General features: G+C 43.5%; 3 protein-coding genes across 10 annotated transcripts; 2 read left to right on the forward strand and 1 right to left on the reverse strand.

Annotated features, from left to right (window-relative positions):
• Window positions 1-16,361: 16,361 nt before the first annotated feature.
• On the reverse strand, window positions 16,362-21,740 carry LOC143271022 (uncharacterized). 5 transcript variants are annotated; one of them, XR_013048282.1, is made up of 3 exons: window positions 19,957-21,740; window positions 18,749-19,134; window positions 16,362-18,403 (listed from the first exon to the last, which is right to left on the reverse strand). XR_013048282.1 is itself a non-coding variant. In XM_076562814.1 (2 exons), the coding sequence occupies exons 1-2, from the start codon at window positions 20,859-20,861 to the stop codon at window positions 18,375-18,377; spliced, it is 753 nt and encodes a 250-aa protein (XP_076418929.1). In that variant the 5' UTR covers window positions 20,862-21,740; the 3' UTR covers window positions 16,362-18,374. The 5 variants fall into 5 exon arrangements, 1 of the variants encoding a protein (XP_076418929.1); XR_013048281.1 differs by having other exon boundaries at window positions 18,694-19,134; XR_013048283.1 differs by lacking the exon at window positions 18,749-19,134.
• A 5,984-nt stretch (window positions 21,741-27,724) lies between these two features.
• Window positions 27,725-105,902, forward strand: Mecp2 (methyl-CpG binding protein 2). The gene is made up of 3 exons (XM_042269364.2): window positions 27,725-27,874; window positions 94,773-95,123; window positions 96,122-105,902. The coding sequence occupies exons 1-3, from the start codon at window positions 27,783-27,785 to the stop codon at window positions 97,212-97,214; spliced, it is 1,536 nt and encodes a 511-aa protein (XP_042125298.2). The 5' UTR covers window positions 27,725-27,782; the 3' UTR covers window positions 97,215-105,902.
• Window positions 105,903-108,819: 2,917 nt separating this feature from the next.
• On the forward strand, window positions 108,820-118,635 carry Irak1 (interleukin 1 receptor associated kinase 1). Of its 4 annotated transcripts, none has more exons than XM_076562519.1 (15): window positions 108,936-109,161; window positions 109,239-109,406; window positions 109,591-109,722; window positions 109,836-109,939; window positions 110,127-110,315; window positions 110,456-110,628; window positions 111,009-111,123; window positions 111,936-112,054; window positions 112,476-112,683; window positions 113,073-113,138; window positions 114,533-114,769; window positions 115,172-115,553; window positions 116,006-116,155; window positions 116,451-116,534; window positions 117,212-118,212. In XM_076562519.1, exons 1-15 carry the CDS (start codon window positions 109,026-109,028, stop codon window positions 117,271-117,273), a joined length of 2,325 nt encoding a protein of 774 aa, XP_076418634.1. In that variant the 5' UTR covers window positions 108,936-109,025; the 3' UTR covers window positions 117,274-118,212. The 4 variants fall into 4 exon arrangements, with proteins under 4 accessions (XP_076418637.1, XP_076418634.1, XP_076418636.1 ...); XM_076562521.1 differs by having other exon boundaries at window positions 108,937-109,161; window positions 110,564-110,628; XM_076562522.1 differs by lacking the exon at window positions 116,451-116,534 and having other exon boundaries at window positions 108,820-109,161; window positions 110,564-110,628; window positions 117,212-118,635.
• The last annotated feature ends 25,113 nt before the right edge of the window (window positions 118,636-143,748 follow it).

The following is a 143,748-nucleotide window of genomic DNA, read 5'->3' on the forward strand; positions in this document are numbered from 1 at the left end:
CTTAATCACTGAACAATCTCTCCAAACCCCACCTTAAAAATTGCCCTTAATACTCATTTCTTTTTAGCAATGAGTAATAGACCATCAAGGGAACATATCACAGTTTAATTTTCTCTTCACTTACTATTGGTTGCTTCCAAGTTTGAGCAATTACAGATAAAGCTTTTTTTTGTTTGTTTGTTTTTGTTTTTTTGAGACAGGGTTTCTCTGCGTAGCTTTGCGCCTTTCCTGGAGCTCACTTGGTGGACCAGGCTGGCCTCGAACTCACAGAGATCCGCCTGGCTCTGCCTCCTGAGTGCTGGGATTAAAGGCGTGCGCCACCACTGCCCAGCTAGATAAAGCTTTTATAAGCATCCACATGTAAATTTTTGTGTGAACTTAAGTTTTCAACTCTCTTAGGTAAATACCAAGAAGTATGAGTATGTTTCGTTTTGTAAGAAACTGCCAAATTGCCTTTCAGAATGGCATTCCTGACAGCAAGGAACTTGAATCCCTGTTGTTCCACACCTTCTAAAGCATTTGGTGTGGTCAGGGATCTGGATGGTGGCCATTCTAGTGGGTGTATAGTAGATGTCATGATTTTAATTTGTATTTTCATGCTGACACATGATGGGGAATATATCTTCATGTATGTTTGTTATCTGTGTGCCTTTGTTGGTCAAGGTGTCTGTTAATATTTTTGATTTTTGCTTTCTTGTTGTTGACTTTTTGTTGAATTATTTGTATATTTTGGTTGTATTTTAAACTAAGTAAAATTAAATGTTTTTATCATTCCTATTATTTGTGTATGTGGGCATGTGCATGTGGAGGTTAGAGGACAACTTGTGGGAACTGGTTTTCTCATCCCACTGTGTGGACGCGGGGGATTGAATTCAAGCCATCAGGTTTGCAAGGTAAGTGCTTTTACCTTTGGAGTCATCTTACAGCTCCATTCCCTTGAAAAAGAGAGACAGACAGAGAGAGAGAGAGAGAGAGAGAGAGAGAGAGAGAGAGAGAGAGAGAGAGAGAGAGAGAGAATTCAGTATAGCATAATCTGGCCTTGCTACCATACCTGGCTCCATTTTGTGTCATAGGTTGGTCTCAAATTTTCTGTGTAGACATTGATGACCTTGAACTCCTAAACCTCCAACCCTCACCTCCCATGTTTGGAGGTGTCAGACATGGACCCTGATGCCCAGTTATTGTGGTATTTTCATATATGATTTGCACTGATTATAATTTATCCCCTCCCCTATTTTCAATGCTGCCTTCTTTATGTTGTCATATCACACATTATGCTGATTAGTTATTTTATTTTATTTTACTATTTTTCAAGACAGAGTCTCTTTATGTAGCCTTGACTGTCCTGGACTAGCTCTGTAGACCAGGCTGGCCTTGAACTCACAGAGATCTGCCTGCCTCTGTGTAGATGGAAGTTTCTGTCCTGCCAGCAGCTCCCAAATAAACACACTGAGGCTTATATTAATTATAAATGCTTAGCCAATATCTCAGGCTTGTTACTAGCCAACTCTCACATTTAAATTAACCCTTATTTCTTATCAATGTGGCTTGGTGCCTTTTCTGAGTATGGCATGTCCATCGTGCTTCTCTCTGCATCTTCTGGCAACTCCTGACTCCACCCTTCTTACTCCCAGTATCCTCTTAGTCTGGCTGTCCTACCTATACTTCCTGTTCAGCTATTGGTCAATCAGCTTTTTATTAGCAATGAGAGCAATACATATTTACAGTGTACAAAGATTGTTTCACGGCATTTTCCCTTTTTTGTCTAATTAAAAAGGAAGGTTTTAACCTTAACATAGTAAAACTATATATAACAAAAACAGTTATTAAGTAAGATTACAATTACAATATCTAGTCCATTTGTATTTGACAAGAATTAGAGAAAATATTCTATTATCTATTTTATCCTTGTCAGTCTAAAGTTTTATATCTAATTTACCTTCTATAATAACTAATGAAAACTATAACTATGACTATCTAGTCTTCAACTCTATCAAAAACTCCAGAAAGATGAAAGGTTACCTAACAATGGGGACATCTCACTGCCTGGACAGTCACCTAAAGTTCTTTTGTAATTTTGGGGCATCCAACTTGACCTACAGGCCTAGCATATCTGACAGACATTCTGAGAAGCAGGGGATTTTGAAGGACTGTCCTATCTTGCCTTGGCAAAGTTTGGCAGTCATTTTCTTGTGTGTCCTGTAGGTCCAGCTTGGACATACTGTCAATAATTGAGGGAAGGGCAGTTTCCTTGCCCAAATGTTTAGCTTTTTCCATAAAGAAAACAAACTCCACACAGAATTTCTTCAATGTCCATCATCTTCTTTGAAGTAGATTGGTGCAGCCAGGAACAGACATGTCTCACGGTCATGAAAAGTCTTAAGTTATTTTAAATGCCATATTCTGTAGGTCTTTGAAGTGTTTCAAGATCATCTATCTAAATATATCTGAGTATGACCTTGAAAACATACCTAATATGACTATAGGTTTGACTATTATAGATGACAATTAATCTGTATTTCTTTTTTCTTTTTTTTTTGGTTTTTTCGAGACAGGGTTTCTCTGTGTAGCTTTGCGTCTTTCCTGGGACTCCCTTGGTAGTCCAGGCTGGCCTCGAACTCACAGAGATCCACCTGGCTCTGCCTCCCGAGTGCTGGGATTAAAGGCGTGTGCCACCACCGCCCGGCTAATCTGTATTTCTTAATTATACAATTACATTTTTAAATGAGCTGCATAAACACAATACTCCAAACAAGAATAGAAATATACATACAGATAACAAAATTAACTTTAAATTTGTATCAATATAAAAAATCCATATCAATGTAAAATATTTTAGACCAGTAGTTGCTTTTTTGATTTAAAAGTAGATTCAATAATTTACCCTTTTATCCTATCATTTCTATATGCCTCATTTTTCTTTTCAGAAAGAGATCCTTGAATATAGTTGATCATGTGTCCTTGTGGTGTGATTGAGCATCCCTTGGGTATATGCCCAAGAGTGGTATTGCTGGGTCCTGAGGTAGATTGATTCCCTATTTTCTGAGAAATTGCCATACTGATTTCCAAAGTGGCTGTACAAGTTTGCACTCCCACCAACAGTGGAGGAGTGTTCTCCTTGTTCCACATCCTCTCCAGCATAAGCTGTCTTTAGTGTTTTTGATCATAGCCATTCTGACAGGTATAAGATGGTATCTCAGAGTTGTTTTGATTTGCATTTCCCTGATGACTAAGGATGTTGAGCAATTCCTTAAATGTCTTTCAGCCATTTGAGATTCTTCCATTGAGAATTCTCTGTTTAGCTCTGTAGCCCATTTTTAATTGAATTGTTCAGTATTTTGACATTTAGTTTCTTGAGTTCTTTATATATTCTGGAGATCAGCCCTCTGTCAGATGTGGGGTTGGTGAAGAAGATCTTTTACCATTCTGTAGGCTGTCGCTTTGTCTTATTCACTGTGTCCTTTGCCGTACAGAAGCTTCTCAGTTTCAGGAGGTCCCGTTTATTAATTGTTGCTCTTAGTGTCTGTGCTACTAGTGTTATATTTAGGAAGTGGTCTTCTGAAAACAACCTAGATGCCCCTCAACTGAAGAATGGATAAAAAAATGTGGCACATATACATAATGGAGTACTACTCAGCAAAGAAAAACAATGACATCATTAACATTTGCAGGTAAATGGAACTATAAAATATCATCCTGAGTGAGGTAACCCTCAGAAGGACAAACCTGGTATGTACTCACTCATAAGTGGATACTAGATGTAAAGCAAAGGATAACCAGACTGCAACCCACAGCTCCAGAGAAGCTATTAAACAAGGAGGACCTAAAGAGGGATGCATGGATCACCCTGGGAAGGGGAAATGGATGAGATCTCTGTAGCAGGAATCTTAAAAGTTCTTATTAATAAAATTAAACCTGAGCCAGGTATTGGGGTAAACTGGAAGATCAGAGAACCAGAACAAGCCACAGCCACCTCACCTTGCCGGATCCTCAGCTGGTCTTGTTTCCTCAAACTGGAGGCCTCTGAGTCCTCATCCAGAATGGCTCTCAGCTGAACTGCTGCTTGAAAGCCTGAAGCTTAACCAGCCAAATGCTTAACCAGACCAAATGCTTCTAGTTTCTGGTCCTCACGCCTTATATACCTTTCTGCTTTCTACCACCACTCCCTGGGATTAAAGGCTCGCTTTCTGGGATTAAAGGTGTGAGTCACCATGCTTGGCTGTATCCTTGAACACATGGATTTCTGCCTCTGGAATGCTAGGATTAAAGGCATGTGCTACCACTGCCTATCCTAAGTATCTAGTGGCTTTTCTGTTCTCTGACCCCAGATAAGTTTATTAGGGTACACAATATTTTGGGGAACACAATACCACCACAGATCGCTATTAGTAAACTGGGGGTAAGGGGGACAATGGAGGGTAGGGGATGGGGGATGAGAACATAAGGAAACAGCGTAGTAGAGCTGGAACAAGGATGGGATGAAAGATGAAAAAGCAATGAAAGAGATACCATGATAGAGGGAGACATCATGGGGATAGGGAGAAACTGGGCGCTAGGGAAATTCCCAGGAATCCACAAGGATTACCCCACCTTAGACTACTGGCTATAGTGGAGAGGGTGACTTGTAGTGAGTAGCCATGCCAGCTTTGGTCTGGAAGTTCCAACCCCCACTGAGGCTTTGGTAACTATCATGCCTACAAGGCGGGGCCAAGAGAGGGCCCTGAAGACCAGAGATCTGGATGCGCTGCCTTCTCTTGGTTCCTGGACCCTGGAGGCTAGAAGTAGACTGAATAGAGTTCTCCAGAGAACACCGCTGAACTGTGCTATGTCTTCCCCAGACCCTGTAGCCTATCCCTTCATTTGTGAGTTACCCCACAAATAAACCTCCTTTTAAACTACGTGGAGTGGCCTTAATAATTTCACCAATAGTGACTGAAGTAGCCTACCCTGGTAATCAGATTAGTGAATACACTGTCATCATAGAGCCTTCATCCAATAACTGATGGAAGCAGATACAGAGATCTACAGCCAAACACCAGGCCAAGCTCCAGGAGTCCAGTCGAAGCGAGAGAAGAGGGATTCTATGAGCAAGGAGTATCGACATCATGATGGGGAAATGTACAGAGACAACCAAACCAAACTAGTGCGAACTCATGAACTGTGACCAATAGCTGAGGAGTCCCCATGGTACTTGACTAGGCCCTCTGCATAGGCAAAACAGTTATGTAGCTTGATCTGCTTAAGGGGCCTCCTGGCAGTGGGATCAGAATCAATCCCTAGGACATGAATGGGCTTTTTGGAGCCCACTGCCTATGGTGGGACACCTTACACAGCCTTGGTACAGGGGGAGGGGCTTGGACCTGCCTCAACTGAGTGTACCAGGCTCTGTAGAATCCCCATGGAAGGCCTTGCCTTGAAGGAGGTGGGAATGGGAGTTGGGAAGGGGGAAAGGCTGGGGGTGGAAGGTGGGAGGGGAGGGGATCTGTGGTTGGTAAAATGAATAGAAAATTTCTTAGTTAAAAAAAAAGAATAAAAAAGAGATCCTTGAATCTAATTTCCTCTGTTCAGCTTTTTTCCTGACCGTTACCCATAGCAACTTGTAACCAACACTCCTTAAATGATAATAAATATCCATAACCAACTGAAGGACCAAAAACCACCTACCCCACCTCTTGGGAATGTGGGCATTGTGTTCTTAAAATTACTTCCTGTTGTGCGGGGGCAATGCATGTTTAGGGGGCCCTTAAAATTGAGATAATTGTCAAGTCCTGTGAGAGCTAGCAGTATCATTTGTTGTCTAGTCTCTGTGTAATGAGAAAGTGCAGGGCTTGTCTCAAGTTCTGGCTAGAGAAGTCTGTGAAGCTGGACCATCTCAGCTAGCCATCTCAAAATTGTCCTGAGTATGTGGTATTTGTCAGATTAGTGCTTAGTGGTGTTACCACAATCCAGGTGGAATCGTTGTTGTGGGGACCCATCCTCCTTTTGGAGACTTCAAAGGTCACTATTAGGAATGGTCATGGTTTACTGCAGAAAACTTAAACATTTTAAATGTCATATGCAGCAGATCTCGAGGAGGTTAAATATAGTGATATTTTATTTGTACTAAAATGTGATTTGTATGTTAATAAATAAAGTTGCCCAGGGGTCAGAACTATTAGAGCCATAGCAAAAGCTGGGCAATGGTGGTGCAAGCCTTTAATCTCAGCACTTGGTAGGCAGAGCTAGGTAGATCTCTGTGTGTTCAAGGATACAGCCAGCATTGGAGACACATGCCTTTAATCTCAATACCAACCATAGAAGACCTGGAGGTCTGTACAGACAGGCAGTGACAAGGCAGTCATGTGGTTGGGTTTACAAGAAGGCAGAACAGAAAGTCTATATAAAAACAAAAACACAGGAAGTAGGTCTTTTGGCTGAAGAGGCTAGCTGCAGCAGATGGGTAAGGGTCTTAGCTCTGATCTCTTGGCTTTCTTCTTTGCATTGGTTCTGTGTTTCTTATTTAATAAGACAGTTGGTTACATCTACAGTTAAAGGACCATAATTTGTTATATACATCCAGAGTACAAAAATTTAATTCCTAGTTATCTGATAGAGACTCAAACTCAATCATGTACAGGAAGCTATATGAAGTCTTTTTCTAGAATTAGTTAGTACTCTATGTTTGGCTGGAAATCTCCAGCTCACTGTTGTTTTATCCAGAACCCCCCCCCTCCAAATCCTGCCATCTCAGAAAATCTCCAACAAAGAGAAGGTGCCAAAAACCCCACATTCTTGACTGCTGTGGCAGTGGCTCCTCCCCTGAAGTTGCCAGCAGCCCAAGACCTCACTTGAAAGCATACCATACTTGGGCACAAACCCAACTTCTGTAGGACATGTCATCACTCCTCACCTACAGGGTATTTAAACTCCCTGCTTTAGTTTGGTCATGTGACTTCTCCTGTGTCTTCTGCTGCAGTCCTTGGGGGCTGGAGAACTCACCCAGGAGTTGCTTTGTTCAAAATAAACCTGCTCTTTTACTTTTTCAGTTCAGCTTGATCTGGCTTCTGCATCAGTGAAGAAACCTACTATTGAGGTACAGAAAACCTATTATCTTGGTGCTAAAACCGGGGAGAAATTGAGCCTTCCCCACTGGGTGGACCAGGTCCCCCTGGCCACATGGGGCACCACTCCTCTCTATTTATCTTTCTCTCTACTAGACATGACTGACTTTTGACTCAGGGTAAGTCACCCATTTCACAGCCACTGCCTAAAAGAGGTACCAGGCACCTCTTCCAGGTCAAGACCTCTTCTGGGCCAAGACCTTCAGGATTCCTAGCAAGCCATGGCTGTTCCAGGGCAAGTTCAATCTATTACTGGAGCAAAGACAGTCTTTGTTCTAGGGGGCCTTTTTTGAGGAGACATCCTACTGAAAGTCTACCCTCACTCCTACTGTTTAACCTCAGGCTATTGTGGGGACACCTCACCCTAGTCTTCAATCTCCAGCACAGTCTTGGAAATGGGCAACCCCAGGTCTAAAACCAATCCTCAGTCACCCATGAGGTGTCTGCTATGAAATTTATCCAAATTGGGGTTGTCTCATAACATGAAAAATGGTTTGTGTTCCCTTATCCAGGGTTTTTGAGTCTCCAATCCTGCTCCTCCCTCTGTAGCCAGTGCTCAATGGCCTGGGTTTTGTTGGCCAAGGTTGTGGTGGCCCCAGGGGCCTTTTCACCCAGGGACTGCCCCCAACTGGGCTGCCTGAGTTACTGGCACCCCCCCACCTCTCTTCTTCCTCTTGTCTCTTCCCTGTTCTGTTTGTCTGTCCACCTGCCTCTCCTGTGTCTCTACTCCAAGATGGCCTTTTGCTGTTTCACTCTCCCCATCTCCCAATAAACCTCTTGCACTAACTCTGTTCATGCTGTGTTCTCTTAGTGGCACACCTTGGCAGAGCCTGCTGAAAGGTACCCACTTGGCCTTTTTTACTCACTAGGCTCTCCTGGCATTTGGTCTGGCCTTCTCCCTGTTTTATTTCTGTCTGATCTTCCACCCTACCATGCCAGAATCCTACCTGCCTGCTCTACCACCTGCCTTGATCCAGCCTCCCCAGAGGGGGAGCCATGGTCCTGGCTACCCATTCCATTTCTCAGTCATCACTAGATATTATAAAGAAATTTTAAAAGGCTGAGGAAGGTCCCCAAACCCCCATACAGGAATTGGTGAAAATAGCTTTTAATGTTTTAACGACCCAGAGGAGGCAGCTGAGTCTTCCTGACAGGCTCGGCAGCAACAGAAGGCTATGCTCCATGCTCACACCTTGGCAGCTGCCCTGAGGTCAGCTGCATTCCTGCAAAGGGAACAGGGAAGTCCACAAGGCTCTATCCTGCCAGAGTCCAGCCAAAGTCAACTCCACCAGGGGCCTGTGTCAAATGTGGCCAGGAAGGCCATTGGTCCCAATGCTGCCCTAACACTTGGCTGCCAACAAGGCCATGTGTCTGCTGGCAGCCTGGCCACTGGAAGTCGGGATGCCTGAATGCAGGCTCATTCTCTATGCTACACTTCAGAGGTCCAGTTCCACCAGCACAGGCATCTGACACTCTGCCAGCCTTCAAGCTCCTCAGCCTGGTGGAGGACTGATGGAGCCTGGACTTGATGACTCCCATTACCCTCGCTGAGGCTAGGGTAATGCTCTAGGTAGCAGGTAAGTCCATCACCTTTCTGGTGGGCATGGGAGCTACTACCTTTTCTGTCTTGACCTCTCACTCAGGTCTCACAATTCCCTCGCCAATTTTTGTCATGAGTGTGGATGGGACCCCCTCGTTTCCACTTAAGACCCTGCCTCTTCCCTGCCTTCTTGCAGGGTGATTCTTCTCACACTCATTTCTAGTCATATCCATTTGTCTGGTACCTTCACTTGACCGTGATATCCTCAGCTGCCACCTTCTCCTTGGCCCACATACTCTCTTCTGACTCCTGCCTTATTCTTCCCTTAATTGCCTCACAGGTCCCTACCCCAGACTGCCCTGTCCCTACCCTCCCAGATCCAGTCAACCCCCATGTATGGGATATCTCCACCCCAGTAGTTGCTACTCACCACCAGCCAGTGCTAGTTTGCCTCCTCCTCTTCCTGACCCCAGTTTCCTGTTTCTGAAACCAAGGCCTCAAACCCATTATTACCCACCTCTTATCTCAGGGACTGTTAATCCCTATTAACTCATCCTGCAACACTCTCATTCTCCCCATGTGTAAGCCCTCCAGGGCTTACCACTTAGTTCAAGACTTCTGCCTCATTAATGAGGCAGCTATCCTGACCCACTCAGTGATTAGCAACCCTTGCACCCTTCTTCCTGACGTTCCTCCTACAACTTCACACTTCACTGTCATGGACCTAAAAGATGCCCTTTTACTGTCCTTCTACAACCTAACTCATATCTTCTCTTTGCCTTCACTTGGGAGGACCTTGATACATAGTCCTCCAGACAGCTCACATGGACTGTTCCCGTCAAGGATTTTGGGCTAGCCCCAATTTCTTTGGCCAAGCCTTGGCTCAGGATCTTTCCACCTTAGACCCCAGTCCCAGCACACTTCTCCAGTATGTAGATAACCTCCTACTTTGTAGTCCTTCCCTGTCTCTGTCCCAATGGGGCCACCTCTTCACTCCTGAATTACCTCAGCTCCCTGGGATACCGTGTTTCCCCATCTAAGGCTCAGCTATGCTCTCCCACTGTGGTGTATTTGGGTGTTCAACTCAGCCTGGGTCTAAGACCCTCACCTCTAATCAAGTCCAAGCCCTGCAGGATTTATGGCCCCCAGCCACAGTGGACCAGATTCTCTCATTTTGGGGCCTGATGGGATTCTTCCATCACTGGATCCCTAACTTTGCCATCATTGCCAAGCCCCTGTACCAGGCAGCCAGAGAGACCCCTATGGGGCCTCTCACTCACCTTGCCACCAGTTGCAGCCACTTCTCTTTACTGCAGGATGCCCTCCTAATTGCCCCCACCCTAGGTTCCCCAGACTCTACCTGTCCCTACCACCTCTTTACAGATAAAAAGTTGGGAGTTTCCACCGAAGTTCTAGGACAACCAGTTGGGCCTTCTAATTGGACTGTTGCTTTTCTGTCCAAACTACTAGACCCCACCATGTGTGGATGGCAGCCATGTTTTAGAGCCCTAGCAGCAGCAGCTGAACTCACCCAGAAGGCCCTCAAGGTCACCCTGTTTCAGCCAATCACTGTATACTCCACCCTCCACCGCTCACGCCTTCTCTTTCCCTCCTTGGGTCCTCACGGGTCCAGGTCTTTTATTTACTGCTACTAGAAAACCCCCAGATTACCTTGGCCTCCAGTCTTGTCCTAAACCCTGCAACCCTCCTTCCTATCCCTTCCTCCTCTGATGACCCCCTCACTCTTGCCCAGAGGCTATGGAGGCCTTCTATTCACACCAGCCTGGTCTCCTAGACCCACATTTCACAAACCCCCAACTCACCCTCTTTGTTGATTAAAGCTCTCTTATAGACAGATCAGGAAACCGCCAGGCGGCTTATGCAGTGGTCACTTCCTCTAAAATGGCTGAAGCAGCCCACCTGCCAGTGGGGACCTCTTCACAAAAGGCCAAATTAATCACCTTGACTAGAGTGCTCCAAATAGCCAGGGATCAAAGGGCAAACATCTATACTGACTCTAAACATACCTTTTTCATAGCCCATATCCATTCTGTCCTTTGGAAGGAAAGGGGCTTCCTGACTACCAAGGGCATTCCCATTGTCAATGGACCCCTAACAGCCAAGCTCTTGGAGGCTCTCCAGCTCCCTGCAGAGGTAGCTATAATCCACCTCTGGGGACATCAGTCCTCCAATGACCCAGTGACCTTAGGCAATGCAAGGGCTGACTCAGTAGCCTCCAGCTCCACTGGATCAACAGAACATATTTTGTTTTTGGCACCCTCCTATCAACCCTGTTATCAACCAGAGGAGAGGGACAAACACCTGAAAAAAGGGGCCACACAGAGAAAGGATGGATGGTTTTACTTAAATAACTGCCTCATCCTTCCTCAGGACTAGGCACTGTCCATCATTTCAGACATCCACCAGAACTTACATATAGGCCCCAAAACTTTGTTCCATTTCTTAGACACTCTCTTTGATCCCACCCATCTTCGAGCCCGTATTTTACAGGTCCACTCTCTCTGCTAGACATGTGCCAAGCCAACCCACAGGGGGCCCTCCAGATATGTGACCCCTTGCACCAGCTCTGAGGACACCAACCAGGAGAGGACTGGCAGGTTGACTTCACCCACATGCCCACTCATAAAAAAAACTCCACTATCTCCTAACTCTTGTTGACACCTTTACAGGATGGAGAGAGGCATTCCCCACCTCCAGCAGATGTGATGGCTCAGGTACTCTTTGAACACATCATCCCACAATTTGGTGTGCCAAAGACCATCCAAGTGGACAATAGCCCAGCTTTCACTTCCAGGAGCATTGAGTTTGGGTTTGAAGCCCTCAGCATCTCCTGAAAACTCCATATCCCCTACCACCCACAATCCTCAGGAAAGGTTGAGAGGGCCAATGGACTCATCAAACAACAGCTCACCAAACTCTCCATTGAATTCAGGTTATCTTGGCCCTCTCTCCTCTTCATTGCCCTTACCCGCCTCTGGGCCACCCCATGCTCTCCTACAGGCCTAAGCCCTTTTAAGATCCTTTACAGAAGACCATTCCTCCTTAACCACCACCTCCTAGCTCAGGACCCCTCCACTGGCCGAGTATCTCCCCTACATCTCCCTTCTGAGGGTCCTTCTCATTCACATGCTTTCTGCTATCTCCCCACCCCCACAGCAATGGACCCAACTGCTCCTGAGCCCTCCGCACTCTCCCCGGGGGACCAGGTACTCCTCAAATGGTTATCTCCTAAGTCTATAGAGCACCAGTGGACTGGACCCTACACTGTGATCTTCAGTATTCCTTCAGCTGCCAAGCTCCTGAGACATCAATGCTGGTACTCTCTCTCCAGGCTCAAGTGGGCACCTACCCAGGATTAATGGTCTGTCCAGGAACTGGGACCCTCCACTCTCCAGTTTCCCAGAATGTCCCAATGTGCTCTTGTGTCTTGCTCATTCACCTTTGTCTCTTTTGTACAACCAAGGCACATCTCCCTTCCATTCTTACTGGCAATCTTCACTCTTCCCATGGCTAACCCCTTTCATGTAGTCAGTGGTAATAATCTATTTTTTTCTCCTAGCAACTTGCCTTCTCCACTTCCTCCAGGAACAGATTCCTGGGGTCTCCAGGATGGCAGTTAACTGAATGCTTCTTCACCCATACCTTCTGCTGAGTGTGAGCCCACTGACTCCCAACTCCCTTTCCCCATGTTGTCCCATGCCAACAGGAAGTAGCCAGATTTGAACAGGCACCCATATACCCCAAAAGGTCGGGATGTTTGGTTGGAAATCTCCAGCTCAGTCCTGCTTTGTCTGGAAAGTCCTCCCCTCCAAACTCTGCCCTCTCAGAAACATCCAACAATGAGAAGGTGCCAAAAACCCAATTCCCCATTTTTGATGGCTACAGTAGCTCCTCCCCTGAAGTTGCCAGTAGCCCAAGACCCCACCTAAAAGCATACCATACTTGGGCATAAACCCAGCTTATGGAGGACATGTCATCACCCCTCGCCTACAGGGTATTTAAGCTCCCTGCTTTAGTTTGGTCATGTGACTTCTTCTGCCTCTTCTTCTGCCTCAGTCTCTGGGGGCTGGAGAACTCACCCAGGAGTTGCTTTGCTCAAAAGAAATCTGTTCTTTTAATTTTTCATTTCGGCTTGATCTGGCTTACTGTGTTGGTGGAGAAACCTACAAAAAACCTATTACTCTATATGACCATTAATATCATGACAAAAAGTTTAAAATATATATATTAATTTTATAAATTTTAAGATAATATTGATACCTTAAGAAAAGTTTTAAAGAGTCAAAATAAAACAAGAGAATTAGGATTTCTTCTCCTCTTTTTGTCACCTTTCTAGTTTCATCATACACACACATACACACACACACACACACACACACACACACATACATGTGTGCATATGTATTCAAATTTAAATTTAGGTCCCACATATGAGAGAAAATACACAATGTTCGTCTTACTTTTTTGTTGTTTGTTTTATTTTTCAAGACAGGATCCTCTGTGTAGCCCTGGCTGTCCTGAAACTCGCTCTGTAGACCAGGCTGGCCTCAAACTCACAGAGATCCATCTGCCTCTGCCTCCCTGTGCTGGGATTAAAGACATTCACCACACTGCCCAGCTTGTTTTTGTTTTTTTTTTTTTTTTTGGTTTTTTTCGAGACAGGGTTTCTCTGCGTAGCTTTGTGCCTTTCCTGGAGCTCACTTGGTAGCCCAGGCTGGCCTCGAACTCACAGAGATCCACCTGGCTCTGCCTCCCGAGTGCTGGGATTAAAGGCGTGCGCCACCACCGCCCGGCTTTGTTTTTGTTTTTTAAGACAGGGTATCATTATGTAGCTCTGGTTGTCCTGGAGCTCATTCTGTAGACCAGGCTGGCCCCAAACCTATAGAAATCCACCTGTCTCGGTCTCCCAAGTGCTGGGATTAAAGGCTTGTACCACCACTTCCTGCTAGTATTTGTCTCTGTGAGTTTGACCTAATTCCCTAAACATAATGATTTTGAGTTCCATTCATTTTTTTCTGCATGTGCTTGATTTTATTTTATTTTTCTTTACAGGTGAATAAAATTGTTATGTATATGGACCATATTTTCTTTGCTCATTCATCTGTTGATGGACATCTAAGTTATTTCTGTTTCCTGACTATTATGAATAGTGAAACAATAAACATGGATGTGCAAGTACTTTTGTGGTAAGACTTAGAGATCTTTGGATAATATGTCCAGGAGTTGTCTTGAGTGCTGTCTATTAAATGTAACAGTATTCTTATTGATTTAATGAATTGCTTTTGGTGTTTAATTCATGCATTTCTTCTTTACATGTTCTAGATAATAATATTTAACCACTGATGTATAGTTAGCAAAGATTTTCTCCCATTCTATAGCCTGTCTCTTCATGCTAGAAAAAATTGGTTTGAAATTTTCTAGAAATGTATTTTGGGGGTTTTATTTTGTTCAATAGTCTCACTATAGTAGTCCAGGCTGTCTGAGAGCTCACTATGTAGCTCAAGCTCGCCTCAAACTTTTGATTCTCCTGTATCAGCCTCTGAAATGACAGACCATGAACAACTATGCTCACACAGTTGTTATCAAATGAATAATTCCCTAAAAGATGCAATCTGCCCAAACTCACCCCTGGAGGAATAACCTGGGTAGCCCTATATCTATTAAAGAAATGAAAGTAATAATAACTTTCTAAGACAGAAAGTGCCAGGCATAGATGGGCTTCTTCTCTTTCATTCTTTGTGTGTATATGTATGTTTGTGTATGTGCAGGTAGACAGATATATGCTGGCATGTGTACATGGGCCAGAGGACAACTTCAGGTTTCATCTTTTAGGCCCTACCTACCTTTTAAATTCTTCTTTTGAAAAAGTCTCTCTGACTTGGAATACATCAAGTAATCTAGGCTAGCTAGCCAGGAAGCCCTAGGAGACTCCTGTTTGTTTGTTTGTTTGTTTGTTTGGTTGGTTGGTTGGTTGGTTGGTTTAGGTTTTACCTGTATTCTGGAGCCTGAACTCATTTTTATATAGCAAGCATTTTATGAGCGGAGCTACATACCCCAAACCTTCTCTCTTTTTTTCCTTTTCCTTTCTTTTTTCTTTTTCTTTTTCCTTTTATTTTATTTCACAATACAATTCAGTTCTACATATCAGCCTCGGATTCCCTTGTTCTCCCCCCTCCTGCCCCCTCCCCTTCCCCCCAGCCCACCCCCCATTCCCACCTCCTCCAGGGTAAAGCCTCCCCCCGAGGACTGAGATCAACCTGGTAGACTCAGTCCAGGCAGGTCCAGTCCCCTCCTCCCAGACTGAGCCAAGTGTCCCTGCATAAGCCTCAGGTTTCAAACAGCCAACTCATGCAATGAGCACAGGACCTGGTACCACTGCCTAGATGCCTCCCAAACAGATCAACTGTCTCACCTATTCAGAGAGCCTGATCCAGTTGGGGGCCCCTCAGCCTTTGGTTCATAGTTCATGTGTTTCCATTCATTTAGCTATTTGTCCCTGTGCTTTATCCAACCTTGGTTTCAACAATTCTCGCTCATATAAACCCTCCTCTTTCTCGCTAATTAGACTCCCGGAGCTCCACCCGGGGCCTAGCCGTGGATCTCTGCATCCAGATTCCTCAGTCATTGGATGGGGTTTCTGGCACGACTATTAGGGTGTTTGGCCATCCTATCACCAGAGTAGGTCAGTTCCGGCTGTCTCTCGACCATTGCCAGCAGTCTATTGTGGGGGTGTCTTTGTGGATTTCTGTGGGCCTCTCTAGCTCTTTGTTTCTTCCTTTTCTCATTTTCATTTCATTTTTTCATTTTAAATTTTGAGACAGGGTCTCCTTCTGTAGCTCTGGCTGTTCTGGAACTCTCTTTGCAGGCCAAATTGGCTTTGAACTCACAGAAATCCACCTGCCTCTGCCTCTTAAGTGCTGGGATTAAAAGTATACACCATCATACTTGGCTAGTTCAAAATATTTTTGGCATTTCTCTTGATATTTCTTTTGGAACCCATGTAGTTTTATCTACATGTATTAATTTTGTTTTGTTTTCAAGACAGGATTTCTCCGTGTAGCCCTGGCTTCCCTGGAACTCACTCTTTAGGCCAGGCTGGTCTCGAACTCAAAGAGTCACCTGCCTCTGCCTCCTGAGTGCTAGGATTAAAGATGTGTGCCACCCTGGCCTGGCTTTCATCTCCATGTATTATTGACCTTTAATTTCACTATGGTCCGAGAGAAGTCGTTGTCTGAAATTGTCTAATCTATTCCTTTAAGATTGTTAAGGAATTTAGTTGTTTGAATATGTTAAACTATGTTCTTTTATGTTTATTTTTTTTTATTTTTGTTTTTTCAAGACAGAGTTTCTCTGTGTAGCCTTGGCTGTCCTGGAACTACTTCTGTAGACCAACCTGGCCTTGAACTCAGAGATCTACCTCTGGAGTGCTGGGATTAAAGGCATGCACCACCACCACCACCGCCCAGCTGTTCTTTTGAATTTTGTTAAGATATACTCCACTTCTTATATATAGTCTACCTTTTATTATTATTGTTGCTGTTTTATGTGTAGGGGTGTAGGTATGTGTACCATAGGTGTGTCTACTGTTTGTGGAGGCCAGAGTATGCTGTGGATCTCCTGGAATTTGAGTTTTGGATGGTTGTGAGCCACCACATGGATGCTGGGAATCAAACTCTGTTCTTTTGCAAGAGCAGCTCATACTCTTTTTGTTTGTTTATTCATTTTTTTTTGTTTTTACATCTCGACCAAAGTTTCACTTCCCTCATCCCTTCCCAATTTCTGCCTCCACTTCTCCCCATACACTCTTCCACCTCTGTTTCTCTTCAGAAACGGGAGGACTCCCATAGATATCAACCAGCCATGGTATGTCAAGTTGCAATGAGAATAGGCACCTTCTCTTCTATTAAGGCTGGATCCTTAGTAAAGGCAATCTGGTAGAAGGAGAGGGTCCCAAAAGCAGGCAACAGAATCAGAGACAGTCCCTGGCATATACTCTTAATCATTGAGCCATGTTTCAAATGCTCTCCTTCAGTCTTAAAATCTGAAGGGAAACCGAGGAGTGAATTTGGGGGAGAGGGGAGGTGTGTGTGTGTGGGGGGACTGGAGGAGGGAAAACTGCAGTTGAGATGTATTAAATGAGAAAAGAATAATTTTTAAAAACCCCTACAATATATAGCAATAAGTAAAGACATAGTTTCGTGGGAGCAAAGAATTCTAGGTTGATGGATTTTTTCCTCTTCTTGTTTGCATTGTTTATGAGAAGTCTGTTGTGACGGGTTCAGGATGGCTTCCCTTCCTCTCCCCCTGCCAGAAGTATTTTTCTTTGATATTTAATGTGAATATCATGGTTGGTGGTGGCACATGCCTTTAATCCCAGCACTTGGGAGGCAGATGTAGGCAGATCTCTGAGTTTAAGGCCAGCCTGGTCCAGAAAGCAAGTTCTAGGACAGCCAGGGTTTCTAGAGAAAACCTGTCTCAGAAAAAAATAAGTGAAAATCTGATTGAGTTCATGGAGGTAAAACTGACAAAAGCAGGCTGGGGAGATGGCTCATAGCTAAAGGCACCTCTTGTGCCAGTCTTGAGACCAATACCTAGAACCTATGTAAAGATGGAAGAAGAGAACAGTTTCCACAAAGTAGTTTACAGAACAAATACAAGTTAAAGAGACTGCAGCAGATTTCAAGAGGTTTCAAAAGTGGGCCAAGAAAGAGTCTGTATTGATAAGATAATGAATCAGACCATTGCGGAGGGAGCTGCTGCTGGAGCTGCTGGAGTCAGGGTTTGAGAACTACATTGATCCATTCCAGTTTCCAGGTGAAAGGCTAAACCAGGGTCCAAGAACAGGAAGTAAGGCTGGCCATAGCTATCTCTGTCAAGGCCGGGTAGCTGGCTATGGCTGTGAACTCCTGTTTTTCTGATTCCTGCAGAATGGCGTTTCTTAGGCTAAGTTATGGGGGGGAGCATTTCATTGGCCCAAAGCCCCATGTCCTCATAATGGAGCGGGGGTCTTTCATTCCCCCATTTTCTTTTGTACCAAATGAAATCTTTCATTTTAGGATGGAGAATAAGGGGTTAACTCTATCTCTGACTGTCTGAGCCTCTGATATTGCTGGGTTAGGATCAAAGCCTGGGCAACAGAAACCTTATCCTTGATGAATTGCACCAATCTGTTGAGGATGTATGACCCAAACAATAAAATGAGCAGGAGGACGATTAGGGGGCCCATAATGGTGGAGACAAGGGTCGTAAACCATGGTGACCTTTGGAACTATCTTTTAAATCTTTTCTGTTGAGCATGGCTACTTGGAGCTGTCTGAATTGGCCGGTCTCTATAAGGGCTGCAGTCTTGTATCTACCCCAGCAGCTATTCCGCCCATGGTAATTTTTTTCAGTAACAGGGCCAGCGTCAGGGAAACAGGCTCTCTGGTGATGCCCCTCCCAATGTCAGGAGGACTATTAGGGGGATCAAGGGGACCCCCGGGTGAGTTTTATCTTTAGTGGGTTTGGAGAGCGTTGAACTAGATGTCTCGGTGCCCTCAGCTTCGTCGGGTTCCTTGGCAGCCTTTACATGCGACGTGTGGACCCAAGCCGCTGTCCCGTCAACCTCGGCTCTAGGTTCCTAGATTGATGGCGTCGGACCCAGACAGAGTCCCCAATCTTGAATGGGTGAGGCACCACCGGGCGGTTCAGTTGTTCCCGGCAGGCAGGGGTTTTTACACCGTCTTTTGCATCAGTTGGAGGGCTAGTGGCAAAAGAGGAGATATCAGAGTAAAGGAAATTTACAATTGGTGGGGGAGCCCCATACATGATCTCGAACGGGGTTAGGCCATGAGGCCCAGGAGTGTTCCGGGCTCGGTAAAGGGCTAGGGGGAGTAGGAGCACCCAATCTCTAGTGCCAGTTGTAAGCGTTAATTTGGTTAAAGTCTCCTTAATGGTTTTATTTGTACGTTCTACCTGTCCTAAGCTCTGGGGGCTGTATGCACAATGAAGTTTCCAATCAATCCCCAGTAGCCTGGCCACCTCCTGACTTACCTGGGAGACAAAGGTGGGCCCATTGTCTGACCCCAATATCTGGGGTATTTCATACCTGGGAAAGATGTCATCCAGGAATTTCTTGGTTACCACGTTAGCGGTCTTTTTTCTTGGTAGGCAAGGCCTCTGTCCATCTATGATGTAAGCTTGTCGCTCGGGGCTCCATTCCGCCCCCATTTTTTTTGTTAGTTCCTGGTCCTCCGGGCTTCCGCCATCCGGAGGGCCTGGGTCAGCGCGATCAGCTCTGCCTTTTGGGCCGATGTTCCAGGTGGCAGTGGTGAGGTCCAAACTATCTCCGATTCGGTGGTGACGGCTGCTCCGGCCCTCCGTTTTCCTTCTTGGAGGAAGCTGCTCCCATCCGTGTACCAGGCAGCAGGGTTGCGGGGTTGAGGGAGACAACTGGTCTGAACATCACTCGGTCTGGGGGCTGCTGGACCAGAGCTTTTACCGCATGGGAGGATAACACAGTTAATGGCTGTCCCAAAGTCAGTTTCCCTGCATCCTTGAGCAAAACAGCAATAGCGGCTTCCCCACGCAGACAGGGGGGCGGGCCATCCTGCAGCTACCGGGCTTTTATGGCCCCAATCTCTGTACCAGCATTCCTTTTGCAAAGCCTGAGTTCTCGTCCACGAACAGTTCAAAGGGCTAGGACTTGTAGGGGGGTCCCTTTGGGTCCTGTCCAGATGCCAGCTGAACCTTTTTCTCGGTGGTCCTTTGATACCTCCTGTTACCTGTGGCCCCCTGGACCAAAGCTGTGCGGTCACTGAGAGAGCTTCCGGTATGGGTCAGGACTGAATGTTGAGCCCCGGTGTCCACTAGGAAGGTCACTGGCTGCCCCCCCATCTTGAGAGTTAGTCTGGGCTGGGGGGGGGGCGCTCCTGGCCGTGACCTTCCCAATCTTCCAGATTGAGGACCCTTGGCTTAGGTCTCCGAGACCCTTGAGGCTTTTTTTTTTTTTTTTTTTGATCAGTCACGAGCCCAATGTCCTCTCTGTTTACAGTAAGCACTTTGTCTTTGTCAAGCAGTGTCCTTTTTAAGTCTCCCGTCCTAACGTCTTAACTCCCTCTCTGACCTGTCCCTGAGACATTACAGTGGCCAGGACTTTTTTGTTTGTTTTTCCTCTCCCTCCATGTCTCTCTAAGTCTTTTTTAAAAACGCGCTGCCGGCGTCTCTTTCTGGTAACCTGAGCCCAATCGGTAGGGGGTTAGAGCCCCTGGAGACCCGCTAAGAGCAACTGGCCATAGAGATGTAGGCGTTCTCTACCTTCGCTGCTTTGTCCCGCCTTCCTCGTAGGCGACCAGCAATTGGGGAGGAAGCAGGAACTCATCCTCCGCTGTTTGGGGGCCGCTGCAGGAGCCGCCGGTCCCTCCGGCGCTGTCGGGGGGGTTGTAACACTCGGGGCGGGGTGACTCGGCGTCCATGGGTGACGCCGCCCCCTAGTCACCTTTTTCATATTGGGCCGGAGCCGGTCGTGGCACATCGCTGCGGGTCGCCGGCCAGGGGGCGGTCCCTCGCCGACCCCATCCCCGGCCCCGCCTGCGTGCCCCTGCTACATCCCATGTCCGCCTGCGCCGCCGCTGCCGACTGCGCCGCTCGGCCGCCCTCCGCGCTATCCACCGCCCCTCCGAGCGAGCGGCTGTGGGGCGTTGCCGGGACCGAGGCCGCCTGCGCCGCCGCAGGCTCCCCGCCACCCGGGTCCGGCTGGTCGCCGGCCCCGCCCCTGGCCCCGCCTGTGCCGCCGCGGGCCTCCGCCGCCCGGGTCCGGCCAGCCGCGCCGGGGGCCGCCGCGCTCCATGGCGGCTGGTCGCCGGCCCCGCCCCTGGCCCCGCCTGCGCCGCCGCGGGTCCCCGCGACCAGATTCCCCTGGTCTGCACCAGCTCTAAGTCGGCTGTTAGGCGCCACGCGGAAAACCATGGCCCGGCGGGGCGGACTCCTCCGCCCGCACGGGAGACATGGACAGCCGGGGAGAGCGGGGAGTGAGGGGAGCCCCCCCCAGCGCCGCCCCGGACCCCCGCGACCGCACCGCGGCCGCGCGGACGGGAGGAGGCGCGGGGAGCTCCGGCACCCGCCGCCGCCACCGCCATCACCGCTGACGGCCTGCGGGGACTGGGCAGGGGGCGTCCCGGCGCCCTAGCTTCCCGGCGGCCCCGCCTGCGCGTCGGCGCCATAACCTGCTGCCACCTGCGCACCCGCCTGCGCGTTCTCTTCTCCCGCACCCGCTTGCAAGCCTGCCCGCGCGCCCGCCTGCGCCGGAGCAGCGGCCTGCGGGGAGAGGAAAAGACTTGCTGGTGTGGGGTTAGGGAGGAACAGGGAGTGGGAGGGATCCGCCGATCTGGCTTCCTCGGCCCCGGGATTCGGCGAGCGCTGCTGCCGCCGGGGGGGGGGCAGAGGGGAAGAGAAACGGCTTAACCCATGGGGGAGGTTCTGTTGTCAGGAGTCTCTACATGGCAATGTATGGGACCTGGTCCGGGTGGCCATGGGGACTGGAAGCAAAAACTTTTTTTTCTCCACCTGTGAAATAAGACTGAGGTTAAAGGTTCCCTGATGAGGCCATCTTATATCTATTTTTTTTTTTTTTTGATTACGACTCCTTCGTTGTTGGCTCGTGTCTTTACGTCTGACCAGTGTTTAAGCATGAGGCTCAAGGGGGTGGTGACAGTCTGTCCTATGGCTGTTTCTAGGAGGAGAACGGTTAAACAGAAAACAAAAAACGACAGACCAATATAAATAAGACTAACACTCGCTGCGCGGCTTCGGTTCCAAACCGAAAGCAAAACCAGAAAAACCGTGCCCCCAGAGGGGTCTTCAGACCGTGCCACAGAGGGCACTTCAGATGAACCGTGGAACGTCTTCCAGGTTCCCAGATTCCCCTAGGACGTCTCCCAGGGTTCAGTGGCGAAGTCCAGACCCGTCGGTCCCCCCTTTCAGATCCACTGACACAGACAGATTATCAGACGCAGGCGCGGAGACAAACAAACAACATTTAACACTCAGACAAACAGACAACCCTCAGACTGGACAGGGATGACATAAATCAAGGCCGGCCGGCTTACCTCCTGATGGTGGGTCGGTGGTCCCAGGGAGGGGTCTCAATCCCCGTACGGGCCACCAAATGAAAGACCCCCGGCTGAGATCTTTCTCCGGGAGAGACCCCAAACCCAGGGAACACACCGAAACCACAGATCAGATGCAAAAGCAAGAGGGTTTATTTAGACCAGGTACCTGGGGCGAAGTCTCTTGGAGGACTTGCGCACCTTCTTAGGGCAAGGGGGACTTTTTATGGGATCCCAGGGGCAGAGGCGCGGTTACAGAAGCGAGAAGCATAGTTACAGGGTCCCTATTGGTTGTTTCAAAGAAGGCCAGGGTGAACTTGGGGTCGCATGTGTGTGGCTGATTTGGCCTTGTCCAGGCCAGCTGCTTATTCTTCAAGGCCAGGGGCCCGCCATAAAATATCAACTGTCTTACTCCCAAGGCTGCTGACCACAGTTATCTTTTTCAAGGCTGGCCATAGCTATCTCTGTCAAGGCCGGGTAGCTGGCTATGGCTGTGAACTCCTGTTTTTCTGATTCCTGCAGAATGGCGTTTCTTAGGCTAAGTTATGGGGGGGAGCATTTCATTGGCCCAAAGCCCCATGTCCTCATAATGGAGCGGGGGTCTTTCAGTAGTGGGTTCAGGTCCAAGTCCAAATAGGTGAACAGGTGAATGGCCTGATAGTCATATAGGCTGTGTTGCTGTGTTAACAGTGAGAGATTGAGCTGAGCTGAAGCTCCAGAGATAGTCCTCTGCTCATATGTCTTTGACATACACATCAAGTATAGTAGCAGGAATCTTAAAAGTTCTTATTAATAAAATAAAACCTGAGGCCAGTTTTTGGGGTAAATGCTGGAAGATCACAGAAGCAGAACAAGCCACAGCTACCTCACCTCGCCAGTTCCTCAGTTGATCCTGTTTCCTCAGACTGGAAGCCTCTCAGTCCTCATCCAGAATGGGTCTCAGCTGAACTGTTGCTCAGAGCCTAAAAGCTTAACCAGGCCAAAAGCTTCTAGTTCCCGGTTTTTACACCTTATATACCTTTCTGCTTTCTGACATCACTCCCTGGGATTAAAGGCGTGAGTCACCATGCCTGGCTGTTTCCCGTGTGGCTTTAAACTCACAGAGATCCGGATGGATCTCTGCCTACAAAGTGATAGAATTAAAGGTATGTGTACCACCATTTTCTGGCCTCTATGTCTATCTAGTGGCTGTTCTGTTCTCTGACCCCAGATAAGTTTATTAGGATGCACAATATTTTGGGGAATACAATACCACCACAAAGTATTAGAGGATAGGTAGGTGTAGGGCCATGCCATCGAATTATAAGGTGTACATCCCATTATATGGTCTCAGGTGAGGGATTTATACCATTTCCTTGCTCTGATGTGTCTGATAAATTCTTGGGCCTGCTTTCCCTGATGTGAATATGCCCGTGTGTCCCCACAGTCTCAGTTCTCCCTACACTTGCAGGGTGGCTCTCTTTCTAATCAGAGGAAAAAGCCATTCTTCATTCTGTGCAAGATGGGGCTACCAACAGATGATGCAGTTTCTGTGTCCACCCAGGGAATCTAGTCATCCCTCTCCCTCAAAATCGAGTTAAAAGCTACTTCTCAAATGGAGTTTCCTAAGGCAAGGCGTAGCCTAAAAAATATTTTTATACAATATAGTGCAACTTAGAGTAGGGCATAGCCTGAGCTCAACAGCCACATAGAGTTCTAATTTGGAAATGTTTTCCCCCTTGAGCATTTGGAATGAATTGTTACATTAGCTACTAGTTCTAAATGTTGTCATTACAGTGTGTGTGTGTGTGTGTGTGTGTGTGTGTGTGTGTGTGTGTGTGTATTTTGTATATCATGATGTTTAGGCATAAAAAAAATTACCAAAGCTGGATTGGGGGTGTAGCTCAGTTGCCTAGCATTCATGAAGCCTCACTGGGTTCAATCCCTTGCACTGCATAAAATGGATGTGGTTGTGCAAGCCTATAACCTTAGCACCAGAGAAGTGAAAGCAGGATACTCAGAAGTTCAAGGCCATCCTATGTACCAGGGTTTTTCTTTTGGGTCACCAAACAGCTCCCAAATCATGACACAGAGATTTATTATTAGTTTTGAATGCTGGGCCTTAGCTTAGCTCTTATTTTAATCTGTTTTTCTTTATCTATGTTTTGCCCCAGGGCTTTTTACCTTTCTCTCTTTCTGTATATATTGTAATTTCCTGCTGTCTCCATGGCTGGCTGGCAGCTGCCTGGCTTCTGGCCTTGGGCGTGCCCCTGTCTTTTTCCCTCATTCTCTCCTTCTTCTCCTACTTATTTTCTCTGCCTTCCAGCTCCACCTATCCCTCTCCTTCCTACCTATTGGCAGTTTAGCTTTTTATTAGACCAATCAGGTGCCTTAGGCAGGCAAGGTGAAACAAATGCAACATATCTTTACAAATTTAAACAACCTAGATGCCCTTCAACTGAAGAATGGATCAATAAAATGTGGTACATATACACAACGGAGTACTACTCAGCAGAGAAAAACAATGACATCATGAGGTTTGCAGGCAAATGGATGGATCTAGAAAAATCACCCTGAGTGAGGTAACCCAGATTCAAAAAGACAAACATGGTATGTACTCACTCATAGATGGATACTAGATGTGGAACAAGGATGACTGGACTGCTACTCACAACTCCATGGAGGCTACCTAGAAAACAGGACCCTAAGGAAGACACAGGGATGGCCCAATGACAGAGAAATGGATGAGATCTACATGAACAGCCTGGACTTGAGTGGAGGTAATGAAGGACAAGGGTCGAGGGAAAGAGAGCTTGGGGGAGCGGGAGATCCCAGCTGGATCAAGAACAGAGAGGGAGAACAAGGAATAAGAGACCATGATAAATGAAGACCACATGAGAATAGGAAGAAGCAAAGTGCTAGAGAGGTCCCCAGAAATCCACAAAGATACCTCCACAATAGACTGCTGGCAATGGTCAAGAGAAAGCCCCAACTGACCTACTCTGGTGATAGGATGGCCAAACACCCTAATTGTTGTGCTAGAAATCTCATCCAATGACTGATGGAAGCAGATGCAGAGATCCATGGCCAGGGCCCAGGTGGAGCTCCAGGAATCCAATCGGCGAGAAAGAGGAGGGATTATAATGAGCGAGAACTGTTGAGACCAAGATTGGAAAAGGCACAGGGACAAATAGCCAAAATAGTGGAAACATATGAACTGTGAACCAATAGCTGAGGGGCCCCCAACTAGGTCGGGCCCTCTGGATAAGTGAGACAGTTGATTAGCTTGAACTGTTTGGGAGGCATCCAGGCAGTGGGACCAGGACCTGTCCTTAGGGCATGAGCTGGCTGTTTGGAGCCTGGGGCCTATGCAGGGACACTTTACTCTGCCTGGGAGGAGGGGACTGGGCCTGCCTGGACTGAATCTACCAGGTTGAGCTGAATCCCCAGGGGAGTCCTTGCCCTGGAGGAGATGGGAATGGGGGGTGGGCTGGGGGGAAGGTGGGGGGGTGGGAGGAGGGAGGACAGGGGAATCCGTGGCTGATATGTAAAATTAAATCAAATTAAAAAATTAAAAAAAATCCAAGTGGCCACACATAAACATGAAACCCTAGTACTGTGGGGAACAGGGACAGGAGGATTGCTGGGCCATGTTGGCTATCAGTGTACTTCCAGTTTCAGTGGGAGACATTTTCTGAAAGAAATAGGTAGAGAGTGATAGAACATAACACTCTACATCCTCCTCTGGCCTCTGCATATGCAAATACCTGCATGCTTATACTCCAACATGCATGCTCATAACTCACACACATATCACAGTCACATACATCATAGTCACACATACACATGCAGTCTCTGCCACTCTGTGACCACATTCACTTAAATTTTTTACATTTATCTATTTTACTATTTTGTGTGTATTAGTGTTTTGCCTGTGTGTGTATGTATATGTACCATGTGTGTGCCTGGTGCTCATTGTGATCAGAAGAGGGCATCGGATCTCCTGAGACTAAAATTACAGTTGGTTTCGAGTGGCTGTCTGGGTGCTGAGAATCCTCTAGTTTTCCCCATTGTGGTAAAACAAAACAAAACATTCACTTGGGTGATCCTGCCCCAAAGTCAGCTATCATCCTTTTTTTTTCTTTCTTTCCATCTGACATCAAATACTTTTGGCTTAATTTTGAACATACATCTTAAATATCACAATTCAGCTGCTACTGCCCTAGTTAGAGCCACCATCATCTCTCTCTTCGACTGTTGCCAGAACCTCTGGACTGGCCTCTTGGTCTTAGTCCTAGTGTCCACCTCCATTCCCCACCTGCAACATAGGTTTCAAGATGTCAGCTACTGATTCAAATATCTATCAAGGGCTTCCGTAGATGGAAGTTTTCCTGTGTCACACCTGGTCCCATAGCTGCTCAATCCCAAGTAAACACATACTTATATTAATTACAAACTCTATGGCCTATGGCTCAGGCTTCTTGTTAGCTAGCTCTTTCATCTTAAATTAACCCATTTCTGTTCATCTATGTTTTGCCATGTGACTGTAGCGTTACCAGTCTTTGGGCATCTTGTTGCAGGCTGGCATCTCCTCTTCCCACTTATCTCTTTCCTGTATCTCTGCTTGGACTTCCCATCTGCCTCTAAGCTACCTTGCTAAAGGCTAAAGCAGCTTATTTATTAACTAATGGGGACAACATATTCACAGTGTACAGAAGACATCCCACAGCAGGCTTCTCATCTCAAAATAATCTCCCAGTTCTCCTGGTGGCCTAGGCTACTTCTCTTACTTCTCTCCAGTCACATGGTCTCCTTGGTAAGTCAGGCATAGTCCTTCCTTAGGGTCTTTAAACTTGCCTAGAATGTTTTCCTCAGTTACACATATTGGGGGATAACATGAAGGCAAAAGCCAGAGTATCTAAATTGCACTCCTTTCACCATTGCCTTATCTATTTCAAAGTCTTTATTTCTTTGTAAATATTTAAGTTCTACTTACTTGTATGTTTAGTGATGATTCTTCCTTACCAAGACTCTAGTTTGTTTCCTTGTTCAGTACTAAAACAGTGCCTAGCAAATAAATGAATGGAGCAGGGAGCCAAATTTGAATCAGAAAGTCTCTTGTTGAGCATAAGATTAGCAAAAGAAGCATTGGATGATGACTGATATCAGGGTAAGGTTGCTTTGACACTCTTGCCTGACACCCTATCACCTAAACCTCCCCCCATACTCTTAAATTCAGATTACTGGGTCTCAGGTCCCAAATTACATCTTCAAAGCAGTGCTGCTTCCTTTGGGCTCACTGCCTTTTATACATACTTCCACCTAGGCATCTGATCAACAATGACAGATCTCATATGGGCTTGGCACGCACCATCTTCCCACCATAGAAGTCTGCAAAAACCAGGGTTTGATATGTTGAGTTTACTGCCAGCCCTAAGAGTGTGACATCTGGAAATTAAGTGGAATACTACATGGATAGGCCCTTTAAAACCAGTCCCTTTGCTTGGAACAATGTCAGGCTTCTCAGCAGGCAACTTTGTTGCTTCTAGTGAAAATGATACTAAGAAAATGCTGGTGCAGTACTAGATGCGCTTGCAGATAGAGAGTCAACGGCTCAGCAGGGCGGAGCTAATAGAAGCCCAGAGCCTCGGCTTTCTTAAGCGCCTGCATCCACTTGGGCCCCATTAATCTTTAGCATCAAAAGCCGCCCACAAAACCAGCCCCTCCATGCCCTAGCCGCCTCTTTTCTCCAAATGACAGTGGACCATCACCAATCCGCAACTGAATGGGGTCCGCCCCCTTTTCCCTGACCTAAACAGACAGGACCTCCTGCCAATTGGGGGTTTCACTCCTAAGGCTCCGCCCCAGCCTGGCGCTACAGCCAATGGAGGGTAGGTTTGACGAAGTGCCGGAGGTGGGGCACGGGCGCGCAGGTGCAGCAGCGCACATTCTGGCCGGGAGGGCGGGGCGCGACGTCGGCCGTGCGGGGTCCCGGCATCGGTTGCGCGCGCGCTCCCTCCTCTCGGAGAGAGGGCTGTGGTAAAAGCCGTTCGGAAAATGGCCGCCGCCGCCGCCGCCGCCGCCACCGCCGCCGCCGCCGCCACCGCCGCCGCCGCGCCGAGCGGAGGAGGAGGCGAGGAAGAGAGACTGTGAGTGGGACCGCCAAGGCCGCGGGCGGGGACCCTTGCCGGGGGGCGGAGGGGTAGGGGCGGGACGTGGCGCGGGAGGGGCCCACGGGGTCGGGCGACAAGGCTGGCGGATGGCGTCCCTCCTCTCTACCCTCCCCCTCCCTCTGCTGCCGGTGGCGGTTTTCTCCTCCACTCGTCACCCGCAGTCCCGAGCGACCGTCCTCAGCACGATCTCCCTGGAGCCACCTTCGAATGACGCCCTCCCGCTGCCCGCCCCTTCTGTGCGCATCCTGGGCCTCGGCCGTGCGGGCGCCCTTGTCGTCTGGGCTTCGCCACTTGGGCCTGTGCGCGCTCCTGCCCTTCTTGGGGCTTTGGGCCACGGTAGTGTCGTGAGCCCGTGGTCCCGGCCTCTCCCTGGATCGCGCTGTCCCCTCTCCCTCGCGCGCCCCCTCTCCCGTTACTCGCTCCCCCCCAACACACACTCACACTGCGCGCGTGCGCAGTCCATCTCCCGTTGGGAGAGTGCGCCACAAGGGCTCCTGAGCTCTCACCCCCATCTCTGGGCTTTGCTTACCCCTCCTCTTCACCCATTCCATGACTTTTTGCCCCCACTGCAAGTGAGTCGGTCCTCCAGCTCCATTCCCCATTTGGCAGGAACAAGTAGGTGGGGGTTATTGTCCACCCACATAAAGGACTAGACATTATGTTCTGGGTCCCAAAACTCATCATAAAGAGATGGTTATAGTTCTCGTCAGGAACCGTGGGAAGGGGACTGTGCGTTCCTCAGCACCTGAAGCTCTTCCGTGAGACCATGCCCTCAGGGTGCTCTGGTTCTTTGGGGGTGCTGTGCTGTGGCTTCGGAATATGATCGTCTACCCACCCAACCCCCCTCCTTCGCCAGCGATCATCCAGTTACATAAGTGGAATGGGACATTGTATGTAACGGGCTCTCTTCGTCCTGGAGCGCTCAGGATCGCCAGTACCAGATGGGGCAAGTTCATCACATCGCTCTGACTCCTGGATTATCTCTGAAAGTTCATTCTCTTTTTAGTTTGGTTATGGCCAAATAACTTAAAATAAAACACAGGTGACTTTTATGTGGCAATGTTTCTGAGGTTTTTGCACTGAAGGTTTAAAGACATTATGGAGTCTAAAAAGATTGCTCTCACAAGAAAGACCCTGTATGACATTACTAAGTATGGACCCCCTGAAGGGCAAAGCTTGCTAGGGAGTAATTCTGTGCTAGTTCCTTGTGTGTTCGGGTATGGGTTAATCACAGCAAAAATGGGCTTCACCACAAAATTGATATTCCTGACTCATTGTCAGGCAGATAGGTGCTTCTGGTTATTTTTCCAGGAATACAAGTGGGTTCCGTTGAGCCATTTGCATGTTATCTCCAGTGTTCGGAATCATTAACCCAAATAATGAGACAATAGGATCAAATACTGAGTTGTTGGTGATGATCATGAAACATAATGGACTAATTTATAGTGCTAGGTGGCTGAGATGTTGTAGGACTTTCACAAGTTCTAGGTATTTTATTATACTATATAAATGAAGCCAAATTGGGCCTGGGTAGTAAAATTGTACTAATAGGTAATTATTACTGTAGAGGAGAACTTTGGGTTTGTGGTTGGAATTGTCATGTGAATCTCAGCAGTTTCAATTAATAACATGATTAAACTGACCTCTTGGTTCCTTTGAAATATGCCAGATCTCTATAAAAAGATGAAGTCTGGATTGTTTAGGTCTTTGGGGAATTTCCACCAAGGGTTTGGAAAAATACATTTATTTATGGGCTTTTGGTTTTTTGTTTGTTTTTAACTTCAGATTTTGTTTGTTTTAACTTCAAATCTTACAAAGCCTAGGAAACACTTGCTTTTTTTTTTAACCTGGGTATGTCAGAACCTTAAAGAATCCAAACAGTTTAGAAGTACAAATTATCTAAAATGAGTTGATGCACATGACCCATTCATGGCAGGGCAGCCAAGTGGCTGATCAACAGATCGCATTCTCACTTTCATAAACACACCCAAGCCTTGCTTGTCAAAGATTCCAAGGTTTGCTCATTTGAGCCTGAGCTCAGAGTTGGAATCTTTAGTTAATTTTCATATTCTGCAATGTGTTTGCTTCCTTCAGGTACCCTTCCAGTTAGCTATTTGTTGTACCCCTAGCTCTCTAAACAATGTAAGCAACTTCTGGAATACAGTTTCTTTTCAAAGTGCCTGGTGAAATCTGAAGTTAATGTGTCCTGAGAATTGAGTTAGTGTGTCCTAAGAGTTTAAAGAAACTGTATGGCATTCTTGCTAATATTGATCTATCACATATTCCTATTTCCTTTCCATGAGAATGAGCCTTAAGTGTTTTAAACCTACAGTAGCAGATCCTTGTTACACTTAGGAAGAAAGTATCATGTAGTCACTTGTACTCTGAGAATTTTTTAATTTCTTTTTGTTATTGTTGTTGTTGTACTGGTGGTCAAATCCAGGACCTTGTGCATGCTAGGTAATCACCCCACTCCACTGAGCTACATCCCTAGCTTTTTACTCTTTCTTTCACGAGGTTTGAATCCTGAGGTACATCTGGGGCACTACATAGACCACAAAGATTTTGGAAGGTTATGATCCATTTTTGCAATCGGTGTTTCTTTTTCCAGATAGAGTTGTTCCCTCTGCCTAATCTGTTTCTATGAGGCCTAATCTACTTGGGGGGAGGGAGGCAAAGCTATGGAGTTTGAAAGAAAAACTGACTACAGTCCCATATGCCAGTGCCCCAACTCCACCCAGTCACTCCTGAGAAGTTTGTTTCTTTAACCTAGAATAAAGAACAGCAGTGGTAAAATTGTTAGCTTGTTTGCATGGTAAACTATGTATCCTGGAACCTTTTGTCTTTTCTAAAGGTGACTGTCAGTAAGAATCTTTTAATTGGCAAAGAGTATTTTATCACCAGGCTGTCTGAGTTATATCTCTGGGAAACAGAATCATGGACAATGACATTGTAGTAACCAATGTTTTAAGCACAGCCTAGACTGTAGAATTCCAGGGAATGTGGCAAAATACCTCATTTTCATCACCTGCTCTGGTAACATCCGTGCAGACCAGGCCATGTGGCTGACAGAAACAATCTTTTTGTTGGGTAGAGAACATTATTGTTCTTCCAAGGGAAGGGCATAATAAGTCCTCAGTACTCATCGCTGCCTTTTGTAGTCACTGCTGTTGTCTAATCAGAGAACTGTACCTACTCATCATTTCAGGGAGGACCAATGTCAGTGGTTTCCTTCTTCTGGGGCTTGTTTATACAGAAAGTGTGTGTGCTCTTCTGCTTTCCACAATTTTCTTCTGCTTTTCTCTTCCAAGGAACATTTTTCATTGAAACTTTGATTTGTGTGTGGTGGCTTAAATACTTGAAAAGACCACTTTCATGGTAAATATAATATGTGGGATGACTGAGTGGTAGCAAGACTCTGAGAGAAGACAGACATGACTATTCCCATGTTAAAAGGGGCAGTATGACCAGAGTAAACATTGGCCTTTTTACTTCTGGGCACTCTGCTAGCATGTGGATGTCTGCTCACCTAGTGTAGCTCTTTACCAGCCAGTATTGTGGATGTCTGGACTCTTATTATTGGCCAAACCTTAGTAAAAGTGTGCTTATCTTCCTTTCCTAAGAGCTGGAGGTATAGCATGAACATTTTTGTTGGATTTTTACCTAACTGTACTCATTTTTAGCTTTTTCCCTATGAAATCGTGAGTTAATTAAAGATCTCAAACTCTTTAAGAGCTTAGAATAAAGCTTAGTTCAGCTCTCAATGAAACAAGGGCTGAAGTGGCTTAGTCAGTAGTAAAATGTTTGCCTTGCACATGCAGGGCACTGATTTCAGTTCCAGTACTGCAAAAAATAAAACAGTAAAATTGCATATAGATAAAATTGTGGTCTTGAGAACTTGTGACTTTGCAGGCCCTCCCAAACAAGGTATTGGTTTGGTTTTTATTAGGCAAGTGTCAAAAAATATTAACTTTGGGATTTCAAAGTGTCCCATGACTTAATTCTATGACTTAAGGAAATTATGGGAATTAAGAGGTTTTACTGAGCCTTAAAAGATAACTATAGGCATCATCTAGGGAACTGGCAGTCAGCTGCCAAGGACTTGGTTGCTGTTGCCCTTCATCTGGATTTGACCCAATGAGTGACTCTAATAGTCTTAAGTTGTATAATGTAAGCTTTTCTCTTAGTCTAAAGATAAAATTATTATTGCTGGGAGAGCCAGGTATCTGAAATTAGCTAATATGGAGCAATTTAGGTTTTAACAAGGAAATGATGGTATCTTGATGGCAACATCCTTATTTGAAAATATGTTCAAAAACAAAAGAGGCTGAAGCAGAATGATCTGAATTTGAGGACATCCTGAACTGCTTAAAAAAGTAGCAAGGCTGGAGAGATGGCTCAGTGGTTAAGAACACTGGCTGCTCTTCCAGAAGACCTATGTTCAATTTCAACTTCCTTCATAGAGGCTCACAGTGGTCTATAACTCCAGTCCCAGGGGATCTGATGGCCTCTACTGGCTTCAGCAGGCACTGCATGTAGGTGGTGAACATGCGTTCAGACAAATGCTCATACATATAAAATAACAATAAATAAAATCTCAAATTGTTTAAAGAAAAATAACAAAAAAGTCAAAAGACCCATCAGTTCAATGTTTTATAGACATTGAGATTTACTGATTTGAGAGGCTTAAAGTAATTTGTTAGAGATGGACTTCTATATTTTGGGTGATGGCTTTGGCTCTCCTGGTGCTTTTTGTCTTTTATCTCAAGGTGAAAGCCCCTTTGTGTGATGTTAGAGCAGTTCCTTGCAGCTTTGACTGCTGGAAGCAGAAGGGAGACTTGGCTTCTGGATTTGGTGTGTTCTTTTTGAGGTGATGTTTTGATGTTGCATGCACTCTTGAACATATTCTAGTCTTCCCTTTTTCTGTGTGACTTGGTAGAAAAAATCTTATCAGAAACCACCACTTGTGGTATGCATTGTAGTTTCAAAGTGTTCCTCAGAGGTGTCAAGACCTCTGAATTTCGATTTTGACAAGCATAAATCTTGTTTTTATTTTAGCATTCTGTCATGTGGCAGTAATTTATTCTTTGCTTCTAACTAGATGAGCTGGGAAGTAACATAGTACTTTGTCTGTGTTTATCTTCAAAATGTCCCAAAAAGCCTTGGGAAAAAGGTGCAGCTCAATGGGGACTTTCAACTTACGATTTTCTTTGTTTTAGGCTCCATAAAAATACAGACTCACCAGTTCCTGCTTTGATGTGACATGTGACTCCCCAGAATACACCTTGCTTCTGTAGACCAGCTCCAACAGGATTCCATGGTAGCTGGGATGTTAGGGCTCAGGTAAGTAACCTTCCTTTTTTTTTTTTTAGTATATGTCCTGGTTTGGCCATCTGTTTTTAAAACAAAAAAAAGGAAAAAAAAGATATATTACTCTTGGACAGTATAAAAGTACCCCCAAGATGAAAAACATAACCTGGCCAAACTGTGCCATATAATAAAAAAAAGTCACTTCCCTGAGCCCTGAAAGGTCAGTTCAGTTTGGGCAGAGTTACTTGGTAGTCACAATGTGATCTGGGGGTGGGTGTCAGATTAGAGCTGGAACTGGTGATCTGCAGCTTCAGTTCACCTTGAAGCAGGAGAGTGCTTGTCCTGAGCTCTTCACTTATGCTGCTGCTCTTACCTAGTGGTCTTCAGCATGATGCTTTCTTTGCTTTGGTTTGGGCTAAATGACTTACTGGTCAATGTTAGCAAAAAGTAGATACAGGAACTGGTATGTGGTCCCCTAGAAGGACACCCTTCTGAAAATGTCACAGAACAGTTCTGGAGACTATGGCTAATGGTACTTGCTTGCTGTACTCCAGTGATGGAGTACACTCAGACACATGTGCAGCTCTTGGGATTCTAGAGCAGAATAAGGGCTTTTGGAAAAGCTGGAGAGCCAAGTCATTGTAGACCTGACATTTAGGTGACAGATCTGCTGCAGTGGGTACCACTGTGTGGTACTATTTTATCGACTTTAGTTTTATAAGGGTGAATTGTTCTGTAATTTCTCATCTTTTATCAGACTCAAACCTCTCAAGCTTTTTTTTTTAAATGGTTATTCCACATTTGCTATTTTGTCACCTGGATTTCTGTGTGATAAAACAGATAATTCCAATGGAATTTTTCCATTTTCTACAGAAGAAAATGTTGACTGTTCACACATGCTGCATTGTAATTCCAGTTGAGACCCCCAAAGAGCATTTTCTCTGTATCTAGTATTTATTACGCCTCATAAAGCTATTGTGTACATGCACATTACCCCCACCCCCAATAGCCTATTTATCTGTGGGAGTAAGTTTTAAGTAGAGGAGAATAGAAGGAAATGAAGACCATAGCACTGCCTCCAGGTCCCAAGTTTGGCTCTGCTCTTGATCCTGTGACTTTAGTTGTCATTCTCCTTAATGTGATGGGGAGTGCTCCAGACCTGGCTGACTGTTCTTTGTGTTCTACATATTTATACTGGTGGGAGTTATATAGCTAGTGCTTTATCTCAGGAATTCCGTGGAATAAATGTAATAGGAACAAAGATGAGTTTCTTCTGATAGATGTTGAGCTGGAAGTGGTTTGTGTTTTTTATAGTATTTTTCTTAGTTTACAAATGCCTTTATGAAAAAGGTAGTAATGACACTACATGTTTCTCCAAAGAAATATAGAAAAGATGGATAATTTTTTTTAGAAAAAAATCTTACTACTTACAAATAAGAAAAAACATAACCATTTGATTTCAAACAATAGAATTTGTCTTTACTTGTAAAATGTATCATATCTTTTCTCCTTTTAAAAAATTGCCAGGCATGGTGGTGTATAACTTTAATCTCAGCACTTGGGAGGCAGAGACAGGTGGATGGATCTTTGTGAGTTAGAGGCCAGCCTAGTTTACATAGCAATTTCCAGGCCAGACATGGCTACATAACAAGACCCTGTCTCAAAAAAAAAAAAAAACCCAAAAGAATAAAACTTTGAAGTAGAACTTCTTCATAAGCCAGTCATTTTGAAGAATGGCTGCCTAGACTTGGAAGTACTGGTAGGTATTGGCACATCGCCTTTCCAAATGGCTGTCTTAGTTCCTGGGGCTTCATAATTAGATAGCTATGTTTTAAATCAGTTCTCTTTTCATTATTACTGAAGTTGAACCTCAGTAATCATTGGCCATTTCCATCAGAATAATTTTTTAATTCTGTGTGTGAGTGTGTCTTTCTGTCTGTCTTTAGGGGTGTGTATGCATATGAATGCAGATACCTGTAGAGGCTAGAGGTAGATCCTCTTGGAGCTATAGATATGGACAGTTGTAAGACACCTCACATGAGTGCTGAAAACGGAACTCGGGTCCTCTGCATGAGCAGCAAGTGCTCTTAACTGCTAAGCCATCTCTCTAGACCCCCAAGGTACTTCTTTTTAAGTGGATCTATAACAAGCTAGGGCCTTGTACTTTCTAGAGCCACTGAATTGAATACCTAACCTTTGTAAGAACTCTTAATATATTAAGAATTTTGACTCTTTGTCATGGTGCAGATATTTTTCCTACTCTGTCATTTTTTGATACTGCTTGTCTTTCTACTATATAAAATCTCAGACAGCCCAGTGATTGGCTTAGTGGGTTAAAGATACTTCTACCAAACCTAATGACCTAAATTTGATCCCCAGAAGCCATATATTAGAAGAGAACCATCTCCTGTAAGTTTTTGATTCCCACAAGTTGTACTTGGACCTACACATATGCACTGTAGTACACACATGTGTAATATGTATTCATTAAAAAAATGTTAGAGCCGGGCCGTGGTGGCGCACGCCTTTAATCCCAGCACTCGGGAGGCAGAGCCAGGTGGATCTCTGTGAGTTCGAGGCCAGCCTGGGCTACCAAGTGAGTCCCAGGAAAAGCACAAAGCTACACAGAGAAACCCTGTCTCCAAAAACCAAAAAAAAAAAAATGTTAGGATTTCTTTTGTTTTTAGAAAATGTTTTCTGGGGGCTAGAGAGATGGTTAGTGGTTAAGAACATAAGGACACTTGTTGCATGGCAGTGGTGGTACACACCTTATAGTCCAGCACTCGGGAGGCAGAGGCAGGTGGATCTCTGTGAGTTTGATCTACAGAGCAAGTTCCAGGGCAGCCAGGGACACATAGAGAAACCCGGGTGGTGGTGGCGCATGCCTTTAATCCCAGCACTAGGGAGGCAGAGCCAGGTGGATCTCTGTGAGTTTGAGGCCAACCTGGGCTACCAAGTGAGTTCCAGGAAACAGCGCAAAGCTACACAGAGAAACCCTGTCTCGAAAAACCAAAAAAAAAAAAAAAAAAAAAAAAGACAGAAAAGAAAAACCAAAAGAAAAAGAGCACTTACTGCTCTTGCAAAGGGTCTGGATTCAGTTCCTAGAACCCACAATTGGGTGTAACTCCTGTTCTAGGGGATCCAACACTCTCTTCTGGCCTCCACAGGCATCAGGCATGCACATGGGAATAAACATACATACAGGCAGAACACACATAAAATTAATTTTTTTATAAAAGAAAGTCTTTTTCTACTAAGAGTTAGTTGATTTTCACTTTTATTTTCTTTCTGAAAAGATTGATATATTTATAATATATACATATTTAATGTACATCATAAGTTCATGTTTGTTCCAAATTCTTTTATAAATTCATTTTTTAAATTTCTGTGTGTGTGTGTTAGACTAAGGGATCGTTAGGCTTGGTGTCATGCCTATTTATGTCTCTCTAGCCCTTGTAGTTTTTTAAATTAGCTTACAAAATGATGGTTTCATTATGGTATTTTCATATGTATTCTGTTCTGTTGCTCATTCTTCCCCAGTCCCTTTTCTGTTCCCCTGCCTTGTTCTGCTAGTCCTCTCTCCCCCACTTTCTGGTTTCATGTCATATGTGTTCTATTAACCATTTCCCCCTTAAGTTTGCTCTGTGTTTTCCCAAATACTGATTTTTGTGTTTAATTTTGGCGTGGGATGATGTCTAGAAAACACTTGGTTTTGTCTTAGCCATTTGGTGAGCTAGTCATTAAATTTTCAAATTTATCAAATGCTGTCTTCTTTAGATAAAACAAAGTATCTCTTAATCATTTTTCCTATTTTCTCTGTAAAGTTGTGTTTTGTTTTTCCTGAAATTTGGGGAGTTTGATGGTGGTCCTGTTAGCCAACATTCATTCATTCACCTGCTTTGAGTACCTGCTTTGAGCTAGGGGCAGTGCTAAGGCCTGGACCTGGCATTTTCTCCTTGACTTGGTAGATGTGGGCTACAGTGCTTCCACAAGACTTGAACACAGCAGATCTTCACAAAAGCAGATTTTTGATAAAATGGTAAGAGTTCAGAAGAGTCTGTATTGAATTTTTCAAAGAGCCAGGTGTAGTGGTACACACCTTTAGTCCCAGCACTTGGGAGGCAGAGGCAGACAGATCTTTAGGCCAACTAAGGCTATAAGGGCTCTGGCTTTTTTAAAAAAGTGTGTTTAAAGAGGCCGGAGAGATTACTCAGTTATTAAGAGCACTTGTTGCTCTTGCAGAGGATCCAGGTTTAGTTCTTAGCATCCATAACCATCCATAATTCCAGTTTCAGGGAATCTTTACTGACCTCTGTGGGTACCAGACATGCATGTGGTACACATACATACATGCAGGCAAAACATTCATACACATAAAATAAAACCAGTAAATCTTAAAATTTTAACTGTATTTTGAGACAAAGTCTCACAAAATTGCCCAAGCTGGCCTTAAACTTGTAGTCTTCCTGCCTTAACCTTTCCAAGTTACTAGACTGACAGACATGTACCACAAGCCCCAGCATATATTAAATTTGTTTTAGTCAAAATACACATAAAAGTTACCATATTAATATTAACTTTTATGTTAAAATGGTTACCATGCCATTTAGTGTGTTGAGATTGTTGTACACCTATTATTGCAATCCATATCCAGATCTCTTTTTTTAAAAATAAAGCTGCAGTTCTGTGCTCAGTGAACACTAATTTTCACTTTCTTCCTTCGTTCCCATCTTTTGCTATACCACAATCCTGCTGGCTGCCAATTTGACTAGTCTAGTGCCTTACTCTGAATGTTTATGCATGTGTGTTTTTATGTATTTTGTGTCTGCTTACACACAAGAGTGTGTGGGAATGTATCTTTTACCTGAACTATAAAATATGGTACATAGTTGCAAAGCTTGCTTTCTAGTTACTGTATCTTAGAAATTGTTTGGAATTAGTTCATAAAGAACCATCTCATTCTTTTTAACTATTGGGATTATATAGTCTATTTATGGGATGTGCTATAATTCATTTAACTGGTTTTCTATTAATGGGTGTTTGTGTTTCTAATTGTTAAAATTTCATTAATCCTAGCTCAGTATGGTGGCACACACCTGTAATCTCAGTACTTGGTAGGCAGAGGCAATAGGATCATTGCAAATTTGGAGCCAGCCTGCTCTACATAGTGGGTTCCAGACCATTCAGAGCTATATAGCAAAATCCTGTCTTCCCAAGAATGCTAATGCTATACATTCTTCCTTGTAGATACTATTTAGCTCAGTGATAAGTTTATCTGTAAGAGAAAGTTCTAGAAGTGGAACTTGCTGGGTCAAAGGATATATGCATTTTTAAATTTCAAAATATTGTAAACAAAGGGGTGGCCATTTGGTTGTAGACTTTTAGGGGGAAAACTGTGAGTAGATAAACACAAATTTATGACTACAGTACTATTTTTAAAGATTAGAGTGTAATTGGGCTAGGAGGAAGTTGTTTTTAGCAGTTAGTGCTAGAAAACAAAACTTTGGAAGCTTCCATTTCATAAAATGCCCCTCATGTGAGCAGGGCATTTCAGGCAAGACATTTTACCTGAGAAGAATTTCGGCTTGTTCCTCTTTGTGAATCTTGAAGAAAATGAAATGTTTTTTATTTTGAATCATTCTAAGTTGTGGTAGCTTCTTTGGATGCCTGGCTGAAAAGTATCCCTCAGATGCTGGACCTTCTGCCTCTTTCCTGTTTTAATTTGCATAAAGACTATCCTGTAAGTATTTGGAACTGATTGCTATTGCTTCATTTCTCTATGACTATTTAGTATATATAGCAATACTTTGTTCATATAACCTCTACTGCTTGAACTTCTGTTGTGTAGGGTAATTGCTAGCTACTGGGGACTGTCCTTAATCCCGGCCTAATATAGGTACAGATGGGCAAATGGGCTGTGACTTTCCAAGGGGTTGACCGCTATGATTGTGAAAAGTGTGTGCCACTGAGGGAGCACATAAAGGGTTAGATTTGGGGAATGGAGGCAGAGAATGGGTTTTCTTTGTTTTAAATGGCAGTCAATACCTGAATAGTAAGGAAACTTAGCTGAGTCCAGGAGAAAGCATCAGTAGGAAAAAAATGAGTCTTAAGGATAGACCAGATGCCTGGTACCTGAGGCATAAGAGAATATGTGGGGCTGGCTCAGAGTGGCTGGCTTGGTACATCAAATAGGCAGGTGTGAGTGGCAAGCTGGAGCCTGTGAATGGGAACTCTTGTGTTTTCAGGCATGTAGTACAGATGTTCAGGCAGCTGTATACCAGGTATGCCAGGCAGGCTCAGCTTTCCTTACAAGCTACATCATATTCTTAAGATATTATTACTCTTACCATCAGAGGCAACAAGCAGTTCCCTGTCCATCCATCCTGTCCCATTTCCACACTGAATTTGTTCTGGAGGGGATCTACTCTTAGGCCAACTTCTGTCACCTTCCCATTCTACCTGTTGGGCCTCCAGGGCTCACATTGTAGATATCTTCACAGAACCTCCTTCCCCTACAGTTTTGCCCCAGGAGACTGACAGACATTAACTAGGACAGGGCTTTTCCTTCCAACATAGTTTATTTTCTGTTAACATAGTAATGCTCAATAGTGCCAGCCTGTGAGGTCCAGACTTCCACAGGAGCAGAAGCTATCTATGGTACTAAATGATACGTACAGCATAGTATATTTTACAGTGCTTAGCAAATTTGCAAGATGCTGCTGTATGCAACTCCTTTTCTTTCTTTCTTTCTTTCTCTCTCTCTCTCTCTCTCTCTCTCTCTCTCTCTCTCTCTCTCTCTCTCTCTCTCTCTCTCTGTTTTTCGAGACAGGGTTTCTCTGTGTAGCTTTGTACCTTTCCTGGATCTCGATCTGTAGCCCAGGCTGGCCTCGAACTCACAGAGATCCGCCTACCTCTGCCTCCCAAGTGCTGGGATTAAAGGCGTGCGCCACCACCGCCCGGCTCTCTGTTTCTTTTTTTTAAGGTATGGTTGCATTGATCTTTGCAAACCTTGTTCATTTGTGTCTCCTTTTGCTGTGGGAACATTTTTGCAACAGAAGCCTAGCTAACCAGAGTCTTGACTGTGAATGGAATTAGAAACAAGGATTGGCATTTGATTTATGTTTACATCCTTTAGTTCTATTAACCAAGAAGTTGTTGCATCTCTGTGTTTGTAAAATCTTTCTACATAAAAAGATGGCATCTGTACCTAGGCTTCCTCTCTCCTTTGTAACCTTCCATATTTCTACTAAACCATGGATTTAATACTTTTGCATCATGATCTTAATTTTCTTCATGTGAGTTGATTTTGAAAATCTTAAAATATTTTGGCTTGTTTGGGGCTTTTAATACTCCTGGGTGTTCTCCCCCAATTTGGGACTGTATCCGATTCTTTTATTTTTTGTTTTTTCTCTGTGTGTAGTATCCCTGGCTGTCCTTGAACTCACAGAGTTCCGCCTGCCTCTGCCTCCTGAGTGCTGGGATTAAAGGTGTGTACCAGCATGCCTAGCATTTTTATAAATGATTTAAATATATATATATATATATATATATAAACATAAACATATATGTATGTGTGTGTGTATATATATATATTAGTGTTCCTTATGTTTACTTGCCTAGTTGTTGAAAGTTGTTCATCTGTGTCCAATTCCTGATAATCCCAAATCTTCATTAGTTTCTACCAATGAAAGAGATATCCTTTATAAATGAACAGATTCAGTATACCAAACTACTAAGGGAAAATTCCATTGCTTGAGGTATGTATTGACATTGCTTTGATGTGTTATATTCTGATTGTTCCTACACATATTTAGTAATTCATTTTTAAAATACAAATTTCCATGTGTTTCTAGGTTTTGTGTTTTTGTAAACAGCAGAAGGTATTAGAGCATATTAAGGACTAATTTGCTCTAATATTTTTAGCTGTTTTTGGAATTATACTTGGCAAAAAAAAATAGACAAACGTCTGCAAGTTGTGACATTTGCTTTTTGTTCTTTTAAATTCCAAGATAAATAAATCTAGTGGATTTTTTTTTGGCTTGTAAAATCATGGGAATGATTTAAATTATAAAACCCAAGTAGTTAGGACAGTTGGAAGTGTTTTTTAAAAATAGTTATTTATTTTTATGTATATGGGTGTTTTGCCTGCATGTGTATATCTGTATGAAATGTGCAGTCTTGGTTTCTGAGGAGGCGAGAAGAAGGCTTAAGATCCTCTGCGACTGGAGTAACAGTTGTAACTGCCATGTGGGTGCTGGCAATTGAACTGGGGTCCTCTGAAAGAGAAGCCAATGCTCTTAACCACTGAATCATCTCCAGCCCCAAAAGTGTATTTTAAAGTGATGCTACCTTATTAAAAATGTAGCTTTTAAGTACTTGTATAGTATTCCTTAGAAGTTCTTCCAGAGTAAGACAAAACAATCAAATATGATATCTTTTTTTATGTGCATTGGTATTTTGCCTGCATGTGTATCTGTGTGAGGTTGTTGGATCCCCTGGAACTGAGTTACAGACAGTTGTGAGCTGCCATGTGGGTGCTGACAATTGAACCCTGGGTCCTTTAGAAGAGCAACCAGTGCTCTTAACTGCTGAGCCATCTCTCCAGCCCCAGAAATATGTTATCCTTAAGCTTTTTGGGCTTTGGTTTTTTTTTTAAGACAATGTGTCATGTACCCCAGACTGGTCTCAGACTCCTCATATAGCTGAGGATGACCTTTGCTTCCACCTTACAAGTTTTGGGATCGCAGGTAGACATCACCCCACCAAGCAGAGCTCTTTTTTAATTATGCAAATACTGTTACAGTAAGAAACTTAGAAAATACATATAGGTACAAAGATTAAAAGTTCAAAAACACCAGATGGTGGTGGTGTACATCTTTAATCCCAGCACTGGGAGGCAGAGCCAGGAGGATCTTTGTGAGTTTGAGGCCAGCCTGGTCTACAGAGGACAGGCACCAAAACTACACAGAAAAACCCTGTTCCAAAAAACCAAAAAGAAAAAAAAATTCTGCATGCCTTTAATCCTAGAACTCAGGTGGCAGAGACAAGGCAGATCTTTGAGTTCAAGGCCAGTCTGGTATACAGAGTGAGTTCCAGGACAGCCAGGACTACACAGAGGAAATCCTGTCTCAAAAAAACAAAACAAAACAACAACAAGTTAAAAAACATTCTGATAATTCACCAGGCAATTGTAAATTGCTTTTACTATTTGTGTGTTTCAGAGATAAGGTTGTAGCTCAGTAGTAGAATGCTAACATGTTTGCAGACCTGAGTTCAGTCCCAGTACCTCAAGGAATTATATCTTTTTAGATCTCTAAATTAAGGGTTTTGACTCTCAGATTGACAATTCAGGGATTTGTGACCTCTGTTGGGAAAAACATTCCATTTTTGTTCACTGACAGTTGTAGACAATAGGTCATTCGTGGTAATATTGGGAGTAGCTTTGGCCTCGGCATGTAGCTCAGTGGTAGAGCACATATTTGGCATGTGTAAGGCCCTGGATTTGGTCTTTAGTACCAAGAAAGTATGTGACTATCACCAGTAGAAAATAAAAATCTTTTCAGATTACATTGTATTTATTGTAGATACATGAAATATCATATGTGTTCATTACTGCTTCTAATTTTTTTTTTTCGAGACAGGGTTTCTCTGTGTATCTTTGTGCCTTTCCTGGAACTCACTCTGTAGCCCAGGAAGGCCTTGAACTCACAGAGATCCACCTGCCTCTGCCTCCTGAATGCTGGGATTAAAGGCATGCACCACTACTGCCCGGCTCTAATTTTTATAGTTAGATCTACTTCTGGATCTGATTAATGTTTTACCAAAGAAGCACATGTTATTTTAGCACCAATTCTCAAAAAATCATAAATAATTTTCTGCGTATTTTATTTTATGTATTTCAAACCATTTCCTGAGGAGGAATCTAGAAACCAAAACAAGTTTGTGACAAAAAAAAAAGGTTATGAATGCCCATCTGTTGGCTGAAAGTATAGCTTATTGGTAGGATGCTTGCCTCGCATTTGTGAGGTCCTGAGTTTAGTACCAAGACCTTGGAGGTGGAGTCGGGAGAGATCTCTGTTGTTTATTATTCCGTGCAACAGTAAATTAAAAAATACATCATGTCTGGCTTGGTGATACGTACCTATAACCCAGCACTTGGGACACCATCATAAGTAAATAAGTAAGTGACCGGGTAGTGGTGGCTCAGGCCTTTAATCCCAGCACTCGGGGAGGCAGAGCCAGGCAGATCTCTGTGAGTTCGAGGCCAGCCTGGTCTACAGAGTGAGTTTCAGGAAAGGCACAAAGCTACACAGAAACCCTGTCTCAAAAAAAAAAAAAATAAGTAAGTGACCAGTCGATTTGAAAAATAACCAAAGTAAACTTTAAAATAGGAGCTGGGAAGATGTATCCCTGGGTAAAGTACTTCTTAAACAAGCATGAGAATTGTGAGTTATGATCACCGGCACCATGTTTAAACAAATAAATAGATGTGGCAGAGATAAAAACAAGAGGATCCCAGGGGCTCTCTGGCCAGCCAGTCTAGTCAACCTATAAGGTTCAGGTTCAGTGAGAAACCTTTTCTCAAAATATAAGGTGGGGAAGCTGGTTAAAATTCTCAATGGTTAAGAGTGTTTACTACTCTTGCAGAGGACTTGGTTCAGTTCCCAACATCTACAGCAGCTCACAACTGTGACTCCAGAACCAAGATATCTGTTACCTTCTTCTGACCTCCTTGAGCACCTGCACATCCATGTTGCATGTACATACACACATATACATAAAATAACAAATCCCTTAAAAATAATAAAATAAGCAGGAAAAAATTGAGGAAGACACTACCTGCCAACCTCTCACTTCTGTATGTGCACACATGGACGTGCACATGTGCACCCACACTAAATAAGTAAATAAAATAAGTTATCACTGGACTAGAGATATGGTTCAGCAGTTAGGAGCAGCCCATAGCTCTTACAGAGGACCTAAGTTTGATTCTCAGCACCCATGTTAGGTGGCTCACAACAACCTGTAACTCCAGCTCTGGGGGATCCTACACCTCTAGCTTCCATGGGCACTTGGCACTCTACACACACTTAAAAATAAATCTTTAGCAGGGCGGTGGTGGCACACGCCTTTAATCCCAGCACTTGTGAGTTCGAGGCCAGCCTGGTCTACAGAGCAAGATCCAGGAAAGGCGCAAAGCTACTCAGAGAAACCCTGTCTTGAAAAAACAAAAAAAAAATTAAAAAATAAATCTTTATAAAACAATTAAGGTATTGCCGGGTGGTGGTGGCATACGCCTTTAATCTCAGCACTTGGGAGGCAGAGCCAGGTGGATCTCTGTGAGTTCGAGGCCAGCCTGGGCTACAGAGTGAGGTCCAGGACAAGCACCAAAACTACACAGAGAAACCCTGTCTCGAAAAACAAAAACAAATAAGTTAAGGTATCAGTACTCAACTAGGCACTTATATAGGATAAAGCACAGGTATACTAAAAGTAGACAAAGGAACTAGAGAGATATCTCAGCAGTTAAATGCACATATTACTCTTGCAGAGTCCTGAGTTTGGTTCTCAGCAACTATGTTGGGTGAGTCACAACTGCCTTTAAATCAATCTTCAGGGGCCGGGCGTGGTGGCGCACGCCTTTAATCCCAGCACTCGGGAGGCAGAGCCAGGCGGATCTCTGTGAGTTCGAGGCCAGCCTGGGCTACCAAGTGAGCTCCAGGAAAGGCACAAAGCTACACAGAGAAACCCTGTCTCGAAAAAACCAAAAAAAAAAAAAATCAATCTTCAGGGGATCCAATGCTTTCTTCTCTCCTCTGTGGATACCCTCACTCATATGTGCATACTACCTTTACCCCATAACCCATAAAGATAATTTTAAAAATAAATATTTTTAAAAGATACAAAATGAAATTTGAATTTTCCATTTTGAGTTAGTGTCTCACTATGTAGCTCAAGATGTCCTCAAATTCATCATCCTCTATGATATTTTATTTGAACGAAAATGTTATTTGTATGTTAATAAATAAAGTTGCCCGGGGGTCAGAGCTAATAGCAAGCCATAGGAAAGTTGGGCCGTGGTGGTGCTCGCCTTTAATCCCAGCACTTGGTAGGCAGAGCTAGGTAGATCTCTGTGTGTTCAAGGATACAGCCAGCATTGGAGACACATGCCTTTAATCTCAATACCAACCATAGAAGATCTGGAGGTCTGTACAGACAGGCAGTGACTAGCAGGTCATGTGGTTAGGTTTACAACCAATGAGAAGGCAGAACAGAAACTCTATAAAAAAAGACAGACACACAGGAAGTAGGTCTCTTTTGGAGAGGTGGGACCACCATGAGAGGAAGGGTAAGGGTAAGCTCTTAGCTCTGACCTCTTGGCTTTCTTCTTTGCATTGGATCTGTGTTTATTATTTAATAAGACGGTTGGTTACATCTACAATCCTCTTGCCTCACATTTCCAAATCCTAGGATTGTAGGTATGTGTCACTGTACCCAGCTCAAGTTCATCTTAATTAAACCTAAAATTTATTAACACATATGAGTAGTTTATAGATATGCAGAGTGTAATAGAACAGAATTGGGTTTTTTGTATATGTCTATTTATTAATTACTATTAAGTGTTGTTTGTTTTTGCTCTTTTGGGGAGCCTGCCATCCAGCTCCCAAATAAATCACACACAGAGGCTTGTTATTACTTGTAAATGTCTAGCCTTAGCTTGGCTTGTTTCTAGGAAGCTTTTCTTAACTTAAATTATACCATCTATCTTTGGTCTTGGGGCTTTTATCTTTTTCTATTCCTGTATACCTTTTCTTTTCTTCTTACTCCAAGACTAGCTGTTTAGCTGGTTGGCTAACTCCTGAAGTCCTTCTTTGGCTACTTTCTTCCTCCCACATTTCTCCTTCTATATATTCTGTCTGCCTGCCAGCCCCACCTATTTCTCTCTCCTGCCTCACCATTGGCCATTCAGCTCTCTATTAGATCATCAGGTGTTTTACACAGGCACAGTAACACAGCTTCCAGAGTTAAACAAATGCAACATAAACAAAAGTAACACTGTTGCTGGAGGGCTTCTCTCCAGGTTCCACCAAGCCCCGCAGTCCCACAATCCACATATAAAATAATCACTCAGACGCTTATATTACTTATAAACTGTATGGCCGTGGCAGGCTTCTTGTTAACTGTTCTTATATCTTAAATTAACCCATTTTTATAAATCTATACCTTGCCACGTGGCTGGTGGCTTACCGGTGTCTTTACATGTTGCTTCTCCTGGCAGTGGCTACAGTGTCTCCCTCCCCTTCTTCATGTTTCCCCAATTCTCCTCTCTCCTTGTTCTGCCTATACTTCCTGTCTGGTCACTGGCCATCAGTGTTTTATTTATATAGAGCAATATCCACAGCACTTCCCCTTTTCTTCCTTTTTTAAAAAGGAAAGTTTTAACTTTAACTTGGTAAAATTACATATACCAAAACAATTATCGAGCAAGAATTACAGTTACAATATTAAAGAAGATGTCCTATGTATCTTATATTTGTGAGTTTAAGGTTTTATATCTAACTTATCTTTTATCATAACTGAGGAAATTACAGCTATCTAGTCTTCAACCACATCAAAGACCTCAGAAGGATATAATATTACCTGAGAAATGGGAGAAGGATGTAAGCAACTTTTGGGAGTCTTACAGGGTAGACAGAGACAGCTGACAGCCTGGACAGTCATCTAATGTTCCTTTGTAAATTTAGGGCATCTGTCTTTAGCTTACAGGGCTAGAGTCTTTTTGCCATTTTTTTTTAGTGTCCCGTAGAATGTCTGGCAGTTTTCTCTGCGAAGCAGGAACCTGAAGGACCATCTTGTCAAGCAAAGTTTAGTGGTCATCCTTCCATGGGTCTTGCATGTCCAGTCGATCAAGCAGTCCAGGCAAGAACAGTTTCTTGCCCAAATGGCTATCTTTGTCAAGGTGAAGATAAACTCCATATGGAGTATCTTCATTGCCCATCCTCCTCTCCGAAGTAAATCCAGTGCTACCAGGAGCAGACATGTCTCACTGTCCAGAACATCTAAATTTTTAAAACATTTTATATGTCATATTCTGTAGGTCTTTGAAGTGTTTGAAGACTACCTATCTATCTGAAATATATCTATGTATACCTAGAAGACTTATCTAACATGGCTATAAATATGATTATCATAGATGACTAATTATTAATCTATTTTTTAATTATCCACTACAATTTTAAATGAGTTACATAAACATAATACTCCAAACAAGAATAGAAATATATATACAGTATAACAAAATTAACTTCAATTTTTTATCAATAAACTAAAATTTATACCAATGTAAAACATTTTAGACATAAACTAAAATCTATAGCAATGTAAAACATTTTAAACAAGTTGTTCTTTAAAAGTAGGTTCATTAATCTACCCTTTTATCTTACCATCTCTATATCCTCCTATATATCTATATCATATCCCCTTTTCTTTTTTAGAAAGAGATCACATTTATAATCAACCTGTTTTAAATAAAAATATTGGTTTTTTTGTGTCCCACATCAGAGGGCTCTCCTGATTTGGGACACAAGAATCTCTTAACCATTTTTTAAAGCAATATGTCTGGGTTTAAAGGGAGAGTGAGCCAATTCCACCTCTAAAGCCAGCTTGGTATATTTGGGAATTTGGGCATAGCATTTCTTACTACTTCCTGCTGGAGGGGGGTGCTGTATCTTATGGGGACGCAAAGAAAATTTTAGGCCTATGGGGTAGTCCTTGAGGTTGTATTGTGGGAGCCAGTTGCCTTGAAACCGTTCTGGGTGTTGGATCATCTGGGCCATGGTGTCATTGGAGATCTTTCAGGGGGTCTTGGCTGGTCAAACCTGATGTATCTTAATCTGGAAGAAACCCATAGCCTCTGGCTTTCTGTGGAAACAAAAGCAGAACCTCTTTTCCAAAGTAACATATCCTTATATCCAAATTTTGAAGTCAAGGTACCTTTAAAATTTACATTTTGGCATAACTGAACAGCTTTTACAATCAAATGTTTTTCTTTAGTTATGAATATCAAAGACAACATAATCCAGATTTTCTGTGTGATAGCCATCTTTACGTGGCTTATTACCTTTACTGTTTTTTTTAAACATTTTATTTTTAGATATTATTTGTTTATATAACGGTATTTTTTTCTCTTTTAAGCCTACATACATTTTTACATGCATTACAAACTATTTCATCTGAATCAGTCTTATTGCAAACCTATTGCTTTAAACTGTAGCCTTCTAAGCCTAAAACGGTGCTGTGGCTGTTGGCTCCGCCCCTTCAGCTTTTAAACATGGCGGTGGTATGTTTTCTCCAGCTCTGGGAGTCATCAAGTCTCAGAAATAGTGGGTCTACACTTTTATCAAAGCAGCGTGTAGCCCAGAAACCTCTTTTTTTTTTTTTTTTAAATACTAATAAAGACTAAATCTACCACACAGCGTAATGTGCCGCTGGCAGACACCTCATTCCCGCCATACTGCCGGTCAAATAGTTTATAAGTAATATAAGCATCTGAGTGATTATTTTATACATGGATTGTGGGACTGTGGGGCTTGGTGGAACCTGGAGAGAAGCCCTCCAGCAACAAAACACACTTAAAATAATATTCCCCAACATTCCCCACCTCTTCTTTTTAAACAAAAATGAAAGGTTTTAACTTTAACAGTAAGGTTTTACACAATAAGAACAATTATCAAGTAAAGGTTACATTCACATTGTACTGAATTCCAATTCATTTGTGTCTGGTAAATTTAAAGAAAATACTTCATAATCTGTCTTATCTTAGTAAATCCAAAATTTTATACCTAATTTACTTTTATCATATCTAAGGAAAACTGCAACTATAACTATCTAATCTTCAACTCCATCAAAGACCACAGAAGGATATAATATTATTTAAGTAAACAAAATGTGTATTGCAAACAACTTCCAAAAACTCTAGAAATGACAGACATGTCTGACTGCCTGGACAGTCACTCAAAAAGTTCCTCTGCAACATTGGGGCATCCATCTTCAGCCTACAAACCCATAGTGTCTGGCAGACTTTTCAGTGCAGCAGAAAATTTGAATGACTATCCTGCCTATATTGGCAAAGTTTGTCAGTCACTTTCCTCTGTGTCCTGCAGAATGTCTGGCAGTTTGTTCTGTGAAGCAGGAACCCTGAAGGACCATTCTGCCTTGTTTTGGCAAAGTTCAGCAGTCACTTTCCTGTGGGTCCTGCATGTCCAGTTTATACAACATACTGTCAATCAGTCCAGGCAAGAGCAGCTTCTTGCCCAAATGGCTAGCCCTGCTACATTGAAAGCAAACTTCATAAGGAGTTTCTTCAATGCCCATCATTTCTGAAGTAAATTGGTGCTGTTAGGAGCAGATGTGTCTCATTGTCATGAAAAGCCCTAAGTTAACAAAATATTTTAAATGCCTTATTCTATAGGTCTTCAAAAGGTTTGAAGACCATCTGTCTATCTAAAATATATCTATATGATCTGGAAAGCATACCTAACATAGCTACAATTTTGATTGTTATAAATGACTGGCCACTAACCTATGTTTCCTGATTATCCTATATAGTTTATAATAATAGCTTTCAAAAACTAGAATTTCACCCTACATTTCCAAATGAACTGCATAAGCACAATACCTCAAACAAAAATAGAAATATACATGCAATATGTTGTAACAAAAATTAGCTTATATTTTTATCAGTATACAAAAATCCTTTAAACAAGATTAGAAACATATTCAGTGCAACAAAATTAACATTAAATTTGTATCAATATACCAAAATCCATGCCAGTGTAAAATATCTGAGATTAATAGTTGTCTTTTTATCCTATATTCCTCTAAGTGATAACAAACATCCATATCCCACCAAATAACCAAAACCACCCACACTCCCTAACCCTTGGGAATGTGGGTGTAGTTTTCTCCATACTGCTTCCTGCTGTCTGTGGATGAAGTATCTTTAGGGTCCCTGAGAAAATTTTTAGGTAATGGCCAAGTCCTGGGAAGACCATTAGTAACTTTTGTTTATAGATATCACCTGTCAAGATTCAGGAGGTCTCCCCTGATCTATATTATTCCTGAAGGAATACACAGCCTCTTGTTTCCTGTGGAAACAAAACTCAAAACATTTTTGATTTCCACTTGACAAATATATTTTTTGACTTTTTTTTTTTTTATTTATTATGTATACAGCATGTATGACTGCAGGCCAGAGGAGGGCACCAGATCTCATTACAGATGGTTGTGAGCCACCATGTGGGTGCTGGGAATTGAACTCAGGACCTCTGGAAGAGCAGTCAGTGCTCTTAACCTCTGAGCCATCTCTCCAGCCCCCATTGACTTCTTTTTTAAAGTTAAGGCATTCCTAAAGTAGGTAGATTGGTTCATTTTTACAGTTCAGTTCACAGTCCTGTGTCTCTTAGCAGCGGTCATTTGCTTCTTAACAATCAAAAAATTGACAATCAACACAATAACATACAGAATCCAGATTCCCTATGTGTTTCCTATCTCTGCATGGCTTTTTTTAAATTTCTTTACTTCTCTCTTTAAAGACTTTATTTTTAAACTATTCCTTTTTTCTGTGACTATACCCTTTTTCTTTTCTTAAGCCTATGTACATTGTTAAACACACTGTAACCTGTTTAGAGGTTTTTTTTCTAACCTGTTTAGAGGTTTTTTTCTGTCTGGATCTGTTTTTACTGCATACCTCTTAGCCTTTTTGACCATGTGAGCAAACTTTAAACTGCCAAGGCACACCTGAATCCTCCGTGTATCTTTCTTGGCTGGCTCCGCCCAAAGTGGGTCATGAAAGCCAAGCCTAAAAATCACATCCGGTCAGAGGTTCGTCTGCATTCAGCCTTCCTAGAGCTCTAGAATGCTGATGTACTGTGGTAGGCATTTTTATTTAGTTTTTTGTTCCTACTTAACATGCTGGCTGCTCAAGGGCTTGCTAGCAGGCAGAAACTCTTAAAAGAGCCGAATCTTTTTTTATTTTTCTCAGCTTTCTTAAACCCTCAGTGAAAATTCAGCCCATGTTGATACACCAAAATGTTGTTTGTTTATGCTCTTTTGGGGGGCTCCCACCCAGCTCCCACATAAATCACACACGGAGACTTATTCTTAATTATGAATGTCTGGCCTTAGCTTGACTTGTTTCTAGCCAACTTTTCTTAACTTAAAATCCCGTCTCTCTTTGGTCTTGGGGATAATTCTCTATTCCTGTGTATCTTTTCTTTTATTCTTACTCCATGTCTGGCTGTTTAGTTGGGTGGCTGGCCCCTGAAGTCCTCCTTCTTCTCTGGCTACTTCTTTCTTCCTACCAGATTTCTCCTTCTATATATTCACTCTGTGTGCCAGCCCCACGTATCCTTTCTTGTAGCTAGGGTTTTCCTGCCTTGCCCACAGTCAGGACCAATCTTTGTCACCCGCCAGTCCCACAGTCGCTCAGACCCAACCAAGTGAACACAGAGACTTATATTGCTTACAAACTGTATGGCCGTGGCAGGCTTCTTGCTAACTGTTCTTATAGCTTAAATTAGTCCATTTCCTGGACCTGCCTGGACTGAGTCTATCAGGTCGATCTCAGTCCTCGGGGGAGGCTTTGCCCTGGAGGAGGTAGGAATGGGGGGGTGGGCTGGGGGGGAAGGGGAGGGGGCCAGGAAGGGGGAGAACAAGGGAATCTGTGGCTGTTATGTAGAACTGAATGGTATTGTAAAATTTAATTAAATTAAATTAAAAAAATTAGTCCATTTCCACAAATCTGTACCCTGCCATGCAGCTCGTGGCTTACTGGTACTTTACATGCTGCTTGTCAGGGTGGTGGCTGGCAGTGACTCCTGCCTTCCTGTTCTTTTATTTCTCCTCTCTGATAGTCCCACCTATACTTCCTGCCTAGCCACAGGCCAATCAGTGTTTTATTTACTAACCAATCAGAGCAACTTGACATACAGAACATCCCCCCAGCACAGCCAAGTGCAGACCATCTCAGACACCTGCACTCAGGCCCGTGGTCCTAATCATCCTCTATGCAGACCTGCTGGGTAAAGCCATGAGGAACCCAAGAACGGGTTTCCATAGGAAATACAGAACATCCCATAGCACTTTCTCCTGTCTCACTATTGGTCATTCAGCTCTTTATTAGACCACCAGGTGTTTTAGACAGGCAAAGTAACACAGCTTCACAGAGTTAAACAAATGTAACATAAAAGAATGCAACACATCTTTGCATCATTAAACAAATATTCCACAACATAAATGAATGTAATATACCTTAAAATACTATTCTACAACAGAGTAAAGTATGGGAAATGGCAATGAATGGTCAGAGAGATTGACAGCAACTGGACCATGCAGATTTTGGATGTTGATAACAGAATGGTAGGAAACTTGGAAGGTTAAGTTTGTTGGGGTTTGAGGCTTAATTTACAAAATAGTAGGTTTAATTATGACATTTTCATATGTATAATTTGGTCATATTAACTGCCTTGTTACCCACAGTTACCTCTTTTGCTGGTTGTCTTCTTATTCCCTGAAAGTCCCCCTTCTAATTTGTCATCTTTTAAGCTTCCACTTAGGAGAGAAAACGTGGCATTTGTCTTTCTTTATATTTTAATTTTTTGAGACAGAGTCTCATGTACTCAGGGCCTGGCTTCAAATTTGCTATGTAGCCAAAGATGACCTTCAAATCCACCTTTTCCAAATTACTGGAATTTCAGATGTGTACTACCATGGCAGGTATTTGTCTTTCTGAGTCTGGCTTACTTTGGTTCTCATCATATAAGTGGCCTTCCTTTTGTCTTTCCTTCCCTAGATTTTTAGAATCTTCTTTTTCTTCTGTGTTCTGAAATTTAAAGAGGCTGTGTCTGAAGCTCTCTTTTCATTCATTGTTCTAGGGATTGCTCAGTCAGAACACTTTTGTATGTTGTCATGTTTTTAAAAAATTAACATCTTGGGCCAGAGAGATAGCTCAGTAGTGAAGAGCACTTGTAGCTCTTGCAGGGGACCCAGGTTCTATTCCCAGCACTCACATGGCAATTCACAATCTGTAACTCCAGTTCTGGGGGGGATCTAATGTCTTCTGCTGGCCTTTATGAGCACTGCATGCATGTGGTACAATTACATGGAGACAAGACAGTTGTGCATATAAAATAAAAACAAATAAATATTCTGTTCCTTTGTTTTTAATTTTGGAACCGTGCATTGCTCCTGTCTCTTTTTTTTTTCAATTTCCATTTATTGGGGGATGTACTGAACTTTGAACCATCCCCTGATTTTCTGAGCCTCTGTTAAATGCTTTATTTAATTTTACCCTTTTTTTCTTTACTTTGAATCCTATATGTCCACTGACTAGATTTGACAGTTGTTAACATACTGGCATATTTGCCTGGTCTGTATAGATTGGTACATTTTTATACTTCTTTGCTGATCATTTGAAAGGAATTCACAGACATGATGGCATTTTACTCTTAAGTACATCTCCTAAAAATCATCTTATTTTCTAGTTTAAGCACAACGCCCTGGGTCACATCTAAACTACACCCACTCCAATTTCAAATTCCCTTCAAATGCCTCTTATTGCTGTGAGTTGGGCTGCAAAGCAATTAAATTTTACATATTTGCATTGCATTCAGGTTTTTCTTGCTTTGTCTATTTTGACAGGAACATCCCCCCCCCACTTTACCTTTAACAACAAGTCTTTAAAAAAATGTTATTGTTGTTTTAGATTTATTTTATTTTATATGTATAACTATTTTGCTTGAATGTTTCACAGGTGTGTGCTTTGTGTCACCAGAGGTCAGAAGAGGGTGTTGTATCCCCTAGAACTAGAGTTCAGAATGGTTGTGAGCTACCCTGTGAGTGCTGGGAATTCTGCAAGTGCCGGGTGCTCTGCAAGAGCAACAATTACTCTTTAACTGCAAAGTCATCTCTCCAGCCCCCAACACTGACTTGAAATAATCATCCCAGGCAACTCACATTTTAGAAATCTATTAATATGGGATTTAACTTTTTTTTCTTTCTTTCTTTTTTTTTTTTGGTTTTTGGGATTTAACTTTTATCTGTTACATTAATTGTGAATGAGAAGTTAGGTTGGCAGGCTTGTCTGGAAGTTAAGTTGGCAGGCTTGTCTGGGTTAAACCTTCACAGCAAGAATCTCTCACCGGAAGTGCTGGATACTTCATCCCACATCAAATTAGGAATCACTTAGTGGCTTGTCTTATGTGGTGTATGATGCTACCCACACTTTACTAAGTGGCTAAGTAGTTAAATGAGCTAACTAGTCAGGTGTGGTTGACAACCTGTAATCCTAGCTAGCACTTATAGATAGTATCATCACTTCAAGTTAGCCTGAGCTCCTATCTCAAAACAAGCAAAACACAAGGGTACACACTGTGCGTATACATACTAAAGGTAGATAGATGGTCACTGCCAAATTTCTTCATTATAAATGTACAATTTTTCTCTTGATCTATGAGGTTTGGCACCACACAAATATCTTCTTTCCCAACAGTTATTTACTTAATGACTTTAGCATTCATTGATGCTCTTTGCCTGAATTCATTATTTTATTATGGGCTGCAAAATTACAGTTTTTTAAAATTCCGTCATCTTTCTTTTTTTGGTTTTTCAAGACGTGGTTTCACTGTGTAGTTTTGGTGCCTGTCCTGGGTCTCACTCTGCAGATCAGGCTGGCTTCAAACTCACAGAGATCTACCTGGCTCTGCCTCCTGAGTGCTGAAATTCTGTCATCTTTCAATTGCCATCCCTCTGTAAAGAATTTTCCTATCAACTAAGGAGGAACTATATTTCCTCCCCAAAAGGTATAGATTCTTAATCTTTGCCTTTAATTACTGGATTAATTACTAAATTTTAGAACAAAGAGTTAGTGAAATAATCACCTTTGGTGGTAACAAAATATTTGTTGTGTTTTTCATGTTGTGTACTCATTAAATTTTATTTATTAGAACTTTTAGAATTCAGCTGGTCCATGGTGGTACACATCTTTAATCTCAACACTCAGGAGGCAGAGGCAGGCAGATCTCTGACTTTGAGGACAATCAGGGCTATACAGAGAAATCCTCTCTAGAAAGAAAAAATTTAGAATTCATCTAGTCATTGTTTTATGATCAAATTATTCTGAATTTGGTCATTGAATCCCATATACGTATTATGTATGTATGTATGTATGTATGTGAGTGATTTATTAGAATGGCTTACAGGCTATAATCCAGCTAGTCCAACAATGGCTGTCTACCAACAGAAGGTCCAAAGAATCCAGTAGTTCAATTCATGAGGGTGGATGTCTCAGCTAGTCTTCAATATATGCCAGAATCCCAAAGAAGTAGGTTCTAATAACATTGAAGGAATGGACTTGTCAGTGAGAATGAGAAAACAGCAAGCAAAAGAGAGAGAGAGAGAGAGAGAGAGAGAGAGAGAGAGAGAGCGAGCAAGTTTCCTTCTTTCCTGTCCTTTATACAGGCTGCTAGCAGAAGGTGTGGCCCAGATTAAAGATGGGTCTTCCCACTTCAAATGATTTAATTAAGAAAGAAATCCCTCATGGGTAAACCCAGCCACTTGGGTTTTAGTTAATTCCAAATGTAGTCAAGTTGACAACTAAGAATAGCCATCACAAATCTACCCCTTATCACTTTGACACTCCGTCGTATCTCTTTAAGCCTTGCTTAATTTCCAAATGAAAACAATAACCAGGTCATAATTACATCTAATATGATATAACTATCTCTTTGTAAAACCCCAAATGCATTATAAATTTTAGAATAGGTGATAATGTCCCTTGAGAGACATTCTTTTAATATCTCAAACTTAAACATGGTAACCACTAATATTCTCTTAATTGATGTTATATTACATTATAAAGAAATAGAGTAAAGAAAATGTAATTCCTGTATAAATACATTCTTAACAAAATTTGACATAAACACTCGTGTCAGTTATAATCCTTGTTTCTGCAACTGGTCATGAGGTCTTAGCTGGTATTTATAACTACCTTTCTCTACTACCCATTCTGTATTTCTTCCACCTTCAGCAAGCACCTCAGCAGGTCTTGGCTCTTTTTCCTTGGAGGAGTGACCTATATCCTCATTCCTGAAGGGACTGTGCCCTTTCCTCTTGTTCCTGGATTACACTGTTGTAGTCTCCCATGGACTTTAATCATAGAACATGGTAGTACCAAGAGATACCCTAAGGGATCTCATGCACTCCAGACATAACCTTTCTTACCTCCATTGGAGAGACACAATACAGTTTTCCTTTGCTAATCTGATCAAACACCCCTCCCAATACTGTTATTCCTTAGCCTGATGGCTTAAGGGCATCAGAAGCCCAAAGTGACCAATGGGAGTCTGAGCTTCATTTTAATGGAATGTTTGTTATGTCTCTAGGCAAGAGCCCTCTTCCCCCTGGAATCAAAACTTCTAGGTCATCAGAACTTAATATCGTGGGAAGCAAAAATTTTCCTAGTGGGTCACTAGGGGTGATGGTCAAACTATTCCCTTTTCCATCCCTTGATTCCTGGACCTATGGATTTTATGAACATGAGCCCACTGTTAAACTTCTAGCTATGAAGTGTGTTCCTTGGTCAGAAGCAGTACTGTGTGGAATATTGTGATGATGGATAAGACATTCTGTAAGTCTACAGATGATGGTTTTGGCAGAAGCATTACCTACAGTAAAGGCAAATCCATAACCAGAATTAGCATCAACTTCAGTAAGGAAAAAGTGTTGTCCTTTCCACGGAAGAAGTGCTCCAATGTAGTCAGCCTGCAACCAGGTCATTGGCTGATCACCCCAGGAATGGTGCCATGTCTGGGGCTCAGTGTTGGTCTTTGCTCTTGTAAGATCTGGCCCTCAGGCAGCAGCTGTAGCCAGGTTAGCCTTGGTGAATGGAAGTCCATGCTATCTAGCCAGTATATAACCTTTATCTCTGCCACTGTGACCACTTTGTTTGTGGGCACATTGGGCAGTGACAGGATGGCTGGCAAAAGAGGCTGAATGTTCATAGAACAGCCCATCCTATCTACTTGATTACTAATCTCCTCCTTTGCTCACCTTTTGATGAGCATTTACATGGGACACAAGTATCTTCACATCCTTCTTCCACTTGGAGAGATCATCCACATATTCTAGTTCTTACCTATTTTCCAATCATTTTTTTTAAAGATTTATTTATTTATTATGTATACAGTGTTCTGTCTGCACATATCCCTGCAAGCCAGAAGAGGGCATCAGATCTCATTACAGATGGTTGTGAGCCACCATGTGGTTGCTGGGAATTGAACTCAGGACCTTTGGAAGAGCAAGCAAGTGCTCTTAACCTCTGAGCCATCTCTCTAGCCCCCCCATTTTTTTTATAAACACCCAATCATCACCCCAAACTTTATTGCTTACAGAGCTCAGGTACACCCCGAATGCGGCGCTGGCTGCAGTTCTTCCTCTGCTGGGGCCAGGAGCAGCCTGGCTCCTTGCAGATAGCTGGGAGGAAGCTATCCTGGCTGGCTGGGGGTGGGGGTGAGCTTTTCCAGAGGAGGGGGTCTCTGCGCCCCTCCCCACAATGATTCACAGTTAACTTAATGCTACATGAGTCCTAAGCAGCTACTCCAGGCCCCGCCAGGAAAAGCCTGGCTAGGACAGTGGGGGGTGGAGGTGCTCATCTTAAATCTGAAGGAGGCTTGAGATGGTCAAGCCTGTGTGGATGACGGGTCAAGACAGTCCCTTCCCCATCCCCTGGCCTGCTTGTGCCCATGCAGAGACAATGCTCTGCTGGAAGGCAGCCAGAAAAGTGCTTTGAGGTCATCAGAGTGCAAAGTGCTGCTGGCAGTGTCTTGCCACCACGAAGCTGGCATGCTGGGTACCCACTATGTGCCCTGGAGGGTAGTGAGTCCTGCATCTGTGGCTTTAGCATCTGTCATTTGCAGACTTCCTGTCAGGTGGGTCTCATGTCATCCTTCAGTTTTACAGATGAGGGACTAGAGTGCCAGCTAGCCAAAAGGTAGGCCTCAATGAGGCTGGATGCTCTGAGGAGGAGTGGTGGCCAGCAGCCACAAACGTGAGGCCTGAGAATCACTTCTCTTCAATACCTTCTGTGGTCCTTGGTTGAACAAGGAGCTCAACTCAAGACCTGGGCTGCATTCCTGCATAGCCTGGAGGTGTGGTGCATTCTACCAAGGTGCTAGCATCCTTCCCGCCTGCTGTCTCATACTAGTCAACGGCCAGGGAGACCAGACAAGGGGTCAAAGGCTCCCCAAGCCCCTGAGCAGGTACACCTGCTGCTTTTCCTGTATGAGCCGGGTGGGAGCCCAGCTCTTCTACCTTCCTAGGTACCTGCTCTTCTTGGCCCAGGCTAGACGCTGCCCTCCAACTGCTGGCAAGTGCTGACTAGTCTATCAGCTATAGTCCATTAATCAGTGAATAATCGCACATCTGGCAATTTCTCCTTCCAAACAAAATGTATGGACATGTGTAGTGCCCAAAGTTTTGCCCACTGTGAAGATTTCCCTTCACTGGTGTCTTTCAGGGTTGTCTCAGAAAGGGACTGCAATGCTGCACTTCTGGGTGATTCCCGAATAATGTGCAGAACAATCAGTAAACCAGGCCACTACAGTCTTCTCTTCCTCAGTCAACTGATCATAGAGCACACCCCATGAGGCTATAGGTACACACTTGGCAGCAGAAAGCATTGTAATGGCAGTAAAAACAATAGGCATTTGGGCAACTTCTTCATGTAACTTGCATGTGACTCAAGACCCGCAAGGACCTGATCACATATATATTTCCATTTGATAATGGATTGCTGCTGTACACATCCTACTTTATCACTTGGTAGGTTATATAACACCCAGCTAATGATGGGCAGCTCAGATCACATGGGAACTTGGTGGCCCGTTGTCAAATGTTCAGTTTCCACTAAGGCCCAATAGCAGGCCAAGAGCTGTCTTTCAAAGGAAGAATAGTTGTCTACAGATGATGGTAGATTCTTGCTCCAAAACCCCAAAAGTGTCTTTTGTGATTCACCAATAGGGACCTCATATAAAGGCTCTAAACAGCATCCCAATCTGCCACTGACACCTCTAGTACTATCAGGTCTGCTGGATCCTGGTGCAAGTGGAAGAACAGCCTGCCCAGCAACCTGGACCTGTTAAAGAGTCTTCTATTCCAGGCTCCACTCAGAGCTAACATCTTTCTGAGTCACTTGTTATATGGGCTGGAGTAACACACCCAAGTGAGCAATGTGTTATCTCCAAAATCCAAATAGACCCACTAAGAAGTATGCTTCTTTATCAGTGGTGTAATAATTTTATCATGTGTAATAACTTATCTTTCACCTTGGAAGTAATATCTCTGAATACCCACACCACTGGACTTCTAAGAATTTCTCTGAGGTATAAGGCCCTTGAATTTTGGTTGGATTTATTTCTCATTCTTTGATGCACATATGTGTTACCAACAGGTCCAAAAGTTGCTACCTCTTCCTCACTTGGTCCAATCAGCATAATGCCATTTATATAGTAAAACAGTGTGGTATTTTATGGAAGAGACAGACAGTCAAGATCTCTTCTAAGTTATGACACGGGGCTGTAGAGTAAATATATCCTTAAGGTAAAACTGTAAAAGTATACTGTTGGTCTTGCCAACTGAAAGCAAATTGCTTCTGGTGGTTCTTATGGGCAAGTACTGAGAAAAAAAGCATTTGCTAGATCAATAACTGCATAACATGTACCAGATGTGTTGATCTGTTCAATTAAGGATGCCATATCCGGTACAACAGCTGCAAGTGGAGTTACTACTTGATTGAGTTTTCAAATATTATCCCACAACAAATTGTGTCACAGGTCTGTAATCCCAGCATTCAAGATACTGAGATAGAAGGATCTCAAGTTTGAGGCCAGTCCAGGCAAGCTTAGGATGTAGCTTTGTGGTAGAATACTTGCCTAGTATACACAGGGCACTGAGTGGATTCAGCTTCCAATATGGTGTAAGAATGGGAGCAATTGTGAAATTAAAGTTACTGTTAAAGTAGGGCAGTTAATAGAAAAAAAATAGAAGATTATATATTTAATAAAGGATTTCTGTCCAAAATATATGATTAATTTCTATAATTCAATAAGAAGAAGATAACCTAATTTTTATACAATTAAACTTCTTTCTTTTTCCATTTTTTGTGTGGTGTGTGTTTGTGTGAGTGTGCAAGTGTATGGTGGAGGCCTGAGGTTGATGTGGGGAATCGTCCTCTTCCACCTATTCATTGAGGCAGGGTCTCTCAATCAAATCCAAAGCTTGCCAATATAGCTAGTCTAGCTAGCCATCTTGCTTCAGGGATCTACTTCCAAGGTTGGAATTACAGGTAAGCTAACACACCCATTTGACATGTGGGTTTCTGTGAATGTAAACTCTGGTCATTGCTTACTTTCATGGCAGACATGGCAAATGGTTATCCACTGAACCATCTTTCCAGTCTCCAAAGGGAGACTATTTTAATGGATACTTCATGAAGGGAAGATTATTTGAATCTTGACATTGACATTAGTGAAATGCAAATTACAACCACACTGAGATGCCACTGCACCGCCACTGAAATGGCCAAAATTAAAAACTGATAACAAGGGCTAGGGTTTTGCTTAGTGGTATGCTGGACTGGCATGTGTGAGGCGATAGGTTTGATTCCCAAACAAACAAAAATCCCTGACAGCACCAAATATTGCTGATAATATACAGTGGGACTGACTAGGAAGGATGCCAGGGAACTTAACCATTGCTGTGTTTATGTCTTGCAGCAAAACTCATCTATAGGCAGAGTTTCTCTGTGTCCAAGGCAGCTGCTCCCAAATAACCACACAGAGGCTTAATATTAATTATAAATGCTCAGCCGATCGATAGCTTAGGCTTTTTTTTCCTAGCTAGCTCTTTTAAATTAACCCATTTATATTAATCTACATTCTGCCACATGACATTACTTCTCTTTCATCTTGCACCTCCTGTTTCTTCTCTGTGTCTGAATAGCCACTCCTGACTCCATCCTTCTTCTCATTGTCCTTAGTCTGGCTCTCCCACCTAAGCTTATCCTGTCCATCTGTTGACCAGTAAGCTTCTTTATTAAACCAATGATAATGATGTATATTTACACAGTGTAAAAGAATATTCCCTATTTCCTCCTTTTGTCTAAATAAAAAAGGAAGGTTTTAACTTTAACATAGTAAAATTATATACAACCAAAACATTTATCAAGTAAAAATTAGTTATAATACATTTGTATTTGGCAAATTTTTAGAGAAAATACTATATCTTTGTGAGTCTAAAGTTTTATATCTAGTTTACCTTTTTATCATAACTAAGAAAACTTTAACTCTAATTATTTAGTCTTTAACGCCATCAAAGACCCCAGAAGGATGTAATATTATCTAATGATGAGGACGTCTGGCTGCCTAGACAGTCACCCAAAGTTCTTCTGTTATTTTGGGGTATCCATCTTTGGCCTACAGGCCTAGAATATCTGACAGACTTTTCTGTGAAGCAGGGAATTTGAAGGATTGTCTCTCCTACCTTGTCTTGGCAAAATTTGGCAGTTGTTTTTTTTTTTTTTGTATCCTCATAGTCCAGTTTGGACAGTATACTGTCAGCAGTTGAGGCAAGGGCAGTGTCTTTGCCCAAATGGTTAGGTTTTGCCATAAAGAAAAGCAAACTTCATTAAGAGTTTCTTCAATGCCCATCATCTTCTCTGAAGTGGATTGGTGCTGCCAGGAGCAGGAGTATCTCACTGTCATGAAAAGCCTTAGGTTATTAAACATATTAAATGCCATATTCTATAGGTCTTTGAGGAGTTTGAAGACATCTATCTAAATATATCTATGACCTTGAAAATATACATAAATGTTTAAAGGTAACATACATGTCTCTATTAATACAAGTATAGATGATGCATTGTACACAAGTCAGCCAAAGATTATTTTTGTTTTATGTTTGAGCAGGTAAAATATACATCACATGTCTTGTAGTTCTTCTAAGTTTATTTTCTTTATGTTTGCAGTCAGGATTTTCAGGGGGTCTTCCTTGATCAAACCTGATCATCTTTAACCTTAAACGAATCCCCAGCCTCTCATCTCCTGTAGAAATAAAGGCATAACCTCTTCCCCATGGTAACATATCTTTTGACTTCCATTTTGAAGTCAAGACATTTTTAAAATATATAGGTTGGATTAATCCAGCAGTTTTCATAATCCATTGTGTCTTAGCAGCTATCATTTCTTTATTAGCAATTAGAAAATCTAAAGACAACACAATAACATATAAAATACAGACTCTCGGTGTATTCCTCATCTTTATGTGTCTTATTACTTTTTTTACTCTATTCCTTTTTAAGGACTTTGTTATTTTTAAACTATTTTTAATCTATGACTGTCTCTTTCTCTTTTCTCTCCCAAGCCTAGGTATATTTTTTAACACACTATAACCTGTTTAGAAGTTTTTTCCATCTGGATCTGTCTTTACTGAGCATCTTTATTGTTTTTTTGATCACATAAGATGAATCTTAAACTGCTATGTCAGCCACCAGCAGTGTAGCTTAGCTTAGTGCATGGTAGCTGGTGCCTGGCTCCAGCTGCAGGGAAATGTGTCTCAGCACTACGGCCAGCATAAGAGCTACAAGTGTGTTTGGCTCCAATTTATGTGTTTAGAACCTTTTTAAACCTTTCTCAGGTTTTATTTGGATGTAGGTGCCAGACATTTGGATGCCACATGTAGGCAGAATTTCTCTGTGTCCCGGCAGCCACTCCCAAGTAACCACACAGAGACTTAATATTAATTATAAAGGCTTGGCTGATAGCTTAGGCATTTTTAGCTAGCTCTTATAACTTAAATTAACACATTTTTATTAATCTATGTGCTACCCTAAGGCTTGTTTACCTCATTACGTACTTCCCATCCTACTTGTTCTGCATCTCCTCAGGCTCCACCCTCCTTCCCAGCATTCTCTCTGCCCCAAAAATTCTGCCTAGCTATCAGCCAATCATTTATTAACAGTGAGAGCAGTACATATTTACAGTGTACAAAGATTGTTCCACAGCAGTCATCAGATGGTACACTTAAGATTTATACACTTCAGTGGGTATAAGATTTTTCAGTTTAATGACATGAATTCCAAAGTGTTTGTGGATTGTCTTAGGGTTTCTGTTGCTGCAATGAAACACTGTGACAAAAAAGCAAGTTGGGGAAGAAAGGGTTTATTTGGCTTACATTTACACATCATACTCTATCATCAAATGAAGTCAGGACAGGAACTCAAACAGGCCAGGAACCTGTAGGCAGGAGCTGATGCAGAGGGGTGCTGTTTACTGGCTGGCTTCCCGTGCCTTGCTCAGCCTGCTTTCCTATAGAACCCAGGACTATCAGCCCAGGGAATAGCACCATCCACAATGAACTGTGCCCTCCCACATTGGTCACTAATTGAGAAAATGCCTTACAGCTGGATCTCATGGAGGCAATTCCTCAATTGAGGCTTCTTTCTGATAACTGTAGCTTGTGTCAAGTTGACACACAAAACTAGCCAGGACAAGGATGAAGTAATTTTTGAGATGCATTAAAAACAAAGTGGAGCTGGGTGGTGGTGGTGGTGCACACTTTTAATCCCACTAATAGGGAGGCAGAGGCCGGTGGAGCTCTGTGAATTTGAGGCCAGCCTGGTCTACAAAACAAGTTCTAGGACAGCCAGAGCTATTAAACAGAGAAACCCTGTCTCAAAAAACAAACAAAAAAATTGAATTGCATATATGAGACCCTGAGTTCAACCTCCAAGGCTACAGAAAAATAATCTTATGGATTGATGGATGGGTGGATGCTGTTGACATTGGGACAGTGGAGATAATGAATATACAGATATTTTTGTATTGTTTTTGGTTTTCTTACATATTTGAAGATTTTCTGTATAGTATGTTAGAAATCACTTGAAATAATGACGTTTTAAAAAGTTTTGGTGGTTTCTTTCTTTTTCTTTCTTTCTTTCTTTCTTTCTTTCTTTCTTTCTTTCTTTCTTTCTTTCTCTTTCTTTCTTTCTTCTTTCTTTCTTTCTTTCTTTCTTTCTCTTTCTTTCTTTTTCTTTCTTTCTTTCTCTTTCTTTCTTTTTCTTTCTTTCTCTCTCTCTCTCTCTCTCTCTCTCTCTCTCTCTCTCTCTCTTTCTTTCTTTCTTTTTTTTTTTTAACAGAATTTCCCTTCATAGCCCAGAATGGCCTGGAGATTAGACGCTTCTTGTCTCAGCCTTCTGATGGTTGGGATTACATGGGTACAATACCAACCCAGCTTTCTCTTTACTTTTTAGATTAAAACATTTTGATGATTATGAAGTCAAGCCTGGACCTGAAGAGATGGCTTGGTAGTTAAGAACACTTGTTGCTCTTAGGGGGACCAGGATTTATTTTCCAGCACCCATATATTGGCTCACAACCACCTAACCACCTGTCATTCCACTTCTAGGTGATCTGATGCCTTCTTCTGGCCTCTAAGGATACAAGGCACACACATGGCACACATACATACAAGCAGGCAAATCATTCATAAATATAAATTTCTTTCAAAGAAATCACTCCTAAATTATTCTGTCCTTCTGATCCATTTCCCTTGTTTCTTATATAAAAGATTAGCATGTTGTACCCATGCTAGTTGCTGGCTCAGTCTTTTTTTTTCAGTTCACTTTCACTTACTCTTTCCTGGAGATCACACCCCTTCAGCATAGTGATCTTCTTTTCTTCAGGCTACATACAGCTATGTCTTCATTCTTCCCATTGCTGACTTCCTTGTATAGATGAACAATGCTTTTTCAGTCTGGCAGTTTCCTGTGAATGGGCATTTGGGTCATTACAGACTTCTCTTTTGGGAAATGATGCCATACTGGAAAACACTGTACAGTACATGCGTTGTTTTGTGTTTGTACTAACCTATTTTAATTTCTGAATCCTTATCTGTTTCCTTGTTGTTTATGGATGATTCCCTTGTAGGATTTCTCTGAAATACTGTCTACTTTCTCTAGGGACAAAATTGGAGTCTATATGATACTGGTTCTCTGAGCTCCCATCCCCTGCCCTGAAGAGCCTCTGGGGTTGGAGTATGCAGTCTGCATGGTCTCTCTTCAGAGGGAATCTGGAGGCAGGAGTTTTGTGGAGGGCATGGCAGGTTGACAGGCACACTCAACTTAAAAGAGGATTTAGGAGAAAGCAGTCTAGTTGATCCACAGAGGCCAAAAGAGATGGGCTTCATGTGGAGGAAAGGAAGCTTCTGTCTAAGCATTGATGTCTTGGGAAGGGAAGAACTGACTAACTTCAGTAGTATCAGCCTCACAATTGGCACTGTACACCAAATTTTATGAATTAGGGCCTAACAAACAATAGGCCTGGCCTATTTGTATGAGCATGAGAGTCTGAGAGACACTTCTGCCTTATTTGTTCTAGTCTGGTCTGATCTGAGAGCCTCTGGCCTTTGGCAGGGGTGCAGGCACCATTCATTTTATTTTATTTTATTGTTGTTGTTGTTTTTTCAGACAGGGTTTCTCTGTGTAACCCTGGCTGTCCTAGAACTCACTCTGTAGCCCAGGCTGGCCTCAAACTCTGATGTGCCTGCCTCTGCCTCCCAAGTGCTGGGAATAAAAGTGTAGGCCACTACCGCCCAATACCTCCCTGTAATATCTTTTATTCTGTTATGTTAAGTAGTTTTTCCTTCCTACTTGCAGTGTATGGAAGTTTGCTAAACATACTTTTCTTGATAGTTTGTCAGTCTCTTACTATCTTTGTTAGAGGTTTTGTCCTTTTGTGTCTGTGCTTGTATTTCTTAGTGATTTGAAGGACCTCACACAGTTGGCTGTCCTTTAGTGAAAGATTTTAAGGTTGAAATAACAAAAATCTACTTACATATAAAAATTTGCAGGAATCTTACCTGTGGTACAGTAAATTTAGTTGGAGTTAATGTTAATGGAGTCAGAAGCTAGATTAGAGTGTATGGGTGAGGGAGAAGAGATCCAGTATCAACAACTTTGTTTAAGAAGTTTTGGTATTATCCAGACATGGTGGTGTATACGTATAATCCAGCACTTAGGAAGCTAAGGTAGGAAGATTGTTACAAGTTCATGGCCGCCTGACCTACATGATGAGTTCCAGACCAGCCTGGGCTACAGATGAAACTGTCTCAAAAAAATAAAGGGCGTAGTTTTGCTTTGATTTCTCCAACACTACATACAAGAAAAGAAGTTTATTATAATCTCAAGACTGGAAAGAATGAGGCAGGAAGATTGTGAGTTCAAGGCTATCTCCAAAAAATAAAAGTTTTGTTGTGATGAGGTCCAAAGAACTAGGGATAGAGTGGATGGTACTGTAGGATTTCATAGGTCTTTTGAGATGAGTGGATATGGAAGCATGTCTAGATCATTATGAATAACCCAGGATCAAAGATTGCATAAAGAGGACTGGGACCTGAAGGATCAGTGTGGTGGTAATCTAATTGTACTGAAATGTGATTTTGATTGTATGTTAATAAATAAAGTTGTCCGGGGGTCAGAGCTATTAGAGCCATAGCAAGAGTGTGGCGGTGGTGGCACACGCCTTTAATCCCATAGATCTCTGTGTGTTCAGGGATATAGCCAGCATTGGAGACATATGCCTTTAAGACCTAGGGGGCTGTACATTCAGACAGTGACGAGGCCGTCACATGTTTGGGTTTACAACCAATGAGAAGGCAGAACAATAATACTATAAAAAAGGCGTACAGACAGGAAGTAGCCCTTTTTCGCGAAGCTGGGACAGCAGGAGGAAGGGTGAGATTTTAGCTCTGAGCTCTGACCTCTCGGCTTTCTCTTTTACATTGTTTCTGTGTTTCTTATTTAATAAGACGGTTGGTTACATCTACAGATCAGAGACATTGTGTGAGAGAAAAAGTAGCATTCAGAGGAGCTAGCTGGAGTTGGTTTGAAGCAGACTCCCTTCTGTGTTCCTAAAGATGTAAATACAGGGCCTAGACATTTTATGAGAATTAGAGTAGATACTGCTGTATTTGTCGGCCAGTCAAAGCAAAGCACTCCAAACTCTGTAGCTTGTGCCAACAGCAACACATTCTTGAATAGTCTGGGTGCCGGTCTGAAACCAGTGTGTGGCAGTGACCCATTTGCTCTAGAAGCTCCAGCAGGGGAACTTTCCTGGCCTCTACTAGCTTCTGGTAACTGCCAAACAAACTTTCCTTGGCTTGTGATCATATCATTCCATTCTGCTTTGTCAAATGACCTTCTTGGCATCCGTGTCTTCTCCTGGCTTGAGGTGGTGATATAGGGATCTCATGTGGTTGCCAGCATTTAGAAGCTATAAAACAGGACAACCATTCCCTAGAATGCTCTCATACTTCTCTGTACCATGGTCTGTGACTGCAGAAGGGAACAGAACATTAAAAAGTAACAGTACTTTACAGGCACACCCTTGAAGACAACTTTTTTTAAACTTATTTTACGTTTGTGCTGAGTATTGCCTGTATGTATATGTACGTGAAGGGGCACAGTAAAGAAACTGCCTAAGTGGCTGTTCCATTATGGTAAGGTTTTTATTGTAGGTAAGAAAGAGAGAAGAGCCGGGCGGTGGTGGCGCACGCCTTTAATCCCAGCACTCGGGAGGCAGAGCCAGGTGGATCTCTGTGAGTTCGAGGCCAGCCTGGACTACCAAGTGAGTCCCAGGAAAGGCGCAAAGCTACACAAAGAAACCCTGTCTCGAAAAAAACCAAAAAAAAAAACCAAAAAAAAAAAAAAAAAAAAAAAGAAAGAGAGAAGAGCCAGAAGCATCTGAAAGAGTCCAGAGCAGAGACAAAGAGAACAGACATGAAATGTATAACAAGTACTTGTGAATGGGGACTGAGGAGCCTGGAGGTCACCATGGGCTTTGATATGCAACCACAGGTATATGCCAATGGAGAGCTATGTCCCTTCTGCTAAAGGCAAGGTGTATTAGTCATTGTTCTCTTGCTGTAACAAGACACTGTGACCAGGGCAACTCATATAGGAAAGCATCTAATTGGGAGCGTGCTTATAGTTTTAGCATCTTAGTCCATTATCATGGTGGCAGAGAGTGTGGCTGCAGGCAGTTGTGGTGCTAAAGAAGTAGCTAAGACCTTCATCCTAATCTATAGGCCAAAAGAAAGACTGGACCTAGCCTGCCAGGGCTTTTAAACCTCAAAGCTCACCCCCAACAACACACTTCCTCCAACAAGGCCACACCTAATCCTTCTTAAACATTCAAATATGTGAGCCTATAGGGGCCTTTCTTTCTTTTTTTTTTGGAGGGGGGGCTTTCTTATTCAAACCATCACACAAGGGAAATGACTCCTTTGGGGGCATGGGAAACTATTTCACAAGTTCCTGAGGAATGCTAGATTTTTATCTAACTACCAGAAATCTGTCTGTAGTCCATCTTGAACTCATTTCTAGACATGGACTGCCTGAGACCTAACAATATGTATATGAACCATGTCTCTGCCTGATGCCTGTGGAGGTCAGAAGAAGGCATAGGATCTCCTGAAACTGGAGTTAATGGATGCTTGTGATCCACCATGAAATTGCTGAGAATTGAACCCAGGTCCTCGGCAAGAGCAACAAGTCCTCTTAACCAGTGAGCCATCCCTTCAACCCTGTCAAAGACTTTTTAAAGCTGTGTTTGCTCTGAAGGTTAACCACATCTTTTTATTTTTGCTCAAGCATTCACAGTGGCTAGTGCTAGTTCTAATACCAGAAAATTTAGTCCAGATCATGTTATTTTTCTTTTTTTTCCCCCACATAGTTTTATTTTGTTTGTTCATATATGTACATGTGCTACACCAAGTGCTTTCTTTACCTGCTGATCCGTTGTACTGGCCCTTAAATCTTGTATCTGCAAAAGCAGAACTCTTATGTTTCAAATTTACCGCCTATAGTACCCAACTCCAGTACTCTCATTACCTTGGGAGCACTTATAATCCATATTTGCTTCCATCTTTAATCTGGCTGTGCTTCCCACTTATCTTCCCAGTTTCAATGCCATGGCCAGTTGTTTGTACTCAGTCAACAAAGCACCAACTCTCATAAAATTCAGTCATCTACCTTTCTCCAGTCTACTCCATACATACTGAATATGGTGCCTCTTCAATATGTGCCAGGTGGTGGTGGCTCACACCTTTAATCCCAGCACTTAGGAGGCAGAGGCAGGCGGAACTCTGAGTTTCAAGGCCAACTTAGTCTACAGAGCTAGTTCTAGAACAGCCAGGGCTACACAAGGAAATTCTGTCTCGAAAAACCAAAAACAAACAAAAAACCTCCATGTGAACCTCATATTAGCCAGCATACTACAGTTCTCCCATGTTACTGTTTGCTCTACCTCCTTTGACCATGTATTAGATGTCACTGTGACAAATACCTGAAGAAAACTTAAAGGGAGAAAATGCATTTTGGCTCTGCTTCCAAGGTCTCCCTTTATAGTCAGCTGGCTACATTGTTTCTGGACCTGTGGTATAGAGAGTATCATGACAGAAAGGAGTTAGAGAAGAGCTGCTTACTTCATGGTGGCCAGGAAGCAGGGGAAAGCTCAGAGTAGGGGACAAAATACATTCCTCCAAGGCATGCCCTCAGTGACCTATTTCTTCTAGCTAGATCTACCTAATAACATTTCTACCACCTCTCAATAATGCTGTTAAATTATGTGTCCATCAGAGCCCTTGTGGTTCAGTCACCTCTCAGTGATTGAATCCACCAGCTGGGGATCCTTTGGCCAGAGGTGGAGAGGTAAGGATGGAGAAAGGAGTACTTCCTATCAATTATAATAGGCTGTCATACCTCCTTTCACCTGGTAACTGTTCTGTTAGTTTCCAGAGAGCAGGGCAGCAGTCCAAAGAGAATGTCCACAGACCAGCATTGCCCCTCCCCAATCTCCCTGCACTCTCTCTTCTGTTTCAGAACTTGTCTCCAGAGCTCTCTGGTATCAGACTCTTCCCCTCAATTCCCTAGAAACCTGTTCCTACTTCTTCCACTTCAGTGGCACTGCTTCTGACTTGCTCCCTTCCAGATTTACAACTTACCTTTTCCTTTCCAGTGAGCTCTGTCTCTCTCCATGCTTTCCTGACCTCTTTGCTGCCACAGCTAAGCCAGGCTATATATGGTAAGGTATCCCTGGTAATGACCTTCATATTGTTCAATATAGGTCCAGTTGTTGCTTATCCTGTTCTAGGACATTTCAGCATCATTGATCCTGTTATCTATAGAAGTCAGCCCCTTCTTTCTGTGAGTATCTGCACTAATGTACACTTTCTCATGGGGACTACCCTGGCTATGCTTTTTTTCCCCACTCCAACCACAGCTTTTGTCCCTTTTTAACAGTATATAACTGACAATGCTTATTTTTACAGTCAGCCCATTGTAGCATATGTTGTACAAGACAGGGTTGTCCACTTGATTCCTGATGTGGCCCAAGATAAAGCTAGAACAGTGCCTGGTGTCCATGGGTCCTCCAGAAGCCCTGGGCAAATGTATCAATATCCCTTCCTTCATCTTCTTCTGTTCCCTGTATAACATGGAAGGGCTTTGGGCCCAGATCTCTCTACCCTCACTCCCAAAGTTTCCCCAGATTCATGACTCCCCACCTGTTTGTAAACCATTGATTTCCAAATTTGCATCTCCAGACTGACCAAGTCACAGAACCTCCCATTCCCATGACTCTTCTTGCCCTGATATCCTTTGTAGTCAGGAAACTCCATCCTCCACAGAGGAGGAGAAATCTTGTGCTAGTTGTCTGTCCTATTTGTCCACAAGTCTCACTCATTCTATCTTGACAACATAGTTTTAGCATCTGACAAGTTCTCCTACTTCCACCACCTCTTCTTGGTCCAAGCATCCTGCCTCCTTGTCTCTGCTCAGTTCTTCAAGACATGGATGGTTTTCTGTTTAAAAATCCTCCATAGGGTACCTTCAGAGAGTCAGGCCAGAGTCCTTACAATGTCTTGTTGTAAGGCCTAGTGGCCATTTGTCTGCCGCATTGGGGTCAGGGGAGAAACAGGGGCTTCCTAGATTCACCATGACACACCCCTGTTTCAGGACATTGGCCCCTGTTCTGTCATCTGTTCCTGGTATCACACAGCTAGCTCCCTTTGTGGTTTTCTTCAAGTCTGTTCAAGGATAACTTTTCTACTATGACTCTGAGTAGCCACATCCTTCTAGATCAGTCTTCTTCCTCTACCCCTTCACTGCCAAGCCTAACTAACACTTGTCACAAACTGAATATTTTTGTTTTTGCGCTCCTCCCTACACTACAGTCTGAACCCCATGAAGGCAGGAGGGTTGGGGTATATTGATACTGCTTTATCTCCAGTACCTAGAATCGGGAATAATTATTGAATGGCTGAATAGGGACCTTGCCCTAAGGGCTTTGTCTTAAAATAAGCAGGACAGAATAGAACACAGCCTGCACTGCTGTTAGTTCATCAACTTCAGTGTGGCTAACAGAGACACTATTGTTCGTGAGCTAATTAAACCCATAGCTGTGAGTCAGAGGTATACAGAAAGGGAAGATATATGGATTTGGAGTTACTTTGGGGGAGTTGTAGTCACCAAAACAGAATAAATTCAATGAGAGTCCAAATAGCACCCACACATTCTTCCTTCTTTTAAACGTAAGTGTATGATTTACCAGCACAGTTTCTCAGCTCAATTTTGCAAAACAGGATACATAAATTTTAAAGGCTGTCAGGTGCCTCTGCAATCTGTGGCTTCATATTTGTATAACAATATTTGTGTTTTGCCAACATATGTACTACTTAAAGTACCCATGAGAATGGCCTCTGTGGTTTTCTGTTTCACTAGAGGGAACCTTAGGAGCTGATGAATACACAGAGACTGGCACTACCCCCATCTCCAGCCCCAGGGCCCTGGCCAACCCCTGTAGGCATCTGTCACTATCCCTTCCTGGCACATTGTTCTACCCTTATGGTTAATGAGCACCTCAAGCACAGAAGTCCACAGCTGACTTCCCTTCGCTTCTTCCCCTATATAGGAGGGCACCCTATGTGTTGAGGCACCCAACAACTGGTCAACGAAAAGAGAGTGTTCAATAGAGTCTTCCTGGATGTCTAGGGGAACAGGAAAGGCTTATTCCTTAAAATCTAACCATTGCATCTGAGCAAGTGTGACACCCATGCTTGCTGCCCAGGTTCACTCACAAGACTTCAGCTGCTTCCTTTACTGCTAGGTGACTGCCTTAGCTTGGGAGTGTGTTTTCTTTGCCGTGGCCAACTGAGCTTTCTGGGTCTCAGCAATTTAAACGTGTAGTTTTTGTTCTAGTAAGATTGAAAAGGAAGAGTCTGCTATTGTAGGAAGTAGTGTGTTGTGTAATTACTTATCTTTTAAGTTTTTTATAGTTTTACAATAAGGTATGTTTTCTTTGAATAAATGATGCTACCTAGGAGACATAATTTGTATTCAGTACAGTCTGAAATATCTAGGTTTGTTTTGTTTCTCAAATTCACTTAGAACCAATTCAAGGCTAATTTTTTTTGATAACACATTGAAGGAAAACCCTTAACTTTGTCATTTTTTTCTTTTTTTGTTTTCATTTATGTGTATGTGTCTATGTGAGTATACTCCACATGAATGGGGTGCTCACAGAAGTCAGAGAAGCCATCAGAACCACTGGTGCTGGAGTTACAGATAGTTATGAGCCATCCAACATGGATGCTGGGAACTGAACTCTAAAAGAATGGCAAGTATTTTTAACCACTGAGCCAATCCCACTTGTAATTTTTTTCAATGGGTTGAGTTACATGGTGATTGTGATATCTTAGTGGAAAAGCAGTATCTCAAATAAACCTCACTTGTTTGTTTGTTTCTCTTCATCTTAATATCCCATTTGTATTGTAAGAATCTCCTTGGGGCTGGAGAGATGGCTCAGTGGTCAAGAGCTCTTGTGGAGGGCCCAGGTTCAGTTCCTAGCACCCACATGGCACCTAACAACTATCTGCAGCCCCAGTTCTAGAAGATTTTGTGCCCTCTTCTGGCCTCCTCAGACACTGCATGCCCATGGTGCACAGACACATATGCAAGCAAAATACCCCTACACATTAATTTTTAAAGAATTCTCTTGCTGGGCCTGGTAGTACATGCCTTTAATTCAGCACTCAAGAGGCAAGTGGATATTTGTGAGTTCAAAGCCAGCCTAGTCTACATAGTTCTAGGCCAGCTAATGCTAAATACTGAGACCCTGTCTCAAAAGGTGGGGTAGGGGTGGCTAGAGAGATTGTGTTTTACTTTTCTATTGCTGTGATAAAACACCAGGCCCAAGGCAGCTTATAAAAGAATGTAGCTAGAGTTTTCCTGCCTTGCCCACAGTCAGGACAAATCTCTGTCACCTGCCAGTCCCACAGCCGCTCAGACTCAACCAAGTAAACACAGAGACTTATATTATTTAAACTGTTTGGCCTAATGACTCAGGCTTCTAGCTATCTAGTTCTTACATCTTAAATTAATCCATTTCTATAAATCTATACCTTGCCACGTGGCTTGTGGCTTACTGGCATCTTTGCATGCTGCTTGTCATGGCGGCGGCTGGCAGTGACTCCTTCTGCCTTCCTGTTCTTTCTTTTCTCCTCTCTGTTAGTCCCGCCTATACTTCCTGCCTGGCCACTGGCCAATCAGTGTTTTATTTATTGACCAATCAGAGCACATACAGACCATCCCACAGCAAAAGAAAGCATTGTAATTTGGAACTTATGGTTTTAGGGGGCTAGAGTCTTCCCTGCCTCCAATTTGTGGAATAAGATATTAAGCACTCAGATGTTCCTGCACTGTGTCCTGCTCCACCATCATGGACTCTAATCTTCTGAAACTGTAAGCCAACTAAACACTTTATTTTATAAGTTGCATTGTTCGTAGTGTTTTGTCATGGTAATATAAAAGTAGCTAAGACAGATGATGGCTCAGTCATTAAAGTACTTGCTGTTCTTTCAGAGTATCTGAGTTTGATTCTAAACACTATGCTGGGTGGCTTACAACTTCCTATAACTCCAGCTAGAGGCAAGGGGCAGTTGATGCCTCTGGCCTCCATGGATACCTGTACTTACTTGCATATACCCCACACGGATATACATATTGCCAAGTGTGGTGCTGTATGCCTTTAATTCCAGCACTGGAGAGTCAGGCAGGTGGATCTCCATGAATTAGAGACCACCCTGGTCTATATAAAAAGTTCCAGGATAGGACTGTAGAGACCCTGTCTCAAAAAGAAAAGAAAAGAAAAACAACAAAAAGGTACATATAATTAAAGATAAATCTTTAAAGCACCCCCCATTTTTTTTCTTAGTCTAAAGACAGGATTAGGACCTCATATTGTACTTGTCTTTCATGTACCATGATATCTTGAGATAGATTTCCTAAGCCACTAGTAACTTTTTGTGCATGCACTATCTAAGGCCCCTCAGTGAGTGTATTCCATCCCTAGCATAATATCATAGCTGTAAGATGGCCATCGGTATTGTAGCCATTTGCACCCATCTTTCTAGACGGGCAAAAGTGACACACACACACACACACACACACACACACACACACACACACACACACCATACCCTTGCAGGTAGCAGCAGCTGCTTCCAGAATCTGACTTGTTTTTTGTGGTGTTACATGTATGTACAGGCATATATAAACATTTTTATTTTTCTTGCACCTGCTTGTATTAATGTGGGGAAAGTTTATTTTTACAGGAATTGTCTTTTTTTTTTTTAACTAAACTGATTAACATTTACATCTCTTTTTAAGAACCTAAGACATTCTAGAAGAAATTACCATTCTGATGAATTAACTCATTAAATCTCTATCATACTTTTAGGAATTGTTATAAAAAAGACATCTTACTCTTAACATTGAGTAACATGATATAATAAACTTCAGCAGTAGAAACCCCAATTATGACAAGTGTATGGAAAGGAAGGGTTCCTTTCTCCATATATCCTTACCAACATTTAGTAGCTCAGTAGCATCATGGTCAGAGAACTTGGTGTAGTGACACCAGTCCTTGCTATTGGTTGATAACTGCTTTGTGACTACATAAAACAGGTTTGGGCCTGGCTGCCATCCTCAGCCTCTTGTCAGAGTCAGTTCCTGGGTGAGGCTTGGGTTTCAGCTGATACCCCATTAGGTGGTGATAGAGAACACTAAAAGGAAATACAATGGAAGTAAAAGTTGTTTGGCTTTATGGTAGGATGGGACTTACATGAAGAATGCATTTGGTCAGATTTTACCAATATTTTTAATAGTGTGTATTAATTTTACAAAATAACGAGGTTTCCTTCTGATATTTTCATATAGGCATATGTTGTGTGCCTGTTCTCCCCTTCCCCCATTACCTTCTTATGGTGATATTTTATTTGTACTGAAATGTAATTTTAATTTTATGTTAATAAATAAAGTTGCCATGGGGTCAGAGCTATTAGAGCCATAGCAAGAGCGTGATGGTTATAGAAGAGCTAGGTAGATCTCTGTGTGTTCAGGGATACAGCCAGCATTGGAGACACATGCCTTTAAGACCTGGAGGGCAGTACTTACGGGCAGTGATGAGGCAGTCATGTGGTTGGGTTTAGAACCAATGAGAAGGCAGAACAGAAAGACTATTTAAACACAGACAAACAGGAAGTAGCTCTCTCTCGGGGAAGCTAGGAGCACTGCAGGAGGTAAGATTTTATCTCTGAGCTCTGACCTCTCGGCTTTCTCTTTTACATTGGCTCTGTGTTTCTTATTTTAAAAAGACGATTGGTTACATCTACACCTTCTCATTTCTCCCCTCCCCCTTGTGCCCTTCCTTGGCCCAAAGTTTAGTCCCTGAAGGATTTCTGGTTTGGGGGTTATTTTGTTTTCTACTTTTTCTTCCTCCTCTTCTCAACTCACTGCCTGCCCTGCCACCCATGAGCCTTCTTCGAAACAAGCTAGGTAAATAAGAAAACCATACAGCCATGACATATGTTCTGCTTACAGTCCCCCAAGCCGAGACCCAAGCATCTTCTGTCCTTCCCTACAATATCAGCATCCAGGGAGTTACCAGGCTGTGCCACACTGCCCCTTTCTTTTTCCCACCTTTCCCTTAACTTCTATCAATATCCTGGATCAGACCTCTTCTTGAGGAGTCCTGTGATCTTTTAAGCTTCCCTACAATTTCACACTATCTCTGTAGTCAGATCTCTCTCTCCTGCTTTAAACCCAAGTGCTATATATATATATCTACCTGACTTTGAATGACATCAAGACCCTTAATGTGATCCTCGCCTTTCTTTCTAGCCTTTTCCCTAATCCCTATCCTGGTTAGATTCCTCCATCTCTGTGCACCCACACCTCATCCTCTTCCAACAATTGCTCATTGATTGTCTCCTATCCCGTGTACATGCTGTCCCATGTCCCTGGGACTTCATTTGTCTTCCCTCCTTTCATGAATCATGCTTATCACCATAAAAATATGTTTTGGAATTTCCTCTTTAGCCATGCACACCCTCTTCAGCCTCTGTCCAGTCTCTGCTTCCCCTTTTAGTCAAACTCTTCCCAGAGTTCTCTGCTCATAGACCCTTCCCTCACCTCCTGTATAGTCCACTGTATAAAGGCTTATTTCCCTGTGTTCCATGAAGTGGCCTTACCAGTCTCCAGCAGAATTTCACAGTGTTATGGACAGTGGCAAATCCTTTTCCTTCCTGGCATTGTGTTCAGTCCTTTACAAAACTGTTTCCTTATTCCTCTTCTGGGACTTCACAGTCTCCAGATACCATTATGTGTTTGGAGGACTTCTCACCCCACCTTAGGAGTTTGATGGGCGGCCAACTAACCTCTATAATCCAAAAAAAAAAAAATGCCAGTTGCTTGTTTACCTAGCTTTTCAGTTAAGGCAGCAGCTGTTGAACCACATCCCAAGAGTTAGCTCTGGCTCACTGCTTGATTTGGTTTGGTTCATTTGTGACAAGGTCTTACTGTTTAGCCCAGATTGGCCTCCAAATTCTGATCCTGCTGCTTCAGTCTCTAGAGTGCTGAAATTATAGTTATGTGTCACCATACCTGGCTTCCACTGCTTGCTTTTACATATAAAATTCTACTGGAACTCAGCTCAACCATTTCTTCATGTGTTGTTTTTGGCTGTGGCCCTGCTACAACTCTTAAGTTGAGTGGTTGTGATAGAGCCTGTGTAGCTGTCAAAGTGGAAAACATTTACTATCTGGCCCTTCACAGAAAGAATAAAAAAGCTCCTGGGCCTTGTGCAAGGATATGAATTAGGCTCTGCCAGTGACCTTCACCTGATAGAGGAATATGCCGCCAGGGATGTAGGACAGATGAGCTCCAGAGCCAAAATGGCCACAGTGGTGGCCAATGTTTTCTTCGGGCAGAGTTGCAGAGACAATGCCAGCTGCTGTGGGCCACATTGGCAGAAAGATCTAGAGTGTTCTTGGCCAACTGGACCCAAACCTGTTCCTCCAACCTCTAGGAATTCTCTGACCACCCAGTATCCATTTTGAACTTAAGTTACTTTTTTTTAGTTTGTGGCACTTGTTTGGGTCTGGGAGGCATCCTAGGGTGATTTTTGTTTATTTAGCTTGTTTTGATTTGATTTGATTTGGTGTGTGTGTGTGTGATTTTTTTTTTTTTGAGACAAGATCTTATTCTTTTACCTTGGCTGGCCTTAAACATGTAGTCCTCCTGCTTTAGCCTCCTTAGTGCTTTGGTAGACAGGAGTACACCACAATTGACTGGGGATTTTTTCTTTAATTGTGCCCAAATATATACATAACAATGGAGTGTGCCTATGCTAACACTTGGGAGATGAAGGCCTGAGGATCACAAGTTCAAAGCAGCCAGAGCTGAACCCTGTCTCAGCTACCTTAACCACATTTTTTTAAAAGAATGTTAGCATTTAATGAACCTCCCTGTGTGGATTCAAGGGACCTGGACAGAGGTACTCCTAAAACCCTTTACCTCCTCAGTTCTGCTGAAGAATTTAGCCTTAAGTAGTGACAGGCTGATTAGGGAGCTTCCCCTTCCCCAGAACTTTGCTGTAGCCTGATTGCACCACATCAATGGGAGCAGCCCAGTCTTGTTTTTTTTCATCATTTGCCTGTGTCTGCTCAGGGACCAATTTTAGGGTTAGTGTTAGGATGAGGGAGACTGTGTCTTAAAAATACCAAAAAGAAGGCTGGAGAGATGGCTTAGTAGTTAAGAGAGCTTGCTGCTCTTACAGAGGACCAGACTTCATTTTCTAGCACCCACATTGGGCAGTTTACAATTTCCTGTAACCCCTGCTCCAGGTAATCCAGTGCCAGTTTTTGGCCTCTGCAGGCACCTGCACACACATGCATAAACCCAAACACAGACATATACATAAATACATTTTTTAAATTAACTACCAGAAGAGGAGGAGAACCCTGCTAGAACACAGTTAAAAGTCCAAGGGAAAGTACAGAAACAGAAGTTGCTAAAGATACAGGCTTCTCAGAGGAAGAAATGAGACACTGAATGAAAATCTCTGTATTAAGCAGTGGGTCTGGCTTTTTCTCTCTTATCTCATTTATGGGGACAGTCAGTAGTAAAGACATCCTACCTGGATCCCTTGATTCTTATCTTACCAGGTTTGTGACCTTGACCCGGTTATTTCTTCATTCCCAGTGGGTCCCAGAGTAGTCATAGTATTCCTGTTGTGGAACTTTCCTGGGTACTTGATTAGTCTTACCTAGCTCCTGATATCGATCTTTTATGTTCATCAAAGATGCTATTGTGAAACACCATCCATACCAGGAAAGAGCAGCAGCAGATGCTTCATGCACGTAGAGAGTCTTGGCCCAAGTGTGGCATGGACAAGACATATAGATGTTTGAGAGACATTGAGTAATGCATGAGCAAGTGAGTTAAGTGAGATGGAGCAACACATACCATTCTTGGCAGTCTTACTCTAATGGCATGTACGACTTCTATTTAAACCATCCACTAGCTTCTAAGCATTCTAGAAGGATTTCTGCCACCACCCCACTTTACTTCTATCTAATTCCAGAACATTTTAAGTACCTTTAAAGGAAATCCCATAAAAAGCAGTCTGGCAGCTTCTCAGAAGGTTAAACATAGAGTAACCATATGCCCTAGCAACCACTAGGTTTGTAGATATAAGAGAATGAAAATCTATGTTCACATAAAACTTGTATGTGAGTGTTCATAGAAACACTATTCATAATAGTCAAAGGATGAAGAGAACCTCTATGTCCATCAATGAATAGTCATGAAACTTTTTTAATGGTGTGTGTATGTATATGGTGTATGAGTGTATATTCATGTAGGCATGCATGTCTGTGCCCCTGAGTGCATGTGTGGAGGCTAGAAGAGAATGTCAGGTGTCCTGCTGTCTCTCTTTGCCTTACTCCCTTGAAGCATGATTTTTCAGTGAGCTTCCTGGGTCTGCCTACCACCATTCACTATCCCTGGGGTTACTCAGATGTATAGACATGCCCAGCATTTTACATGGGTACCAGAGTTTTGAACTCAGATTCTAATGCTTGTCTTGTGGAGCAAGTACTTTTACTCACTGAACTATCTTCCCAGACCCACAAAGTGGTATTTCTATAAGAAATTATTGTGCCATAAAAATGAATAAAATTCTGATCCATGCTACTTTGAAGACATTATGTTATATGGAGGAAAAGAGCCACAAAAGGCCACAAAGCTTATGATACCACTAATAGTGAATGCACATAATAGGCTGTTTTATGTTTATAGGAGACAGATTAGCAGTTGTCAGAGGCTGAAAGGAATTAGAATACTTAACAACTGCTTATGGGTACAGGGTTTCCCTTGCGAGTTATCAGAATGTTCAGGAACTGGATAGTAGTAATGATTGTTAAATGCCACTAATGGTAAGTTTTATGTCTGTGTTTATTTTACCACAGTGTTTATGATGATGAACTACCCTGAAGGATATTTAGCTAATAATCTTCAACCTAATCAAAACCCCTAGTTATTAAACTTCTTGAACTAAATTCCTTTCTGAAGGGCCTTGGCAGTGGTGGTACATACCTTTTTTTCCCCCAAGACAGGGTCTCTCTGAAATTTTGGTGCCTGTCCTGGATCTCACTCTATAGACCAGGCCGGCCTCAAACTCACAGAGATCCGCCTGACTCTGCCTCCCGAGTGCTGGGATTAAAGGCGTGCACCGCCACTGCCCAGCGGTATGTACCTATTTTATCAGCACTTGTGAGGCAGAAGCAGGATGATTGTAAGTTTGAGGTTAGCCTGAACTACGTAGCAAGAATCTGTCTTTAAAAAAAAAAAAAAAATTGGGTGGGCAGTGGTGGCGCATGCTTTTAATCCCAGCACTCAGGAGGCAGAGGCAGGTGGATCTCTGAGTTCGAGGCCAGCTTGGTCTACAGATTGAGTTCCAGAACAGGCCAGGGCTACACAAAGAAATCCTGTCTCAGAAAAAAATGAGATTGAGGATATGGCACAGTTGGTGGAGTGCTTGCCTGGCATACATGAAGTCCTGAGTTCAATCCCCAGCACCATATAAATGGGGCATGGAGGCAAGAGGATGAGAAATTCAGGGTCATCATAAATTATATGCACACATACATAAAAGTATAGTTCAAACTGAGCCTAGTGGCATAGGTCAGTAATCCCAGATACTCTGGAGGCTGAAGCAGAAGAGTTGCACATTCAGGGCCTTCCTGAGTTACAGATTGCATTCAAAACCTGCATTCAAAATTTTTTTGTGGGGCTAGAGAGATGGGTCAGCAGTTAAGAGCACTGGCTGCTCTTCCAGAAGTTCCAAGTTCAATTCCCAGCAACCACATGGTGGCTCGCAACTATCTATAATGGGGTCTGATGCCCTTTTCTGGCATGCAGGCACAGATGCAGACAAAGAATTCATACATTAAAAAATTGTGAGAGCCTATCTCAAAATAAAATTTTTAAAAAAAGAGCTAGGGATATAGCTATTGGTGGAGCTCTTACCTAACATGCATAAAGCCCTGGTTCAATACCCAATATTGAAGGAAAAAAAAGAATATGGTATACAATTCAATGGCATCAAGTATATTCACAGTATTGTGGAGCCATCATCTATAGTAATTCCCAAACATTTTCATCACCCCACCCTACCTAGAAAAAACCCCTCATTATCCATTAGTAATCACTCCTTATTACCCACAGCCCCTACAAGTGGCTATTACTGTGGATTTGCTTGTGCAGACATTTTATGTGAGTAGTATCACACCATGTAGCCTTTTGTGTCTGACTTCTTTCCCAGAATGTTTTCTCGAGGCTCATCCATGTTATACTGTGTGTCAGAATTCCCTTCTATTTTAAGGTTAGATAACATTGCATTGTTTTAAGAGATTATTCTCCATTCATCCATCAGTAGACACTTGGATTGCTTCTACCTTTTGGCTCTTCGGGGTCAGGCAGCTGCAAACATTAGCATATAAGTATCTGTGGGCCTATTCTCAGTTCTTTAGGATCTGTACTTCAAAATGGAATTGCTAGATCATAGGAACTCCATATTTAATATTTTGAAACATTGTCAAGACTTTTACTGCAGAAATTTTTGTATTCCTTGTTTCATTTTTGTTTGTTTGAGATAGGCTGATCTCAAACTCACTGTATAGCCAAGAATTGTCTTCAACTTCTGGTCCTTCTGCCTCGTGCATGTCACCACTCACTGCTAAGATTGGGGTTTTGTTATTGTTGCTTTTTAACTGGTGTGGTAGATTTGTGTTCAGGTTTTCATTTTATACACCTCTAAAAATGATATGTACTGTAAGAATTGGTTGCCTTTATTTGGGGAGGGACCTGATTTGTTTCACAAGAACTGTTTTTTTCTTTTAGTGGTTTTCCTTTTCCAGGTTCAAGTCTATCCTTTATTATATAATGTATATGTATACCAAATAATCACATCACATTTATCCAACTTGAATATAATAGTCTCTATAGTTGAATATTTGAAATATATTTGAAAATATATATTTGAATATAATAGTCTTTAATAGTCACTTAAATACATTTAAAGACAACTCTCTTAGACTCATACCATACATCATATATACAAGGACTTCTGTCCACTCAACTCAGTTTCATCTGGCTAAATTTTACTAATGTGGAAAGATTTAAATCTTTCATTATATTTCTTTTGACTTTTCAAGACAGGTTGTTTCTTGTATCTTCTCAATAGAAGAGACTTTAAAATGCATAGTGAATTTAGAGCAATTCAGGCAGCTGAAGCTTAAGCTCTACCATTGTAGCCTTCAAGCTGAAACTCTTCCCCTCTTCCTTAGAGACCAATAAGACATTCCCAGTGCCAGTTTGATTTCATGGATATTTAAACAGCTGAAGCTGCCATTTCAAATTGCTGCTTCCTTTATATTACTTCATGTGGAGAAGCCTCCATGAATCAGAGATTCTACAACAGATACTGAAAGTAGAAAGGACTGAGCAAAATAATTGAATCACACTGTAGGATGGAAGCAAATGGTGTAAGGAAACGAATCTTGTTCTCTGGCCCCAGACCATTCTGTGGGGAAGTGGCCTCTACCCTGCCCTAAGTCCATGATGACCTTGTGTGGTGTTTTAACTCTGTCACTCCATGAGATAACTAGAAATGAAAGGTGCTGAGAAACACTCTCTCCTAAAATCAGCCTAGTGCACACATAAGTGAAATTAGAAAAACCTAGAATGTTGCTAAATTGCTGAAATTATCCAAGGGCTCATACAAGAGAAAGCAAGAATTATGCTGAGTTCCAATTCAAGTAAAAATATTTCAGATGCTGGTTTCACCTGGCACTTTAGTACTCTTCTTAGTTAGGGTTTCTATTGCTGTGATAATACACTACAACCAAAAGCAACCTAGGGAGGAAAGGATTTATTTTACCTTAACAACTTAAAAGTTCATTACTGAGGGAAGCCAGGGCAGGAATTCAGAGCAAGGACCTGAAGGCAGGAACTGATATAGAGGCCATGGAGGGGAGCTGCTTACTGGCTTGCTCCTCATGGCTTACTCAGCCTGCTTTCTTAAACTGCCCAGGACCACCAGCCCATTGGTAGCCACACCTACAGTGACCTGGGCCCTCCCAGATTAATCACTAGTTAAGAAAATGTTCTACAAGCCAGTCTTTTTTTTGTTTTTGTTTTTGTTTTTTTGTTTTTTGAGACAGGGTTTCTCTGTGTAGCTTTGGAGCCTGTCCTGGAACTCACTCTGTAGCCTAGACTGGCATCAAACTCAGAGATCCACCTGCCTCTGCCTCCGGAGTGCTGGGATTAAAGGCGTGTGCCACCACCACCCAGCCAGGCCAGTCTTTCGAAGGAGGCATTTTCTCAATCTCTTCCCAAATGACTCTAGCTGTGTCAAGTTGACATAAAACTAAGCAGCATATCTTCCTTGTTTTCTTTGAAACAGAGTGTCTCTGCATAATCCAAGTCAACCTTAAATTTGCAGTCCTTCTGAATCAGCTTCCTGAATACTGAAATTACAAAATGTTCACCACCATACTTAGCTCCATTGTTTCTTGTAGTACTACAGATAGAACCCAGAGCAGACAGATGAATGTTAGACAAGCACTCCACTAGGCTACTGAAACATACCTCTAACCCCAACCCTTATCCCCCATTTTATTGTTGTTATTCTTGTTCTTGTTGTTTGAAACAGGTTTTCTCTGTATAAAGCCCTGGCTGTCCTGGAACTCTGTAGACCAGGCTGGCCTTGAACTCACAGCTTCCCTAATGCTGGAATCAAAGGTGTGCACTACTATGCCCAGCTTCCTCCCCTATTTTTAAATTTAAAAGCCTTAGGGGTTATAAGTAGGACTGCCCCTGTTAACTTGCTGAGTGCAGAACATAGCCTCCTGGTACTGCCTTCAGGGCCTCTAAATAGGGTTAGTATAGATAACTGTCACTATAAAAATGCAGGTAATTCTCACTGCCCATCTCCTCTGGATATAATGATTTGGCCTCCTAGTGCAACAAGATTTCTCTAACTCTTAATTTTCCTTTGTTGCATCCAGTGAAGGCTTTGACCTAATGTTTACATCTTAGCTGTGGAGTCATTGAATGTTGTTTTATTATCCAAGAACACTGCCTTGTACTTTAATATTTAAGATCTGTAATGGTCTTCCTGTTCCAATGTGGTATGTACATTTGGGAGGGGTAGTTCTTTTTATTTCAGTGCTGGAAATTAAACCAGGGACATCACACATAAAAGGCCAGTATTTTACCACTGAGCTACATCCACAGCTCAAAAAGATAAGTTCTTAAAGGAAAAGCTAGGGTAGAACCACTGCAAATATATGTGCCTTGGTAACCAGAGCTCACTAATGAAACCATTAAAAATGCTGCTTACAGAGACTAGGAGATAGCTTGGTCTGTAAAGTAATTGCCTCGTAATTATAAGAACCTGAGTTTGATTCTCAAGAAGCCATATACAAAGCTGGATGTGATGCTACACACTTGAAATCCCAGCACTAGGAAGATGAAAAGAAGATGATCCCTGGGGCTCAGTGGCTAGCCAGAGTACCCTGACAAGTATTAGGCCAGTAAGAGATCCTGCTTCAAATGAGGTGGGTGACATTTTTGACGATGACACTCAAGATTATCTTATGGCCTCCACATTTATGTGCACACACATATACCAGCACATACAAGCATAAAAAATATAAAACTCTAGCCAGGCATTGATGGTGCACGTCTTAAATCCCAGCTTTCGGGAGGCAGAGGCAGGCAGATGTCTGAGTTCGAGGCCAATCGGATCTACAGAGTGGGTTCCAGGACAGCCAGGACTACACAGAGAAATCTTGTCTCAAAAAACCAAAATAAATAAACAAACAAGCAAACTCTGGTTACAAAGCTGAACGTGCTACACACCTATAATCTCAGCATTTAGGGAATCAAGACTTTGTGAGACCCTATCTGGAGGGGAGAGATCTGGTTACTGTGATACTATAGCATACTTCAGCCATCTCTTCTCACCATAACCAGCCTTCATGCTTTCTCAGACTACTTCAGAAGGTCCTGGATGTCATTAGCTCCTGTACAAGCAAGTTTCTGGAAGCCTAGATTAGGCCACCTTTGGCAGTGCTTTTTTCTTTTTCTTTTTTAAAGATTTATTTATTGTGTATACAGAAGAGGGTACCAGATCTCATTACAGATGGTTGTGAGCCACCATGTGGTTGCTGGGAATTGAACTCAGGGCCTCTGGAAGAGCAGTCAGTGCTCTTAACCTCTGAGCCATCTCTCCAGCCTGGCAGTGCTTTTGTCTTAAACATGAAGGCTGTAGGTTTACATCTATTTCATTCCCATGTGGCAGCTTCACCATATACATTGTAGTGTTGTGGCTGTTTGAGCTACTAAGACAAAGTGATTCAACAAGGATTCTAGGTGTTTCTTTTGTTTTTCTTTAAAAAAAAAAAATAAGATTTGTGGGCCTCTAATGCCAAAACTCTAATGCAGAGGCAAGTGGATCTGTGTGAATTCAAGGCCAGTCTGGTCTACATATTGAGTTCCAGGACAGCCAAAGCTACATAGTGAGACCCTGTCTTGGGAAAAAAAAAAAAAAAAAAAAAAAAACAGGGTATGGATATGTAGTGCTGGCTAGCCTAAAACTCACCATGTATGTTATATGCATCCTGACCTAGAACTTGCAGTGATCTTCCTGTCTCTGCTTTCTAAGTCCACTCGTTTCTCTTATTGTCTCTGTGTAACACAAAGGCATTCTCTTTGTTAAGAAGCGTGCTTGTGCAGGGTGGTGGTGGCGCACGCCTTTAGTCCCAGCACTCGGGAAGCAGAAGCAGGTGAATCTCTGTGAGTTGGACGCCAGCCTGGTCTACAAAGTGAGTTCCAGGACAACCAGGGCTACACTGAGAAACCCTGTCTCAAAAAAACAAAGAAGCTTGCTTGTTACTACTTCAAAATACTACTCTTGGAGCTGAGGATATGGCTCAGTGGTAGAGTACTACCTAGCATAACCATTTTAAAAAATTGCCATCAGGCCAAGTCTGGTGGTGTACACTTTAATCCCAGCACTCAGGAGACAGAGCCACATAATAGACTATGTCTCAAAAAATATTTTTAAAAATTGCCATAAACCAGTAGAGTTTCTGATGATATTGATGTCATTTCCTCTTGAAACAAGTTATCACATTGACACTATACATATTCCTTCCACCCCTGAATCATTTCCCCTTTGAAAGTTGGAAGTTGTCATGATGTTCAGCTATAAATACGTTAACCTGGCTTTCCTAAGTGCAGACAGCACAGTTACAACACTCTGGAAGTTTAGCAATGAGCTAATGTAGAGCCTTATTCACATTTCCCTGAATGTCCCATTAATGTCTTTAGTGCCTTTAAAACTAGAATCCAATCCAGGGTTGTGCATTGCATTCAGATGTTCTGTCTCCTCAGTCTTCTTACTCTTTAGTCTGTGTGTTCCTTCCTTCCATATAGGTATGTTTAAGACAGTCTGTGATGTCTTCTCTAAGATATTTGTTTCATTCAACATTTTTAAGTGTTTCAACAGGAGGGTTGTGTGCCACATTAACTGGAAACTTAGCAGTCCTGCTGTTGTAATCATCTTTTATATTACTGTCCTGTGACTCTGGGACCCTCAGTGACCTCTTCAACCTCATCTTCTGCCAATTCCAACCTAGTGATGTCCAACACGCTACTACTAGTTCCTAAGCTCACCTTTGTTCATTTACTCAAAGCCTATCTACTTTCAGCACTAATGTAGCCTCTGGTCAGAGATACAGACATCAAAAGAAGCAGATGCAGCACATTGTCAGCATCCTAACTGTTCACATGGCATATGTTTATTAAGTGTTACTCTTTTGTCAGGCACTGAGTCTTGAGCAGGGAGACAGGAATTGGTGTGTACAGTGGTATATTTTATGCTCATGGAGAGTGGGAAATAGTATATTCTACTTCCAGGGCACAGGGGAGGAGAGAGGCAGGAGCAGGGAAGGCCTCTGAGAAGTGTCACCTTAACCTACATGATGAAAGATATCCAAATGAAGAGGCAAAGGAAGAGCAGGCCCAGAGCTGCTGTTGATACAGGGAGGTATGCTAAATAAACAGAAAGGGGTAATAAAACCCCTCAGAAACAGATTACATAATGCTTTATTAACTTTGAATTTTCTCAGTGCTAATGAGAAAGGAATGACAGCTGTGGAGAGACATTGGATAATAGGAAAAAAATATGGAATTAAATCAGCCTATATACTTTAAAGATGTGCTGACCTCAGAAGAGAAACCAGGATATGTGTTACATTGGGGACAAGGTTTTGTTTTTGTTTCCTCAGGAGAAGAAAAGTTATGAATACCATCAAAATTGATAAAAGTTTGATTTGAACAAGAGAGACTTCTTAATTAGAAGAGTAATGATAGTTCATCAACCAGTGTGACCATTCAATTTAAATTAACTTTAACAAATGCTTCTCATTCGATCAGATATAACTTGCCAAAAGGGAACCCTTCCCAAAGTTAGGGTTGGAGCAGGGTTAATAAAGGCATCCAGCTAAGGAATCTGAAGACCACTGGACAAGTAAGACATCTGAAGAAAAAGGACAAATCATCCAGAAAAAAAAATGCCTCTAGAAAAAGAGTAAATTGGTCTATTAGTATATCACATCTCCAACAGGATAAAATTTCATAAATCTTCCCAAATGTTTGTTTCTGCTTTTTTCTACAGACATATAATGCAAATGGTCTTTTTGTAGTCCCAGTTCAATTAAAAATTAAAGCTGGCTTTGGAGTTGGAGTGTGGCTACTTCTTCTCTAAACCCCAGCATGCTTGTTAAAGGAAAATGCAAAATGTCTATGTCATGTCAGAAGAGCCACCAGATATGGGACAGAAGAAAAACCAAAATTAAGGAACTATTTTATTGCTACTAATCTCATAATCCTTTAGTTTTATTTTGACTCTTTAAAGCTTTTCTTAAGATATGAATTTTATATCAAAATTTATAAGATTTACATATATATTTTAAACTTTTTTCATGATATTAATGGTCATATAGAGTACTAACTAATTCTAGAAAAAGGCTTCATCTATCTTCCTGTACATGATTTTGGGTTTGACTATCAGTTTTCTGCAGTGAATCATGACCATGCTTAACAGTGACCTTTGAAGTCTCCAAAAGTATGGTGGGGCCCCACAAAGATAACACCACTAAGCTGACAACCACCACCAAAAGATCAGCTTTGGACTACAAATGGCTCAGGACAATTTTGAGATGGCTAGCTGAGATGATCCAGTCTCACAGACTAGCCGGGACTTGAGACAAGCCCTGCATTTTTCTATTATGCATAGATTGGACAACAAATGATACGGCTACCTCTCCCAGGATTTGACAATTAACCCAAAATTTTCTTTCCAGGGTCCCCTAAAAATGCCTTCACCCCTAGACAGCAGAAAGTAAACACGATGCCCACATTCCCAAGAGATGGGGTGGGTGGTTTTTGGTCATTCAGTGGGTTATGGATAATTCTCATTGTTTAAGGTGGTTGGTTCCAAGTTGTTATTGATAATTGTCAGAAAAAAAGCTAAACAAAGGAGATTAGATTCAGGGTTCTTGTTAGAAAAAAAAGGGAAAAAAGATATAGAAATGATAGGATGAGAGGGTAGATAATTGAATCTACTCTGAAAAGAAAAAAGGGAAAGGATGGATGGATATGATAAGATAAAAAAGGTAGATTGTTGAATCGACTTTTAAAAAGCAACTACTGATTTTAAATATTATACATTGGGTTGGATTTTTGAATATTATATACAAATTGTGTATATTGATACAAAGTTGAGATTATTTTTGTTGGAACATACTGTACATATATTTGTACTCTTCTTCAAGGTATTGTACCTATACAGCTCATTTAACAATGTAATGTAATTTTCTAGTCCTTGAAAGTTACTATTACAGGGCTGGAGAGATGGCTCAGCGGTTAAAAGCACTGGCTGCTCTTCCAAAGGTTCTGAGTTCAATTCCCAGCAACCACATGGTGGCTCACAACCATCTGTAATGAGATCTGGTGCCCTCTTCTGACCTGCAGGCATATATGCAGGCAAAGCACTGTATACATAATAAATAAATAAATCTTTAAAAAATAAAAAATAAGTAAAAGAGAAAGTTATTTTTACAAACTAATTAGGATATAGAGAAATGCAGGTTAGTAGTTAGTTACCTATTACATTCAAACTTGTAGTCATGTTAGGTATAGTTTCAAGATCAAATAGATATATTTTAGGTAGTCTTCAAACACTTAAGAGATCTATAGAATATGGCGTTTAATATGTTTTAATAACATAGATTCTTTTTTTTTTTTAATGACAATGAGACATGTCTGCTCCTGGCAGCACCAATCTACTTCAGAGAAGATGATGGGCATCAAAGAAACTCCATATGGAGTTTACTTTCTTTGTGGCAAAAGTTAGCCACTGGGCAAGAGAGTGCCCTTGCCTTGACTGCTGACAGTATGCTGTCCAAATGGGACAAGCAGTACATAAAAGAAAGGACTACCAAACCTTGCCAAGACAAGGTAGGAAGGCCCTTCAGAAAATCCTGCTTCACAGAGGAGTCTGTCAGATATGCTAGGTCTGTAGGCTGAAGATAGATGCTCTAACATTGCAGAGGAACCTTGGGTGACTGTCCAGGCAGCCAGCTGTCTCTGTCATTTCTCACATTTTTTGGAAGTCATTTGTTTGCACTTTCTGCTTACTCAGTTAATATTATTTCCTTCTTGAGTCTCTGATGGAGTTAAAAACTAGTTATATTTTTCCTTGTTAACAAATTTCAGAAAAGAAACTCACTGAAGAGGTGTAAAATGTGTAAGTTTGAAAGACATCAAATGATAGTTTTTGGTAGGTAATACAAGTTAGGATAGAAAATAAATTAGGTATAACATTTTGGACTCACCAAAATAGGATAAATAATGGAGTATTTTCTCTGAATCTGTCAAATGTTAATGGACTGGACATTTAAATGTAATTCTTGACTATATATATTGTATATACTTATTGTACTTATTGCATATCGTTTTTCTTATATTAGTTATAACCTTTTATTATTTTAGACAAAAAAGGGGAAATATGGTAATATTTTGTTTGTACTCTAACAAATAAAATTTGCCTGAAGATCAGAGGACAGAGCCAGCCACTAGATTAAACATAGAAGCCAGGCAGTGGTGGCATACACCTTTAATTCTAGCACTTGGGAGGTAGAGATCTGTCTGGATCTGTGAGTTCAAAGCCACCCTGGACTACACAAGATTAATACAATCTAAAAGAGAAACAGAACCAGGCAGTGGTGGCACACACCTTTAATCCCAGTACTTGGGAGTCACACACCTTTAATCACAGCACTAAGAAGGTTGAGACAGGAGGTCATATGGCTAGGCAGAGAATGGAATATAAGGCAGGAGGAGACAGGAGTTCAGTGCCCTTTTAGCCGAGGACTCAGAGGCATTCAATCTGAGGATTCTTGGAGACAGGACCTTCCCCCTTTAGGCTAAGGAGTTGGCGAAGTGTGAGAAGTGGCTGTGGCTTGTTTCCTCTGATCTTCCAGCATTTACCCCAATATCTGGCTCTGGGTTTTTATTATAAGACCATTTAGGATTCATGCAACAGAGATATCAATGGGTTACTTTTCCTTCTGGGAAAGGGCATCACAGTGGTTAATAGTATAGACACAATAGCAAAGGCAGTTGATGAACACACATACATGTTTGTAATGATAATAAATCCATCCATTGTAAGTCCTCTTAACTGGCCATAAACTCGACAGTGACCTCAGACAAGTTCCTTTGTGTAGTTGAGCTTCCTTTTTCCTTCATCTGTGACATTCCAAAGGTGAACATACTGGTTTTCTGACAATACTTCCAACTTTGAACTGTATGAACATATAAACTAGGTACTTGGTTCTCCTAGTAATCATGGAAAAGACAAAGGGACAGGAAATTGGGGGATGGGGCTAGAGAATAGCAAAAGAAACACATGTATGGTCTGATGAAAGGGAGGATGAAAGGGTATTTGGTTTCTTAGGAAATATTTTTCACTAAACATCACAGACCCTCTTGGAGGGCAACCTTGGGAAGTTATCTGGTATCCCAGCCTAGCCTCTCCTCTCTTGGATTCTGTAGTGATGACCATTCGTCCCACACCACCCCCACCCCCAGGACTGAACAGGCCCTTCGACAAATGTCGGCTCTTGGGGATTATATCATTTGTATCCTTTTTACCTTCACTCCACATCCAGAAAGAATTCAAGCTTATGCCGGGCGGTGGTTTCATGCCTTTAATCCCAGCACTCGGGAGGCAGAGCTAGGTGGATCTCTGTGAGTTTGAGGTCAGCCTGGACTACCAAGTGAGTTCCAGAAAAGGCGCAAAGCTACACAGAGAAACACTGTCTCGAAAAACCAAAAAAAAAAAAAAAAATTTATCTGTACATGATGTGTTCCTGTTTGTCTGTATGTGTACCACATGCATGTAGATCCCACAGAGGCCATCAAGGTGTGTCATGTCCCCTGGAACGTAGTCATATGGGTGCTGGGAAGCTGGGCACCAAACATGGTTCCTCTGCAAGAGCAGTTAGTGTTCTTAACCACTGAGCCATATCTCCAGCTGTTACTTGTTTTTAAATAGAAAATTAGCTGGCATGGTGGAACATGCTTATAATCCCAGAACTGGAGAACATTGAGGTCAGGGTCTGGCCTTAGTTTCAGAGTGATCCACCAATGGACCAATCTCAGTACTTTCCCTCCCTTTTTCCCCTCCCCCTTAATTAGCAGTGAGAAAATATAATCCCAAACTGTGTGCCTTTCTTTTGGTATGCAGAGTTAAAAAGCACCATATAGTTATTTGCTACAAATGTTCTCAGTTTGAAAGAACTTGAGGGTTAAGGATATAGTTCAGTTGATAAAATATAACCGGGGCTTCCCCATTTGTAGCTAGTAGCTGCGGAAATGCTGTTCAGTGCCTGTTCCTCACCCAGACTTCCTTTCTCAGTCACTGGCACTGCTGACTTCTCAGACTTTGACACAATTCTTAACTTACTTCTGCCCTGTCTGCCATTGAGCTCTGTTGATTCTCCCCTAAACAGATCCTAAATCCTTTATTGCCTACATCCTTGGCCATGCCTAGGCTATTGCTAAAACATTTTTCTTGACTTCCCCCTGCTCTGTTTTTGTATTCCCATCCCCAGCTTTACAGGTACCACAGGATGCTCCAGAACCAGAGTCACCCATTTTACCTTTGAGCTGGTCTAATGTATGTACTACCCCTGGGATATTATTGTTGGTGTTGGAATATATCCCACTCCAGGAACACTATGGTCAGAAGTTGGAATCTTTTTTGTATAGTATGTTATGTTGTTAATATACTTAAGCTCCTTTGTTCCTGTTTGCATGCATTATAATAGCATAGTTCTGTTACTTTTTGTTTTATTTTTAGTTATGTTCATATTTACATGATTCGTTAGACACAATTATATTCCAAGAAGTGTTTAGCAAGGGCTCTTTCTTACCTACCCTAGACTAGTCTACAATCCTGCACACCAGATCCATATGGTAATCATGTCTTCAGTTTGTTCTTTTACTTCAAAAGTCATGAAACTCATCCTTCCTAACTACACAGCCTTACAGTATGTAAGCATCCCATGGTTTATTCACCAGGTCTCCTTGGTGATGAGGACTGGACAGGCCTGCAGTCTTAGCTAGTGAAAATAAAGTTTTAGTGAAAATTGTCATGCCTGTGTTGTTAGGCATTTCCAGAGGTATCTCCTCAGGGTACATTTCTAGAAAGGTGTTCCTTTGCTCATGTGGCTTGTATTTGATCTTGTGGTGGTTAACATTTCAGAATACAAGTGAGAATTCTAAAGAAGCCAACTTATCCTGTTAGTCTAGTGGTTTTCTCAAACTCAAGGAATGTTCAGAATCAGGGGAGCAACCCTGGTGTTCAAAAGGAACCTTTGTGGAGTTACATGCAAGTGATAAGTACCTGCTGTATACCACTTTGTCCTTTTTCTTGCCAGCTCTGCTAGTGAGTACCCCTACTTTCCTCTGTCACTGGGAGCTTCCATATAAGCCAGTCCTGAAGCACCACAATGCTTCCTGATGCACCTCACAGCCCATGGGCTTACTTTCCAATTCTCCTAGTCTTAGACCAATAGGCAGCTGCTACTTCTTTCCAAACCTTCCATAGTCTGACCTGTAGCTCAGAGGTGCAAGCAGTGCAATGTGGCTAGATTCTGTAGTCATAGGGATACTCACTGTGTCTCCCTACAATGGTCACTAGCGCATCAGAGACAGGCTTTGAACCCTATAGTACATGAAGGGACCCCACCAAGAAAAACCAAAACCTGTAGAAGGAACTCCCTCTGTCCACAGGCAGGTGTCCTGTCCTGGAATATGGCTGTTGCCATATTTCATAGACTGTTCTATTATTACAAACCTTTCTCTTTCCTCTGTTTCTGCTGAGGATAAAGTGATTGCTTGCTTGCTTGTTTGCTTGCTTGTTTGCTTGTTTTGGGTAAGGAATATCTTGTGGTAAAGACCCTTGTGACCCAGGATCCTTTTTTTTTTTCTAATACTGGAACCCTAGGCAGCAGTTGCTGTTTGCCTGAATTAGCAATACAGTGCCTTGGGACCTTTTTGTCCATAATTCTCATAGAAAGTATGCCTCTGGGGATGAGATTAGCTACTATTGGGATGAAGAAACTGAAGCGTAGACTGCTGAAATCACTTGCTAGGGTCCTTGTTTTGAGAATGGCAAAGTCGGGAAGCTGGAGCAATGGCCTAGAAGTTAAGAGCACTGGCTGTTCTTCCCAAGGACCTAGATTCAATTCCCAGCACCCACCTGGTGGATCACAACTATCTGTAACTTTACTCCCAGGGGACCCAATTCCCTCTTTTGGCCTCCACAGGCATTTGGAACTCATGTGGTACACAGACATACATGCAGACAAAATACACAATAAATAAAAGAAAATGACAAAGTCAGAATTGGAGGTCAGGTTGGCCAATTCCAATTTTGTATGTTCTTTTCATGACTGTACTGTATATCTCCTTCCAGGGGGTTGGAGCTCCTAAAAAAGTTGTGGTAGGCAGTTTCCTTTCTAGCAATGGAGAGCCTTTTGTCATGCGACAAGCCCAGGGGCCATCAGATGCAACTTATAAACTGACCTCTGCTAGTGATATGTTGAGAAGCCAACCCTACAGTGTTTAAATCCAAGAGTAAAACATATGCCACTTTCACGGCAATAGAACTAGGGTTTGGAGTAGTATGATAAAAGTCAAGTGCATTTGACCAACGGTACCAGCAACCCAGAGCCGCTAAAGAAACCTTTGGGCCTCAGCTTGGCCTAAGGATGCGTCGTCCCAGGGAAGTTACCAAGATCTGATTATGCAGCAGCTAGGTGTCTCATGTATGGCACCCAAGCTTGCCTGTGCTCACTACTCTGCATGCAACTGTGTTCTCTGTGATACTTACATATTTGTTTAATACTTCAGGGAGGAAAAGTCAGAAGACCAGGATCTCCAGGGCCTCAAAGACAAGCCCCTGAAGTTTAAGAAGGTGAAGAAAGACAAGAAGGAAGACAAAGAGGGCAAACATGAGCCACTACAGCCTTCAGCCCACCATTCTGCCGAGCCGGCAGAGGCAGGCAAAGCAGAGACGTCAGAAAGCTCAGGCTCTGCCCCAGCAGTGCCAGAAGCCTCTGCTTCCCCGAAACAGCGGCGTTCTATCATTCGTGACCGGGGACCCATGTATGATGACCCCACCTTGCCTGAAGGTTGGACACGAAAGCTTAAGCAAAGGAAGTCTGGCCGCTCTGCTGGAAAGTATGATGTATATTTGATCAAGTAAGTAAGAGCAAGTCCTGTGTCTATAGATCAGGAAAGGCCTGATGGGTGGGAGAGCTAGATAAAAGGATCCATTGAAACTGTAGCTCTGGGGAAATATATCTGCCACCTGTAGGATGCTTAAAAAATAACATCAACACTAGATACATTCAGAAAGTACTACAGGGGTCCCTACCCTGTTGCTCTGCTTCAGAGTAGTGAGTCTTTTACCTATGCCACATGACAAGTTCTTTCTATTTGCCTCTAAATCAGTGTTAGGAAATGTTTGCTGTTTAACGGGGCCTCTGGAAAGGGACACAAACAGATTTTGTGTGCCTTTCCTACTGCTCCTTGTGCATTTGTCCAGCTTTGGACTGACCTTAGTGTTTTCTGTTAAAGCAGAATAACTTCCAGAGCCAGAGGTTTAGAGGAGCAGCTAAGTATATCAGCTCATCCCAGAAAGGCTAGCAATTTTCCCAGTATTTATGGGTAGTTTTATTTAATCTTCAACTCTAAGAAGGGTGAGGAAAGCTTTATTGCACTGGAATGGATTCCCAAAGAGGCTGGATACCATGCCTTGGTTTAGATGCAGGAATGTTTTGATGGTAGATTAGGTCTAGGCACCAACCAACAGAATTGGCCCAGCCCAATGGTCCTCTAGTACTAGGCCTGACCCCTTTGGTTTCTGGATTGTGGAGAAGCCAAGGAGTACAGAGGAGTGGACTTAGAGGTAGACAGGTCCTCTGAGGCTTTCAGACCCAGCTGTTCTGGCTCCTGAGCAAGCTGTATAGGTACCCACTATCCCTGGTAATATGATTTCTACCCATGCATCAGTGCATTGCATCTGGCCTGGCTGTGCTCTTCAGTTTTAGGTCATTGCTGTTCTTCTTCAGTTTGACCCTTGTTCACTTACAATGTCTTATAAGAAAGCTTATCAGTACCATCTCCTCTACCTCAGTCTCTAAGTTGTCATAAAAAGCTTCTGACATTCCTTTGTATCTCTCTGTTTGTCTCCACAGTCCCCAGGGAAAAGCCTTTCGCTCTAAAGTGGAATTGATTGCATACTTTGAGAAGGTAGGCGACACCTCCTTGGACCCTAATGATTTTGACTTCACGGTAACTGGGAGAGGGAGCCCCTCCCGGAGAGAGCAGAAACCACCTAAGAAGCCCAAATCTCCCAAAGCTCCAGGAACTGGCAGGGGTCGGGGACGCCCCAAAGGGAGCGGCACTGGGAGACCCAAGGCAGCAGCATCAGAAGGTGTTCAAGTGAAAAGGGTCCTAGAGAAGAGCCCTGGGAAACTTCTCGTCAAGATGCCTTTCCAAGCATCACCTGGGGGCAAGGGTGAAGGAGGTGGGGCTACCACTTCTGCCCAGGTCATGGTGATTAAACGCCCTGGCAGAAAGCGAAAAGCTGAAGCTGACCCCCAGGCCATTCCTAAGAAACGGGGCAGAAAGCCTGGGAGTGTGGTGGCAGCTGCTACCACAGAGGCCAAAAAGAAAGCCGTGAAAGAGTCTTCTATACGGTCTGTGCATGAGACCGTGCTCCCCATCAAGAAGCGCAAAACTCGGGAGACAGTCAGCATTGAAGTCAAGGAAGTGGTAAAGCCCCTGCTGGTGTCCACCCTTGGTGAGAAGAGTGGGAAGGGACTGAAGACCTGCAAGAGCCCTGGCCGAAAAAGCAAGGAGAGCAGCCCCAAGGGGCGCAGCAGCAGCAGCAGCGCCTCCTCACCCCCTAAGAAGGAGCATCATCATCACCACCACCATTCAGAGTCCCCAAAGGCCCCCATGCCACTGCTCCCACCCCCACCCCCACCCCCACCTGAGCCTGAGAGCTCTGAGGACCCCATCAGCCCCCCTGAGCCCCAGGACTTGAGTAGCAGCATCTGCAAAGAGGAGAAGATGCCCCGAGGAGGCTCGCTGGAGAGCGATGGCTGCCCCAAGGAGCCAGCTAAGACTCAGCCCATGGTCTCAGCAACCACCGCCACAGTTGCAGAAAAGTACAAACACCGAGGGGAGGGAGAGCGCAAAGACATTGTTTCATCCTCCATGCCAAGGCCAAACAGAGAGGAACCTGTGGACAGCCGGACGCCCGTGACCGAGAGAGTTAGCTGACTTTACACAGAGTGGATTGCAAAGCAACCCAACAAGAATAAAGGCAGCTGTTGTCTCTTCTCCTTATGGGTAGGGCTCTGACAAAGCTTCCCGATTAACTGAAATAAAAAATATTTTTTTTTCTTTCAGTAAACTTAGAGTTTCGTGGCTTCAGGGTGGGAGTAGTTGGAGCATTGGGATGTTTTTCTTACCGACAAGCACAGTCAGGTTGAAGACCTAACCAGGGCCAGAAGTAGCTTTGCACTTTTCTAAACTAGGCTCCTTCAACAAGGCTTGCTGCAGATACTACTGACCAGACAAGCTGTTGACCAGGCACCCCCAACACCCCCCCCCAGTGTGCTTATTAGAGACAGCAGTTGAGAGGACACTCCCATTTTTGGTGCCATTGGTGCCCTGTCCATAGCTTCCCTGACTCTTCCACCATCCCATCTCCCAATCTGAGGGGCCGGGAGGTGTGAGGCAGGAAAAACCATTGGATTCTTTAGAGAAGACTGAGGTGGCCAGTAATTGTGGCCCAGTGATTAGAACTGTGGTGGCACAAGTCTGGCCCCACACCCACCCCAATCCAAAACTGACAAGAATATTTTGAAAAACAGGAAAGTGGTACCTGTCTGATCCAGCTCTGGCATAGCTAGAAGCGAGCCCTGAACTGCTGGATTATAGACTGGCCTGAACCACAGAATAGGATAGCCCAGGGTGAAGTGTCATCACCTGTTCACAAGGCATGCTCCCCTAGAGAATAATGCTAAAGAGGTGCCATGGAGACAGCAGGACAAGGCACAGGCAGGGTCAAGCCAAGCCTAGTGCCACAGAACAAGAGAGCAGTCTGTGACTAGTGGTTAGGAATTTAGTGGATGGGACAAGGGGCAAAGGGGAAGAAAAAAATATTCTTCCAATTACTTTCCAGTTCTCCTTTAGGGACAGCTTAGAATTATTTGCACTATTGAGTGAGTCTTCATGTTCCCACTTCAAAACAAACAGATGCTCTGAAAGTAAACTGGCTTGAAATGGTGATACTTTGTCCCACAAGCCACCAGACATGGCAGTGTTCAGAACTACCTGGATCTGTATATACCTGCGCTTGTTTTAAAGTGGGCTCAGCACATAGGGTTCCCACGAAGCTCCGAAACTCTAAGTGTTTGCTGCAATTTTATAAGGACTTCCTGATTGCTTTCTCTTTTGTCTTTCCATTTCTGCCTTCCTTCATTTCATGCTTTCATTTCTTCCCCATCCTCCTTTCCCTAGCTCCTAGTTGTCTCTTCTGTTCCAGACAACTGCAGTGCCCAACCACATGCTTACCTGACAGCATTCAACCACAGTCCTAGGATTCTCCCTGCCCTTTGACTTCTCATTGCCAGTGCCAGCTATCATGTTTAACCCTGAGCAAGTGCTGGGCTCTGCTGAGTCCTCCCTAGCCTCTTTGAAGAACAAGAGGGCAGTAAGCCCTTACTCCCTTAGATAGTCCCCTCTTCCTTGCTAAGAAAAAAGTCAAAAGGCTTTTCAGATCCTAAACAATGAGCCTTTTCACCTTCTGCTCTAGAAAAATGGGCTGGAGAAACTGGGCCACATGTGGTAGCTGAAAGAGATATAGAGGCCCCTGTGTTCTGCCAGGATCACTGAGTGGCCCAAGAGGGCCACCATGCCCACTACCCTTGACCCCACTCAGAAGTCTGATGTCAAGCATGGTGTGGCAGGGCACCTGTCAGGACAGATGCAGATTTGAGCAGGGAGTGACACCAGGGCCCCTTGCTCTTCTTCTGACAAGTCTTTTTCTAGTGGAATGCTTTCCCTTTTGCTCACTGGGGACTGGGTGGGGCCAGCACACCCCATATTTCAATCTCTGCTCCATAAGTGTAATGGTGAATTTTACAGGCTTGGCTTTGCTATGGGGTTTTAATTGGTCAATTTTTATTTGGGATCCCAAAGTTTTAGCCTCTGTTCAGGAAGTCCTTATCTAGCTGCATATCTTCATCATATTGGTATATCCTTTTCTGTGTTTACAGAGATGTCTCATATCTAAATCTGTCCAACTGAGGAGTACCTTATCAAAGTAGCAAATGAGACAGCAGTCTTATGCTTCCAGAAACACCCACAGGCACGTCCCATGTGAACTGCTGCCATGAACTGTCAAGTGTGTGTTGTCTTGTGTATTTTCATTACTGTTCCCTAAGCTTCCTTATTGCAGTGTAATCATGGAAGAGTGAAACATCATAGAAATCATTTAGCACTTCCTTGCCAGTCTTTAGTGATCAGGAACCATAGTTGACAGTTCTAATTGATAGCTTAAGATAAAACCATGTTTGTCTCTTCTGGAATGGCTAGAACTAAGTGAGAGATTTTTGCCCCATTCGGATTGCAGAGTCATAGTTGGGCTTTCTAGCATATTTGTATCCATTTCCTTGTGCTACAAATGCAGACCCTGCAACCAGCTTCCCGTCAAGCACTCATTTTGCCTGCTCTGCTGTTGATCCTCAGCCATGGTTCTGATTCTTCCCCAGGAAGGGAAGAGGTCTCAGAAGAGGGACTATGGAAGGTCCAGGATGTATCCTTCTTAACTCCTGCTTCCTCCAAGGACAAAAGGCCCACCTCACCCCACCCCTGCAGTGGCCTCACACTCCCCAAGGATACCTTTCTGTACCCTCACAGCACCTAGCCAGATTGACATCAAGTTGTTTTATTGTGGTCTGTTTGGGGGTTTGCCTGTTATACTTAATTAGTCCAATGAAATGTGACTCCTAGGCTAAGGATCCCTCATCCTTGGAAGATAACCTAGGCTGATTAGACATTCACAGTTGGGATTGCAGCACTTTGGGTGCCATTTTCTTTAATTTGAGCCCCATCTGCAGCCTCCTCACTCCCCAGCTTTCCCTTAGAGCTGGTTTCAAAACTGCAGGTGGTGGTGCCTGCAGCTTCTGAGGGTTTTTTGTTTTGTTTTGTTTTGCTTCCTGCTTTTTTTTCCCCATCCCCTCATCCCCAAATAAGGACATCATGAGTCAGTGTCCTTTAAGCAGGCAGCTTTGATTGGGTTTTGCCCTGGCAGCCAGGGACTCTGTATAGGCTCTCAGGCTGCCCCTGCCTTGCAGTCAGGTTGACAGGAGGTTGGAGGGAAAAGCCTTAAGCCATGGGATTCTTACCAGCTGTGTCTGGCTCAGACCTGGAATGTGACCTTGATTTTGTTGTATTTGAACATTGTAAAGATTGGGTGGCATCTTTCACTGAATATATGAAGAATACAAGAACTGACCTATAGCTTTCAGATACCTGAGACTAGGTCATTAAGGTCACATCCAGTCTTTCCTACCCTGCTCTAGTTGTTAGTTACTACCTCTCCCAGATAGATTGGTGTATATTCTCCAACTATGTTCATCCTGGCCCAGTCCTGCCCATTCTTGGGTCTGTCTTAACCAGTGGAACTGCTGCTCTTCAAAGTGCAGTGAGTTGAGAACTCTTGGTCACAGCCAGACTCTAGTACAGCTCCCTTCTGCTGGTGTTGTATTCCCATATCAAAAGGCACAGGGGAGATCTAGAAGTACCACCTCCCCCAGTCCATCAGTGCCAAACTAGCCTGTGATCCCAGCATGGGTACAGAGAACTCTGTTCAGTGCTGTCACAACAGACTAGAGGCCACAAACTTTGGAAATGGGAACCAGAGCAGCCCAAATTGTTGTTGCTTCACCCAGCTTGCTCTTGCTGTGACAATGATAAAAGAGGGCAATAACCAGAAACTGACTGCCAAGTTTGGTAGGGAAAGGAGTTTCCATAGCTGACAGGACCTCTGAATTTTAAATAAATTGTAATAAGTGGCTCAAGCCCACCCAAGAAAGAACAAAAGGGTTGGAACTGACCAGATGAGACCAGCTAGAGTTCATGCAGCCCAAGTGGACTCCAGCTGCCTGAGCTCTACAGCACTTCTCTAACTACAGAGAACATTCCAGCCAGGCTCTCTGGGCTAAGGAGAGATCACAGGTGCCAGTTCTTCAAGAAGACCTTTGTGCATCAGTTCATAACCTGTATCTTTGTCCCACAATGTTTGCTGATTTGGGTTCACACTACAGATTCTAGGACGGATGGCCAAGACTCAGAGAAAAAAGTTTCTAGAGCCCCTGCGGACCATGGCATAGAAAAGTCCCAAGTTGAAGGGGGCTAGGGCAGATGCATCAATGCCCCATGCCTGGACCAAGCCCTCTGCTCCATCCATATCCTCTTCTGGCTCTTTCTTCCTGCTCTCTGCTTGAGTGAACCAGCCCAACTCTGAAGAGATTTGTTGATTCTCTCCATTTTGGATGTTTTTTAGGTACTATATCAATCTTTAAAAAAGGCTTAGTCTAATTGTTATAAATCGCTAGGATACTGCCTCTCCCAGGGTCTAAAATTACATGCTAAAGGGGAAAATTTGAGCTGAAACCAGTTCTCAACAATTTAGAAGGAAAACCTTTAGAACATTTGGCAATAATAATAATAATAATAATACATTTCGATGTTTCTGAATAAGAGGAGGCTTTTGCAAAAAAAAAAAAGTGTTGATCTAAAAATACTTAGTTCTTGGCCTGAGATATCTGGTGAGTGATCTGGGCAAAGGGAACTCCAGGCTAAAGCTTCCTACATCTGAGGAGGTGGAAGTAGGAGACTCTTGCGATCGAGGCTTTTTATTATTGGAAAGCCTCTTTGGGTAGCTGACCCCAAGACACCACTTCTGACCTTGTCCTTTGGTGGTGTGGAGGTTAGTGGCCTGCCAGATGCCAAAGCTGCATGAGACCAGCTCTTGGTGCATCAAGTAAAACACTCATCAGTGACCCAGAAGGCCCATCACAAAGTGTCTGCTCTCTTCTCATCTTAACTGAGCCTGTCCCAGCACTACTGCATAAACTAGGGAGGGTCTTCTGCCTAAAGAGCATCCCTCCCTGGGGCCTCCTATCTTTTGCAATCTGCCTACCCCACCCTCAGGATCTTGGCACAGATGAAATGGCTGTGTGGCAAGTACTTTGGCATGCCCTCCTAAACTTACCCAGTGCCTCTCCCTGCCTCTTTAAGCCAGCCTGCCTGCCTACTGGGGAGGCATGAGAGCCTATAGAGTGGAGAAGGGAGGGCAAGCAGGCAGGCAGTAGAAAGGCTCTAGGAGGAAGGAAGGGGCCTTGTACAGGCCCCCAGGCTTTGTACAAGCAGGGCTCAGCCCCTCATGGAACTAAGTGTCATCTTTTAGTTTAAGAACATTTGGGCAACTTGCAAATGACGTTTGCTCCTTGCTCTCCCCTCTCACCTTTTATCAGGTCCTGCTTAACACTGAGAGAAAATGCGGTGAAAAGGCAGAGGTTTGGCTCCTGCCCACTGATAGGCTCCTCTCCCTGCAGTATTTGTGTGTCAAGTGGCAAAGCTGTTCTTCCTGGTGACCCTGATTATATCCAGTAACTTATAGACTATATGCATAGGTCTGCTTTGTCTTTTCTATTCCAGGCTTTTGACTTACTTTTCAGTTTTGCTTTTAGCTTTCCTATTCTTTTTATTTTATGCACCAACTAGACACACAAAGCAGTTGAATATATATATATATACATATATATATGTGTGTGTGTGTGTGTGTATATATGTATATGTATATTGCACAATTATAAACTCATTTTGCTTGTGGCGCCACACACACAAGAAAAGACCTTTTAAAATTATACCTATTGCTTAATTACAATATTTCTGATAACCATAGAGTAGGACAAGAGAAAAAAAAGACATCTGTCTGCTGGTCACTTCTTCAGTCCAAGCAGACCTGTGATCTTTCCTCGCTTCTTTCAAAGGCTTCCCTGTGCTAAGTGAAGGAAGCTCCAGGCTGCACCCAGGTTTTGTACTTTGTTTCTCTGCTGTGAAAGGGGCCCCATGATTCTGGGTGCAGGATAGTTCATTTCAGCATTGGGGGAGGGGGTAGGCGCACTCCCTATACCTGCTGAAGTCCAGAACTTAGTGAGCACAGCCCTGTCCCCACCTCTAGGAGTGGGGAGCTGGCATGCATGGGGTGGCTCAACTCCCTCTACCCTTTCCTTGGCCAAGGAGAGCCTGTGTCTAGTAAGTCTGGCAGGCTTCCCTCAATTAGCAGGGCTTGGAGCATTTCAAAACCCTCCTCACTTTGCTGAGTCCAGGAGCTGGAGAGGAGATAGGAGGCTTGACCTGTCTCCAAACCTTTTAGCTGTACTAGGTAGAATGCCAGAGACCCCAGAATCACATCCAACAGTCCAGTGGGTCTCCTTCAGAAAGTAGTGAAGACTCCAGAAACATCCCTCTCTTCTCCCTGCTCCCATGAGTAACTGCATTTGCTTCTATAATTCTTGATGAGCAATATCTGCTAGAAAGTTTAGCCGTAACAGTTCTTTTTGCAAAAGGATCATTCCTAAGTAATTAAAAACACATGCCCTCCCCCCCAAAAAAAAATAAATCCAGAACCTTGTTCTTTCAAAGCAGAGAGCATTATAATCACCAAGGCCAAAATCTGTCCTACACCTCCACCTCACCCCCTCATCATTGCTTCTTCTGAAGCCAAAATATAGCAGAGATATTTGTAGGCCCTTTGGGTGGCTGGGCTACCCTTGTGCCGCTTGGAAGATGGACTGGAGAAACCTCTGAGACCCTATCCTAGGGCCTTGCTTTAATGAGCAATCAGTATTAGGAGAGCATCACAACATTATTCCCCAGTCAGCATGGGATGGAGGCAGAAGGGGCCAGAGGGTTGTTACCACTGATACTTGGCCACTGACAGGTGGGTGACCATGTGTGTCCATATGAGTGCTTTATGGCTGATGTGAGATCAGCACCCAAGTTAGCTTCACCTGGTGACCTCTAGCCCTGCCTGGATGGAGCAGGCCATCCGGTTCAATGTTTCTGGGCAGCTTGGACATTGGAGTGCAAAAGGCTTGCAGAACTTGAAGCCTGCTCCTTACCTTGCTACCATGGCCTCCTTTTCCATTTGATTTTTTACTGCTTCAATCAATAACAGCCGCTCCAGAGTCAGTAGTTGATGAATATATGACCAAATATCACCAGGACTGTTACTCAATGTGTGCCGAGCCCTTTCTTTGTGCTGGGCTCCCTGTGTACCTGGACACTGTAACGTGTGCTGTGTTTGCTCTCCTTCCTCTTCCTTGCCCTTTTCTTGTCTTTCTGGGGTTTTTCTGTTTGGGTTTGGTTTGGTTTTATTCTTCCTTTTGTGTTCCAAACATAAGGTTCTCTCTAATGGTCCTCTTTAACTGTGGTGTTGAGGCTTCTGTTTGTGTAATTTTTGGTGGGTGAAAGGAACTTTGCTAAGTAAATCTCTTCTGTGTTTGAACTGAAGTCTGTATTGTAACTATGTTTAAAGTAATTGTTCCAGAGACAAATGCTTCTAGACACCTTTTCGTAACAAACAAAGCATTTGAAGGGAGGGAATTGGTGACTAAGACAAGAGGGGCAATCTGAAGAGATGACCCCTGCCCAGATCAGCCAGAAGCCACCAAGAAGTTAAGCACTGGATTCCCATTCCAAGTCAAGCGACTGAAGTTAATGTGTTGCCATTTTCAAAGTCAGAACAAAACCAGATTTTGTTCCACTTGGTTGATTTTTTGCTTCCCCTTCCCAGATTATTACTACTATTGTTAATTTAAAAAAAGACAAGGTCAGCTCCTTCCAGGAGTGCCAGGAGGGGAGGGGATGTAAGAGCAGAGCTGAGTTCACTGAGTAGGGAAAGGCTGGGCAGGAGGATGCCCCACTGAAGAAACAGGTTAGGGAGGAGACAAAAAATGGATTATCCACTCTCTGTCTGAAATAGCTGTTCCTGGATAAGCCGAGACAGTGGGCATTATTGTCTCCAAAGCATGTTTCAGGGGGACATGACTAGTCAGGACACTTCTGTCACACCCCATGCTGTCCCCTAGTGCATAGTGTTAATCTGATATCTTGGCTCCCCACCATACCTGGGGAATAAAATAATGGTAGAGGGTTCTCTCTTTCAGTGTCATCTGATTCCCAAAAAAATCTGGGTGTAAGATACCACCTTCTCTTTCCATGACAAACATCTTCAGTAAAGCCGTTATCCTCGTTACAGATTGTTCCAGGCTCATAGAAGAGGAACAGACCTGTGTTCCTTTAGAGACTCTTATGAAGATAGTGCTACCTGTAGTGACCAGTTGGCCATGGCATTTAGTAGCTGGAAGAACTAACAGGGTACATGCACCCCCTAAATCCATGCTACGCTCCCCTCTGCCAGCCTGAAGGGCAAGATCTGTAGGACAGTGCAGCCAATGACAGGCCACCCTGTATTGGAAGATGTTGGCATCAGCTCAAAAAGCCTATCTGAGGTTGGGAGCAGGCACACAAGGCACAGAGAGATCCAGGACAGACATAGCTGGAGGGGTCAGTCTTGAAAAGCCCTCTGTCGCATTCACCTTCAGTTTTTGTGTTTTGGGACAATTACTTTAGAAAATAAGTAGGTCGTTTTAAAAACAAAATATTGATTGCTTTTTTGTAGTGTTCAAAAAAAAAGGTTCTTTGTGTATAGCCAAATGACTGAAAGCACTGATATATTTAAAAACAAAAGGCAATTTATTAAGGAAATTTGTACCATTTCAGTAAACCTGTCTGAATGTACCTGTATACGTTTCAAAAACACCCCCCACTGAACCCCTGTAACCTATTTATTATATAAAGAGTTTGCCTTATAAATTTACATAAAAATGTCCGTTTGTGTCTTTTGTTGTAAAATCAAGTGGTTTTTCATAAGGTTCTTTTACTATTTGAAAAGATGGGCAGCACGTGGTTTTATTTTATTTTTGTAAGTTTTTTAATACATGTGAAAGCAAAGAATACTCAGCATGCCTTTCTAAGTGATGCGTTTGCACCTTTTGTTGGGAAGTACTGTATCCTGTGCTGTTAGCATTCTCGATAAATCTCTCTGTGAAAGTGACTCAAGGTCTGGGCTTTCATTATAAGTCAGCAGTCCCTTCCAGCTCACCTGATGGTGTGTTTGATCCAGCTGTCCCTGAACCCCAATAGCCTCTCTCAGGATTGGAGTGTGGGGGAAGGGAAGCCTGACTTCATATGCTGGCCTCCCTGGCATCCTCCTCAGTTTGCTGTCAGTGCTTTCCAGGCACACTGCACCAGAGCACAACTTCTGACCAGTTGTGGCAGTGGCAGCTAGCAGGTCCTGGTGTGCCACAGTGTTTTTTTTTTTTTTTTAACACCTTTCTCCTCAACTCTAACTCCTGTGGCCAATAGCAGCTAAGACCTTCTGCATGACTTCTGTGAGTGGCTAACTTGCCTTCCTGACCAGGCTAGGGCATGCTGAGGAACTGCCCTAAGGGATTCCTTGTGTCACTGGCTTCCTATAAGAATATGAACCTTCTGCAGTTGCCCACTCATTATATCTGTCCCCTTAGGCTGATCTGGGCTTGAGGAGAGGATAATGGTTTGTCACATGCAATTGTGGGCACACCTACTAAAAGCTACCATGAAGTCCTGGCCTTGAATGTTAAATGAAAGGGTTGAAGATTCAACATGCAGATATGGAACATCTACTGTGTGCCAGGCCTATACCAGACACTGATAGTCCCCAGTACATAAAAAGGACCAAATCCCTGCCCCTAGAGCTTAACATATGCACACAATAATTTTGAGTACTGAATTTGGTGCATCTCGATAATGACTGACCCATGAGAAACCACTGGAGGCTCAGCATATGGTTGACCTCTTGAGTTGTTTGTTTGTTTGGCAGGGTCCAACTTGTAGTCTAGGCTGACCTGGATCGAGTGTGATGGGTGATCTGCTCCAGCCTCCCAAATGTTGGAATTACAGGTGTGAGGCACCATGCCCAGCTTTGTTTTATTTATGAGAGGGTCTCACTGTGTGGCTCTGGCTGGCCTGGAACCAAGCTGGCCTTGAATTACAGGAATGCACCACAACACCTAGTTTGACCTCATCTTGAGAGTGGCCAAAATGGCTGTGGTTTCAGAGAAGAGGCCAGAGTGGGAGCCAGCCATGGGCCTTAGGTAGACCTTTTTGGAAACATACTCTAAGTTTCTAAGAGGACAGGCTACTGAGAGGGAACTCTTACCAGTTAGGATTGATATGACAAGAGAGTCTGTTAGAGAAACTGGTCAGAAGAAAGCTGTTGCTTTACAAACATGCTTTCAGCTGGAGAAACAAGGAAGGCCAAGTTGCTGCCTATGGAAAAGTTCAGAGGTATAGAACTCCAGCAAGCTCAAGATGTGCCCAAGAGAAGAGTTACGTGGGGTTTAGGAAGCTTTCCCCACAGCTTTTTATGCTCAATCTTGTCAGGAAGGGCTATAGCAGGGGTATATGCAAACTCAACTTCAGAGACAGAATAAGTGCTTTTTAGAAAATCTAACTAAAGAGGGTTTTTTTTTGGGGGGGGGGGCGGGGGAGTGGTCATGGTCTTGTATCCCTGGCTGACCTGGAACTCACTATTTAGACCAAGCCTCAAATTCACAGAGATCCACCTGCCATTGTTTCCAAGTGCTGGGATTGAAGGTGTGTACCACCAAGCCCAACATCAAGGAGTTCTTAATGGCTTAAGGCTGTTGTATGTAAGTTCAGGTGGGTGGGCAGAGGCTGGCTATGCCATCTTCCAAACAGCCATAAAGAGCTGGGACTCTATAGGAGGGCTATGGAACTTTGGGAAGGTCTTCTATAAGAAAGTGATTTGGTGATTTGTGCCCAAGAAAGACCACATGAGCAGTGAGCCCTATCAGAGCCATAAAGTTCATGCAGGTAAGTGGTATTGGCTAATGCTAAGAGAAGTGGACTCATGGGAAGAGGACTTCAGAGAGTAAAGTGAGACCATGGGAAAGTAGTGTGCACTGAGGTGTAGGCCATAGAGTGACTAAAAAAGCCAAAGAAATCCCTGAATGGAGAACATTAGAGGAGTGGGCAAGAGACACTCCTGTGGCAAAACGGTCACAACAGGTGGTGTCACTGTCCACTGCTCTAGAAAAGAGTAGGGGAAGCTGCTAGACTTCTAGTGTCCTCATGAGAAGTGCAAACTAAGCCAAAAGTGTGACAGAAAAAGGAAAGAGATGGCAAGAGCTGGACATTATGCACATGGGGACAGAGCAAGGCCCTGTTAAGAGACATAAATGTGTTGGCTGGCGAGCTAGTGAGGAGCCTGCACAAGCAGATACTGTGAAGATCTAACACTTGCCCAGCTGCAGGCACGTTCCTGGAGGCGGGGATGGGGGTGGAAGGGTGGGATCTAGCACACAGGCGGTGACTGTGACGTGGTGTGCGATCTTCAGACCATTCTCTGACCAGATGACTAGAGTGAGCCAGAGGGCCGTTTTGTGACCCACATTTGACCGTGTCCCACCAACATTTCAGCTGACTCTCCACTGCCCCCCCCCAAATAAAGCCAAAGGGAGCCTTTCCGTGACTTTCACCAGGCTTGATATAAATTGCCTTTGTAGAACATCATATGTTTCCTGTGCCCTTTGTCTCCACAACTGGAAGTCGTTCTTCATCCTGCTCAGCCCTATTCAGACGGTTCCCACTGCTGGAAGCCCACCCTTGTGTAGGACCACAGTCCTCGGTTCTTTCGCGGGGGACGCCCTTCTGCCTAGCATAGACCCTTTCCCGGGTCGAGGGCGGCGCGGGACGCCCCCGTGTGGCCGAAGGCCGCTGAGGGCAAGATGGCGGCGGTCCCGAGCGCCGCCTCTTCCGCCCTGCTGGGCGTCGCACGAGGCCGGCTTGAAGGGGAAGTGAGTCAGTGTCCGCGGACCCGGCCGGCTTAGGCCCGCGCCCGCCGAGGCCCCAAGAGGCCCCGGCCCGGCGGCGGCGGCGGCAGCCATGGCCGGGGGGCCGGGCCCCGGGGAGCCTGTGGTTCCCGGCGCCCAGCACTTCTTGTACGAGGTGCCACCCTGGGTTATGTGCCGCTTCTACAAAGTGATGGACGCCCTGGAGCCCGCCGACTGGTGCCAGTTCGGTGGGTGACGGCAGGCCGGCGTGGGGCAGGGGATCCGGGCTTCTGGCGCTAGAGCCTGACGTTCCCCCGCCCCGCAGCGGCCTTGATTGTGCGCGACCAGACAGAGCTGCGGCTGTGCGAGCGCGCCGAGCAGCGCACAGCTAGCGTCCTGTGGCCCTGGATCAACCGCAACGCGCGCGTGGCTGACCTCGTTCACATCCTCACGCACCTGCAGCTGCTGCGTGCGCGGGACATCATCACAGCCTGTGAGCGAGCGTGGCCCCAGGGACATTAGGGATGGGAACTCACGGGAGGTGACGGGTACAGAGCCGCCCGAGACAAGAAATCATATGGGAACCCCTCCCTACACAGAGAGAGAGAGAGACAGACAGACAGGCAGACAGAGACAGACCTGAGTCACAGTCCTCCTTTCCTTCCTTGTTATTCCAGGGCACCCTCCTGCCCCTGTTCTACCCCCAAGCACCGCTGCTCCAAGGCCCAGCAGCATCTCTGCAGGCTCCGAGGCTGAGGACTGGGGCCTCCAGAAACTGCAGTCCTCTTCCTCCACCTTCCTCTCCCCAGGTAAAAAGAACCTGGGTGTTGGGCTTGATAGGCCTGAGGAAAAGGTCACCATGACTGTTAACATGGCTGTAGACTGCTACTGGCCTCTGCCTCTCACTGGCATCTTTATGAAGCTTTTCCAGGCTCCCAGACCTATTCTGAGCTAGAGTTCCTCCCGGTTCCAGTCCCTGCTTCCTTCAAGCCACCACTGCCATCTTCAGCCCCTTCCTCTACCAAGGTAGGTGTCCTTTAACCCCCAGGGAAAATTCCAGACAAGGAGGAAGAAACTCAGCCTTTGGTGTACCACAGAGCCCACAACAGCACAGCCAGGTCATCTGAGAGACAAGCAGGGTTGAGGGGAGCTTGCAGCCTGGACCAAGGGGAATAGACAGGGTCCTCACCTGATCCATGGTCTCTTCCAACAGCCAAGCTCAGAGAGCCCAGTGTCTGGCCTCCAAAGGACACATCCCTCCCCATTTTGCTGGCCCTTCTGTGAGATTTCTCAAGGCACCTGCAACTTCTCTGAAGAGCTCAGGATTGGAGAGGGTGGTTTTGGGTGCGTGTACCGGGCAGTAATGAGAAATACCACATATGCTGTGAAGAGACTGAAGGAGGTAAGTGTAACAGTGGGGTAGCCACCTTGAAAACAATCCATTAATCCTTGTTTGTCCAGTTTCTCCCTCCATCCACCCTCACTTCTGCAGTCCCTTGCCTCCAGCCTCCCCAAGCAATTCCTTCAGTCCTCTGATTCCAGTTCAAGGACCCCAAGCCTTCCATTGTTATGGGCCTGGAAACAGCTGGCAAGCTTGGCTCATGCTGCCTCCTTTCCCTGCCTCTTACCCCATCGTGTCTGGGGCTGCAGGAGGCTGACCTAGAGTGGACTGTGGTGAAACAGAGCTTCCTAACAGAGGTGGAGCAGCTGTCAAGGTGAGCCTTGGGGGTCCCTCCGGTCTGGGGACAAAAGGAGAGAGCCACACCGGGGCCTTATCTGTCTCTAGAACTGCACAGCACAACACCTGGCTCCCTTGGGCCCTCAAGGCCTTGCCAGGCCCAGGTGAGGGAACATCAAAGGCTGCCCACCCAGCCTGGCCTAATGAAAAGACAACTAAAGAACTCAGACTCTGCCCAGTGGTGGTGGCACACGCCTTTAATCCCAGCACTCGGGAGGCAGAGGCAGGCAGATCTCTGTGAGTTTGAGGTCAGCCTGGTCTACACAGTGAGATTCAGGACAGCCAATGCTACACAGACAAATCCTGTCTTGGAAAAACAACAACAAAAGAGAACTCAGACTCCACTCCTCATAACAGGTTTCGTCACCCAAATATCGTAGACTTTGCTGGCTACTGTGCAGAAAGTGGCTTCTACTGCCTTGTTTATGGCTTCCTGCCCAATGGCTCCTTGGAGGATCAACTCCACCTTCAGGTAGTCCCAGCTGGTTTGGCATCTTTACTAGCCTGGTCCCTTAGTCTATGTCAGACAGGACCTGGGTTTCTGGCTCCCCCTCAAATTGAAGGTTTCTTTCTTCCTTTTTATTTATTTGTTTGTTTGTTTGAAACAATGCCTCACTACCCAGCCCAGGCTGGCCTCAAACTGGCAATTCTCCTGCCTCAACCATCTCTGTGCTAGAATTATAGGCATGTACCATTATACCCATCTTGGCCCTGGATTTTCCATACAACTCTTCCCTCTGGCCTCTCCCCAGCTGTTCCTCTAAAGACGGGGTTATTGGCTTTGTAAGCAGAATAGATAAAGGATTTAGTCCACATAGCTTTTGAGGAATGGGGATTAGTAGAGACAGACTGTCTAACTGAACCCCAGGTTGAGCCATGCCTGAGTGTCATACTCACAAGCCACCATACATACAGGGCAAGAGCTTCCTTACTTCTCAGTTAAGCTGTGTTAGGGAAGGGTAGGGAGAAGGGCATCAGTACTTTCTGTGCACTCAGGTAAACCCGAACCCTTTGGATTCTGCCCTGAGTGCTGAGAAATATTCCCTAGCTATTATTCCAGCTGTAGAATGCTTGCCAAAGCCTTGGGAATAGTTTTGGTTACCACTTGCTCATGAATTAGGTCATGGACAGTCTTGCTCCTCATTCTCCAGAAAGGAAAACTGAGGCTCAGAGAATAAAGTGGATAGCTTGCTCCAAGCCACAGAGCAACAGGTGAGGGGAAGGTTGGGAATCAAAGAACAGATGCCCCCAGCTGCCCCTGTGCCTCCATCTTTGTCACTCCAGACCCAGGCCTGCTCCCCGCTCTCCTGGCCTCAACGACTGGACATTCTTCTGGGCACAGCCCGGGCTATTCAGTTTTTACATCAGGACAGCCCCAGCCTCATCCATGGAGACATCAAGAGGTGAGGAGGGGCTCAGAAGAACTGTAGGTATAGCTAGGAGAACAGTGACCCCTGCTCAATGAGCAGTCCTGTTCTGAGTGCTCTGTGAGATTTGAGAGTCCTCCTGCCCAGTCCTGTGGATATGGGGACAAACGCTGCCTGAGACCTCAGAGCTAAAAGTACTTAGGGCTCTGAGCACCCCTGCATTGTGCAGGTATGGAAATGAAGCCAGTAATAGGCCTCAGTTGTGAGCAGAAGCCAAACTATGTGCTGGGACCCTGGGACAGCTAGCCCTCAGACAGCTGGGATGCAGTGTCAGCCACTTTTCATATTCAGTGTGCCAGGCTGGTAGCCTTTAGTTTAGTTTATCAAGGCCACTCAGGTATGGGGGACAGAGAAGGCTAGGACCATCCTAAATTGGTGCCATTCTTCTCTCTCCAAGTTCTAATGTGCTTCTGGATGAAAGACTGATGCCCAAGCTGGGAGACTTTGGCCTGGCTCGTTTCAGCCGCTTTGCAGGGGCCAAGCCAAGCCAGAGCAGTACTGTAGCCCGGACTTGCACAGTACGGGGTACCCTCGCCTACCTGCCTGAGGAGTACATCAAGACAGGCCGGCTGGCTGTGGACACAGATACCTTCAGCTTTGGGGTGGTGAGCCACCAGCCCTTCTGTTGGCTTGGGGAGGGAAAATCACCAGTAAGTAAAGGCAGAAAAGCCTAGAGAATTCTAGGCTTAGGTCAGTGAGAAGCTAGCATAACTTTGGCCCCAGGGCCTACCCTACCTCATACAGCTGCCTCCTCCCTTGCACTAAATTGTGTTTGTAATTTTGCATCCTTTTGCTTCATATAGCCACTCTTAATTGCTTAAGCATTGGTCCTATAACATAACTCTGTTCTTGCTAGGAGGTAGTCTTTACCTGCCTGTCCCAGGGCTGCTCTCCTATCAGTCCTAATCCATTCCCCACTCTACAGTCCTCTTTTCTGCACATAATACCTCCCTGCTAAGACCTAGGGTGATGCTCTCCATTCTACCCTCTCTAGGTAATACTGGAGACCCTTGCTGGCCAGAGGGCTGTGAGGACACAAGGTACCAGGACCAAGTATCTGGTGAGACTCCTGAGGTGGTGCATGGAGGGAGAGATGGAGGGAGGGAGAGAGGGACAGCAGCAACCAGTGGGTACAGCCCCAGAGGGTGGAATGATACACATCCTTTGCAGTGCCCCACAGTAGCCTGCCACTGCTGGCTCATCTTTGGAAGTGGGTGAGTCTCCAAGCAGTTTCTTTTACCTTGCTTGGAAAAACCTGTCTTTCTTCTGTACATGGGCCTTGGGGCTAGGGATATAACCTCAGAGGTAGAGTGATTACCTTATGTGCAAGGCCCTGGGTTCCATCCCCATCAAAGGCGGGGGGGAAAAAAGAACCTTAACAGGTTCCCCCTCTGCCCTGGGCTGGGGACAAAGAAAGGGACATTCCTGATACCCTAGGACCAAAGCTGCAGTGGAACTCAGAAAAGGCAGGGCCTAGGAAAGGCAATGGGAAAGAGTTAGTCAGGCTTTTGTACAGATAGCTCCAAGCTATCCTGACCCATACTCCTACATTCCTGTCTGCCTTGCTGTGCACTGTGATGAGGCTAAGAAATAAGAGACTTAAAGCCTAGCATCTGAGCACATGCTTTTAGTCCCAACATTCAAGAGTCTGAGGCAGAAGGATTGCTGGGAGCTGGAGCTATATAGCACGACCCTCTATCAAAAACAACACAATTAGTTGATTATGGTGGCACATGCCTATAATCCTAGTACTTGGGAGGCAGAAGCAAGAGGATCAGGAATTCAAAGTTACCCTCAGTTACATAGTAAGTTCAAGACTAGTCTGAGCTACATGGGACCCTGTCTCAGATAAACAAACATACAAAGAAGAGACAAGAAACCTGGGTTTTAGTCACATCTTGATAGTGGCCATGGATCAAAGTCTGCTTTTCATTGAGCCTCAGGTTCCCATATAGAAAATAGACACTAACACATAAGCACTGTTTCAGCAATTCCTGGACCCAGAACATGCTTGGCTAATGCTGGGTCTTCACCTTTTACAAAGTTGTACATCTCCCATTGCTTCTCTTAGATGGGTCTATTTTTGTCCACTGTTGGGCTCAGCGGAGGATTTAACCCAACCAACAAACTATGAACCAGACTGTACCCATACCTCCTTCCTTTAATCTTCTGTATCCATTAACACACCCTAGCTCAAATGCCATTTCTCAGGCCCTATGGGCCTAGCTAACAGACTAATAAGTTTGTTGGCATCTGTTTCCCCCACTGCAATGGAATGTCAGGTCTGTAAAACAAGGCCCAGAGTGTTTGGTTTGCTGCTGTTTTCAGTAAATCCCCAGACAGCATTGGGCACACAGTGGGTGTTTAATGAACCCAGTGAAAAAAGACCATAGGAATGAATGGCAGTGGTCTGGAAGATTTGGCAGAGCCATGCTCACAGTATTTGTCCTACAGAAAGACCTGATTGAAGATGAGGCTGAAGAGGCTGGAGTGGCCCTGAAAAGCACCCACCCCACTCTACAGGTGGGTGTGGCCACAGATGCTTGGGCTGCTCCAATCGCTGCCCAGATCTACAAGAAGCACCTGGACTCCAGACCTGGACCCTGCCCACCACAATTGGGCCTGGCCCTGGCTCAACTAGCTTGTTGCTGCATGCACCGTCGGGCCAAGAAGAGGCCTCCCATGACCCAGGTAGCCCTGGTGAAGCCAGCTATCAATGGAGACATAGTGGCCAGAAAGAAACCTCAGATTCTTATGCTGCTTGATAGCACAAGCTACACTGCCTGATCTCTTTACAGAGGCAAAACTCCCAACATTCCTTGCTTGCCCTCTGGCTCTGTTTTACTCTGCAGAACTAAGTGGTGAAGGGCTGCTGCTTTGCTGGATGGGGCTCAGATCCCAGTCACAGGTAGAAGGAAAGAGCTCTTGCCTCATGGGGGTGCTGTGCCACTACCTTTGTCTTTTTCTCTTACTTTTTACCTCTTACTTTTTACGTCAGCTCTGTAGTTTGACCACAGGGTGTCACATCTGGGCTGCCCTGCCCAACTAGGAGCCCCAGCTCTGCCCATTCTGAGAGCCTCTCTCTCCACACAGGTGTACAAGAGGCTAGAGGGGCTACAGGCAGGGCCTCCTTGGGAGCTAGAGGTTGCTGGCCATGGCCCCCCTTCCCCACAGGAGAACTCCTACATGTCCACCACTGGCTGTGTCCAGAGTGGGGGTGAACCATGGCAGCCTCTGGTAGTGCCCACAAGAGCCCCAGACCAAACTGCCCAGCAACTCCAGAAAAGCCCCAACCAGCCAGTGGAGAGTGATGATAGTGTTCCCGGCCTCTCTGCTGCCCTGCACTCTTGGCACTTGACTCCAGATTGCCACCCAAGCCCATCATCCTTCGGGGAGGCTGGCTGTACCCAGGGGAGCACCACTAGAGAATCAAGTTTGAGGAGTGGCCCAGGCTTCTGGCCCACAACCAAGGAAGGTAACTCTGGGGATGGGTATTCAGAGGTGGGACAAGGATCTCCTTTGATAATAACCTATTTATTCCCCACCCATGTCTTCTGGGCAGAGGGATCTAGGGCCAAATGTTTGGCCCACTGTGTCCTTAGCAAGCTCAAGGTCATGGAAAGGGCCACAGAAAGTGGCTTGGTACTATCTGTTTTCCCCTCCCTGGGCCATCCTCCCCACATGGGTGAAAAGAACTAGGAACTCCCTTCTTAGTCCTTCTCCCCACCCCATGCCTGAAGTAAAAAAGGCTCTGCCCAGGCAGCATGGGAGCCTCATCTGTAGTGTGATTCCCCCTCCCAGCCTGGGCCTCTCTGGAATTCTGCCCTGCAGCCAACATCACTGGCAGTGGGGCCTAGGAAGACTCTGGAGGCTAGAGTATCACTCAGGGTTGTCAGGGACAACTAAGAGGTTTCTGTCTCTGTCCAGGCACATCCAGGAGCAGCTCCTCCTCACTGTCATCAGAGCCACCACAGATCATCATCAACCCAGCCCGACAGAAGATGGTACAGAAGCTGGCCCTGTATGAGGAGGGAGTCTTGGATAGCCTGCAGCTGCTGTCATCAGGCTCTTTCCCAGGTACCTGGTGAAACCCCAGCTCTGATTCCTAAAGAGTGGGCCCCCAGAAGAGCCTCCCACCTCTGTCATACATACATGTACATAAGCTCATACACTGCAGCTCCAGGAAACACAGGCATACTTCCTTGTGCCAACCCTCAACAGCAGAACATTTGTTCTGGCAGCACAATTAAGGTCCCCACTCTCCAAGAATGTAGGAAAGGCAGGCCATTCCCTCTAATGGTTGTTGGCAACCAGCTTGCACTCAACATCTGTCGAGAGATACCTGACTCCATTCCTTACTCCACACCAACAGCACATTCCTTCCATCTGAGAGTACCAGTCTCCTACCTCATGCTCCCAGAAAATGTGAAGTCCCAGCAGGAATTTTCCACTCCAGGTACTATATGAAAAGCTGCTATTTAGAAAAAGCCTTACCTGGGCATGATAGTGTGCCTGTAAAGGTCATCCTTGGCTACATAGAAAGTTTGAGGCCAAGCCAGGATATACGAGACCTTATCTCAATAAAACAAACTAGCAGGCTGGAGAGATTCTTCAGTGGGTTAAGGACATGTACCGCTTTTACAGATGACCTGGCTTCAGTCTCCAGAATTCACATTAGGTAGTTCGCAACCACTTATAACTCCAGTCCCAGGGGATCTGAGTCCCTCTTCTGGCCTCCACAGACACCTGTGTACATATGGTGCACATAAAACTCACTCAGACACACAAACACATACACACATATAAAAATAAATATCTTATTTTCAAAAAGGGAACTAACAAAAAAAAAAACTTGGTTCCAAAGAGTACCCTGAGCTGGGCAGTAGTGACTCACACCTTTAATCCTAGCACTTGGTAGGTGCAGGTGGATCTCTGTGAGTTTGAGGCCAGCCTGGTCTACACAGTGAGTTCCAGGACAGCCAGGGCTACACAGAGAAACCCTGTCTCAGACAAAAACAAACAGAAAAAAAAGAGTGCCCTGTAAGTTCTGTAGTCATGGTTTAGCCTTCAAAGCCAGGGCGTTTGAAAGATGAATTGTCCCCAACTTGCTAAGAGGTATTTTCTCTTCCATAGGCTTGGATTTAGAACCTAAAAACAGACAGGGGCCTGAAGAAAGTGACGAATTTCAGAGCTGATTTATTCACCCAGGCAAATCCCTCAGACTCAGATGTCAAAGTTCTCATGGTTGGAAGTTCTCATGATGTGCAACCTCCTCAGTAGCCCAAAGGCATCAGGTGTGGGGCCTACCCTGGCGAAGGAGAAAGAGTGGTGGACCTGCTGTTCTCAGGGTGTGAGCACATGCAGGGCCAACTGAAGAGTCTGCTAGAAGCTGATAGGGCAGGCCATCTCAGGCCAGCATTTGGGAGCAAGGCAAGCAGAACACCTAAAGGGTGACAGAAGACTACTAGTTACACAGGCCCCATGGAGACAAGTGGGGCTATTTGTATGGTGGGAGCTGGCTCCCTTGAGAGCTAGACAAGGTATCTGCAGCCTAGGCCTGCAATAACTGTTAGTCCATCCCTCTGAACTTCCCTAGAGCCCAAAGAGAAAGTAGCTATTGTGCTTGTAAATTGCAAAAATGAGTGTCTTACAGTTCAGTCCACTAGCTGGAAGTGAGCACTCTGAGGTTCTCCCAAGAGTCCAGTAGAAGCCCCTCCCAATCTTGGGTGGGTATGTGCAGGTCTTACCAAATACCTGTGAGCTGGTTTCATGTGATTGCCTACTAGGCAGATTATCCCAAGACCCTGCAGATGAGGTGTGGATGCCCCAGATTGAGCTGTAGACCAAGGTACTGGTTGTGGCAGAAAGGTCTAGCAAAGCCAAGCTTTGTGGTACCCAGACAGTGAGAAGCCCAAAAATCAGAAACTGAGAGCAAAGCAGAAATTATTTGAAGAGGGAGGAAGGCTCCATTTTAAGAAGCAAGTTTTTGTGTCACCAAGTGTCTTCAGAAGTAACCCAGGGTTATAGCCCAGGCTTACAGTGATTCTATGTTCGAGTCACAAGTCACACTACATGCCCCTGTGAAGCACTGGTAACATCCAGTTTGTCCTTGAATAATAAAAGTGTGCATTTCACTGTCTGGTTAAACTTGTAGTTTGTTGCACTAAAAGCTTTGTGCTTTTCTAATTCTTTGGTTCTTGGGTATCCAGCCAAAACTCAGGCCCCCAGCAGCTTTTCCATTCTCTTGCCACATCCAGACTAGGGATAGATCCCCAGTGCTGCTACCCTTGCTTTCATGTGCCATTAAGTTTTTTCTCATAGATATTAATGCTATTAGAAATGGTATTAATGCTATTAGAAATGAAACTTTCATGTCCTAATTATTCATCAATTATATATAGAAATATAATTACGTTTTGCCTCTGATCTTTGTTCTGTGACCATACTGAAATGCACTTACTAGTTCCACTTGTTTGGGAATGACTATTCTGGGATCGAGTGTATACAATCTTCCCATCTAAAAATAAAGACAATTTTACTTCTTCTTTGCCAATCTATATGATTTTTAGTTTTCTTTTCTTTGTAGACAAGATCTCACTATATAGTCCTGACTGTCCTGGATTTCGATATGTAGACCAGGCTGGCCTCAAACTCAGGAGATCTGCCGCAAGCCGCAGGAAAATGTAATGGAATTCAGCTACTATCACAAAAGCTACTACTTGGAAATGTCAAGGACTTGTCCAAAGGTCAAGCCATGCCTTAAGAAGTCTTGGTGATATTTTAGCTTTTATATATATTAGATATATTAGCTGGTTCCTACAGTGATTTTCTTGTAATGCTATATGAGTGCTTCCAAGAACTCCTAACAGTGTATTTATCTAAAATACCTATAAAGCATCCAAGGCCAAACGATCTCCTGAACTAAGGTGGAAACGACGCCTGCTCCCTATGTCAGATGGATAGCTTTATTTCTTGTGCTGAGACCCTCCTTTCCTATTACTAACATTATAGACCCCTAACTTCTTACCTAACCACTTCTAGGAATGTAGACTGAGCACACAGATCCCCTTCTTGATATACTAACCAATCATTAGCTCTCAATTGACCTCCTCCTTTAACCACTCCCTTTTTGGGTTGTAAAAGAAAGCCTTATGTGTCACTGCCTGAGGAAAATTCTTATCTGCCTTTATGACCCTGTAGGAATTCAAGCCTGGTGACCTGGCTGGAGGGGGAGGATTGCTATTGCTTGGGTTTATAACTGAATACCCTAGAGACTTAATGAGAACTGAGGGGTATATAAGAGTATTATTAGATATAGAACTTGAGGACGAGACAGAGAAGAGAAAAGAGAATGGAAGAACTAGATGGGTAAGAACTGGAGAGAAAAGGACAAGATGGGAAGAACTAGATTGAAGGGCTAGAAGAGAGTACTAGAGGAACAAGATGGAAGATGAGGAAGAGCCAGATGGGAAAGAACAAGATGAGAGAGAAGGAGATGAGAGAAGAGCTAAGATGGGAAGGAACTAGATAGATGAGAACCTAGATGGGGCAGAACTGAGATGAGAGAATTAAGATAGAACTTAGAGAGAACAGCAGATACAGGTAGAGAGAAATCAGGCAAGAAAGAACCTAGGCACAAGAGCAGAATAGAAGCTTGTAGAGAGAGAACTGACTCAGAATAATAAAGTGTATGGACTAAGGGGTTTCATATAAGTAGATTCATTTCATATCATCAAAGATTAAATTATCAGCTGATTGTAGATTATTCCTGGACCCTGGGAGGGGACTATCGAGGGGCTGGACCCCCATAGTACCCAATAGAGATCTATCTGCCTCTGCCAAGGCATGCACTACCATGCCCAACTGCCTTTTTATTTCTTTCTTCACTTATTGCACTGGCTAGGGCCTATAAATTTTGAATACAAATGGGGAACCCCTCCCACTCTTAGGAGTTCTTTTTTGTTTGTTTTTTAAGACAGGGTTTCTTTGTGTAGACATGGCTGTTCTGGGCTAGCTCTGTAGACCAGGCTGGCCTTGAAACTTGCCTACCTCTGCCTTCTGAGTACTGGGATTAAAGGTGTGTGCTACCACCACCCGGCATTTTAGGAGTTCTTTCTCACTTTTCTTTAACATATCTATGTTTGCTCTATTTAAAAAGAAAGAAAGTGGTGAAATTAGACATCCTTGTTCTCCATCGTAGATAGAATTTAATGTCTTACCATGTAGCATGAATCTTAAAAGTTCTTATTAATAAAATCAAACCTGAGCCAGGTATTGGGGTGAAGCTGGAAGATCAGAAAGACAGAACAAGCCACAGCTAACCTCACCTGGCCAACTTCTCAGCTGGTCTTGTTTCCTCAGACTGGAAGCTTCTGTGTCCTCATCCCAATGGCTCTCAGCTGAACTGTGCTGCTTAAAACCTAAAAGCTTACCCAACCAAATGCTTAATCAGGCCAAATGCTTGTAGTTCCTGGTCCTCATGCCTTATATATCTTTCTGCTTTCTACCATCACTCCCTGGGATTAAAGGCTCGTGGTTTTTTTTGGGGGGGGGGATTAAAGGTGTGAGTCACCATGCTTGGCTATATCCTTGAACACATGGATTTCTGCCTAGCTCTGCCTCCCAAGTGCTGGGATTAAAGGCGTGTGCTACCACTGCCTATCCTCTATGTTTAATATTGTGGCTGTTCTGTCTCTGACCCCAGATAAGTTTATTAGGATGCACAATATTTTGGGGAACACAATACCACCTCATTACCATTAAATGTGACATTAGCTGTGAAGGTTGTCATAAATGTATTTTTTAAGCTTATCCTAGCTGTCAGAATTTTTCTTCTAAAGGCTAAATTGTAAGAGGAGTTACAGAATGTTTCAAATGATACTTCTGAGTCTATTGACATAAACATGGAATTTCTGTCCATTCTGTTCATGCAGCGATCACACTGATTTTGAATGTTAAACTGGATTCACATCCTTGCTTGGTTACAGGACGTCCTTCCTTTTGTTTTTCTGAATCCCATTTACTAACATCTTCAAGGTTTTTGTTTTTTGTTTATTTGTTTGTCTTTCTTTCTTTTCTTTTCTTTTTTTTTTTTGGAGGCAGGGCCTCAATATGTAGCCTTCCCTGACCTGTGGACCAGGCTGGCCTCAAACTCACCAAGATCTATCTACCTGCCCCTGCCTCCTGAGTGCTGGGATTAAAGGCATGTGTGTGTCTCTCTCTCTTTGTCTTCTCTCTCTCTCTCTCTCTCTCTCTCTCTCTCTCTCTCTCTCTCTCTCTCTCTCTCTCTCTCTCTCTCTCTCTCTATGTGTGTGTGTGTGTACAACTTTCAACCATCTCACCAACCTGTATGTTCAATTTTTGTACCTATATTCATGACAGATAATTGTACTGCAGTTTTCTGATAATATTTTTTTCTGATTTTGGTCATTGAACATCAAAAAATAAATTGGAAAATATTCTGTCCTCCTTTTGTTAAAGAGTGAACATACTTGATATTGTTTTATGTATTTCATAGGTTAACTAGGGAAGCCATTTGAACCTGGAATGTTCTTTAATTTTGATTCAGTCTGGGTGTTGTTTTGTTTTGTTTTATTTTTGACGCAGGGTTTCTCTGCATAATAGCCCTGGCTGTCCTGGAACTCACTTTGTAGACCAGGCTGGCCACAAACTCAGAGATCTGCCTACCTCTGCCTCCTGAGGGCTGGGATTAAAGGTGTGCGCCACCACACCTAGCTAGAGTACATTTCTTGTTGTTTAGTTGGTTTGTTTTGTTGGTTGGTTGGTTGGTTGGTTGGTTGATTGGTTGGTTGATTGGTTTGATCATTTTGTTTATTTTGGTGGTCTGATTTTGGATTTTTAAAGTGCTGGGTATTGAGCCCAGGACTTCATGGACTCTAACAGGAAGCTCTTAACACCTGTCTCAAAAAGCTTTAATTGGAAATTCAGTGTCAGCCTGGAGTGGTGTTTCTCACACCTTTAATCCTAGCATTCAGGAGGAAGGGGCAGACAGATCTCTGTTAGTTGAGGCCAGCCTGGTGGCAGAGGCATTGGGATCTCTGATCCAGGACAGCCAGGGCTACATAGGGAGACCCTGTCTAAAAACAATAAAACAATAAAAAAATTCAATGTCTTTAAATTAGATATTTGTCCATTTAGAATTTTTGTTGTTGTTGTTTGAGACAATGTTGATCATATGTGTACTTAACCTCTTTTAGGAATTTGTCCATCTCAATTAAGTTAACATACCCCTTTATTTAATGAAAATCATACCAACTCATACTTTTAACATCTATAGGCTCTGTTATGATAGCTATTATTCCAAGTACTGGTTATGTTTCTTTTCCTTTTTCTTTTTTTCTTTTTCTGGGCACAAGCAGTCCTCTTAACCCAATCTCTCCCTATCTTCCTTATTTTCTTGGTCATCTTAGGATAAAGGCTTATCAATTTTAATGATAATTTTTAAATAACTAATTTTGGGTATTTCATTAATTTTTCTGAATTATTTTGTCCATTTTCTATTTTGTCCATTTCCACTCCTAACAATTTCCTTCCTTTTGTTTATTTTTGTATTATAATTTGGTCATCTTTTTCCAGTTAACTTGGGTATAGCCTCACTAATTTTAAAAATGCTTATGGTTGGGGGCTGGAGAGATAGCTCAGCAGTTAAGAGCACTGACTGTTCTTCCAAAGGACCCAGGTTCAATTCCCAGCACCCACATGGCTGCTAACAACTGTCTATAACCCTACGATCTGACATCCTCATACAGACATGCATGCAGACAAAACACCAATGCACATAAAATAAAAATAAATTATTTTAAAATGCTATGGTTTTGAGATTTTATTTTTACTATTGTTTTTCATAAATTATCCTTATTTTATGTATATGAGTGCCTGAATGCATGTATGTGCACCATGTTTTTGCGTAGGGCCGGCAGAGACCAAAATGTGGCATTGGAACCCCTAGAACTGGAGTTACAGAGAGTTGTAAGCCATCATGTAGATTCTGGGATCCAATTGAAAAAACTTGAAACAAGTACTCTTAAGTGCAAAGCCATCTCTCCAGCCCTATTTTTACATTTTTAATTATGTATACTTGTGAGTGTCTATATGTTAGTATGTGCATGTAAATGCAGGTGCCCTCGGAGGCCAGAGGCATTGGATCCTCCTGGAGTTAGAGGCAGTTCTGAGCCACCTGATATGGGTGCTAGGAACTAAACTCAGCTCTTCTACAAAAGTAGTATGCACTCTTAACCACTGAACCTTCTCTTCAGCCCACTGCTTGGGTTGTTTGGTGGTGGTGGTGGTGGTGGTGGTGGGTGTTTCTGTATGTGTCACAGCACATGTACTGAAATCAGAGGACTGCTTGTGGGAGTCAGTTCTCTCCTTCCTTAATGTCAGTTCTGAGGATTAAACTTGGGTCATCAGGCTTTGGTGCTAAGCATCTTTACCCTCTAGGCCAGTGGTTCTCAACCTTCCTAATGCTGCGTGTATCTAGAGTTTTCCTCCCTTGCCCACAGTCAGGACAAATCTTTGTCACCTGCCAGTCCCACAGCCGCTCAGACCCAACCAAGTAAACACAGAGACTTATATTGCTTACAAACTGTATGGCCGTGGCAGGCTTCTTGCTAACTGTTTTTATAGCTTAAATTAATTCATTTCCATAAATCTATATCTTGCCAGGTGGTTTGTGGCTTACCGGTGTCTTCACATGATGCTTGTCATGGCGGTGGCTGGCAGTGACTCCTTCCGCCTTCCTGTTCTCTCAATTCTCCTCTCTGTTAGTCCTGCCTATACTTCCTGCCTGGCTACTGGCCAATCAGTGTTTTATTTATTGGCCAATCAGAGCAATTTGACATACAGAACATCCCACAGCAGCTGCGACCCTTTAATACAGTTCTTCATGTTGTGATGACTCCCACCTAAAAATTGTTTTCATTGCTATTTCAGAATTGTAATTTTGCTATTGTTATGAATCATAATATAAATATCTGATATTTGACCCCTGTGAAGGGATTGTTAATCCTCCAAAAGGGTTGCAACCTACCAGTTGAGAACTGCTGCTGCTCTAGGCCATCTTACCAGCCCCTTAAAACTCTTTGTTTGTTTGTTTGTTTGTTTGAGACAGCATCTCTCTATGTAGTCCTGGCTGGCCTGGAACTTGCTATGTAGACCAAGCTGACCTCAAACAGATCTACTTGCCTCTACCTCCAGAGTGCTAAGATTAAAGGCATAGACCACCATACCCGGCCTTAAAACTATTTTGTTCTGTTCTGTTTTTGTTTTTGAGACAAAATCTTGTTATATTGCCTAAGCTGATCTCAAACTCAAACAACCCTGCCATCTCAGTCTCCCAATTAGGTGAGTTTGTATCTGTGTACTCCCACAGCAGCTTCTTTTCTCATGTAAGCATTTAAAGCTAGACCTTTTACTTTCAGCATAGCTTCAGCTATCTTCTATACATTTAAATGTGTTCTGTTTTTGTTTTTCACTTTGAAATATTTTCTTTTTCTCTTTCTTTTCTTTTTCTTTTCTTTTTTTTGGGGGCGGGGGAGGGTATTTCCAGACAAGGTTTCTCCGTGTAGTTTTGGTGCCTGTCCTGGATCTCGCTCTGTAGCCCAGGCTGGCCTCGAACTCACAGAGATCCGCCTGCCTCTGCCTCCCAAGTGCTGGGATTAAAGGCCTGCGCCACTACCACCCGGCAGAAATATTTTCTAATTTCTCATTTAACCAATAACTTACTTAGAAGCATTTTGTTTAATTCACAAGTATAGTCCTTGTTTGTTATCCAAAGGAAATTGGTTCCAGGACCCTCTATGTCTAGGAAAATCATGGATGCTGAAGTCCCTTATACAAAGATAGAGCTTAGTTGGTAGAGTATTTTCCCAGCATTCACAAAGTCCTGGGTCCCATCCTGAGCACTGCATAAATGGGGCCTGGTGGTATACACCTGTAATCCCAGTACTTGAAGCATGGAAGCAGGAAGATCAGAAATTTAAGGTTATCCTCAGCTATGTAGTTGAATTTGAAGCCAATCTGGAATACATGATACCCTGTCTCAAAAAAAAAATGCCCATGTATAAAATGGCACAAATCGGCATATAATGTATGCACATCATCCTTTACAATATTTTTTACCATGAGGAGTTGACTTTTATAGGCAGACTTTTTCTGACCTGCCAGTCAGCTCTTTCCTACGAGCCACCTCCCCAAATAACCACACAGAGACTTATTATTAATTATTTGGTCAATAGCTTAAGCTTGTTACTAACTAGTTATTTCAACTTAAATTAGCCCATATTTCTTATGGGTTACTCTATCACACGGCAGTACCTTTTTTAGTACAGCATGTTCATCTGCTTCCTCTGCGTCTAGCTGGTGACCCCGCCTTTCTTCCAACATTCTCCCAGTTTGGCTCTCCCCCTAACCTCTTCCTGCCTAGCCATTGGACAGTTAGTATTAAACCAATAAGATCAATACATATTCACAGTGTACAAAAGAATTATTCCACAGACTTCACTATTATTTTGTTTGTTTGGTTGGTTGGTTGATTGGTTGCTTGGTTTTTCAAGACAAGGTTTCTCTGTGTAGCCCTGGCTGTCCTGAAACTTTCTGTAGACCAGGCTGGCCTCAAACTCAAATCTGCCTGCCTCTGCATCCCAAGTAGTGCAATTAAAGGCATGTGCCACCACTTCCTGGCTGACTTTATTATCTTAATTAACAATCTGCATTTTTTGTTGTTGTTGTTTTATTCCTTGGCAGTTTCATACATGTTTATAACGTAATTTTGTCATTTCACCCACATTTCCCTCTCTTCTGCCTCCCACTGCTGCTGAATTTCTTCCCATGAAGTTCCTCTGTGACTTCCTTGTTTTAAAAAAGGCAGGAAAGGTTTGCCAAGCCAAAGTGAAAGTAGTCTTGACAGGGGAGGGGACCCAGAGTAGAATCCTACCCTGCTACTGTAGCTGGAATTTTCTCCAGTCCCAATGCCCCCCACCCAGTTCTGCAGCCCACTTATAAAATAATTACTCAGAAGCTCATATTAATTAAAATTGCTCGGCCATTAGCTCAGACTAACTATTAACTAGCTCTTACATTTTAAATTAACCCATTTCTATTAATCTGTATATTGCCATGTGGCTTGTGGCTTACCAGTACTTTTATGTCTTGCTTTCCTCTGTGTCTGGCTGGTGACTCCTGACTCAGCCTTCCTGTTCCCAGAATTCTCTTTTCTGCTTGTCCCACCTATACTTCCTGCCTGGCTACTGGCCAATCAGCACTTTATTTATCAATCAATCAAAGCAACACATTCATAGCATCCCCAGCATGCTACTTTCTTGTCTCGCTTTTTGTTTTGTTTTGTTGGCTTTTTATGCCCCACTGGGCTTACTGAGGATTGCCTGCATGAGCACTGGTGAAAGTTATTTTCTGTTCCATGGGTAACTTAGCAATGCTCCTTCACAATTGAAATCATCTTTAATTGCTCATGTTTCTAGTACAATGTAAATGCTATAAAATACTATTTACATTGTGTTGTTTAGAGAATAATAGCAAGGAGGGAAATTTGTATCTAGTATATATTGAATTAGACAAATATTTTTTAATAAATTATTTAAATTTATTTCATGTGCATTGTGTGAGGGTGTCAGGTCCCTGGAACTGGAGTTACAGACAGTCATGTGCTGCCATGTGGGTGCTGGGAATTGAACCCCGGCCCTCTGAAAGAGCAGTCAGTGCTCTTAACCATTGAGCCATCTCTCCAGCCCCAGAAAAATATTTTCTAAGCACAGACCCTACAGGCTGCAACTCTGTTGGGCTTGCCCACCTTTCTGAGTCCAAGCCATAAGTTCTCTTTTTCTGTCTCTTACTTTTGAATGCTAGCCAGAGCCTCCATAAGTTTTTTTCTGGTACTTTGTGCTCCTTTAGTTTTTCTCGAAGGCTCCCATTCTGGCCGAGTGGCTATCTGTCCACCATATGGTTAACTTCCATGTCAGCTTAACTCAACTGAAATAGCTAATTTTCCTTCTCTCTTCTCCTCTGTGCAGCTGCTAAGATTTATTGCTTGCCTGTCCTGGACTTTTTTAAACTCTAATACAATTATATTATAAAATTATCCTCAAGCTTCAAAAGAAATGTTGGTTGGTTGATTGGATCCATAGATATGGAACTATAAATACAGAAAGCCAACTATAATGTTTTACAGATTATCTTTTTGCTATTGGTTTTTCATATGATTCCATTGTAGTGACAGTTTATTAATTTCTTCTGAATTTATTGAGACTTGTCTTAAGGCCTAGCATATGGTTAACTTTGCAATGTGCCCTGTGTATTCCATATTCTGTAGTTGAGTACAGAGTTCTGTGTCAAGTAGGTCAAAGTACTTGTTAGTGCAATACAAGTCTCAATATCCTCAATGATTTCCCATCTCCCCATTCTTGTCTTGCAGACTGAGAAAGTTATTGCAATGTTCAACTGTAATTATGGATTCATGTTTCTTTCTTCAGCTCTGTCAGATTTTGTTGTAGGTATTTTGTAGCTGTCATTGAATACATTTATTCTTAATTTACCTTTTTATTCTTATGAAGTACCCTTCTGTCACTAGTAATGTCCCTTCAGAAGTTGGCTTTATCTGGCATGAATATAGCCACTCTAGCTTTCTTAGACATAGGTTTTTTTTTTCATGGTATAACTTTTTCCATATTTTAATGTTTTTTTGTCTTACATTTAAAACCATTTATGGCCAAGCATGGTGGCTCACACCTGTAATCTCAACACTTGAGAGGTTAAGGAAGAATGATTGCCATCAGTTCAAGGTGAGGCTAGGCTACAGTGTGAGACTTGTTTCTAAAAAAAAAAAAAAACAGAGCCAGAGAGATGGCTCTGGTTATTCTTCCAGAGAATAAGGGTTCAATTCTAAGGGATCAAAATCATCTTTAACTCCAGTCCCAGGGGATCAAATGCCTTCTTCTGGCCTCTGAAGGCACCAGGCCTGCAATGAGGGTACATGTAGGCAAAACACCCATACACATAAAATCAAATTAAAAAAAATTTTAAGCTGGGCGGCGGCGGCGGCGGCGGCGGCGGCGGCGGCCCACGCCTTTAATCCCAGCACTCGGGAGGCAGAGGCAGGCGGATCTCTGTGAGTTCGAGGCCAGCCTGGTCTACAGAGCGAGATCCAGGAAAGGCGCAAAACTACACAGAGAAACCCTGTCTCGAAAAAAAAAAAAAAATTTAAGCCAAGCATTAGAGTTGGATGCAGGGGGATTGGGAGAATGGAGCAGATAAACAGATAAATGAGGTAGACTAAAGACTTATGCAATAGCCAACTTTATTCAGAGCCTCTGACAATTTATACTCAGAATTAAGAAAGGTCACTTGGAGTAAAGTTCTTAACAGTTCAAATTGTATACAGTCACAAGCACACGTGACAAAATATGTTTCTCCATAGAGGCATGTAAAGGATAGTTTAAACATTCAATTGAATAACATCAGCAAGCAATAATGAGTAATCTGGGCTGGGCAGTGGTGGCGCATGCCTTTAATCCCAGCACTCAGGGGGCAGAAGCAGGCAGATCTCTGTGAGTTCAAGGCCAGCCTGGGCTACAGAGTGAGTTCCAGGAAAGGCTCCTATAGATGAATTTCTAAACAGTCTTATTAAATAAGAAACACAGGCCAAATACAGAGGTAATAGCCAAAGAGATCAGAGCGAATAGCCACGACTAGCCTTAGCTTACCACCAGCAGTAGCTTCCACAAAGAATTTTTTTGTGTCTGACCTGTGTTTTTATTGCCTTCCTGTTGTGCCTTTTCATTGGCTGTAAGCCCAGCCACATGACTTCCTCATCACTGCCTGTCTATACAGACCTCCAGGTCTCTATGGTTGGTACTGGGATTAAAGGCGTGTGTCACCATGCTTGGCTGTGTCCTTGAACACACAGAGACTCTGCCTACCATGTGATCATATTAAGGGCATGTGCTACCACTGCCAACTTCTGTTTATGGCTTGCTATAGCCTCTGATCTCCAGGCAACTTTATTTATTAACATACAAATAAAATATCACATTTCAGCACAAATAAAATATCACCACATTTCTCCTTTTTATTCTAATAAAAAGAAAAAAGTTATAACTAATATAAGAAAAGCTATATGCAATAAATACAATAACTATATACAATAACTACAATATATACAAGCAATAAATACCTCAACAATGTCTAGTCCATTTGCATTTGACAAACTCAGAGAAAATATTCCATTGTCTATCCTATTTTGGTAAGTCCAAAATGTACCTGATTGCCCTGGCAGGACTGGAGAAAACTAGCTACAGGCTCCAAAGCCACACAGAGAAACCCTGTCTTGAAAAATACCCCCCAAAAAGAATGAGTAATCTGAAGTAAACTCATTCCTGTCTGCTACACCTGGGAGGAGCACGAAACCACATTCCAAGAACAGTTCCATGTTTTGAAGAAACTGAGGTCACAAGACTCTTGTTTTCTTGGAGTATTGTCACAAGCACTCAGAATTCTACTCACAGTCCATCCCTGGACTGTGTTCGGACATATCAGGAGTTCAAGGTCAGCCTAAACTGCACAGATAACCCTTGACTCAAAAAAAAACATAATAGCCAGGCATGGTGGTGCATTTCTTTAATCCCTGCACTTAGTAGACAGTGGCAGGAGGATCTCTTTGAGTTGGAGTTCCAGGACAACCAAGAACAATGAAATAAAATAATAACAAAAAAGACAAAAAACAGGGTTATTGAGATGGCTCAGCAGGTAAGCTCCTTGCCACCAAGGCTACCAACCTAAGTTTGATCCCTGGGACGCATATGGTAAAGGAAAAAAGCAAACCCTACAACTTGTCCTCTGACCTTCACAAGCATGCTGTAGAACACTAATATACAAGCTCACACACTCACACACACACACCAAATAAACATAATTTTAAAAATACATAGATACATATATATGTTTAAAAGGAAGGGACTGAAGATCATTCATGGGCTAAGAGTTAGCTCACTGATGGAACACTTGCCCACTGCCCATGAGATTCAGAAAGGGTCTCACATATAGCTCAGGTTGGCCTCCCCACCTTCTGAGTGCTGGGATTGTAAACCTGCACGAACAGGCCCAACCATATTAACCATGATCCTGTTTAGCTGCTTCTCCTCCTTCTTCTTCTCCTCCTTCTTCTTCTCCTCCTCCTCCTCCTCCTCCTCCTCCTCCTTCTTCTTCTTCTTCTTTTGAGACAGGGTTTCTCTGTGTAGTCCTGGCTGTCCTGGAACCTACTCTGTAGACCAGGCTAGCCTCAAACTCAGAGATCTGCCTGCCTCTGCCTCCTGAGTGATGGAACTAAAGATATACACCACCATTGCTGGGCTTCAGCTTGCTTGCTTATACAACTCAAGACTACCAGCCTAGTGGTGGAATCAATCACCAATCAAGAAAATGCCCCCCAGGCCAATCCAATCAAGGCAATGCCCCAGCTGAAACTCCCTCAGATAACTCGTGTCAAACCCACAGCTGAAGCCAGCTGAGAAACCCGCTTTATTATACCCTGAGTTCTTTAAGTGTCGGAATATCGAGAACCTTCCACAAAAACACACTCTGGTACTCAAATTTATTTTAAATACCAAAGATAGTTGTATTTTGAAGTCTGCTTTAACTTACATTTCCCCTCATATATACTCTTTCTAGGACTTTCCATTGAATGAAAAAAAGAAAAGAAAACTTATTATAAATTTGTGGGAAAGCATAACCAGAGGTAGGGACATCTGGGAGAGTCCTGAGTGGACATGGCCAGACTGAGCTGGGCCATGTGAGAAGAGGAAGGAGGGGAACCAGGTACAACAGCCAGGAGACCCAAAAATTACTAGACAAGAAAGAAGGACCAGGTAACCAAAATGTCTGGATTATATAGGGAAGGGCAGCTAGGGGAAGGGCAGCCCAGTACAGCTCCTGGACTGGAGAATTCAGGGTAGGGAGCAGGGTATGCCAGCCAGGAGGGTCCTGTAACTGGTAGGGTCTGAGGGATGCAGGGAGAACCTGGCAGCCAACATCAGCTTTGATGCATTAAATAGGCACCTCAGTCTTTGGCCCAGGTTTGAAACCTGACATCCATGACTCCTTGCACACCTATCCTTTCATCTAAGACCTGCCTCTCCTTCTCCTCCTTCTCCTTGTCCTTCACAGTCTCAAATTACTTTATTTCCTGGCAGAAAATAAAGTTAAGAAAATAACCAGATGATCACATTAGAAATATTGAAGCTTTATAATAACCACCTCATGAGAATGACACCCATTCTCAGCAATTTTAAGGACACTGCAAACAGTACCCTGAATCTTTAAAGGCCCTTGTCACCAAGCTTGTCTGCTGTGGAATAATCCTTCCATACACACTGTGAAGATTTGTCACTCGAATTGGTTTAATAAAAAGCTAGCCTGGAACATGCTATCTAGGCCAAGATGGGCTTGAACTCACAGAGATCCTCCTGCTTCTGGCTCTGCCTCCCCAGTACTAGGATAAAAGTCCTTTCCCACCATGCCTGGTCCTTTTGTAGACTTTTAAAGGAGAGGTTTTCTGACAGCAGTTTGGAGAAGGCCCTAAATAGGCTGTAAGACTTTGACTCAGGTTGCCTTGGACCTATTGCCTTGTCCTACCCTGGGGCTGTTAAGTGCTAGGAATCTAGCAGTTTAGAAAAGGCACTAGATAGAATATAAAACTGTAGCTCTGATTGGCTTGGGCCCAAGATGAGAGAGAAACTGCAGAAGGTGGTGGCTAATTGCCCTACAGTGGTAGATCTAATAGCTGGGGTTACAGTCCTGCAACATCAGACCTAGTTTGAACACCCTATCTTTTAATAGTAACTCCCAGGTACCCTGTTTTCCCTTCCAACCAGAGTCGTCACTAATCTTTCTGTCAATGTAGATTTACTCAAGTATGAAGGCTAGGGATGTAGCTCCATTGGTAGAGTGCTTACCTAGTGTTCAGGGCTTTGAGTTCATTCCTCAGCACCACATAAACTGGTGCATACCTATAAACTGGTGCATACCTATCTTAGTACTTACAGGATATACATGAAATACCTTGCAGTTCTTTCAAACTAGCTCCAAAGTGGCAACACACATGTGATTATAACACCTTTGGATTATGCCCATTCTAGTGGGTATGTTATTATTGCTTAGTTTTTGTTTGTTTAGTTGGCTATTGATATATTTTAAGGTTTTGAAACAAGATCTCACTGTTTTGCCCAGGATAGCCTCAAACTCTTGGGTTTAAGGGTTAGAGAGATCGAAGCAATTAAGAGACCCTGCTACACTTCCAGAGGACCTGACTTTGGATCCCAGCATCCATGTTAGGCTACTTACAACCACATATAACTCCAAGGAATCTGACACCTTCTTCTGGTTTCTTAGCTACCTATATACCGGCAGCATATACTCACACAGATAGAAAAATAATAAGTGAATAAATAAATACTCTTGGGTTCAAGCAATCCTCTTGCTTCTACCTGTGGAATACCGGGAACTACAGAACATGCTTCCATGCCCAGATACTTCCTGTTTTGGTTTTCTTTTTTTTTTTTTTTCATTCTGTTTTGGATTTGTTTTTGCTTTTTTGAGACAGAGTCTCACTATGTAGCCCTGGCTGTTCTGGAACTCACTATGTAGACCAGGCTGGTCTCCAACTCACAGAGATCCATCTGCCTCTGCCTCCCAAATCCTGGGATTAAAGGCATAGTCCACCATACTTGACCATACCATACCTGGCCATACTTGTAGTTTTGTTTGCATTTCCTTCATGCTTAATGACCTGAGCATCTTTGCACATATGGGATCATTTATCTTTAGCTTGAAGAATGACTTGTAGTGTTGCTTATTTTAGTCATGTGTAGCACATACCTCTCATCCCAACACTTGGGAGGCAGAGGCAGAAGGATCACTGCAGTTTAATGCCAGCCTTGTGTATAAGGTGAGTTCCAGACCAACCAGGGCTATATAGTAAGACCCTGTCTCAAAAGAAGTTTTTTTTTCTTGAGTTGGCAAGATGACTCAGAAGGTAAAAGTGTTTGTCATATTGTCTGATGACTTGAGTTTGATCTCCAGATCAAACTGTTTGATCCCACAGTGGAAGGAAAGAACTGATTCCCAAAGGTTGTCCTCTGACCTTCACATGTGTACCACGACAGAAGCATACACACTCATCACCCCCCACACACACACAAATTAAATAAATAAGTAAATAAATAATAATAAAGCATTTGAGCCAGGTGTGTTGGAGTAGAGCTTTAATCCCAGCATTTTGGAGGCAGAAGTAGATCTTTGAATTTAAGACGAGCTTTGTCTACATAGTTTCAGGACAGCCAGGGCTACACAGACTGTCTCAAAAAAAGAAAAAGAAGGGCTGAAAAGATGGCTCAGTGGTTGAGAGCACTGGCTGCTCTTTCAGAGGATCCATTCAGAACCCACATGACAGCTCACAACCATCTATAACTCCAGTTCCAAGGGATATGAAGTCCTTGCACAGACATACATGTAGGCAAAATACCAACATACATAAAAATGAATAAATCTTTTAAAAAAGAACAGAAAAATTTAAAACTGAGCAGCTAAATTAAATATCTTTAATTTTTTTCTTATTTTATAGGAAGACTGGCAATATGTTAACCCCAACAACTGTGAAAATGTATTTAATTTACTAACTTTTTGGTTGTTTTTGTTTTTATTTGAGATGGGGTCTCAAGTAACTTAATCTGGCTTTGTACTACTTAGATAGTGGAGGCTGACCTTGAACTCCTGAACCTTCTCCTTCAGCCTTTGGAGTGCCAAGATTATAAGTGTGAGTCACAGTAATCTTGCCTTCATTTTTTTAATTTATTTTATTTTACAATACCATTCAGCTCTACATAACAGCCACAGATTCCCTTGTTCTCTCCCTTCCTGCCCCCCTCCCCTTCCCCCCAGCCCACCCCCCATTCCCACCTCCTCCAGATCAAGGTCTCCCCCAAGGACTGAGATCAACCTGGTAGACTCAGTCCAGGCAGGTCCAGTCCCCTCCTCCCAGATTGAGCCAAGCGTCCCTGTATAAGTCCCAGGTTTCAAACAGCCAACTCATGCAATGAGCACAGGACCCGGTCCCACTGCCTGGATGTCTCCCAAACAGATCAAGCCAATCAACTGTCTCACCTATTCAGAGGGCCTGATCCAGTTGGGGGCCCCTCAGCTTTTGGTTCATAGTTCATGTGTTTCCATTCGTCTGGCTATTTGTCCCTGTGCTTTATCCAACCTTGGTTTCAACAATTCTCGCTCATATAAACCCTCCTCTTTCTCACTAATTAGACTCCTGGAGCTCCACCCGGGGCCTAGCCTTGGATGTCTGCATCCAGATTCCTCAGTCCTTGGATGGGGTTTCTGCTTGCCTTCATTTTTAAAGGGTCTTTTGGCAGTTTTTCACAATGTTTAAAGACTTATATTACCTTCCATTATTTCTCTTGAAAAGTTAGATTCTTTCCTTCTTGCTTCTTTAAATAGTTTCTTGTCTTTGATTTTCAGTAAACCATGATGTTACTAAGTGTGGTTCTCATATTTATTTTACTTAGTAGTTGTAATCTGTATTTTGATAAGTTTTTAATGGGTTTGAGGAAATTCTCAACAAGTATCTCTACAAATACTGTTTCTGTCTTTTCCTTCTGCCTTTGGGGGAATACGCACTTTAAATCCTGTTCATATTGTTATCTAGTGCCCTCAGTTCAAAAGAGAATATCCTGGCCAGGCTTGGTGAGGTGACACACACTTGAAATCCTAACTCTTGGGAGGTGGAAGTTCTGGAAGGAGCTCAAGGTCATCCTTGGCTACAAAACCAGTTTGAGGGCACCCTAAACTTCATGAGACCTTGTTTTGAAACAAAACAGCAACAAAAACCCCAGTGCCCTGCCAGACAAGTAGCTTATGCCTTGGAGGTTGAGGCAGAAGAATTGCTGGAGTTCAAGACCATCCCATTATACAACAAAATCCTATGTCAGCAACCCCTCACACACCCAAAGGAAAGAGAAACAATCCTATTGTTAGGATTCTGCCCCCACTCCAGCTACATGACCGCACATGCACAGTTCAGGAGCTAAGCAAGGGGTCTTACGTCTTACATCATCAGTGTGCGCAGGTGATTACATGTGTGCGGCATGGTGACACAATCTGCTCATGTGTGGCGTAGCTCTATAAGCCCACCTGCACATGTTCATAGGAATCCTTTAAAAAGCTGGACACAGACTCCTCTCTCTTCTCTGTTCTCTCCTCCCCCCACCATCTCTTCTCTGTCTCTGTCTCTCTCTCCACCTCCACATGCTTCTTCCACAGGCCTGGTTCTTTTGTCCTCACTCCTAATAAACCTCTGATACTGGGTTTTGTTGTGGCTCATGCCTCATGACCTTTCCACACGGTAAACAGTGCCGCTTAACATTTTTAAAAAACAACATTGATGCTGTGATGAGACAGGCTCTCCTGGTGCCCTGCGTCTGGGGCTCTGCGTCTGGGGTCCTGAACCGAGGTTTATTGGAGCTGCGACTGCCCGCTCCGCTTTTTTCATTTGCCCAGCTGCCTGAGTGCTCTGCACAATACACCTGCTAACCAGATTTCCCGCAACTGTAGCCTGAGATATATTCCTCTCGCCAGACCCCCAGGGGGTCCTCGGCTGCATACCATGACACATTCTCTCTTGAAGAAGTATTGAATGCTGTCTGGACTCCCAGGGAGTCCTCCAGTACATATGCCCCCCAGCCCTTGCACCTTCCATGATGGTTCAGGTAACGTGCTGTTAGTGCTGGTCCACAGACTACATATCCTCAAGGATGCTTGAGATAGAAGCCTGGGATCCTGTTTGTTATTTTAATTTTTTATTTTTTTTCTCTCGGCTGCAGTCATGGGACATGGAGGCTTCCTCCTCGTGGTTCCACTCCTCTTAAAAATGCCTTAAATATCCCCAGATAGATACCAGTAAGTTTGGCCACATAACAGCTGCTTGAACCCTGATATTTCACGGGAATTATTTAACTTCTGCCAGCAAAGGGACGAATGAGAAGAGTTACCTTATCCCCATGCTTTTACCTAAGCTCTAAACCCTCCTTTTCTGATTCTCTCACTCCTGCCTATGTGCATTCCTGAACCTAAGGAATCTCTGACTTCAAAGAACCTTATCTTTTTTGTTCTTCACTCTGTTCTCCAGTACCAGGCGGGTTGCTAAGCATGGACAGGTCTGGAAGCAGGCTAGGATGCATGCAGATAAGTTTACAATCAGGACCCACATGGGGATCACAATAATATGGATGGCTCTTTAGCCAGAGATCAGTTTACAGCCTGCCTCCTGGCAGGTCTTCCTAAAGCTGTCCTCAAGCCACCAAATTATAAATAAAAAAAAATTCAAGACATGGAATAAAATCTATCTCTCGTCTCCCAGAGCTCCTTGACATGAGGGCTAAAACTTAACCATCTGACCATCTGGAGAGCAAGGCTCCTGACCCCACAGGCAGGACTGTTAATGGTGGTGTTCAAAGTGTAGCATGGGAGAGATGAAAAAGCCCAAAAAAGAAACTGCCAAATGCTGACACAGGCTATCCAACCGGCTCTCCAAAAGCCACTGGGTCCCCGTTTTAAGTGTGGGAAAGAAAGCCATGGGGCTCGGGCTTGCACCACTGCCCCACGGGGGGTGGGGGGTGGGGGGCACCAATAGGGCCTTGTCCAAAGTGCTGCCGGAAGGGCCACTGGTCAGCTGACTGCCCCAGTGCACCTAGCAGCATGGGAATGGCAGATCAGGACCACCCTCCGGCTGACTTCCTAGGCTTGGCCTTCAGTGACGACTGAAGCTGGCTGGTTCCCAGCCCAGCCTAGCCTCTCCCATCTCATACAGGGAACCCAGGGTAGTAATAATAATATCTGGGAAACCCATCTCTGTAGCAGGAATCTTAGATGGTCTTATTAATAAAATCAAACCTGAGGCCAGTTATTAGGGTGAACACTGGAAGATGAGAGAAGCAGAACAAGCCACAGCTACCTCACCTCGCCAGTTCCTCAGCTCATCCTGTTTCCTCAGACTGGAAGCCTCTGAGTCCTCATCTAAATGGATCTCAGCTGAACTGCTGTTCCAAAGCCTAAAATCTTAACCAGCCTAGTTCCTGGTCCTCATGCCATATATACCTTTCTGCTTTCTGCCATCACTCCCTGGGATAAAAGGCTCACTTTCTGGGATTAAAGGCATGAGTCACCATGCTTGGCTGTATCCTTGAACACACAGATATCCAGGTAGATCTCTGCCTCTGGAATGTGAGGATTAAAGGTGTGCTATCACTGCCTATCCTTTATGTTTAATATTGTGACTGTTCTGTCTCTGACCCCAGATAAGTTTATTAGAGTGAAAATATTTTGGGGAACACAATACCACCACACATCTTCCTTCTGGACACCAGAGCCACTTACTCAGTCCTGAGGGAGTTTTGGGGTCCCACCTCTCCTTCACATTTCCCTATTGTTGGGGTAGAGGGATAGCCTTACCTACCTCACTAGACTTAATTGTACTTTCAGGGTTACTTAATGTGAAGAGATTTCCCAGCTAAGGTAGGAGCTTCCATTTCATTGCTCCCTCCATGTGCCTCACTCCAGACCTGTCAGCAGTGCTTACCATGCACAGTGACACAGACAGGGCCCTGATCTCTCACAAGTTCCAGAGGACCCCTTGTCACCAATTCCAGAAGAATGAGGTCTCACCCCACAAGCTTTTTTCTTCCTGTTTCCCTCTTTTAATTAACTACTCAGCTAATTGTTACAGGATCACCATAGCTCCGGAATCCAAGGACCATCAAATATATACCCAGGTGGTAAAGGAACAGTAACAATTAAAAGGTATTTACACCCCTAGACCGAAAAGTGTCTGGGCTCTGCAAAAATAGACTTTAATATAACAATCTATTACTGTTAAATGCTCTCAGCAGTTGATCACCTGTGTCTCCTGGATGCTAAACCCAATAAGGGAAACAGGTGCCTTAAAATAACCTGTCTCTGATAAAGCTTATCTCAGATAAAAATTAAGAACAAGTTTCAACCTCTCTTTCTCATTAACACTAACCAATATAAGCAGAGTACTAAACACCACCGGTCACCAGCTTCTTAATATGTTCAAAATTTTTCCGAGCTCTAGAAAATCCACCTGGACAGGTCAGCAAGCTCCAGAACCAGCTTGGATCCACCTGGACAGCACCCAAAAGCAGCAGATGACCCCAGGACAGCTTGCTACCTCAGAAGCCCCCTTCCCTACCCCCCCCCCAAGAGTCAACCGACACCCACCAAGTCAGCTGGAAGTAGTTTTTCTGGGAGAAACAACGCCCCTATTCCTGTTCACCTGCTTTTTCATAATAAGCAAAAAGTCTGAAATGTTAGGATTCTGCCCCCCACTCCAGGTGCATGACCGCATATATGCAGTTCAGGAGCTAAGCAAGGGGACTGACTGCGTCTTACGTCATCAGTGAGCACTGGTGATTACTTGCACGTGGCATGGTCATGCAATCTGCACATGTGAGGGGTAGCTTTGTAAGCCCACCTGAGAATGTTCACAGGAAGCCTTAAAAAGCCAGGCACAGACTCCTCCCCTCCCCTGCCCTGCCCTGCCCTGCCCTCCCCTCCCCTCCCCCCCCTCCCCCTCTATTCTCTGCATGTGCTTCTTCCCCAGTCCTGGTTCTTTTGTCCCCGCTCCTCCTAATAAACCTCTGATACTGGGTTTTGTCATGGCTCGTGCCTCATGACCTTTCTGAACGGTAACCGGCGCTGCTTATCATTTATAAAAACAACACCTATAACTTTTTCAGTGTCAGACTGGTGTAAAGTACTACAGCATGTCCAGAATCCGAAGTTCCAGTTTGGGAGTGCAACACAATGGTAAAGCTTGTATAAGGCCCTGGGTTTGAACTCCTAAAGCAAAAAGAAAAAAAAGTCTCTAGAAGTTACTGAAATTCCAACACCATATAACCAGTACATTTCTTGTGATGATTAATCCTGATTGTCAGCTTGACAGGGTTTAAAATCATGTAAGAATTACACTTCTGGAAGTATCTATAATGGCATTGCCACAGAAGTTTAATTAAGGAGAGAAGACACCTGGATGGAGGTGGCACCATTCCATGAACTGAGGTCCTAGACTGAGTGAAAAGGGAAGGGAGAAGAGGGAGAGAAAGAGGAGGAGAGGGAGGGAGGGAGGGAGGGAGGGAGGGAGGGAGGGAGGGAGGGAGGGAGGGAGAGAAACAGAGCAGCCAGCACTAGCTGAGCAACAGAATTCACCTCTTTGTGCTCTCCGATTTGGGACTCAATGTGACCAGCTGCTTCATGCTTGTGCCAACATATCTTCTCTTCTATGATAGATTGCATCCTTAAACCATGAGCCAAATAAAACCCTGCCTCCTTAAATTGATTTTTGTCAGGTGTTTTGTACACCTGACAACAACAGAAGTAATACATTCACATTTTATTTTCTTCCAAATGCTTTATTTCTCCCATTAAATTCTCAAATCTCGCCGGGCGGTGGTGGCGCACGCCTTTAATCCCAGCACTCGGGAGGCAGAGCCAGGCGGATCTCTGTGAGTTTGAGGCCAGCCTGGGCTACCAAGTGAGTTCCAGGAAAGGTGCAAAGCTACACAAGAGAAACCCTGTCTCGGAAAAAAAAAAAATTCTCAAATCTCTGAGGCCTGCACCTCTGGGCCACATGGTCTCTCTGATGGGAGGTGGCAGTGGCTCATGTCACACTTGAATATGAATATGAAACAAGGGTCACTTCCCAAAACTAGTCTTTGTCCTTTCAATCTCAGATGTTAAACTTTCCCTTTGAAACCCTAGGAATAAACAATTCAACTGACAGATCTGGCCCCAGTCAAACCAGAAGGACATGGAATCAAATCTGTGTCCCTTAGTTTCTCTCAGTTGAATTGTTTATTCCTAGGGTTTAGTTGTTTTTGTTTGAGACAGGGTTGGCCAGAGCTGGCCTCAAACTCCTGATCCTCCTGCCTCCACTTCCTAAATGCTAGGATTATTGGCAGGCATCACCTGCCTGGCTTTCTCACTTTAAATATGATTGAGACTCAGCAACAGGGATAGTAATTTTTGGTTTCATTTCTTTCTTCTAATCTTCCTCCTCCTCCTCTTTTTTCTCCTAAAAATCTGTTAGAGCCATACTGTGATCTATAGGACACCAGTTGCTGGAGCAGTCTTGAACAAGCCCTTGTAAAAGGAAGCTGGTTTCGCACTGTCAGCAGGAGGGCCTCGAATGAAGCTGCAGTCAGAGGCTGCATATTAAGCAGAGATAAGGACATCCTGGCCCTGGAAGGTGCTGTAAACTAGGGGACAAAAGAGGGAAGTGATTCAGTTCATTTAGAAACTACAAGGAAAGGCTGGAATCTTTCCTTTATTCATTTTAAAAAGTCATCTCGACAAGACAGCAGATGTCACACTGGAAATATGCCCTCACTGTTGTTTGTCTCAGAGAGAATTAAAGTCAGGCAAAAGCAGTGAGCGGAGGCCTCCCTCTTGGGTTGGGTTTTCTGCTGAGTCACTGTCTTAATGGCCACAGGAGATAACCGACTCCTCCTTTCTCCAGCTTGTTTCTAAGGCAACCATTGAGCAAGCCAGCAGTGAAGCCAGCTTCGGGTCAGAAGCCGCTCCCAGGCTGCCACCATGTTGTCTGCTTTCTTTTTACTGTCCAGCCTTACCTAAACTCCTAGGAAAGAGAATGTTGGCTCTTAGTAGATGCAGTTATAGTGACCTCCAAAACATTAGGCAGTAGCAAAAGGATCACCTTTGCAAATCTAGAAAGTTAAAAAGCACATTCTTGTTCTTTATTTGCATGTTGTCAGAGGTTTGGGCATCTCTCTCTTCCTCCTTCCCTCGCTCCCTCTCCCACCTCTTCTCTTTTAATCAGTTTATAAAATAGTAAGTTTCAGTGGGCATAATGATCCCAGCACTCAGGAGGCAGAGGCAGTCAGGTGGATCTGTGAGTTTGAGGCCAGCCTGGTCTACAGAGTGAGTTCCAGGACACCCAGAACTACATAGAGAAACCCTGTCTCAGAAAACCAAACAAAACAACACACAAAAAAATCAGGTTTCCTTGTGGCATTCTCATATATCCTTGCCTATTTGGTTGCTGTTTTGGGGCAAGGTTCCCTTGTAGCCCAGGCTGGTCTCCAGCTCCCTATGGAGTTTAGGGTGACCTTGAAGTTCTGATGCCTCCTCAGGAGTGCTTTGTGTTGCCACACCTGGTTTGTATGGTGCTGGGGATTGAACCCAGGGCCTTGTGAAGATACTAGGTAAGCACTTTCTGAATTGAGCTACCTTCCCATGTCCCCTTCATTGTCTTCACTGACCTTTTATTTCACACACTTAACCCTTAGTCTGATTTTCCTTAGTGTGCACTTTCTTCTTAATAGTGGAACCAGTTCTTTGCACATTTTCATGTCTATAATCCTGGTCTATGCATTTATGTTGAAATATTCTCTTCTGGTTGGTAACATTATTCTGGTTTGATACTTTCTACAGAGAAACTGACTAATTTTTAACAGCTCTGACCTGCACATCAGGCTTAAAAAGCTTTTATATACATCATGATTATTTTATCTCTTTCTTTTCAATTAATTTATTTTTATTTTATGTGTATGTATGTGTGCCACATTTATGACTAGTGCCTGCAGAGGCCATAAGAGAATGTCAGATCACCTAGAAGTGGAGTTATAGACAGTTGTGGACCACCATGTGGGTGCTGGGAACTGAATCTGGGTCTTCTGCAAAAGCAGTAAGTGTTTTTTAACTGCTGAAGAACAGCATGAAGCTGTCAGATACACATAAAGAACGATGTCTAATATCTAACAGGATACACAATCTTTTCAAACATACATGAAACAGGAAACAACCATGTAGTAGACCACAAAGAAAAGGCCAATGAATTTTTAAAAAGTGGAAACTAGATAATATTCCTGACCACAATTTAAGGAAAACAGATTAACCAAGAGAAGGTAATAAATAGCCTCTCCCTGGAAAACCTACTGAAAACAAAACAAATCAAAAATTCTCCTTATAAAAGATTCTTGGGTTAAGAAGGAAATTAACAGGCACCTTTTTTGTTTGCTTGCTTTTTTTTTTTTTTTGAGACAGAGTCTCATTATGCATCCCATGAAAGCTGGTCTCAAAGTCTTGGACAACCATGCCTAAACCTCTTTAGGTGCTGGGGTTAGAGGCATGAGCTTGAAGAACAGATTGTTCTCACCTTACATGAGATAATGACAGCTTTCACTTAAGCAAGCTCTGTGAGAAGAGATGGATCTCCCCTATTCCTGAGAGGCCATGTGCTGCATCTACCCCTGCTTCATGTCCACATAGCTTTGGACCCTATTCTGTGAATCTATCAGCAGCCAGCAAAGCCACTAAGAGGTGCTGAGGAGGATCCACCCAATCCCCTTCTCCCAACTGAGGTCTTGAGTATAGACTCTCCAAAATGACCATCAGAAATATTTACAAATGAAGCCAAGTAGTCAGTTTATTAGACTCACATCCACAGGGAAAAACAGTGTTTAAAACTGAAGAAATCATGCTAGGAACTACCCAGGAGCCTTTGAGAAGTAGGTGGGATTTTGAGGTTAGTGAGACCTAAGGGAGGTAAAACTTCTAACAGGACTGCTTTGGATTGGTCCATCTAAGCCTTATCTTTCCAGGCAAGAATTTCCTGTCCCCAGAAGCTAATTTGCTAGTTCTCAGAGTATAGAACACCAAACAAGAGTAAAGACCTTTACCTAAATTCTTTGATCAAATTATGCAAGCTTTATTTTTGTCAGACAGAGCTATCTCCCTAAAGTGGGGTCCTAGAAAATAGCATTAAACACAGGAGAAAGTGGGGTTTATATTAACCCCAAAACTGCAAGGGTAGGGGTTTTCAAGGGTTTTTTTGGTTACAGAAACTTGGCAGAACATTTCAAAATCATTTGGCAGAACATCTTATCAGGGTGGAGGTTAGAGTATAGGGTGTGGAACATGAAATTTCAGAAAATTGATCAAGACCTGATCAAATTTAAGTTTTGCAGAAAACAGGAATGAACTTATTTTGACCTTGAAATAATATGGCTTCTAATCTTAAAATGGAGTCAGGCTGGTCCATCAGAAAAGGGAAAGTTTACCAGTTCCCGGAATTGTAGATTGTGGGAAGAGAAAGACATATTTGATCCCAGTATTGTTAAACACAGGGCTAGGAAATGATGTTGGTTTCGGATTATAAAACTAAGTACCTTGGCTGGGCATGGTGTCTCACCCTTTTAATCCCAGCACTCAGGAGGCAGAGGCATGAAGATCTCTGTGAGTTCGAGGCCAGCCTGGGCTACAGAATGAGTTCCAGGACAGCCACAGCTACATAGTGAGACCCTGTCTCTGAAAAACAAACAAACAAAAACAACAATGAAACAAAAACCTAAATTCAGATATGCTGGGGACACTTGAAATCTTAGCACTGGAGAGATAGAGACAGTGGGGAAAGAAGTTCAAGGTCATCTTCAGATAAATAGAGTTCAATGTCAACCTGGGCTATATAACCCTGTCTCAAAAAAGGGGGGAAAAAACAAAGAACAAAAACAAGCCAGGGAAGATGTCTCACTAGGTAAAGG

This window comes from Peromyscus maniculatus, chromosome X (assembly GCF_049852395.1).
Source record: "Peromyscus maniculatus bairdii isolate BWxNUB_F1_BW_parent chromosome X, HU_Pman_BW_mat_3.1, whole genome shotgun sequence".
Taxonomy (NCBI): Eukaryota; Metazoa; Chordata; class Mammalia; order Rodentia; family Cricetidae; genus Peromyscus; species Peromyscus maniculatus.

What these genes read in the sequence shown, in the direction of transcription:
- LOC143271022 (XM_076562814.1), bottom strand. Translation starts at nt 20,861, where the DNA reads ATGGCGCCGACGCGCAGGCGGGGCCGCCGGGAAGCTAGGGCGCCGGGA. An exon ending in TCCGGCCCAATATGAAAAAG is followed by an intron (nt 18,404 to 20,137) that starts GTGACTAGGGGG and finishes TTTTGCCACTAG; the next exon opens with CCCTCCAACTGATGCAAAAG.
- Mecp2 (XM_042269364.2), top strand. Translation starts at nt 27,783, where the DNA reads ATGGCCGCCGCCGCCGCCGCCGCCGCCACCGCCGCCGCCGCCGCCACC. An exon ending in GGAGGCGAGGAAGAGAGACT is followed by an intron (nt 27,875 to 94,772) that starts GTGAGTGGGACC and finishes TTAATACTTCAG; the next exon opens with GGAGGAAAAGTCAGAAGACC. An exon ending in TATGATGTATATTTGATCAA is followed by an intron (nt 95,124 to 96,121) that starts GTAAGTAAGAGC and finishes TTGTCTCCACAG; the next exon opens with TCCCCAGGGAAAAGCCTTTC.
- Irak1 (XM_076562519.1), top strand. Translation starts at nt 109,026, where the DNA reads ATGGCCGGGGGGCCGGGCCCCGGGGAGCCTGTGGTTCCCGGCGCCCAG. An exon ending in ATACCTTCAGCTTTGGGGTG is followed by an intron (nt 112,684 to 113,072) that starts GTGAGCCACCAG and finishes TACCCTCTCTAG; the next exon opens with GTAATACTGGAGACCCTTGC. An exon ending in AGAGGCCTCCCATGACCCAG is followed by an intron (nt 114,770 to 115,171) that starts GTAGCCCTGGTG and finishes CTCTCCACACAG; the next exon opens with GTGTACAAGAGGCTAGAGGG.